This window comes from Haliotis cracherodii, unplaced genomic scaffold (genome assembly GCF_022045235.1).
Source record: "Haliotis cracherodii isolate W230 unplaced genomic scaffold, xgHalCrac1.p SCAF_2, whole genome shotgun sequence".
NCBI classification, from domain to species: domain Eukaryota; kingdom Metazoa; phylum Mollusca; class Gastropoda; order Lepetellida; family Haliotidae; genus Haliotis; species Haliotis cracherodii.
Window position 1 is genome coordinate 12,293,316 of NW_027266275.1, and position 123,077 is coordinate 12,416,392.

A 123,077-nucleotide genomic window follows, 5' to 3' on the forward strand; every position below is an offset into this window, starting at 1 on the left:
TTAAAGTCTGATTTACTTTCCCACTTGTGGCTGAATATATATCTCAAGTATCCAACGCTTGTCACAAGTGTGACTCAATTTGAACAGTTTCTTACAATGTGTGATCGTACCCTGACCTCTGGATGTTTGTCATACCAGCAGCTGTGGGGTTGTCTGGTGGACACTCGACATATTCACTATCACTTTTGGAACAAGGAATTATATGTTATGTGCCAAACAGTAAACGGATTTTTTTCAGCTTTTATGAAATAATGCAGTTGATTTTATATGAAGAATAAACCCTATTACGATGGTAGCTGCTGATGGTTTGAGTGGTCGAACCTGGACATACTACAGATCACTATGATGTAGTTGACATGTGATGTTGATGGTGAAGAAACTACATTGAGACAAACTACACATTCGACAGTCAATAACAGATGTCTCAACATATTTAATGACGCACTCAACACGTGAATGAATTTGGATATGTGCCACTTTGAACAGTATTTCAGTTATGTCAGCTTGGTGCGGAAGGTTAGTCCCAAGTGGCTTTCAACAAGACATTTTCAAGATGTGCCAACCAAATTACAAATTGCCCCATTACAGAGACCTACGAACTTCACCAGAAGAAAATATATTTTGAAAATTTGAAAAAGGATTTATGTGACCTTCAATTCTGGTTTTTCAGATGGCGACATCCCAGAATGAGAATTCCTCACCTGTGTGATCTGCCAGGAACTGTACACAGACCCCTGTACACTTACGTGTGATCACACATTCTGCAGGAAATGTGTCACCAAGTACATCCAAACCAGACCGGATGCTGTACAGTCCAAGACGATCTCCTGTGACTTCTGTCGACGAGATACCAAGGTCCCCCACCCCAGCCGACCAGTGGAGGAGTTTACGGGGAAGATCAAACCCAGAATTATTATACAGGGGCTGATTGACACGTTCGTGGCCGAGGGTGATGTACCAGGTTAAGTTCATCCAGAAGTAACATTCATATCGATCAGTTAATCATGTTCAAGAAAAGATAAATTTATGACAAAAAGATCTTAAAACGTATTAAAACAGAAATAATGTCAATCCAGTTTGATGAATTATTTGGTGGAAGGTTAGCCAAGTGAACAACAGTAAGGTACAACCAGTTGTAATATTTAAGTTGATTTAATCACCTGTGTTTATGATATGGTATTTATCCATGAGAAATTGAAACTTCAAATAGTTCATCAAGTTGGATCGTATAGTGAACTTAAAATAAAGACTGTTTACTTGCTTAGCATTCCCATATTGGTTTGTTTTAGTGACAATACGTTCGTTTTTCTGTTCACAGAGACGTCAAGCACCTGCTGCACGATCTGTCAGCAAATAGGGGAGACAACTCCAGGTGCCTTGTGGTGTCCTGAGTGTGAAGTGGCCCTCTGTGACAGATGTGTGAAGACACACCGGGTGAGCCCTATTTTACAGAACCATGACCTGTGTGACCTGTCATCTAGGTCAAAGAGCAGGCGGAGATTCAAGTGTACAGAGCACAAGAGTAACAATGTAGAGTTCCACTGTAAAGACTGTCAGAAGCCTGCTTGTCAGACATGTTGTATCATCCACCACAGAGCTTGTAAAACTGTCGTCAACATTGAGTCTATGAGGCCAGAGATGAAGACAGTACTGCTGGAGAAGAGATTTGACATGGGGAAGAGACTGAAGATGAGGTCGAAGAAGGTAGAGATGAAAAACGAGAATCTACAAAATAGTTCAAGAATCACGGAGTTAACTGTGCAAAATATTAAATCAATCTGTCAAACAGCTATAAACAAGATTAAACAGAAAGAAACACAACTCTTGGATGAACTGAATCACATTACACAGACGTACGCCGGCCAACTCCGCTCCGGTGTGAGGCTTGACCAGATTGAGATGCAGATGTGCAGACAACATTGTGAGTTCATTGACCAGGCCTTTGTATCGGACTGTGAGATGGACCTGTATGATGCGTATCTTGCCTGGGAGTCGGGGGCTGTAGAGTTGGGGGATGTCAGGGACACAGACACAGCAGACACACGGAGAATAGATGACATCAGGTTTACACCTGACCATGCCAATGTCCAGCACATCCTAGGTGACTTACAGCTGGGGAAGATTGAGGTCGCATACCAGGATCAGGGCACATGTCTGTCGTCTCCAGTGCTGATTGACACGATAGATGGGAGGATGGCGGATGATGATAAGTTGGGGCCTGATCTACAGAACATCACAGTCCTGTTTGTAGACGGTATACATACAGTTCTGGTCAATGACTGTATGAACATGTGTATGAAATCTTTTTATACAAGAGACAGCCAGTCAGGTCACAGTAGACTTCCCCTGGATAACTCTCCCTATGGTGTAACACCGTTGAAGGAGAACCAGGTGATGGTTGCTGTCCCTGCATCCCGTCAGATTGTAACAGTAGAAGTGACCCCTGACCTGGTGCTGCTCTCAACCATCACAACACTCAGGCAGTACTACAGTCTTGCTGTACTGAGTCCATCATCTCTAGCAGCAGGTGGTCTAGATTATGATGGTTACGGCATTGTTGATATCCTGGATATGGCGGGACACGTGCTGAGGTCAGTCACTGAACACAACGATGAGACACTGTTTGCCTACCCCTGGAACATGTGTGTCAACAACAAGGGCAACATACTCGTGTCTGACTGGGAAGCTGAGTCTGTGACATGTCTGACGTCAGACGGGGATGTTTTGTGGAGATACGCCCCTACCAGAGACAGAACACTCTGCTGCTCTTCTGCTATCACAACCACCAGAACTGTCGACATCCTGCTTGTAGACAGGGGCAAGGTGATACAGCTGACAGAGTCGGGGGAATTTGTCAGAGATGTTCTCACGTCAGAATATGATGATGACCTGGCCGACCTAAATGATATATTCTGTGATAAATACAGATCCTTCTTTCTATGTACAAAAGCTAAAGTGAAAGAGTATTTGTTGATGGAAATCAAGGTGTAGTCATTGACTGCAAGTAATGCATATAGGGTTACTCTGAAAATGTTGTTGATGAAAAAATAGACCCAATCAATGTATAGAACACTCAGTACCAATTAAAGTCTTCATTAAAACCAATATGTATCGCTTATTCAGTCAAGTGCAGACATAATCTATTCAAATGGGTCCCTTACAACATTGTAATAGTTCACATGGTCACTAAGTAAAACACATCAGAAGTGATAGTTGTTGTAAAGTACGTGGGCTGACTCGGACTACATGATCTTAACGTAATGCTATAACTGTTGCTGTCTGGAGTATGAACTTCCGGGACACAAATGCAGCGAAACGTAACCGTATCGAGAAAATATACCACATTGATGAGGACATGCATGATACGATGGCAACACGTATGCTCGGAAAAGTCTAGGGCCGATGATTCAGCAAAAGGGCAGCTGAGTTGTTATTGTCAACATACCTTTGCAATGTGAATTGGACATTCTCGATAATGTCCCACTTATTTGTTCTACGGAGGCATTCTAAGTATGTCCTCTGAACTGAACACCTAGACATTAGAAATCTACTAAGAAGAAGAACGCAGCATTACACCTTTATGTATATTTGAAAGGTATTTGGTTATCATAAACATTATTGTAATCTTGCTCATACTTTGCAGAAAAATTCTCATCTCGAACACTTTTTTCTTAATAGGAATTTTAAATGATGTAGTGGACTGAATGTCCCTTTTTTAAAAAAAACATCGTTGCTGTGGTGTTTTGAAGGATATAGTGAGAAGGAATGGAGTGAGTGAGTAGATATGGTTTTAAGCCGCTTTTAGCAATATTCAAGCAATATCACGTCGGGGGACACCAGAAATGGGCTTCACACATTGTACCCATGTCGGGAATGGAACCCGGGTCGTAGGCGTGACGAGCAAACGCTTTTACCACTAGGCTACCCCACCGCCCGAAGAGAAGGAATGGAACTCTGCCTGTGGCTTTGATTCCATCTTTCAGATCTCAACATCGATACAGAACATTTCCCGAAACTAATTTCCTAGTCTCACCTGGTATCATTACTATTTGATAGTGATTCATAAACACATGCTCATGATATGGTTGGAATCCTACAACCGACTGGCAGAGATTTCTAATGAATTTGGAAAGGGTTTAGTCACAGGAGAAACATAAGGCGAGAGCGAATATTCAGGGATAGGACTCAAGTGTTGGATACTTTGACCTACACAGAACTGATTGCCGGTATCGCTTTCCTCGGCATACAACCCTACAGCTGGTTGATCGCGTCAGCTCGGACATCTCTTCGTCCGACCCAACGTTCGTGTGCCTTACCTGTCCATGTTCAAGTGTGAATGGCACTTGAATACTATTTAAAGGGGGGATTTCTAAGCGAATTAGGAGATATACATGGTATTGCCAAGTCAAGTGTTTCTCGCGCGTTGAAAAAAGACGAGAAACAATTGTAAACTCGTATGATTTGATCCGGTTTCCAACGCCTGACAAACATGCCAAACTAGCGGATGATTTCTTCAACATCTGTGGTTTTAGATGACGCAGTGTACACGTGTGCAGAAAAGGAATCCACGCCATCAATGTGCAATGTCTTGAAGAGGCCTAACCGTGTCCCGTCAGATCACAATTATTCACACTGGCCTTTCGATGTGTTGCATGTGAGAAAAATGTCAGAAAAAATCAACATCAGTATCAGTATCGTGTGACAACTTAGACCAGTGGTCCCATCGTGTTTGTGGTAGCCGTTGTAGAGTAATTTGCCAGAATGAAGAAGACTTCTCTTTCGGCTGTTTAAGATGGGTAGATCCCATCATGCACAACTCTTGGATGAACTGATAACCATAACACAGATGTATGTCGGCCAACTCCTTTCTGGTGTAAAGCTTGAAGAGATTGAGATGCTGATATACCAGGCCTTGGTATCGGACTGTGAGATGGACCTGTATGACGCGTATCAGGCCTGGGAGTCGGGGGCTGTAGAGTTGGGGGATGTCAGGGACACAGACACAGCAGACACACGGAGAATAGATGCCATCATGTTCACACCTGACACTGACAACGTCCAGCACATCCTAGATGACCTACAGCTGGGGATGATTTACACACATTACACACGTGCCATACCAGGATCAGGGACCATGTCTGCCGTCTCCAGTGCTGGTTGACACGATGGATGTTAGGACAGCTGGTGATGACGTGAACTCTTAACTGAGGAATGGAATGTGTTCAGTACACAACTTACAAACATTTCAGTATTAATCAAAGAAATGTAAGATTAATTTACATGTTCACGTCTTGAGAAGTAGGCTTACTTGTAAACACGAGGAGGCTTTGTATCAAAAGTATTGCTCCCAAAATTTTCTGTAAAGTATTTTTACTTGGATTTGCACAAATTTCAAACTGTAGTGCACTTTCCGTATACTTCAAACCAGTAATGTGTATGTTACTGTCTCACGGACAATTTTAACCAATATACAGAAGAGTACAGTAGATGAAGGGACTGTTTCAATGTGTGTGCTCATTTTGTAACATCATAAATAATACTGATGACTACTTGCGGCTTGAGTTTGAAGTTTGATGCTCCACATCACTTTAACTGTGTCCATGCATGGTGCGCGCCCACCTGAGTCTTTGACTTTGATATTTTGATGTGTCAAAGTTATCACTGGAACGGTCTATAGGCCCGAAAACCACCGTGACAACATGTCCTAGGGCAGTGGATGGTGTTGACGTCACTGTCAAGAAGTGCTTCCTCAAACGGTGTATACACAAATAAATACGCCATTTTCCTTAGGTTTGGTGACGCATGATCCGCATGATGACGACAAGCTGTTGAACGTATCTAGTGAGGTTCTGAAAGGCTCCCAAATGCAACATACCAATGGCCCTTTCTTTGAATGGCCGATACAAATGGCACGCTACTGTTGATTTCCGACCTCCTTATGTATTGATGAATATACCTATATACATCCTGTGATCATGCTGCACAAACATTTCAACTTTTACAGAATAAAGTGATTTTAAATGGAATTCAGTCAACCAAAGCAAATTTCTAATTGCACCCGTGTCTGTTGCATTTCTTAGATTGGCTTGACACTATTTGGGGACGTTGTTTCGCTTTCGAATCAAGATTCTAATAAATTATGTTTTGGTGTCATTTTCTTTGCTCGTCAGTGTACATAAGGTGAAATTCCTTAAGGTTTTGTGAAAACTTTGTGTGAGTAGCATCACAATGCAATCTTTATGCTTGTTTGGTTTCAAAGTTAATACATAGCCCAAGTTTATAGCTTGGTTAGGAGACAGTGACACAACATGCTGGCCAATGGAAATCCTCTTTGTCCAGTTCCCGAGGAACAGAAGCTATGTCTCGGCTCTACTACATACCTATCTGTTGCCTTATGTGGCACGGAAGCCAGAGAAAGAAAGAGATGATCCGACTGCAGCGTTACTTTTACTTGGCTGAATAAAGGCACTAGCTATAATTTTAAAATCAACATACATAATGTGTCGCGTCATTCGCGTGTGGCACGTGATCATGCTCTGACCCAAACACATCACAGCAGTGAACAGTGTACTAAACCTGTCGCCAACAGTTACTGTCAATCACACCACTGAGCTACAAATCCCAAAGTCCAAAGTGCGACGGGCACGCATTGTCAACAACTTCAAACATTTTCTTGTTGTGTATCTTGTGTAAAATGTCTAGAACGTTTTGAATACTGACAATGATAGATGAAATATACTGCCCATTCGATGTTTTCATGCATGTCTTGGAAACATCCCTATATAAAGTGTTAATATGATTATATTAATATGATTTATAAGTCACTGATCTTTATAGTATTGGTGGTTGGGTGGGGGAGGTGTTCCCATTTTCTCACCATTCTGAAGACAATGTACATATGTGTCTAAGTGTCTGAAGTCATGTTTTTGGTATGTATTCTGTATAAAGTTCTGTTACGACCTCGTGATTTTGCTGGAATATTGCTAAAAGCGGCGTAAAACCACACTCACTCACTCTTCTTTGTGACACATTAATTTGGAAACCCACAGTTTTAGTTAACGGGTATATGCCACTCTTCTGGTTTCAGTGTCATTATGATATATACACATCGCCTCCTAAAATCTAATGGCTTCTTTATATCTTCATCATGTACCTCGCTTTTGTATATCTACATCGTGTACCTTGCTTTTGTATATCTACATCATTTACCTGGCTTCTTTATGTCTACATCATGTATCTGGCTTCTTTATATCTACACCATGTATCTGGCTTCTTTATATCTACACCATGTATCTGGCTTCTTTATATCTACATCATGTACCTGGCTTCTTTATATCTACACCATGTATCTGACTTCTTTATATCTACACCATGTATCTGGCTTCTTTATATCTACACCATGTATCTGGCTTCTTTATATCTACATCATGTATCTGGCTTCTTTATATCTACACCATGTATCTGGCTTCTTTATATCTACATCATGTATCTGGCTTCTTTATATCTACATCATGTACCTGGCTTCTTTATATCTACATCATGTATCTGGCTTCTTTTATCTACATCATGTATCTGGCTTCTTTATATCTACATCATGTATCTGGCTTCTTTATATCTACATCATGTATCTGGCTTCTTTATATCTACACCATGTATCTGGCTTCTTTATATCTACATCGTGTATCTGGCTTCATTATATCTACATCATGTTCTAGCTTCTTTATATCTACATCGTGTACCCGGTTTCATTATATCTACATCATGTACCCGGCTTCTTTATATCTACATCATGTACCCGGCTTCTTTATATCTACATCATGTACCTGGCTTCTTTATGTGTACATCATGTATCTGGCTTCTTTATATCTACACCATGTACCTGGCATCTTTTTATCTACATCACGTACCTCGCTTGTTAATCTACATCATTTACCTGCCTTACTTATATCTACATCATGTACCTGGCTTCTTTATTACCTTGCTGCAGATAATATATCTACATGTGCCCAATATGATGTACTGTACATGTCTTCACGAGCAAATGGATTAAAACAATACAAGATCAGTTATATTTTTGTTGTATGGATTGAGTAATATATATATACATGCAAATATATAACATGTTAAACTATGAAGGAATGCTATTAAATACTAAATTTCACTGATGGCTACCGCCCGGCTAGGTTGTACACTTTTATGAGACAAGTTCAGTCGTTGTAGTTTGCATTTTAAGTTTATCGGAAGGATATTGATCTCATCACCGACGCCAAACTATAAATTAACCAATGTAATCTGAACACGAAACTTAGGGAGTGAATTTGGCTTTAAGGCTCCCTTTGAACAAGATTTCAGTGGTATAACAACGTGTCAGTCTGATCTACATGTTGATGAGAAATCTACAATAATATGTTTTCAGAGGTGAGAATTGTCTTCCTTTGCCCGCTCAAATACAACGGCGAGGTGAAATGGTGCTTAATGTTGCGTTCAAGACTATTTCACTTATAGCGACGACCGTACACGTCCATGCATATTGTTCTAGGGAGAACGGTTGCCGGTTTAACTGTACTTGGTCCCGTTTTACGGAAGGAGCCGAAAGGCGGCGATTTGGGACCAGCCGAGTAAAACCAGTGCAGCAACCCACACCTGGAAACAGCCAGCAGAAAGGTAGAATTTCAGATACCTTTTCTCGTTTTCTGAAACGTAGATTATGTCAAACTGTTAACTGGCACTTAGTGTTCATTGTTTTTGTAATTATAATTCATAATCTGTTGTAACATAGCATTCATTATCTGTTCGAAATATCTTAGTGTCATTATATATGTTGCAACAAGGAAGTCACCTACTTTCGTTATTACATTAAAACCTCGCGGTGGTGTTATATCACATCGACCTGAAGCTAATAACATAGATACAGTTACGAAAACATACTTCCATTGACTGGTTCACAGAGCTGAACAAAAGGCAGTCCCCAATTGTAATTTTGGTCGACGTAGCCACTCAATCGTTCCTCCATTACCATGAGTTGTTCTGTACCTAACTACTGGTGGCTACGTGGAGAGGCGACATTGTGCACTGTCAGTGTTTACTGTCAGAGGGGGCTGGGGCATAAGGATTTCAGTGAAAAATAATGAAAGGTTATCACACGAGTGTGTTTGGGGATGGTAAATATCCTGCATTAGTAATAAACATTGAATTTAGCGAGCCTTGGCGACCTAAATACATAGTGTTTATTCCTAATACAGGATATTTAACGTCCCCAAACACACAAGCGTGATAACCTCTTTATCATTTAATGTCATTCTTTAATTCTGTGCTTGAAAATAGCCTTCCCTCTCTCACAAACATTACCGAAACATTGCAAGTTTTCCTGGAATGCGTGCATTAATATTTATTACGTCACAGGGTAAGTAATGTGTCAAGCGGACTGTGACAGTAGCCAATAGAGCTCCAACTAAAATCTGTTTCTTATACAGTGGCGAAGAAACATATACGGAAAACAATAATTGTTTTTACTTGCCTTTCGCGGCAATCCATCGGTCTGTCCGCAAGAGTAACTGCCCTTCGTCAAAGGGAGCTATTCTAACCCTAGTCAATGATACGTCACGGCCACGTTCAGACGCCTGTTGGTTACAGTAAACACTGACAGTGCACAGTATCGCCTCTCCACGTAGCCACAGTCGGTCTGTCCTGTCAACGTTAAGTACAGTTAGATGTACCCAGAGTGACAAAACGAAACAAGGTAACAATTCAAACATTTTTCGGCCAAATCCAACTACCGGGTATCTTAATTTGTGGAAAAGGTTTCAAGACGCAGAGGCCGACAAGCACAGTAATGGCTGCTGATCCCTCTAGGCTGGGCCTAGTGCCCTCGCAAAATTGTTTCGAAATTTATATCTCCAAAGTTGCCAAAACATTATCAAATGCCTTAGCTACGTCACAGTTAGACACGGATTTTCAGTTTATAAGACTGTTCTTTTGATAATGATAGCAATTATCCCTTTAGTTTATCCAGATTCCCAATGGTAAATTCTGACTCGATCGCCGAATGACAAGGGCGACGCCATGTTTGTTTGTAAACACTGAAAGTAGTCCCTACTTGACCTTTGATACTGCATCTCTATCCGCATATGACCCCAACGGATATCGTTTTTATATCCTGCCGTGAAAACTACCCGTTACTAGTATATATATATATATATATATATATATATATATATATATATATATATATATATATATATATAGTATGAATTATCTTTATATATGAATTATCTCTCAGTATTTTGGTGATTTTATTGCACGAACAACATGACACATAAGACATGGATGGGATGAATAACTTTGGTGTTAAAGTCACTGACATACACAAACATTTAAACCTATTTATCTCCAATAGTCATTTGGCAAATGACATATTGGTAAATAAATTGATACATCATTTCTTGATTATATTATTACATCACCATTGTCCTTGCAACTTTATGAATTTACTCTGATGTTCACTGTCCAGTCACTTCTCTGTCATTATACCCTACCAGAAACCAGATTTACAAAATTAATCCTCTTAGTAATCCAACGATTGGTACTATTGAGAGTAAGAAGCCCAAGTCGAAAATGTATCCACCATGTTTTGTCAAAATATCAACAGGCATCTTTTGCGTGAACTGACAGAGCGAGCACTTGAACCTGCGGAAATGATCAACGGCATGGCCCACGATATAGGACACACGCTTCTTGATGCTTCATACTGCACCCAATCTGTACAACTGCCCACTGAGTGTATTGAGCAGGCCGTTTGCCCATTGCATGTATATGGCAATACAGCTTGCCCAATGCATGTAATGTACATGCAAACAATTATCTGCTCATTGCATGCAATGGGCAATAGTTGTGAATAAAATATTTCTCCAAATATTTCAAAATATGTGCAGGTAATTGTTGTGCCCAAAACACACATTTGAAATTGGTATTATTATACATGTTTACTAAGTGAATAAACTGTAATAAATAACAACTTGGTCATTTTGTTAAGACGTATTATTTTCGTGCCCTATTTTATTTGTGTTTTACAGTAGTTAAGAAACCATATAAATAGGAATTTATGATTTAATGTTGATGCATCTGTGTGTGAAAACAGTCAGATCTCTGTCAAATAACTCGGTGAATATATCCTTATCAAATGACTTTGCCCCTTTGACTTCTGTGAATAAGATTTTAAAACTCATACACGTAACTGTCCATTGCATGCATTGGACAAGCTATATTGTCCATTGCACGCATTGGGCAAACAGCCTGCCCAATGCAGTCAGTGGGCAGTTGCGCATATTGGTTGTAACACATCCACTGCAGTTGGTGTTAGGTAGAATGTAAAACATGTGCTTACCATAAAAGGGACAAGCCATGGTTTGACAAAGAATGTGGAATCCAGAGTAAAAAGTTTTAAAAAGCTAACAATAAAATGAGAAAATAAAATACGCCTTTAAATGAATCTTATTACTACCAAATGTCAAAGAACTGTAAAAAGTGTATTGATAAACGGATTAAAAGTTACTGAGATAATAAACATTTCGCCTTACGAGACACAACTCCAATCTTTTTGTTAAATGGTGAATTTGGCAGGGAAGTATTACAGTTTTTAAACGTATAATTCCTTTTGGCTTAAGCTTACTTCTACAGAAGGGTATGATAAAACGTCCCAAACACTTTACAAATACATGTATACTATCCATAAAGAAGTTGAAAATATCCCATGTTTAGACTTTATTAAGACTGTATTAAATAACTGCAGTCTTTGATATGTATTCCAAAAACCCATTGGTATGTCCAACGCCATGGCTGGCCTCAACGGTTGAATATATTTAGATCTCATTTCCTCCAGAACTTGAAATCCACTGTTCAATCAAGCTCCAGAGGCCGTACTACAAGAATCTGAAGAACCAACCCTCATTTGAGAAATATTGATCACTCTCAAAATCAATATTTCTCCCTGTGTTAATATTACTGATCATATGTTACCCGTAGAAACTGGTCGATGGCTGAACATTCCAGTGTCCACTCTGTGATTCATTCGCTGTGGGAGATGAGTTTCATTATTTATTTTAGATGTGAGGCTTCTGTCCAACAGCGACACGAACCAATTTAAGAAACTACCAACAGTGTAAGCAATCTAAAAGGCGCCAGTAAGGAATCTTAATTCCTTAACAATGTGTACAATACAACTGGTAAATTGTATTAGGATCAACGTATCATATTTTCATTATTCTTGTAAGATGCTGTCATGTTGTACATATTAATTTTTTTAATATAATTTTCTCTCATGTACCACCGTGGGTGTTTTTTTTCTGAGAATAAATGAGTTGAGTTGAGTACCAAACTACAGGTGTCTACGTGGCGAGGTGAGGCGATAGTGCGTTATGCCAGTGTTTACTGTAGAAGGGCGTCGAGGTAACCCGTTAGTGATAAGGCAGGATATTTTGTACACGTAAAGGTGTAACAGACAGCCATGTTCAGCTTGTACTATGCAGAGGTTGGACGTGCCTCTCAGAACACCGATGATATATGTATACTACACAATATCCACAATCAGAGATCAATATTACGAAATGCCGGAATACGGGTAGGAATATGGGTCCCCAGCAACCTAGTCATGTCGCGGGACATACCGTTGATAAGTGTTAACAAATATTCCAGATACGAATGTAGGTCAGCCAGCAGCCTAAGCATGTCACAGGTGGCGACTATTTGGATCACTTAGTCTGGCCTAGTTGACTGCATGTCTTCATATCTCAATCTACCTTGATCGATGCCTGTGATGTTAATAGCTGTGTCTGGTCCAGATTCGATTATTTACAAGACGCTGTCATGCAGCTGGAATATTACAGAATGTAACCTTAAACAACATACAATGTCAGTCATTAATGTTCTTTATTTTTCCGATGAGTGTATAACCCTGACCAATACAGTGAGTACATGTACACGACTGACGAGAAATAACTAAAATGATCATCATTCTAACGATAATCATTACATTTCCTATAAACACGTTTGGCTTCATATGTGCAAAATATAATCATATGCAAATGGGTGTATACATTTTACACTTTTATGAGCTGTGATATAGCGTTGTGTTTTGTACTGAGTCAAACTATAAAACTACTGCCTGTCAGTTTAACAGATGGCTACCGCCCGGCTGGGGAAGAAAGTAAAGGATAATTTCCTGACGTGCTCCATCTGCTTCGAGACCTACATAGACCCGTGTACACTGACCTGCCACCACACTTTCTGTCAGAGATGTATCACCAAGTACATCCAAACCAGACCAGATGCTGTACATTCGAAGTCGATCCCCTGTCCCTGCTGTCGACAAGATACCAAGGTCCCCAACCCCAGCCGCCAGTGGAGGAGTGGGCGGGGCAGATCAAACCCAGCATCATTATACAGGGGCTGATTGACACCCTCGGGACCGAGGAACATGTGCCAGGTTAAGTGAAAGCAAGATGTAGATGTTCAACCAGTAGTACCATTCACATTCATATAGTCTTTTGTGTTTAATATTGGATACATTCATGAACAATGCTACTGTTAAGAACATTCAGGTTTGTCATTTATTACTTAAAACACGTTAAAAAAGTATTCAACAATTCGTATGAGAAACGTATAAGTGAGAAAAATTGTCTTCTCAGACTCTTTCCCGTTCATGAAACTTTCAGCTTCTTCTCAGAGACGATGAAGTTTTGAAACTTATTAAAAAGTCCAATCCCACTTCGTGTGTTCTTGATACAGTTCTACCACAATAATCTTGGCCAATTCATCTACCAGTATTTACAAACTTCAACACAAGTCTGGTGTCATGCGTCATGCCATCAGTTTTCAAAGTAGCTATTGTCAAGCCACTGTTAAAGAACCCTGATGAACTTAACAACTACCAACCAGTATCAAACCTATCCAAATGAATTGAACGTGCAGTTGGTGAAAGATTTCCAAGCATCTGTCTAGCAACAATCTCCATGAGCCTTACCAGTCTGCATATCGAAGCAATCACAGCACTGATACAGCTCTAATTAAGGTTCTAAATTACTTAAGAATCGCTATAGACAGCAATAACGTTGGTTTACTGGTTCTGTTCGATTTAAGTGCTGCCTTTGATACCACTGACTACGACCACGACCGCATACACTAAGGTACACTCATTCCTTAGCACCAGAAAAGTCGTCATTTATATGCTGCTGACACGCAGCTCCATGATGTCTTCAAACCCACACCATCAGATGCAAATGCTACATTGTTGCGACTCGGCGAATGCCGCAGTAACATTACGTTATGGATAATGTTTGAAAACAAGCTGAAGCTAATTGACAGTAAAACCGAGTGTCTATTTGTTGGTCCAAAGGGTCCAAGAGGGCACTGAATCATTTCAGTTCAGTGACACCACCATTCCCCTGTCAGCAGATGTACGAAATCTTGGTGCTACCCTAGATCCGGAATTGTCTCTCAACAAGCCTGTGTTTTCATTCTAAGGAACATAAGGCACATCCGCAAATTTCTTACTCAGCAGACATCTATCACACTTGTCTCTAGTTATGACAAGGTCTGACTACTTTAATAGGTTGCTGGTGGATGCAATAAGATCCCGGCTGCCAACTTACAACGAGTGCAGAACATAGCAGCCGGAATAGTTACTCACTCTCGCAAGACTAACCATATCACTCCTGTGTTATACAACTGGCTTCCAGCTGAACACAGGATAACATGCAAGATTATCTTTTATGTCTTCAGATGTCTCATGGGACAAGCTCCATCCCATCTTGCTGTTCTCCTTCATGTGCATGTCCCAGGAAGATCCCTCCGCTCAGAGAATAAGAATTTGCACTTCCTACTAAGTGTCCGGACATCACACTATGGCAAACGTTCCTTTGCATACTTAGTGGCCATTGCCCGGAACCATCTACCACAACAGTGAACTGACTACTTTCCGCTCACAACTCAAATCTTATCGCTTTAGACTTTCTGTCTCCAAATTACTTTTTATTAGCCTGCACTATGCATGGATATATCCGCCCTACAATGGACTATTATTATTACCTTTACTAACAGATGAAAATAAACAATGCAGCAAAGAGGGTTTGCGTGATCCTGGCACAGTCAGGCTGGTTAGGCTCATCATCATCTCTGGGCCCTTGCCCCCTCTACATGCAGCCCAGACAGCGAATGGGACTTCTCCCAGGAAGCGCTGCCTAGTGAAGCCCACCCAGAACTCTTCAGAGAATGTGAAGACTCCCCAACACTGCTGCCTTCTACATTACCCAGATTGTCAAAAGGGCTCTATTCCTGGTAGCAAACCTGAATACTCTCTCAATGTCAGTCAACAGATTGGGCGTTACCAAATCCAAGGCACCGAGAACAACTGGGAGTCGGAAAACTTGGTACTTGGGATGCAAGCGTGACATTTCGAAAGCGAGGTCTGCATATTTGTCTTGTTTTTGTGTCAAAAGGGACAGAAAATTCAATAATGTAAATGATTTCACTGGATTTACCAAAAAGTACAAGATCAGGTTTGTAGGCCTGGATACGTCTGAGGATGTAATCGGGCCTATTCCAAAGAATTTTGTATTTATCCTTTTCTATGACGCCCATGGGGCGTACCATGGATGGACCTGTGTGTGAAAACCGAAATAAAATGATCGAGTCGCTCCATCTTGTCGCTTAAGATACTGTGTTTGTGCCAAAGCTGGGCATTCACTGACAATGTGTTGGATAGTCTCTTTTAATTAATTACAAAATCTACATTTCACATTTACATTTTAATGCAAAATCACACATTGACGGTTTCGATTTGGAAGTGACTGGTCCTGAGCAGCCAAAAAAAAGCCTTCAGTTTTACTTCTCAGGCCAACCGACTTCATCCAAGCGAAGGACTCCTTCTTAACACAATGCACATAGACTCGATGCAGTGGTCGTTCAGATAGCCTCTCTTTAAAAAACCTGAGTCTAAGCCGATTTGATATGGCACCTCGCTTGGTTGACACTCATTTCTGTACCGTCCAGCAGTACAGAACAATCAACAAAATCCACTTTGACATTGAGAATATGTCCTACATCCTTGGCTCATTTACCAAAACTGAGAAATGCCTTGCTTTCATCATGAGTCTTGACATGCTTCACAAGGGGATTATCAGACAAAAAGATGTGTGCAAATGTGCACAAAACAATTCTATCCTGAAGAGCCCCAACGTTTATCAAACCACGCCCTTCCATTATGATTGGTAAATAAAAGCGATTGAAGGAAGAGCGGGGATGGTGGGATCTATTGTCTGACATGATTCTTCGTATGAGGGTGTCAATACCCTGAATTTCTTGTTTCGACCAATCAACAACACCAAAAGAATACCAAAGGCTTATTTGTGGCTTAGACTTTATTGCTAGCGTTCAGCCCTTAACTTCAGATTTTCATAAGTTTTCATTTGTACTCTTCCCAATGTTTGTCCTTGCTTTGGGCACTCCGAAACTGCATTCCGAAGTACGTATAGGCCTGACCTTCCACGTGATGGTCAATAACTCCTCCCCTAAGTAAACTGACTGATCCTACCACTTCTACCTTGTCACGTTTCTGATGAAGAATGTTAATATCATTAGAAAAGGACTCGACAAGTTAGAATCGTTTTTTTCTAGTGTGGATCCTCCACTGGCAATCAGTTGAAGGTCATATATGGAAAGGAGGTGAGCGAGGGTTGTTGGGGATCTGTGCTGAGGTGGTCCCGGATGATTACCTTCCTCTTTGCTGAGAAAAAAGCTTAAAGGATTAAGTGACAAGCAGAAAACCAAAGGACTAAAAGAATCGCCCTGAAATATCCCTCTTCTAATAGGAATGGGTTCCCAACTGCCCCTACGAATACATCTCAAGTTGAGTTGACCAGCAATTCATTAAAGACTTGAGTAAAACTAGTAGTCGGGGAAGTCAATACATTCCAGTGACTTTAAAATTCATTCATGAGGTACAGAATCATAAGCTTTTCTGTATTCTATCCAACACATTGTGAGATTATGGTGGTAAGTTTCAGCCTCTTCAAGGATCATTTTCTGAACACGTAACAGTTCCTTTCAACCCCAGCATCCCTTTCTGGCTCCTTTCTGCTCGATGTAAAAAATGTCATTGGAAGCCTAGTCTGATGACACAAGATCTGTGAGACACCCGGTGAATATTTTGTACTGTGTATTAGACAAATAATAGGGCGGAAGTTTTTAGGGTCAGTCAAATTTCAAATTTCTTTGGGATAAGTATTGTTCGACCTATGCAGAACCAAGGCGGAGCATCCCCTGTATTCACAAGAGAAGTAATGGTGTTAGGACAGTAAGGGAATAGTTTCCAAAACTGCTTTCGAATACAATCAGGTCCTGGCGCCGTATTAGATTTGGATTTTCTTATTAACTTTTTTAGGCAATCAGGTGTTATAAAACACAACAATGGTGACTGTTCATTATTATTTTACTCCTCTATCCATGGTTCATCTAGGTTTCAGATGCCGGGTAAAGACCAGAACTGTTTCCAAAACCTTTCACTAGAATCCATGGTGGATCTTTTCTCATCATTGCCATTGGTTGCATTTAATTGCCTGTAAAATTGTTATTCATTAGATTTGGACAATTTGTTTTGTTTTATGAAAATATTTTTCTTGTCCCACTTTCTGTTTCTTTCTGTCCAAACCTTAACTTCGTTTTAAGAGAATCAAGAATTTGATTAAGAATCTTCTCTTTTGTTGTCTTGTATTTTGTTTTTAAAGTTTTCCAAATTGAGTTTTTTCGTTTTGACATTTATTGCCCTGATGAACGTAATTTTAAGCAAAGTTCTATCCAGGATATGTCTTTCTTTGTTTCATTAAGTTTTATTTTGGAACCGGTTTTTCTTTGAATGATTTTGTTTTTTGCACTTTTGTGGTTCATTGTTTTTGGAAACTGTATGGCGTTCCTCCAGTGTTCGAGCAGCAGCATACACCCAACAGTTAATGTCATGCACAGAACAGTCCGCATTAACAGTGACAGAAATAATGTTATTTAATTTATCAAGTTGATTTTGTGGACATAATTGTTTAATTGGCCTCCATTTCTCAATCGGTAAATCACAGATTTGATTATAAAATGACGTAAACACAATATATTAGGCATGCTCAGAAAGATCATTAGTTGGTTGGTTGGTTTGTTGTTTAACGCCGCACTCAGTAATATTCCAGCTATATGTCTGTAAATAATCGAGTCTGGACCAGACAATCCAGTGATTGAGATCATGAGCATCGATCCACGCAATTGGGATCGATGACATGCTTCAACCAAATCAGCGAGCCTGACCACCCGATTCCGTTAGTCGCCAAGCATTGTCGCCATTTACGGCAAGCATGAGTTGCTGAAGAGAAAGATCATGGGCAGAAGAGGGGTCGGAATCGAAAGAAAACTCAAAATCTTCGAGGCCACAATCAGGAATTTCATTTTGTGAGCCCAAGTGTTGGTCATCAGTGACAACTGCATCAGGTAATTTAGGGAGAATAATGCGAACGCTCATCTGCAATTTCGGGTCTGCTACTGTTGTACCTGAGGGTTTATGCAAAGGCGCCTGACGATTGTTGGCAGTTAGCTCACCAGGCTGACGGCGCGTGTATAAAGCTGGTCACGGATGTTTTTTCTGTAAATCTTCATACATTGGCATGGCTTTGTCTTAATGCTGCTTCATAATTTGCCATTTACTCGTGGAATTCTGGCCACCATGTTGCTTGCGCGCATTCTAGAATTGTGGACTTCAGTTGTTGCGTCCAAGATATTCTTGGACGGGTTCTGTGCCTCCCCCTGAAGCACGTCCCACCTCCAGCTCGGTTGGTTGGTATACCGGAGGAAGGCTGACTGGGCTGCGGAGTTAAAAGATCAATTTTTCCTTGGCTTTCTATAACCCGGTTTTGAACCTGTTTGGGGGAGTTAGCCCTACCTGAGTGATGTACGTTAAGTTCAGGGGAATAGATCCTCCCTATCTAGACCCACCACGGAGATGTGAACATCATCAGGCCATTATTATTATTATTATTATTATTATTATAAACAACCGAGAAGTAACAATTCTAGTGTTAGATTAGAAATTGTCGACCAGACATTCCAGTGACATGCGTTTGCTGATTTTTGCTAAAAGCACTATGTTAACGCGTACAATACAGATGTTCTGCTGATTACACGTGAAGATAAACACTTAAGAAATATGTTGAAAACATGTGAATGAAATTAACAAGTAATCATTACGTGATTTATTTTGATTGATCGCTTGTGTTTATGGAACAAATATCACATTCACGAGAAATTGAAATATGAAATCCAGTTTGATTGTTTATTTTTAAAGTTTTAATGCCCTTAAAATAGAGTCTGCATACAAACTTAGCAATTCAATTTTGTGATGTTTTAGCAAGAATATGTTTGTAATTCTGTTTAATTCCGCTACAACCGATTCATAAGAAATTATAGCTGGAAATTGTTGATCAAGTTCAAATGGATATTTTGTTAAATTGATTAACCTTAAAACGAAGCCTGATTGCAAACTTAGCGTTTCCATATTATGTTGTTTCAGACAAAAATAACTTTGTACTTCTGTTCACAGAGACGTCAAGCACATGCTGCACGATATGTCAGCAGATAGGGGTGACAACTACAGGTGCCATGTGGTGTCCTGAGTGTGAAGTGTACCTCTGTGACAGATGTGTGAAGACACACCGGGTGAGCCCTACGTCACAGAACCATGACCTGTGTGACCTGTCATCTAGGTCAAAGGGCAGACGGAGGGTCAAATGTACAGAGCACAAGAGTAACAATGTAGAGTTCTACTGTAAAGACTGTCAGAAGCCTGCTTGTCAGACATGTTGTATCATCTACCACAGAGCTTGTAAAACTGTCGTCACCATTGAGTCTATGAAGCCAGAGATGAAGACAGTACTGCTGGAGAAGAGATTTGTCATGGGGAAGAGACTGAAGGTGAGGTCGAAGAAGGTAGAGATGACAAACGAGAAACTACAAAATAGTTTCAGAATCACTGACTCAGTTGGTCAGAATATTAAATCAATCTGTCAAACAGCTATAAACAAGATTAAACAGAAAGAAACACAACTCTTGGATGAACTGAATCACATTACACAGACATACGCCGGCCAACTCCGCTGTGGTGTGAAGCTTGATGAGATTGAGATGCAGATGTGCAGACAACATTGTGAGTTCATTGACCAGGCCTTTGTATCGAACTGTGAGATGGGCCTGTATGACGCGTATCTTGCCTGGGAGTCGGGAGCTATAGAGCTGGGGGATGTCATGGACACAGACACAGCAGACACACGGAGAATAGATGACATCAGGTTTACATCAAACGCTGAGCATGTCCAGCCCATCCTAGATGACCTACAGCTGGGGAAGATTGACGTCACATACCAGGATGAGGGCACATGTCTGTCGTCTCCAGTGCTGGTTGACCAGATAGATGTGAGGATGGCGGATGATAAGAAGCAGCATTCTCTACGTGACGTCACAGTCTGGGAAAGATTCACGTCACATATCAGGATCAGAAGAAATGTCTGCTGTCGCCTGTTCTAGTTGGAATTACAGACGGGAGGATGGGGGGTGATGAGAATGAGCCTGATCTACGCGACGTCACAGTCCTGGTTGTAGACGGTATATAGACTGTTGTGGTTACCGACATGAAGAATGAGTGTGTAAAATCTTTCTACACAACAACCAGCGATGTCAAAGTAAACTTCCCCTGGGTGACCTTCCATGTGGTGTAACACAGTTGAAGGACAAACAGGTGATGGTGGCTGTCCCTGGATTCCGTCAGATTGTAACAGTGACCCCTGACCTGGCCCTGCTCTCGACCTTCACAACAAATAAGGTGTATTACAGTCTCGCTGTTCTGAATCCTTCCTGTCTAGCAGCAGGTGGATACGGCGTTGTTGATATCCTGGACATGACGGGGCATGTGCTGAGGACACTCACTAAACGCAACAAGACCCTGTTTACCTTCCCCTACTACATGTGTGTCAACAGCAAGGGCAACATACTCGTGTCTGACGAGAGGAAGAAGTCTGTGACATGTCTAACTACAGAAGGTGATGTTGTGTTCAAATACGCACCTACCGCAGACAGAGCGCTCAGCTTGCCTCGTGGCATCGCAACTACCAGCAAAGGAGACATTCTGCTTGTAGACAGGAGCACCAATGAAATGATTCAGCTGACAGAGTCGGGGGAGTTAGTTGGAGATGTTCTCAAGTCAAAAGACGTGTGTGATGTATTCTGTGATAAATACGGATTCTTCTTTCTGTGTACAAAAACGGATGTGAGAGAGTATATGTTAGTCTGATAGAAAAAACAAAACAATCATGGATTGTGCATGAGGTTATTCTGAAAAGGTTATAAGTAAATTTATGTAAAGAGAATAGATCGAGTAAAAGAGTAGAATACATAATAATAACAGTCTTGGGTATCGCTTTTTCAGTCAAGCAGACATACGATATTCAAATAGGTTACTGCCTGCAATGAATAATCCATGTGATCACAAGGTGAAAGACACCAGTAGTGACAGTTGTTATAGAGATACTTGTGGTGACATCGGCCACAGAAGGTTAACTTGGTCTAACCGTAATGCTATAATTGATACTACCTGAAGTATAAACGTCCTGGGCACAAATTCAGCGAAAAAAAAGGCCCCAAGAAAAAACATACTACACTGCTCAAGGCATGCATGGGACGCTGGCAACACTTACACACACACGCACGCACGCACGCACGCACGCACGCACGCACGCACGCACGCACGGACGCACACGTGGACAAAAGTATTGGTGATAAGGAATTTAAAGGGTTCTAAATCGATTACTTTTAATATTTTGAAATATAAAATACACACGATAACCGTGTATCTGCATTGATTCAACATTCTAGACTAGATAATATCCATTTTATTCATTTGTTCTGTAAAAAGGTCCGCCGTTTGCACCTTAAACACACATCATGGTTGGACAAACAAACTAGAAATCTATTGAGGCTGTGATTCTTGTCTTCAACTTTTTGTGCATTTCATGGGTATTCGGTAATGCCAAACGTCATTGAAACTCTATCTGTACTTATTGTCATCTAGAATAGTATGGTAAGCATTGGGTATCAAGCCCTTCATGCATTTTCTTTATGCGTATTTTAAATCTTTTATGTCTTTTTTTTGACGGATATACGCAGGAGGAAAGAAACTCTGCATATAGCTTTGTATTGGCTCCTCACTGTACAACCCCTACCGAGCTAGTACAGCAGACAATACAGTGCATCACCAAAGAAACCCCCAAAATCCCCTTCAACAATCTCCACCCTTTGTCATCAGCCTTTTGGAATTGCCAGCCATACAATTCAGAGACTCTAAAAGAAGCGGGCCAACATTGACGCCATCAAAGCCAAAGGAAAACCGCCAAACAGCCAACAGCAAGAACCATCAGGAGGTGTGTACCACATTCCGTGTAATTGTGGACATGCCTACATTGGCAAAACGTCAAGGCCCCTGAAAATCCGAATTAAAGAATTTCAGAGCTCAGTGTCCAAAGTTGATTCTAAATCACCTTTATTAGACCATGTCCGTGAAGACCCCTGTCACAGCATCCAGTGAGACCAAATCAAAACCCTTACAATCAACCTCAAAGACTTCAAGATTTGAAGGGGCGGTCGGGTAGCCTAGTGGTTAAAGCGTTCGCTCGTCACGCCGAAAACCCGGGTTCGATTCCCGACATGGGTACAATGTGTGAACCCCATTTCTGGTGTCCCCCGCCGTGATATTGCTGGAATATTGCTAAAAGCGGCGTAAAACCATACTCACTCACTCACTCACTCAAGATTTGAAAATTCCAAGAAGCAATCCTCATCAACAGACTCCAACTTGTAATGAACTGTGATCGAGGCTGTTACAAACCTTTTGCCTACGTAACTCATTAAAATATTCAATCAGTCGTAATCCCCTTGTATATGTAACTGGTTTCAGCCCCTTGTTTATGTTACTGACATTTTTACCCGCTTGTGTACATAACAGGCTTCTCCACGCGACTGAAACCACACGTTAACGTTTCGATCTGTGAACCTATTTTAACATATCCTATGCAATATATAACTCTGTTCTCGTGTCAACCAACATTAGAGTTTTGTAAATCTAACATGTAGATGAATGAGTGAGTTAGTAATTAACAAGTGCAAAAGTGAGCGTGGCTCACTAATACCCCCGACCCACCTAGTACTAGTGTGTCAGTAGTCACAAATTAAATAGCTAGGATGGGGTTCGGCAGGGTTCCCCCTAGACTCCAATATCTGAGAGTCACCTTGACTCAGCCTATGATTTTTGGGGAGTCAAAAATATTTTTTGAGAGTCAAATGTTTTATTGTATGATTAATGAAATTTAAAGTGTTCACTGTTAATGTTACAAGTATCTTTTAAATATTATATGTCTTTAGTTTAAGTTAACAAGTGCTAATTAATGTTCTCAGCTGATTGTACTACAGAGAAATAAAGGAAAAATGAATGAAAAACAAAGTTTGTTTGTTTTATTTTTTCACAATCTTTAATTACTTCACAGCTGATGAAACAATTTACAGTGACACTAATACAGGATGAATAAATAACATCAATCTCAACTGTGAGACATAATTCTTAATCATGGATGGATATTAAAATACATTTCATGTCAGATTATAATTTAATACTACTAACTCATTTACATCTTTTATCTAGTTATCTTGTATTATCTATCAACAGTGAAGTTGAACTGAAGAATTGTGAACACTCGTAATATCTTCTGGTTGAATGCAGTTTATTAGCAACACCAAACACGCCCAAAGCTTAACATTTCGTATATACCATATTTATTCGTGTATAATAAACACTCGTGTATAATATGCACCGCTAATTTTGGGCAATTAAATCCTGAAAAAAATATCTCTTGTTTATAATACGCAGAGACTTTCTTCAGTCTCATTTCAGGCTGTCATGATCTGTCATCGGAAATAGCATCCGGAAAACAAATCCGAATTGAATTACCCAAGTTAATCCTGGTAATAAAAACGTGTTCTCTGTATATCTGACCTTATGTTTGTCATCTATTTTATTAATTTTATTTAAAATTTCATTCAATAATGTTTACCTAAATTTCGGCAAAAACATGTGTCCCTCCGATACTTACAACTTCCGTTTACCCCGTTCCATAGGTTCTGCTTAACCACATACTGTGACCGCGCAAAATCACATTATTCATCGCAAAAATGATAATATTTTCTTTTGTTTCATTTTTTACGAGTCTACACATCGAGATAAACATATGTCATGGTTAACCTTTAGTGAGAAAATTTTAAGGGTTTGAAAAATTCATAAAAAAATGGAAAATTAATAAACACATTTTTTTTCTTTTGACTGCACCCCTTCATATGACACAGATTATATGCACTAAGTTTGAGATGAATCCCCTGAATAATTTAAGAGAAATCGCGCGGACAAAGTTTTTGGACGGACGGACGGACGGACGGACGGACGGACGGACGGAATCTTGGTATAACTATATATCCCCGACATTTCACAACACGCAGGCGGTACTTCAGTCTCGCTGTTCTGAGTCCTTCTTCTCTAGCAGCAGGTGGTAAGAACTGTGTTGATATCCTTGACATGGCGGGACACGTGCTGAGGTCAGTCACTACACACAACAAGGAGAAACTGTTTCCCTCCCCCTTCTACATGTGTGTCAACAACCAGGGCAACATACTCGTATCTGACTCGTGGAATAAGTCTGTGACATGTCTGACGTCAGAGGGGGAAGTTGTGTGGAGATACGCCCCTACCGGAGACAGAGCACTCAGCTACCCTTATGGTATCTCAACTACAGGCACAGGAGGCATCCTGCTTGTAGACATGATCACCAACAAGGTGATGCAACTGACAGAGACTGGGGAGTATGTCAGGGATGTCCTAATTTCAAAAGACATATGTGATATATCCTCTGATAAATACGGATTCCTCTTTCTGTGTACAAACACAGAAGTGGAAGAGTATATGTTAGTCTGATAGAAAACAAAAACTTAAGGTTTAGTCTAGAACTGTGGCTTCAATGTTTGTCATTGACTGCATGTGACCTGATGTGCACGACCTGCGGGATTACCCTGGAAACATTTATATGAAAATGGTGAATGAGTGAGCAGTTATATTTTTACGACGATTTCGGCAATACCATAGCCATAAAACGGACGTTACATGTTCCCTGGTCCCAGTGTAGAAAAAACATCGACAGGGGCTATTTTGTGGGACAGTTTTTAATTCGATCATCATCAACATCAATTTGTTGAAATCTAAAATATACGTGGATTCAACATTCACTTCCAGATAAGATCCAATCTCTTTGTTCCATGATGAAATCTGCCGTTTGAACTGAAACACACACCATAATTGTGACAAGAAATGTACGAAGACCTTTTTGTTTATCTGAAATTTAATAGGTGATGACAAACAGCATTGTAACTTTTCCACACAATGCAGAAATATTCTGATCTGGAATGTTAATACTTGGTACGCGTTAAGTGCGTCAATCCTTATGCGAATTATTAATTATGCAATGGACTAAATTCCCCATGTCAAGAAATATATCTTTGCTGTATTTTCTTATTTAGAAGACTGTACTGAATGTGCTGCCTAATGTTTCTTCATCTTATTCAGTATTAAACTCATGAAGTTTGTTTGTTTGTTGTTTCACGCCGCACTCAACAGTATTCCATCTATATGAGGGCGGTCTGTAAATAATTGAGTCTGGACCAGACAACCAAGTGATTGATATCATGAGAATCGATCTACGGGATACGATGACATGAATCAACCATGTCAGTGAACCTGACCACCCGTTAGTCCCCTCTTACAAGCATAGTCACCTTTTACGGCAAGCATTGGTTGCTTAAGAAGTATATATATTGTACCCTGGATCTTCACGGATGAACCTTATGACGTCAAAGTATTAATTTTAGTGAGTGTGGGGAACTTTATCACATATCCCATACAACAGACAACTAAATTGTTGTGTCAACCAAAGCTAGCTCTTTTTCCGATTTTAACTTTTTAATTTTTCCCACTCCCTCTGAAAAATTCAAAATATAATTATTGAATAAGGAGACAAGTGTACATGTGAGGTTGTATTACTCTCATGGATTATATATGTATACAACCTTGTCAAAAGTATCGGGGCACCAAGATTTTTGATTGTCAGAAAAGAGATGGGTAAGGAGAAGCTTGAAAGTGAAACAAAAGCAACTTAATTGGGGATACATTTAGGCAGTACGTATGGTACCTGTCAGGACTAAGATGGACAGATCAACACAAACGTGTGTCAGTAACGTTGTTCCAATAAATTATCAAGAGCATAAGTGAATGCTTAAAATCGACGCCTGATCTTCAACTGAGGGATGTCTTGCCATTCCTGATGCAATACCTGGGTCAAGTCTTGGAGATTCTGTAACCCTAGGTCCAAACTGATCCCCTGGATACTCAATTCGATTCAGGTCTGGACTTCGAAAAGACCTTGGTGGAGTCTTAATGGCGTTGTCCTGGAGATGGTCAGTTACTGCGTGTGATCGGTGGGGTCTGATATCTTCATTTAATGTCCCCTGAACTGAACTGAACTGTGACCAAATCAAGTTTACGATCAAAGGAATAGCAGCCTCATACAGCCCCTATACAACACCCGATGATAAGATCTTCCCCTTTGCCTCTAGACACGAGCCCTACCATCAGTGTGGTGCAACAACCCGACTCTTGTCAGACCAACGAATCCTCCTCCATGACAACAAGTTCCAGTATGCTCGAGCCTGACAGCCGGCTAAACGCTTCCTCGTGTGTTGAAGTTGTCGTGTTATTGGTCTTCTGCAAGTTAGTCCTGCTGCATTTACTAGACGCTTGACTGGTATGCCAGTGATGACGAAGAACAGTTCAAGTTGAACTTTCAGCCGTTTAGCCTGGCGGACAAGGACCCTAATCTCTCTGGCATGTCCTCCCTCACATGTCCAGTAAATGTGAGCTTTCTAATGAGTCAACTGATTAAAGTATGATTATTTTTCAACACGGTGGCAATAGCCCGACATGACATGCCCATTTGGTGCAAGCAGAGATCATATGGTCATACACATTAATAACAGTAAAGACCTTTCTGTCCTCAACCATGAATTTCTATTGAGAGACCTGGCCGCCGTCATATAGCTGGAATATTGCTCAGTGCAGCGATAAGCAACAAAAAAAACAAATTCTATAGCATAGCCCCACTCCCTCAGTTAAGGGGCTACCATTCCACAGACAGATAATGTGACAACACAGTGTACCATATGAAGATCTCTACATGGGAAATGAACTCGCAATAACACCTCAAATGTGCTGGTGCGAAACTTTTTACAAGGTGGAAATATTTTCTGCTATGTAAAAGGAGTAATCTTTTGGACAGTGTCGCAAATCGGGAATATTCAATTCAAATATGTCAAGCCCAACCTCAGAAACACATTTTAAGTCGTGAGAATAACTCCCTTTGTCCGCCTCAGGCAAACAATGTGTAAAAGAAATATCGAAAACAACACAGCCTAAATATTGTGAACTGCGTTTATGGCGTTGGTTGCTAATTATTTTTCACTTGCCATTAAAAGTCCAAAACCTCGCTTTTCGTCCTTCAAACTACAGTAGAATTATCATTTACCCCGTGCAATAATATACATGTTTATCTAATATCATACTATATCGCATAGGATATATATCAACTAAAAAAGCGTTAAAACTATCCCTCAACAAGGTGTATATTAGATTGTTGTCTATATAGTGATGATAAAGCATGCTGTAAGGGCATAAACTCTGTCAAAAATACATGTAGCAATGGGGGTAACTATCCACAAAAATATTGATGGCGCCTTTTTTCGAACTTGGTCTTGATATGTATCTCTTTGATAAGCTTGCAAAGTCTCATCCATCTAAGACACTATCCACGTTCTTATGGTATAATTAAATCAATAGACAAATTAATAATACAGCAGAAATAATATTTTATCTGAGCCCTAAGGGAAAACCTTTCCCGGGTGTATAAAAGACGAATGTAAACACTGCAATACAAACTGTGGCAATAGGAAGATGCACCATTCTAAATAGGAGGCGAAGTTGAAGAGATGTGATGACACTGAACCGTCGGAACTGTAAGGATAATGTACGGATACTGTAAAACTAAAAAATGGGTTATATACGTATAATGCACGGATAATGTACGGATACTGTAAGGATAATGCACGGATACTGTATGAATAAAAAACTTATAATATACGTATAATGCATGGATAATGTACGGATACTGTAAGGATAATGCACTGATACTGTATGAATAAAAAACTTATAATATACGTATAATGCATGGATAATGTACGGATACTGTAAGGATAATGCAAGGATACTGTATGAATAAAAAACTGATAATATACGTTTAATGCACGGATAATGCACGGATACTGTAAGGATAATGCACGGATACTGTAAGGATAATGCACTGATACTGTATGAATAAAAAACTTATAATATACGTTTAATGCACGGATAATGCACGGATACTGTAAGGATAATGCACGGATACTGTAAGGATAATGCACTGATACTGTATGAATAAAAAACAGATAATATACGTTTAATGCACGGATAATGCACGGATACTGTAAGGATAATGCACGGATACTGTATGAATAAAAAACAGATAATATACGGATAATGCACGGATACTGTGTGAATTAAAAACAGATAATATACGTATAATGCATGGATAATGTACGGATACTGTAAGGATAATGCACGGATACTGTATAACTAAAAAATGGGTAATATACGTAAAATGCACGGATAATGTACGAATACTTAAGGATAATGCACGGATACTGTATGAATAAAAACAGATAATATACGGATAATGCACGCATACTGTGTGAAAAAAAAACTGATAATAAACGTATAATGCATGGATACTGTAAGGATAATGCACGGATACTGTGTGAATTAAAAACAGATAATATATGTATAATGCATGGATAATGTACAGATACTGTAAGCAAGTAATCGGTGCACACAGAACTATATTGAAATGTGCTGATCTCTCACGGTGTTATAAGAATCATCCAAGAATCGATCCAGGAACCAACGTTGTCATCAGTTTTGACCGCTTTTGAATCACCACTTGTATAGATTTCACAGTTGCCTCCCTTGTACGTCCTTTGTAAGGGACAGGTTGGCAGAGATTTGGTTATTTCAAGGCATCCAGCTGGACGTACAATTAAATCTCAATACAGTGCACATGAGGAGCTAAAATATATTCAGACCACCGATTGTGTCAGCTTACATAAGGTAATATTGTTTTAATTTGAAGTTTACATGATATACGGCTTTTCCTTTGGACAAGAGGTCGGTCACATGAACGCGAAATTGACGTTCATAAGTGTAGGAACGACACATTTTGATGTTCATAAGTGTATGAACGACACAATTTGACGTTCATACGTTTTCACGAGACCGGGTTCTTGAATTGACGTAAACACTGATGGACTACTTCCACATTCCTGGGGAAACCCCTGGGAATTCCTTAGCATGAAAACATACCATTCTTTCTGATCATCAAGAACCTTTACTCTTGGTCTCAGTGTTTTAGTATACGTTGAGAAATGTCAGAGAGCGTGACTGCATGATTGTTCACGAATATCCTCGCTGCTGCCTATCCTAATGAACAAAAGAAGAAATGCACATCTAAACTATCGTAGTATCGACTCGATCCGTGTCTAGGCTGACATTGACCGTCTCCAGCAATCTATGAATTTACCTTAGTGTCTGTTTGGCGCTTCTTTATACACCTTTCAATAATCGGCCAGTTGATCAATGATGACTAACACATGTAACCACCACAGGTTCATTAACAACTTCGGAAATCTCTCCTGTCACGCGTTTATCGTGTCGGTCATTTTGACGTCTTGTACTTGATGTAAATGTATTACGACGCGCTGTCATTGTTACTGACTTACTGAGGTAGTTCTTTACATACCTTTCTCATTCTAATGAGGATATGATTTGAATATATGTGCTGCGTAAGATGTTTCTGAAGAGCAAGTTGTGCATCCATACGTCACCTCTCTTTTTGAGAAACTATTTTACTCCACGATGTAGCTGGTTGTTGTATGGCTGTCAGTGTAAACATGAAATCACACGTACTAAATAAAAATTAAATTGTGTTTAGATCTTGGCCTACATCCTTTGGGGTAAGAAATTGTGATAAAATTTTTTATAAGAATTGACTTTCACTTTGCGTGAGTTCATTGGAGTATGAGCCTTCACAGAGTGAGGGCCAAACATTGTATGAAAGTCGCAACCTCCGACGTTCATACAGTTTGGTCTCACTCTCTGAAGGTTCATACTCCAATGAACTCACACAAAGTGAAGGTCAATTCTTAAATGTAAAATATGTTTATTATTGTGATGATTTTTATGTACGGGCGTATATCTGACATTCTGGTGAACAACGTTATTTGTGGCTGTGAAAAACTGGCACAATTAAGATAGATATCAGATTTAGTCTCGAATACTAACGTTCAGTTACCTCCCTTGTATTGTGAAAAGAGTGGGGCGGTGTAAAGGAATACGGTGTATGTATTAACATACTTTATTCATATATACTAAGTGCTGGTACTTTTTAAAACTTGAATACGAAACACGTGCGCATTTCAAATAATGACGATAAAGTCACACCTGCGACAGTTTAATTTGGCATTAATTAAGCCTGACCTCACATTCTCACATTGAGTACATGTGCACTACTGACGAGGGATAACTAAAACGATGTATCGATATTAGAAAGTTCAAGCCCAACTCGTATGTTCTTGGTATAGTTCTACCACAGTGATCTTGGCCAATTTGATTTTTACAAACATCATCAATACAATTCCTGGATCTGGCGTCATGCCATCAGTCTGTAAAGCGGCAATTGTAAAGCCACTGTTAAAGAAATCCAACTTGGATCCTGATGAACTTAACAACTACCAACCAGTATCAAACCTATCTTTTATTTCTAAATTAATTGAACGTGTAGTTGGTGAAAGGTTGTCAAAGCAACTCTCTAGCAACAATCTCTATGAGCCTTACCAGTATGCGGTTCGGCCTGATTATGGTTTTAGGCTCGTCAGCACCATAACGGTGCTTGTGGGTTTCACCGAGGTGGTAAACGTCTGAGACCTGCGTTACTTCAGGCTTTCCTCCGACATTAAGCTGACACCCCGCAATATAACTGGAATACTGTTAAAAGCGGCATTAAACCCAACTCACTCACTCACTCACTTACCTTTTGAAAAACGATTTCTCGCCTTAAATTATTGAGGTTAATGTTTCGATCTGTGAACCTATTTTAACATATCCCATACAACATATAACTATGTTCTAGTGTCAACCAACGTTAGATTTTTGTACGTCGACCATGTACATGAATGAGTGAATTAGTAATTTATGATTTAATGCTGTCTTGAACAGTTTTCAGTTATACCATGGCGTAGTATAAAGATGAAAAAGCCACGCAATAACATGGACGGCCAATGAGGTTTGGTGCCAGTGTGTTTTTAACAATACCCAATTCCAGTCCTTCAGCGGCAGGTGATTAATAAGACTGGGAGGTAGAAATGATTTTTGTTATATAATTCAGTTCGGCAATTAGGCTCATTCTGTTCATTATTGTTCCATATGTGTTTGATAATGTGGACGATCTAATTTGTTACAGGTGCCATATCACAGAAATACTTTGGCATTGTGCCACTTTTCATTTTATGAGATTTGCATAATTTGAGAAAGTGCCGTCTCTCTGCCAAAGAAAGGCCGGTTTCGTTATAATTTTAAATGACTTGTGCCCCTCAAAGCACCACATGTGGTCCTTAGTGCATCAGGGGCGGTCGGTTAGCTTAGTGGTTACAGCGTTCGCTCGTCACGCCGAAGACCCGGGTTCGATTCCCGACATGGGTACAATGTGTGAAGCCCATTTCTGGTGTCCCCCGATGCTGGAATATTGCTAAAAGCGGCGTAAAACCATACTCACTCTTGACCCTTGGTACAATTATTTCATTTATGGTCACAGTAATCAAACCAGGGTAAAATGGATGAACAGCAGATCGTATGTAGACTGCGTCTGTTCATTGGTATTTCAGACTACGAAAGTTAGCCATGGGTTTATAAAGTTAGCCATGGGTGTGTTTGGCTATAAATATTTCCTCATTTTTAAATTATTCTTGAAATAAATCAGGTATAACGGTGACGTTCCGTTTTCTTGAAAATTTAATTGCTTCTGTTTTATCTGGATTATTTTTTTCCTTTTCATTTTAGTCCATTGAGATATGCGTTCCAACTCATGATTCATTAAAATACTTGTTGATATTGGATCATCAACAATGTCATATAGCGATTTATCATCAACAAACAATTATATATTACACTGGATATCACAGACAATATCATTGGTGAATACTTAAAATAATAAGGGTCCTAAGAGTGTACCTCGAGGGATACAGGCAAGTACAGATTTAACATTCGTTTGATGTCCATTAATAACTGTATATTGCTTTCCACCACACAAGTTACTTAGGAACCATTTTAAAAGAATCCCTTTTATCCCACACTTGCTTAATTTATGTGACAAACATTTCGGGTCAATATGACGAATTCTATTACTGTCATGGTATATATAGATTCCTGAACACTAATGTATTTATCAGCCGACAGGCTTCTCCACGCGACTGAAACCACATCCCAATCTTTCCAAGTGTATAAACTTTACCTCATTTGCTTCATAACGGTGTTAGAACCTACACCAAAACGTCGCTCCAAAATGTAATACAGAAGTTGTTTGTCTAAATGTCTTATCCTTACTTTGTTTTGCATTTTGTCAGCTCACAACATCGACACAGAAACCGTTTTACTACGCACTTACCCTTTTAAAAAACGATTTCTAACATTAAATTGAGGTTAACGTTTCGATCTGTGAACCTATTTTAACATATCCAATGCAACAATCCAATCGAGTTTTGTCGAGCATGTAGATGAATGAGTGAGTTAGTAATTAATTAAAATATGATTTAATGCTGCGTTGAACTGTTTTCAGTTATACCATGGCGTGGTCTAAAGATGAAAAAGACAAGCAATAACATGGACGGCCAATGAGGTTGTGTGTCAATGCGTTTTTAACAATATGTAATTCAACTCCTACAGTGAAAGGTGACTGATAAACAGACAAAGCCTATATAAATATACTACAGTATCTCCCCATTTAAGTTCGAACAAGGATCAGTAGTATATATGTTATACAGCAGTATGAAGTTGAAATTATTTCACATTAAGTATATCAGATGTAAACAGTTATTGGTGAAAAATATTTGCGTGCATTTTTATAGAAATCTTTAACTCATTGTGAAGAATCAAACAAGTATATATTACATTGTATATCACAGACAACTTCATTGGTGAATACTTAAGGGTCCTAACAGTGAACCTTGAGTGACACAGGCAAGTACAGGTTTAACATTCGATTGATGTCCATTAATAACATATATTGCTTTCTACCAGATAAGTAACTTTGGAACCATTTTAAAAGAACCTCTTTTATTCCACACTTGCTTAATTTCTATCACAAACCTTTGTGCCAAACACGATCGAATGCTTTACTTATGTCACAGAATATTGCCATAACTTCCTGTCCATCGTCTAAGGCCTTGCCTATGAAATCATAAAGATGAGTCAGTTATTGTCAATGTGACGAACTCTGTTACTGTCATGGTATCAATAGATTCTGCCAATTCCTGAACACCAATGTATTTATCATCCGAGAGTTATCGCTTGGACAGGATCGCAAATCTTGGATACCAATCTGAGATATTGTCAGTCCAGACTAAGAACCATCTTTCAAGTGGTGAGAATTATTCTCCTTTACAGTAATTATGAAGTATGGGACTTGCAGGTAATTATCTATTGTTCAAAGTCTGTTTCCATGTTTTGCTTTACTTGAAATGTGTTTTATACACTAATCAATTTTTGAAAAAAAATATAAAGACTTAGTATATATTTAAGGAGGCCAACATTTTCTGTGTGTGTGTTTGTGTGGGTGTTTGTGGGTGTGTCTGTGTGAATACTCTGACGAAACCATATCACAACAGGGAACAGTACATCGCCACATGTTAATCAAAGCACATGATTTACCAGTCACAAGTCCAAAGTGCTACAGTAAAGCTATGTCAACAACATCAAAGCTATCGGACTGTTACAGAAGAGACAGGTGTTTTTCATGTCAACCGTCGGGGCAATCTTCTTTAAAACAATTATGTATGTTGTTTATGTGCCAATTTGAAATGTTTGATACCGGCAGTGATTGATAAAACATGTTATTGTCGATATTTTCATGCTTGGCGTGGAAACACTTTTAAGAACTGACTTTCACTTGTATGAGTTCATTGGAGTATGAACTTTCATATAGAGTGAGGGCCAAACTGTATGAACGTCGGAGCTTGCGATCATTGAAAGGTGATTAAAGATGTGTTAATTGGACAGTAAGGTAAATTCATAGATTACGGTTGACTCACTTTCATCCCAGACACGGATCGAGTCGATACTTCGATAGTCTGGTTGTGCATTTCTTCGTTTTGTTCACAATAGGTTCGGTCGTAGCGAGGATAATCTTAAACGATCATGCAATCAAACTCTATGACATTTCTCAATGTACACTGAAATGCTGAGATCAAGATTAAAGGGTCTAAATGTAAAGAAAGAACGCTTCTGTATGTATTCGTGCCAGGGAATTCCCTGGGATTTCCCAAGGAATGTGAAATTAGTCCGTTAATGTTTATGTCATTTCAAGAACATGGTCTCGTGAAAAACGTATGAACGTCAAACTGCGTCGCTCATACACTTATGAACGACAATTTCGCAGTCATGTGACCGACCTCTCGTCCAATGGAAAAGCTGTATATCGTGTAAACTTCAAATTAAAAAATTATCAATTTTTAACATTCCATGTTATTACAGAGAATATAAATATTTAAACAACATCTGTGTGGATGGCTTGTTCTCCCCTGGGTGTTGGAGGCGTAGTTAAGACGGCCTTGGCGATGGGCCAATGATGTCTGCTGCTGAGTAATGAAACGCAGAACACTTGCTCTATTTGTCCTCCATTGAAATCTTTTCCAGCATCTGTTTCTCAGTGACTACATACATTCACATCACTGCACATTCTTAGTACAAGCTACCAGGGATCCTGACAGCACCATAACATGAACATCACTTAGTCACCACATAGAATGGAAACTGTACCTTTACCGTACATCACGAAAATGTCAAATACCTCTAGCGCCGCTGAAGAGAGACATATATCTTCGAAAAAGCATGGATTCTGTCATTTACCCATAGTTCTATAAGGCACATGAAAACAAAGTCATTATCAACTATCACAGTTCTATGTCTTGTCAGAATACCCAAGATACTCCTTAGCATGCGTTCAATGATCGCACTCTTATTTGATACTGGAGACTGTAGACGACACACTGAACCGTTAATGCTGAGGTGAGGTGAGGTGAAATTGGGTTTAATGTCGCGTCCAAGATTATGGCACTTATATAGCGACGTGCATGCACGTGTGCGTGTGTTTGGCTGCTTGTACTTGTCCGGTCTAATGCCGATTTATAGTGCTAGATCACTGAGATACCATGCCGCAGTTTGACATGAATACCCCAAAGTATACTGAGTCCGAGCCGACCAGTCCTTGTTTTAGCCCCCTTTATGCCGAGCGCCAGACAGGGTAACAACAAGTACCATCTTTTAACATCTTTTGGCATGATGCAGACGGGGATCGAACCCCGGATCGTCCGCTCTCCGGGCGGACGCTCTACCACCAGACCACGGAGGCGGTCCCGTTTATACTTATCTCCTTTTGGGCACATATATACATGTTTGGGCGCAACTATTAATGTGTATTACTGTCATCACAGTACATAACTTTTGATCATATTAAAAAAACAGACTGACAACACTTATCTGCTTCCAAATGTTTCTTGTACATGCCGAATGACTGATCACGGAAATGGGCGAGCAATGCCGATTGCTGTTATCAATGCATTGACCCAGTCAGTAAACACGTAGATTTGCCAGTTTTCAAGTAGCTTAAGACAACACGTTTATGAACTGGGATACATTTGTTTATACATTGAACACAATCCCTTACTGCTGTAGAAGGAAGTAACGTGTTGTACTTTCCTTATGACATTCGACCTGGACTTTGGGTGTCCTGTGATAACAATGTCTACGCCCACCAGCTAGAGAGCAGAACATTGAGACAAACAGGCATGACTCGGCGATGTTTTCAACTGTAGTCAACCCTGGAGGTAGGTACGACAATGTACACGAATGTCTCTATGTGTGATGTTTATTGCCTTTATTTTTATTTTCATATAACGTGAAAAACCACGTTTGCCACTATAGTGCTGTGCACATGATTTTGATCGATTCACCTGCAAAAAAACGGGTGTTATCTGAAGACAATACGTGGCCATTAGTGTTTAAATACACAATAAGGGCCCACAATGATAACTGGTCAAAATGTTAAAATTTTAGGATTGCGAATTTTTTAATTTGGCTCAGTATATATATATATATATATATATATATATATATATATATATATATACACAAATGAGGTAAATGTTCACTCGGTGTACATGTAATATATAATAAAATAATAAAGTCCACGTTAGTCCATCATCTTCTTTATGAATATGAATTATTGCAAGACAAGGAATTTTACATTGAAACAGATAATACTGAAAAAGCTGTAATTAAGAAGATTAAAAAACATAGTGATGACTTCTCTGGAGATCTACACCCTAAAGAAAAAGACTACTTAATAAACAGTGACCCGCAGACGGCTAATTTCTACGGACTACCCAAGATCCATAAAAGTAAATTGATAAATAATGCTATTGCCGAACAGAATGCGGAGTATATCGAAATTACCAGCTGTCCTGATTTGACATTCAGGCCGATTGTCGGAGGACCGAACAGCCCGACTCAGCGCCTAAGTAATCTCGTCGATATCATTTTAAAACCATTAAAAACGCATGTACCGAGTTTTGTAAGAGACGATGTAGACTTTCTTTCCCAGCTGCCCCATGCTGTACCTATTGATGCGACTCTAGCCACCTTTGATGTGAAGAGTTTATTTACCAACATACCCCATGATCTGGGATTGGAAGCAGTTCAGTTTTGGCTGAGAAAACATCCTGAGGCTATCGACACTGAATTTTCGGAAAGTTTCATCGTGGAATCTTTAAGATTAGTCTTAGAAAATAATACCTTCTGTTTCAACGGAAAATTCTATCATCAAAGAAAGGGAACGGCCATGGGAACGGGAAGGTACACGATTCCATGTCAGAATCCATTGCCAAATATGTGCGCGAAACTTGAAAGCGATTCTTGGACGACTGCTTTTTAGTTTGGCACTCAACCCGTGAAAATTTAGACATTTTTCTGGATATTATTAATAAGCTCCATCCTTCCATCAGTTTTACTATGGAGTCTAGCGAGAGCGAAATTCCATTTCTGGACGTCCTTGTAATTAAGGAAGATACTAAATTGAAAACTGATATCTACTACAAACCAACGGACACCCATCAATACCTACAATTCGGTTCATGTCACCCCAGGCATACACGAACTAACATTCCTTATTCACTTGCGCGGAGAGTATGTACCATCGTGCCGGAAACGGATAAAAGAGATTTAAGATTGAAAGAATTAAGGGGGTATCTCAGGAAGCTAGGATATCCGCTTCGCGTCATAAATGACGCAATAGAAAAGTCTTTAAAAATTCCAAGACATACTCTCCTGAAACCTAATGAAAAATCTGTGGGCGATCAAATTATACCGTTTGTGTCCACCTTCAATCCTAATAACTGTGATATCATGCCAGTCATAAGGGACAACCTCCCAATTTTACAGCAAAGCGATAAAATGAAACAAGGACTGAATAAATTTAAAATTATAAAAAGTACAAGGCAACCAAAAAATCTCAAGCAAATTCTTTGTCCATCCAAATATTCTTGTACAGAGAGTGTACCATGTGTAAGTAGATGTAACACACCAAGATGCGGCACGTGTAACATCATGAGTGAAGGAACTACTTTCCTTTTTGCAAATGGCAAGGGTTTCAATGTGAAAGCCGACATGAACTGCCGCAGCAAAGATGTGGTGTATGTTATGAGATGTTCGGGATGCGGCGAAAACTACATCGGTGAAACCGGCATGGAATTAAAAGATAGAGTCACTGTACACAAACAGCAGATTAGAGACCCTATTGTTCGATGCTTAGGTGTCAGCAAACACATTGATGATTGCGGAAACGGGAAATTTACTATTTTTCCGTTTTATAAATTGTATACAAGTAACAAGCAGCTGAGACTGGAAAAAGAACAAATGTTTATCCCATTGATGAAACCAAAATTGAACTCTATAATGTATTAATAGATTTGTCATTTCAATCGTAATTGTTGCACTGTTACTTTACAAATACTGTATATTTAATTCAAATGTCTCCCTACAATTGTTAAATTACTTGGTGTCGTCGCTGGAGTGTGTAAATACATTATGACGTCACAGTTGTAATTTATGACGTAATCATAAGTATGACGTCATTATATGTCAATGTCAGTTACACTGAAGAGCTGTCATGAGACAGCAAAAGTACTATGTATGAAACTGATATAAAGAAGATGATGGACTAACGTGGACTTTATTATTTTATTATATATATATATATATATACTGAACCAAATTAAAAACCTAACAATCCTAAAATATATATATACTCTTAAAAAAAAGTAACTTGACACTGACTTTCAAAATTTAATATAATGCGATTGTTTCAAAATAGGACACAGATACCATAATTGAAACACGGTTTTAAGATCAATGTACACAAGGTTCAAAGCATTAATCGTGTCACCTGGACAGACCCACGTACACAATACAGTTAATGTCACTGGGGTACAGAAAATGTCAGTATCGGTTGTGCCCACCAGATGCATCAATCACCGACGACCCATAGATGCAATCAAGTTGTCAGTAACACGCTGTTGGATGTGCTGCCATTCTTGCTGAAGTGCATCAAGAAGCGTCGGTAGTGTTTAGGGCGGTGGATACCTTCTGCAAACGCGTCGATCCAACTCGTCCCACAGATGCTCAAACGGGGACAAATCTGGTGACCGGGCTGGCCAAGGTAATGTCTGGATGCTGTTGAGCTGTAAGAAGTCCTGACAAACACTTGCAATATGCGGTCGAGCGTTGTCCTGCTGGAACCGCCCGCCATGAACGTTGACGTGAAGAAGAACGTAAGGCTTTAGGATCAAGACTCTGTAACGCACACCTGTCAATGCACCTGCCGCATGCACGAGAGGGGTCCTACCACCGTGATGAATTCCGGCCCATACCATGACACCAAATGGGACAACCTGCTGCACACAGTTGGGGGCGTAACGTTCACCCCGACGTCTGTAGTCACGTGCGCGCCCATCAGCACGTGTGAGTAGGAAACGGGACTCGTCAGTAAACAGTACATTTCTCCATCTTGCACGTGCCCATCTAACCCTCTGTTGGCACCAAAGCAGACGGTCCGCCAGATGACGTGGGGTCAATACATGACGTCGAACAGATCTTCGTGCAAAACGTCCTGCCTCCCTCAGTCTGTTGCGTACCGTTTGATCTGATATTCTGCGTACCCCAGGGATCTGTGTGGTTGTAGACGTGGCTGTGGTAGTGCGGTCTCGGAGGTGTCGCAGCCGGATGTATCGATCTTGCGCTTGGGTTGTCACCCTTGGTCTTCCTGACCTTGGTCTGTCGTCAACTCTGTTGGTGTTGTTGTATCGGGTCCACAGTGAGGAGATTGTCTGTCTGAACGCGCCAAAGTGCCTGGTCACTTCTTGCTGAGTTGCTCCAGCTTGTAATCTCCCATTGGCGTTGTTCCGTTGAGCTGCATTCAGTCTTGGCATTCTGTCACCGCCTCTACTGCCGTTGTAAGGACTGTGTGAACAGTCGTTGATGTGGATTTTTATACCCATTCAGAAGGGGGGGGGGGGGGGGGGGGAGGGGTGCTGCATGCCTAAATGCAGGATCCTGTGCTGCACGTTTTTTACAGGTGGTTGCGTTTGGATGAAGCTGTAAAATTGATCCCCAAACGCTACGTTTATGTGTTTATGCGCTACGTTTCGCGAATCATAGACACATGATCTTTCTGTTTGACTTATTTGGTTTTCATTTAATGTAATTATTTTAGATATTTGGCAAAAAGTGATTTGACATCTATGTCAAGTTTCTTTTTTGAAAAGTATATATATATGTTTGTTTCCATCTTCGCATGCAAATGCGAGTAAACCTGTACCCTGTACAATTGCACCATTGTTGTTTTTATTGAGTAATATGAAATATTTAATGTTTGAAACTAAAAATGTATAATACTCTATTCCAATTTAAAGGCTAAGACAAAAAGTGAATGACATTTATATGGCGGCAGGGTCGAAGTCAAGAAAGTGTTTCCCGTAACCGTAACCTTTGTGCCCGGTGAAGATCAGTAATAGGAGACATGTACTGTAACGAACAAAGTGAAAATTACAGTATTCAAAGCTAACGTTCATGAACTTCAGTTACGTTTTCAGGTAGGCCCTGATATAATGGAACAATCCTGAACCTGTATTTTGTTTGTTTGCACTCCTGCAACCACAGATGTATTTAGAAAAGAAAATGAAATCTTCAACAAAAACGTTTTTTCAAACTTTATCCTGGATGTATTATCAATGATATAACATCAACTCAACGAGTATATAAGGTCGACGAAAGACAACTGCTTACTGGAGATTAATAAAACACCAGAGGATCATAAAGAATTTAATAAACCATTAAAATAAATAGAAGCTTACAAACAACTATTTTGCCTCATTTGGACACAATCCAAAACTGCTCTTTGAGTTAACCATACATTAGATTTGAGCCTAATATCGTAGCAAGACAAATGAGTCTTCTTTGTCTCACTCTGGCCAATCACGTCCGTTAGAAAAGCCCAATACATTTCCCTGCAAAAAAGTAATGTTGTCATTACAAGCATCAATGTCTTCATTAAAACATGTATGTTGTTAATGTGCCAATTTGAAATGTTTGAAACCGGCATTGATTAATGAAACATGATATTTCGATATTTTCATGCAAGGCGTGGAGACATCAATATTTAACGTTCCATGTTATAACAAAGAATATAAATATTTCAATAACTTATGTGTGGATGGCTTGTTCTCACCTGAGTGTTGGAGGCATAGTTAACACGGCCCTGGCGATAGGCCAATGATACGAGGGCCATTCAATATATAACCAGCCTAACCTATTTGCTACTGCTCCTCACTTCTTCTTTTTCCACAAAATCACCATTGAGGTCTATGCACTTTGTCCAGCAATGTGTGAGAGCTAAAAGCCCGTTGTGATAGAAACCATGGGGTTGTTCGTGTAACCACCCCTCCCTGCTGAGGTGAGTTCATTATGGGACCGGAAATGACGTCCACGCAGTTCTTTCTTCACGTTTGGGAAGAGAAAGTAGTCACTTGGTGCCAGGTCTGGTGAGTAAGATGGATGAGGCAATACTTTGAACCTGTTCCGCTTCACTGCGGCCACCGCAAGTCGACTGGTGGGCACTCTGGCATTATCATGTTGGAGCAGCACACCTAGGCCCTTTGTGATCTTTCCACGACGTTTGGCAAGAATAGCAGTCCGCAAACGGTCCAGGAGACCGGAGTAGTACTCTCCAGTAATAGTCTGGCCACGTGACAAGTAGTCAATGAGCAAGACCCCTTTGGTATCCCAAAAGATGGTTGCCATGACTTTGCCAGCCGATGGTTGAGTCTTAAACTTTTGGGGACGGGGTGAAGCAAAGCCAGTCCACTGCTTACTCTGTTCTTTGGTTTCTGGGTCATAGTATAGTGGTGTACCCAGGTTTCATCACGAGTAACAATTCTCTCCATCAAGTTGTCTGCATCCAGACTGCCTGACACATTGACGCACGTACAGCCTTCTGATGATCACTCAGACATTTTGGGACCCATCGGGCAGACAGCTTCTTCATACCCAGAGGATCATGCAAAATGGTATGGACACTTCCCTCTGAAATGTCCAAGGCCTTGGCCATTTCTGACACCTTCATTCGCATGTCTTTGACAACCAGTTGTCTCACAGCTTCACTGGTTTGGTCATTGGTGACCTCTACAGGCCTGCCAGGGCGTGGCTCATCTTCCAGGTTCACCCGACCCCTCTTCAATTCTGCAACCCAGAATTTGACCTGTGCATACGAAGGTGCACTGTCACCATAAACATCTCCTTTCCCGGTTTCCCTTTTAAGTAGAGGTACCTAATAACAGCCCTGTATTCAACCTTTGACGAAAATTTGGCAGAATCTACCCTTGCCATCTTTATAGATCACGTGTGTGACTTCAAATACAATTTCCTCAGTGAAACTTTCTTTATGCACGTGACATACATTGGTGCACAAGCATGCAACCGTTAAAATCTGATAAATAGCTTAGGCTGGTTATATATTGAATGGTCCTCGTATCTGCTATTAATTAATGAAATACAGAACACTTGCTCTATTTGTGCTCCATCGAAATCTGTTCCAGCATCTGTGTCAGTGACTACATCACTGCACCACTGCTCATTCTTAGAACAAGCTACCAGGGATCCTGGCAGTACGATTTTCAGGATGTGCCAACCAAAATACACATTGCCCGATTACAGAGACCGACAAACTTCACCTGAAAATATTTTTTGAAAAATTGAAAAATGATTATGTGACCTTCATTTTTTGTGTTACAGATGGCAACATCCCAGATTCGGAAGGGGAGAGAATCCCTCACCTGTGTGATCTGCCAGGAACTGTACACAGATCCCTGTACACTGAGGTGTGATCACACATTCTGCAGGAAATGTGTCACAGGATACATCCAAACCAGACCAGATGCTGTGCAGTCCAAGACGATCCCTTGTGCCTTCTGTCGACAAGATACCAAAGTCCCCCACCCCAGCCGGCCAGTGGAAGAGTGGTCGGGGCAGATCAAACCCAGCATTACTATACAGGGGCTGATTGACACCCTAGGGACTGAGGGTGATGTACCAGGTTAAGTTCAACCAGAAGTAACATTCACATCGATCAGTTTATCAAGCTCAAGAAAAGATAAATTTATGACAAAAATATCTTAAAACGTATTAATCAGAAATAATGTCAATCCAGTTTGATGTATTATTTGGTGGAAGGTTAGCCAAGTGGACAAGATAAAGGTACAACCAGTTCTAATATTTAAGTTGATTTAATCACCTGTGGTTATGATATGGTATTTATTCATGAGAAATTGAAACTTGAAATAGTTCATCAAGTTGGATCGGTTATTAAACTTAAAATAAAGACTATTTACATGTACTTGCTTAGCATTCCCATATTGGTTTGTTTTAGTGACAATACGTTCGTGTTTCTGTTCACAGAGACGTCAAGCACCTGCTGCACGATCTGTCAGCAAATAGGGGATACAACTCCAGGTGCCTTGTGGTGTCCTGAGTGTGAAGTGGCCCTCTGTGACAGATGTGTGAAGACACACCGGGTGAGCCCTACGTCACAGAACCATGACCTGTGTGACCTGTCATCTAGGTCAAAGGGCAGACGGAGGGTCAAGTGTACAGAACACAAGAGTAACAATGTAGAGTTCCACTGTAAAGACTGTCAGAAGCCTGCTTGTCAGACATGTTGTATCATCTACCACAGAACTTGTAAAACTGTCGTCACCATTGAGTCTATGAAGCCAGAGATAGAGACAGCTCTGCTGGAGAAGAGATTTGACATGGGGAAGAGACTGAAGGTGAGGTCGAAGAAAATAGAGATGAAAAACGAGAAACTACAAAAAAGTTTAAGGAGCACGGAGTTAACTGTGCAAAAAATTAAATCAATCTCTCAAACAGCTATACACAAGATTAAAGAGAACGAAACACAACTCTTGGATAAACTGAATCCCATAACACAGACGTACGCCGGCCAACTCCACTCTGTTTTGGAGCTTGACGAGATTGAGATGCAGATGTACAGACAACATTGTGAGTTCATTGACCAGGCCTTGGTATCGGACTGTGAGATGGACTTGTATGACACCTATCAGGCCTGGGAGTCGGGGTCTGTAGAGTTGGGGGATGTCAGGGACACAGACACAGCAGACACACGGAGAATAGATGACATCAGGTTTATACCTGACACTGACAACGTCCAGCACATCCTAGATGACCTACAGCTGGGGGGGATTGACGTCACATACCAGGCTCGGGGCACATGTCTGCCGTCTCCAGTGCTGGTCGACACGATAGATGGGAGGATGGCGGATGATGAAAAGAAGCCTTCTCTACGTGACGTCACAGTCCTGGTTGTAGATGGTATACAGACAGTTGTTGTCACTGACATGAAGAACAAGTGTGTGAAATCCTTGTACACTAGAGACAATCAACTATGTCATAGTAGACGTCCCCTGGATGACCCTCCATGGGGTGTAACACTGTTGAAGGAGAAGCAGGTGATGGTTGCTGTCCCTGACTCCCGTCAGATTGTAACAGTAGAAGTGACCCCTGACCTGGTGCTGCTCTCAACCATAACAACAAGCAAGAAGTACTGCAGTCTCGCTGTTCTGAGTCCTTCATCTTTAGCAGCAGGTGCTGCTAGCTATGTTGATATCCTGGACATGGCGGGACACGTGCTGAGGTCAGTCACAACACACAACAACGAAATACTGTTTACCTACCCCGCCTACATGTGTGTCAACAACAAGGGCAACATTCTCGTGTCTGACTTGCAGAAGACGTCTGTGACATGTGTGACGTCAGAGGGGGGTGTTATGTGGAGATACGCCCCTACCGGAGACAGAGCAGTCAGCTGCCCTTGTGGCATAACAACTACCGGCACAGGAGGCATCCTGCTTGTAGACACGAGCACCAACAAGGTGATGTGGCTGACAGAGTCGGGGAAGTATTTTAGGGATCTCCTAATGTCAAAAGACATGTATGGTAATTTCTGTGATAAATACGGAACCTTCTTTCTTTGTACAAACACGGAAGTGGAAGAGTATATGTTAGTCTGATAGAAAACAAAAAATGAAGGTTTATTCCAGTGATGTGCATGGGGTTACTCTTGAAATATTTATGTGAAAATGGTGTGGAGAAAATAGATCCAGTCAATGTATAGAACACTCAGTATCAAATAAAGTCTTCACCAAAACCTGGGGTGCCACTTATTCACCCGTTTGGTCACAAAAGGTATAACATTACTTAACATTGACCATACAATTTAAACACAATGATATGCTATAAAGAAAGAGTGAGCGGTTATTTTTACAACGATTTCGGCAATAACATAGCCATGAAATGGACTTTACATGCTCCCTTGTCCGAGTGTAGAAAATCAACAGTAGTGGTAATGTTGTGGGACAGTTTTTAATTCGATCATAACCAACATCAACTTGTTGAAATCTAAAATACGTACGATGTGCGTGGATTCAACATTCTCAAGATAATATCCCATCTATTTTGTTTCATGATGAAATCCGCCGTTTGAACTGAAACACACACCATGACTGTGACAGGAAATCTACAAAACTTCAAATTTGTTTATTTGAAAAGTAATCGCTGATAACAAACATCATTGTAACTTTGCCCACACAATACAGAAATATTCTGATCTGGAATGTTAATTATGAATTGGCTTACACTTTGTGTGAGTTCATAAGAGTATGAACCTTGATAGAGTGGGGGCCAAACTGTATGAACGTCGGAGCTTGCGATTATTACTTGGTAAGCATTAAGCGCTTCATTCCTTATGCGAATTATTAATTATGAAATGGACCAAATTTCCCATTGTAAGAAATAAATCCTTGCTGTATTATTAAGAAGACTGAATGTGCTGCCTATTGTTTCTTCATCTTGCCAGCTCTCAACAACTATACAGAAACGGCAGTATACTCGGTTTGTTTGTTGTTTAACGCTGCATTAGCAATACTCCAGCTATATGACGGCGGTCTGTAAATAATGGAGTCTGAACCGGACAACCCAGTGATTGATATCATGAGCATCTATCTACGCAATTGGGATACGATCACATGCATCGCCTCTTTGTCGCCTCTTACAAGGATATATATATTCTGCCTGCGAGCCTAAGAACCCGTTAGTCGCCTCTTACAAGCATAGTCGCCTTTTATGGCAAGCATGGGTTTCAGAATACCTATATATATATTCTAACCTGGATAAGTCAAAGTATTAATCTCAGTTTGTGTTCCAACTTTACAGTGATTGCTGGTCAGTCACAGCTCGTGCTGGTGGGGTCTGGCAATTGTCCATTTAATGTCCGCTGAACTGAACTGTGACCAAATCAAGTTTACAATCAAAGGACCAACAACCCCATACAATCACTGATCCGCCCCCGCATGCCACTGTTTCCTGGATGTTTCCTGATGTTCCCATTTGCCTTCAGACACGAGTCCTATCATCAGTGTGGTGCAATAAGACCCGACTCTTGTCAGACCAACGGGGGGCGGTCGGGTAGCCCAGTGGTGAAAGCGTTCGCTCGTCACGCCGAAGACCCAGGTTCGATTCCCGACATGGGTACAATGTGTGAAGCCCATTTCTGGTGTCCCCCGCCCTGATATTGCTGGAATATTGCTAAAAGCGGCGTAAAACCATACTCACTCACTTAATCAGACCAACGAATCCTCCTCCATGACGTTCCAGTGTACTCTAGTCTGACACCCTGCTAAACGGTCCCGAATGCGTTGTAGTGAGAGAAGTGGGTCTGTTAATGGTCTTCTGCCCCTTAATCCTGCTGCATTCAGTTGACGCCTAGAGTTGCTAAGGGACACTATTGTTGGGGTGATGACTAAGAACAGCCCAAGTTGAAGTTACCTGTCGTTCAAGGACCCTGTCCTTTCTGCCACTGGTCTTCCGTGGACGTCCTGACCTCAGCAAGTCCCTCAATCAATAGCCCGACATGATCTTTTATTTTCTGGGATTGTACGCTTAAGCATTTCAGTTACAATTGTTTAAAAAAGAGACTTTCAAATTGATTAAAGATTCATATAAATTAATAGCAGTTAAGACGCATGACCTTTCTGTCATCAAGCATTAATTTCTAATAGAGACCCCCCCAGGTGTGCATACGGCTCGCATGAACGCGCCCACGAGGTTGCGCAGTTAAGCCGGCTACCATTCTACATGCAGATGATGTGTCAGCACACAGTGTACCATTTTGAAAATCTGTTCATTGAAAATCAACTCGCAATTACACTTTCAGTTTTCTGGTCCGGTACTTTCGACGAGGTGCATATAAATTCTGCCATTTCCGATATATTTATCTTCAAGGGATTATCCCTAATTGGACAGGATCCCAAATCGGGAATATTAATCTTCGATCTGTACAGTCAATACTCAGAAACACATTTTAAGTAGTGGGAATAACTCCCTTTGTCTGCCTCATGCATACAGTGTGGAAAGGAAATATCGGAAACAACACAAGGTGCCCCCGTGAGAGCTTTGGGCGAATAATTAAGGTAACAGTTCTTGGTGTTGTCAGGTAAAGATTATGAGCGAGAACTACGAAATAATCTTACTCCATGTTGGTGTCAACATCAAACTTTTGTTCTGTCACATCTACAGCAGGCTGATGGGTATCAGAAATTTAAGAGAGGTGGCTACAACATTTCTGAGCCTAAATTTGATGAAATCGGTTGCTAATTATTTTTCAACATACTCCCCTCCGAGGCACACACGCTTCAGCCAACGATGTTGAAGTACCTGAGTCCCACTGGTATGGATGGCTTCCTCATAATGGTGTAAAATAACCTCGACAGCAGACTTGACGTCATCATCATTTTGCATCATGCTTGCCAAATAGTTCTTTCTCCAAGTTTGGCAGAGAACATATACCCCATGTGGTCTCTGAGTTTGGGTACAGGTAGAAGTCTGACCGTGCCAAATATGGTAGCAAAGGAGAATGTTCGAAGGAAGGGACGTCCGATGTTTCCACGGCGTTGACTGCTGTCTAGTCTCTGGCTGATAGTAGTGAACTCAAGACTTACCCATATCGCTGAACAAAATCAAGTGGATCTGCTTCAAAATTACGAAAGTTCCCACAAGAGATGACGAAACTGTAGCGTTTCTAATCAGACGCATTGAAACACAGCGTGTTGAAACCTTTGTAATGCCAGTTCATTCCTCAGAATGTTCTCAAACTGTATTGGCTGTGTGGCGTGTAGTGAGTTGATTATCTATAGTCATATCATGTATTTCATCAACATTTCCCGTTGTGGTGGAAGTTGAGAGACTTAGATCCTGATCTTGGATCATCTTAGGGGCTCTTTCTTTCCCTCTTAAAATCCGGTATCCACCCCTCTGGTCACTTTGATGCCTGTCGAAATGTGCTCCCTGGTTGGGTATTTGGTTCAAACGCAGCCTGTAAGGAAGGAACGTATGGGTTCTGTATTGTACTTAATCTTAACTGTTAAGGGTGTACTATTCATCCTCTGCAGTTAAGCTCAGAACTTTCCGGTCACCCCTCGTACATCAAGGGCACATGTCATGAACCAATATGTAACATATATAGCCATGTTTTCTCTAAAAATGAAGAAGCCCTAAATTTTATTCATTACATAAGCAATTAACTATCATTCAAGCTTCTAAGATATCTGTAATTATAGCATAGAGGTAAACCCAGTTGATAGAATACATAGAAAGTACTGGGCGAGTCTGTTTCCGTGTTGTAAATATCAAATATTAGGAATACTAATTGCATTATGCGAGCCTTTGTGTATTCCTCATATAAGATATTAACGATGTGGAAACATACGAAAAAATTTATATTGATAAGATCGTGATACCAAGTTTATCCGATAGGTGTGTTTCCGTGTTGTAAATATCAAATATGAGGAATGCAAATTGCATTATGTATCCCTAATGTAAGATATTAACTATGTGGAAACATACGAGGATAGCCACATATTTATAGGATCGTGATAGTAAGTTTATCCGATTGGTGTATCGCATCGATAACACTTGCCATTATATGATACAAGTCCATGACCTCGCTTCTCGTCCTTCAAACTACAGTAAGATTATCATTGCAATAATATACATGTTTATCTCATATCATCCCTCGTATATCTCATAGGGGTGGTCGGATGTGTTTGCTCGTCAGTCAAAAAGACCCGGGTTCGATTCCCTACAGTGGTACAATGTGTGAAGCCCATTTCTAGTGTCCCCCGCCTTGATATTGATGGAATATTGCTAACAGCGGCGTAAAACCATACTCAATCACTATATCTCATAGGATATATATCAACAAGAAAACAACGTTATCACTATCCCGCGACAAGGGGTATATTAGAATTATTTTTGCTTATATAGTGATGATCATATTAAGTTAATGTTGAAAAGCATACAGTAAGGGCATAACTCATGTAAACTACATGTAGCAATGGGGGTAACTCTCAAAAAAATTATTGATGGCAACTTTTTTCCAACTCAGTCTTAAGTATCCCTTTCATAAGCTTGCAAAGTCTCACTCATGTAACTTCAGTAGTCCCCATTGCAGACACTATGCATTAAGTTAAACGTACTTATGAAACAACTAAACCAACAGGCACATTATTAATACAGCATAAATCATATTTTGTCTGAGCCCTGGCGCAAAACCTTTCCCGGATGTATGAAAATAAAAACAATTATATGCTATAAAGAAAGAGTGAGCGGTTATATTTTTACGACGATTTCGGCAATAACATAGCCATAAAATGGACCTTACATGTCCGAATGTAGAAAATCAACAGTAGTTGTTATTAAGTCGGACAGTTTTTAATTCGATCACAATCAACATCAATTTGTTGAAATCTAAAATACGTACGATGTGCGTGGATTTAACATTCTCCTCAAGATAAGATCCCATCTATTTTGTTTCATGATGAAATCCGCCGTTTGAACTGAAACACACACCATGATTGTGACAAGAAATCTATGAAAACCTTTTTGTTGATTTGGTAAGTAACCGGTGATTAAAGTAAACACCGCAATACAAACTGTGACAATAGGAAGCGGCACCGTTCTGAATAGGAGGCGAAAGAAGTTGAAGAAACCCGGAGATATGATGACACTGAACCATCGAAGACATTCATCACTTTGGCCTTTCCTCCTGTAAGCACGCCGTGACATACCAGAAATACTGCTTAAAGTAGAGGTAGAAATAGTATAATGTACGGATACTGCACGGATACTGTACGGATAATGCGCGAATTCTGTATGAAAATAAAACAGATAATATACGTATAATGTACAGATATTGTATGGATACTGTATGGATAATGTAATGTACATATACTCTAATAATAATGTACGGATAATGTACGGATAATGCACGGGTAATGTACGGATAACACATAGGTAATGTAGGATACTGAAGGGGATAATGTACGGATACTGAACGTATAATGCATGGATAATACACGGGTAATATAGTTTAATGGATGGGAAATGCACAGATAATGCACTGATACTGTACGGATAATTCAACACAACGCAATAACCGAACAGCACAGGTGAATCTTACTAATAAAAGCCCTTGCAGAATTATTTTAGAGGCTCATTTTAGAGTATGGTATTCGCTGTGCCCTCTGCGCATGTTCGTCCAACGAATCAGAATTCATTTGTGCGTACTAAAAATCATTTCCGTCTCCATGACACTGTCACCACATCCTGTTGTACTTTTGATCGGTTGTCAGGGAACTCCTTTATTGCCGCTTTGATAACTTTGGCCTCACACAATCCCAGTCCCTTCTCTGTATAATACTGAACACTTGTGAAAACATATGAATGTGTACAAATAAGGCCAAAATGTGGACTTGCGTTGAACTGTATTTTGATGTGAATATTCGGTGTTGGTCTTTATTAGAAGACTGACAATGTAATTAACGTTGTCATCACTCAATACTATTTATTTACAGTAGACATTCCATACAATGCTGCTATACAAAGTCTTTATAATGGGGGTTTCTACGAAAGGCTGCCTGGACTATTGTCACTGACTGTTGATTTCCAAACTGAAACAACGAGGATAACCCAGTAACGCACAGAACTAAACTGTGAAATCGGTACATGATCACTTCTTGTACTGACATAAACGACATTACATACAAACATGTCCACACATATTTGTACAAAAACGAAGGTGCATAATATCTAACGATATAACAAAAACACTGTTTATAACGTGTCTAGTGTGCGGATATTGAAATGTGCCGATCTTTCTCGTTGTTATCGATATCATCCCAGATTCGATCCATAAACCTACGTTTTCATCAGCTTTAATCGCTTTAGAATCACCACTAGTCGGGACATCGCAGTTGCCTCCCTTGTACGTCGTGTGGAAGGGACAGGTAGGCACAGCCGTGTTCAGAGGCGGGATTTGGTTATTTCAAGGCATTAAGGACATACAATTAAATCTCACACAGTGCACATGAAGAACTAGTATACCTGTATATTCATCGATAGTGTCAACTTACATGAGGTATATGTTTCTTAAATTATAGATTCTGGTTTAATTTAGTTTTGTCAACTCATGATACTTCAAACGAAGAGAAACCGAAAGTAGGAACTATTTGACTCAAAGTTAATATAAGTTTTATGTATATGTGACATTCTGGTAAACAAAGCCTTTTTTCGACGTGTAAAACTGACACAATAAGGATATCTTTCATGTTGGCGACTTGGTATCGAATACTAACGTACAGTTACCTCCCTTGTATTGGGATTTCGGGGAGGGTGTTTGTGTGCGTGTGTGTGTATCTATTGACTATGAAGGAAGGATGGTGTTGATATAATTTATTCATTTATACTGACTGTTGGTGCTCATTTTAAATGATGTCGACAATGCCACACCTGCACGAGTTTATTGGCATAAATTAAGCCTGATCTCACACATTGTCATAATAATTCATTTATTCAGTATTAGTTTTTCTCTTCAAGGTAAATCCTGTATTGTGTGGAAACAACCAGCTTGTTCTTTTAGCACAGCCAGTACTTCATTACGAAAATTAGTTTAACTATACTGAGGAAAAGGTACGTTTCTTAGACGACTCGTTTGGCATGATATCAATATATTGGGAATAATGTGTTCCCAAAGCACTATACAGCTTTTGTAAAATCTTCAAGTTGATTTTAAAAGGATATTAAAGTCTTATCACAAGAGCGACTCAGTTTGAGCGGATGGTTACAATGTGGCTGACTGGCTGATCGTTCCCTGACGACTTGACTCCAAGCTGGTCGTATCAGCAGCTGTGGTTTTGCCTGGTTGACACTCGACATATACGCAGTCCTTTTTGAAACAACGAATTATATGTCAAACAGTAAACATGTTTTTGTCAGCAGTTATTAAATAATGCAGTTGAGTTAAGAGGAAGAATAAACCCTCTTGCTATTTACAGAGAATTTACTCCAAAATCCCAAGTACCCAACGCTTATCACAGGGCGACTATGAATGGTGTGTTACAATGTGAGACCTGACTGACTGTGTCTCATTGTACCCTCGGGACGTGATTCGATGCTCATGATGTGAGCAGTTGGTTTGCCTGGACGCCACTCCACATAACACTGATCACTATGATGTAGTTGACATGTGATGTTCTTGCGGCATAAAAACAACACTGACTTCTCGGAGTCAAACTACACGTTTGATATCGAATAATAGACGTTTCAACATATTTGATGGTGCAGTTAACATGTGAATTGTTTGGTATTATGCTGCTTTGAACAGTATATATCAGTTATACCATGTCAGCTTGATGCGGAAGGTAAGTCCGAAGTGGCTCTCAACAAGACATTTTCAGGATGTGCCAACCAAAATACACATTGCCCCATTACAAAGACAGACGAACTTCACCTAAAAATATTTTTTGAAATTTTTAAAAGGATCTATGTGACCTTTAATTTCTTGTGTTACAGATGGTGACATCCCAGAATGAAAAAGTGAAAGAATTCCTCACCTGTGTGATCTGCCAGGAACTGTACACAGACCCCTGTACACTGAGGTGTGATCACACTTTCTGCAGGAAATGTGTCACAGTATACATTCAAACCAGAAAAGATGCTGTACAGTCCAAGACGATCCCCTCTGCCTTCTGTCGACAAGATACCAAAGTCCCCCATCCCAGCCGGCCAGTGGAGGAGTGGGCGGGGCAAATAAAACCCATCATCATTATACAGAGGCTGACTGACACCCTCGGGGCCGAGGGTGATGGACCAGGTTAAGTTCAACCAGACGTAACATTCATATATGGATGTCAACTTCTTTATTATGAGGAACACAACGTTTCGGAGTATATTCTTACTCCTTTATCTGGTGAATAAATGCCATGAGACAGAGAGCATCTGTATGTACATGTAAGGATAACAAAATTAATAAGATAACAAAAGATGGAAAATAACAAAGGGTGGCAGCTAACAAAGGAAGCCAACAGATGAATGGCGCTGATAGGTGATTAGCAATAGACAATGGAAGCCAACACTTATAATAGCTAAGTTATCATTCATTCACCTGCTGAAGGAGTAAGCATATACTCCGAAACGTTGTGCTCCTCATAACAAAGAAGTTGACATCCATATATTCTCTTCCTTATGTGTATCATTTCTAAATGCCTTTCAAAGAAAATTCATATTGATCAGTTTATAATGTTCAAGAAATAATACATTTATGAAAAGAGACCTTTAAACGAGGTATTGAGAAATAAAGTCAATCCAGTTTGATGAATTATTTGGTGGAAGGTGAGCCAGGTGAACAAGAGAAAGGTACAACCAGTTCTAATATTTAAGTTGATTAATCACCTGTGTTTAAGTTGAATTAATTATTCATGAGAAATTGAAACTTGAAATAGTTCATCAAGTTGAATCGGTTATTGAACTTAAAATTAAGACTGTTTACATGCTTAGCATTCCCATATTGGTTTGTTTTAGAAACAATACGTTCGTTTTTCTGTTCACAGAGACATCAAGCACATACTGCATGATCTGTCAGCAAATAAGGGAGACAACTCCAGGTGCCTTGTGGTGTCCTTAGTGTGAAGTGGCCCTCTGTGACAGATGTGTGAAGACACACCGGGTGAGCCCTACGTCACAGAACAATGACCTGTGTGATCTGTCATCTAGGTCAAAGGGCAGACGGAGGGTCAAGTGTACAGAACACAAGAGTAACAATGTAGAGTTCCACTGTAAAGACTGTCAGAAGGCTGCTTGTCAGACATGTTGTATCATCTACCACAGAGCTTGTAAAACTGTCGTCACCATTGAGTCTTTGAAGCCAGAGATGAAGACAGTACTGCTGGAGAAGAGATTTGACATGGGGAAGAGACTGAAGGTGAGGTCGAAGAAGGTAGAGGTGAAAAACGAGAAACTACAAAAAAGTTTATTGGAGCACGGAGTTAAGTGTGCAAAATATTAAATCAATCTCTCAAACAGCTATAAACAAGATTAAACAGAAAGAAACACAACTCTTGGATTAACTGAATCAAATAACACAGACGTGCGCCGGCCAACCCCGTTGTGGTGTGAAGCTTGACGAGATTGAGATTCATTGTGTGCAGACAACATTGTGAGTTCATTGACCAGGCCTTGGTATCGGACGGTGAGATGGACCTGTACGACACTTATCAGGCCTGGGAGTTGGGGGCTGTAGAGTTGGGGGTATGTCAGGGACACATACACAGCAGACACACGGAGAATAGATGACATCAGGTTTACACCTGACACTGATAACGTTCAGCACATCCTAGATGACCTACAGCTGGGGAAGATTAACGTCACAATCCAGGATGAGGGCACATGTCTGCCGTCTCCAGTGCTGGTTGACCAGACAGATGGGAGGATAGTGGGCGATAAGAAGGAGACCGGGCTACGTGACGTCACAGTCCTGGTTGTAGATGGTATACAGACAGTTGTAGTCACTGACACGGAGAACGAATGTGTGAAATCTTTGTACACAAGGAACAGCTTGACATGCCACATTAAACTAAGCCTGGACGACTCTCCCCATGGTGTAACACAGTTGAAGGAGAAGCTGGTGATGGTTGCGGTCCCTGCATCCCGTCATATTGTAACAGTAGAAGTGACCCCTGACCTGGTGCTGCTCTCAACCATCACAACACGCAGGCGGTACTTCAGTCTCGCTGTTCTGAGTCCTTCTTCTCTAGCAGCAGGTAGTAAGAACTGTGTTGATATCCTTGACATGGCGGGACACGTGCTGAGGTCAGTCACTACACACAACAAGGAGAAACTGTTTCCCTCCCCCTTCTACATGTGTGTCAACAACCAGGGCAACATACTCGTATCTGACTCGTGGAATAAGTCTGTGACATGTCTGACGTCAGAGGGGGAAGTTGTGTGGAGATACGCCCCTACCGGAGACAGAGCACTCAGCTACCCTTATGGTATCTCAACTACAGGCACAGGAGGCATCCTGCTTGTAGACATGATCACCAACAAGGTGATGCAACTGACAGAGACGGGGGAGTATGTCAGGGATGTCCTAATTTCAAAAGACATATGTGATATATCCTCTGATAAATACGGATTCCTCTTTCTGTGTACAAACACAGAAGTGGAAGAGTATATGTTAGTCTGATAGAAAACAAAAACTGAAGGTTTAGTCTAGAACTGTGGCTTCAATGTTTGTCATTGACTGCATGTGACCTGATGTGCACGACCTGCGGGATTACCCTGGAAACATTTATATGAAAATGGTGAATGAGTGAGCAGTTATATTTTTACGACGATTTCGGCAATACCATAGCCATAAAACGGACGTTACATGTTCCCTGGTCCCAGTGTAGAAAAAACATCGACAGGGGCTATTTTGTGGGACAGTTTTTAATTCGATCATCATCAACATCAATTTGTTGAAATCTAAAATATACATGGATTCAACATTCACTTCCAGATAAGATCCAATCTCTTTGTTCCATGATGAAATCTGCCGTTTGAACTGAAACACACACCATAATTGTGACAAGAAATGTACGAAGACCTTTTTGTTTATCTGAAATTTAATCGGTGATGACAAACAGCATTGTAACTTTGCCCACACAATGCAGAAATATTCTGATCTGGAATGTTAATACTTGGTACGCGTTAAGTGCGTCAATCCTTATGCGAATTATTAATTATGCAATGGACTAAATTCCACATGTCAAGAAATAAATCTTTGCTGTATTTTCTTATTTAGAAGACTGTACTGAATGTGCTGCCTAATGTTTCTTCATCTTATTCAGTATTAAACTCATGAAGTTTGTTTGTTTGTTGTTTCACGCCGCACTCAACAGTATTCCATCTATATGAGGGCGGTCTGTAAATAATTGAGTCTGGACCAGACAACCAAGTGATTGATATCATGAGCATCGATCTACGCAATTGGGATACGATGACATGCGTCAACCATGTCAGTGAACCTGACCACCCGTTAGTCGCCTCTTACAACCATAGTCACCTTTTACGGCAAGCATTGGTTGCTGAAGCAGTATATATATTCTACCCTGGATCTTCACGGATGAACCTTATGACATCAAAGTATTAGTTTTAGTGAGTGTGGGGAACTTTATCACATATCCCATACAACAGACAACTAAATTGTAGTGTCAACCAAAGCTAGCTCTTTTTCAAATTTTAACTTTTTAACTTTTCCCACTCCCTCTGAAAAATTCAAAATATAATTATTGAATAAGGAGACAAGTGTACATGTGAGGTTGTATTACTCTCATGGATTATGTATACAACCTTGTCAAAAGTATCGGGGCACCAAGATTTTTGATTGTCAGAAAAGAGATGGGTAAGGAGAAGCTTGAAAGTGAAACAAAAGCAACTTAATTGGGGATACATTTAGGCAGTACGTATGGTACCTGTCAGGACTAAGATGGACAGATCAACACATACGTGTGTCAGTAACGTTGTTCCAAAAAATTATCAAGAGCATAAGTGAGTGCTTAAAATCGACGCCTGATCTTCAACTGAGGGATGTCTTGCCATTCCTGATGCAATACCTGGGTCAAGTCTTGGAGATTCTGTAACCCTAGGTCCAAACTGATCCCCTGGATACTCAATTCGATTCAGGTCTGGACTTCGAAAAGACCTTGGTGGAGTCTTAATGGCGTTGTCCTGGAGATGGTCAGTTACTGCGTGTGATCGGTGGGGTCTGATATCTTCATTTAATGTCCCCTGAAATGAACTGAACTGTGACCAAATCAAGTTTACGATCAAAGGAATAGCAGCCTCATACAGCCCCTATACAACACCCGATGATAAGATCTTCCCCTTTGCCTCCAGACACGAGCCCTACCATCAGTGTGGTGCAAAAACCCGACTCTTGTCAGACCAACGAATCCTCCTCCATGACAACAAGTTCCAGTATGCTCGAGCCTGACAGCCGGCTAAACGTTTCCTCGTGTGTTGAAGTTGTCGTGTTATTGGTCTTCTGCAAGTTAGTCCTGCTGCATTATTTACTAGACGCTTGACTGGTATGCCAGTGATGACGAAGAACAGTTCAAGTTGAACTTTCAGCCGTTTAGCCTGGCGGACAAGGACCCTAATCTCTCTGGCTTGTCCTCCCTCACATGTCCAGTAAATGTGAGCTTTCTAATGAGTCAACTGATTAAAGTATGATTATTTTTCAACACGGTGGCAATAGCCCGACATGACATGCCCATTTGGTGCAAGCAGAGATCATATGGGCATACACATTAATAGCAGTAAAGACCTTTCTGTCCTCAACCATGAATTTCTATTGAGAGACCTGGCCGCCGTCATATAGCTGGAATATTGCTGAGTGCAGCGATAAGCAACAAAAAAACAAATTCTATAGCATAGACCCACTCCCTCAGTTAAGGGGCTACCATTCCACAGACAGATAATGTGACAACACAGTGTACCATATGAAGATCTCTACATTAGAAATGAACTCGCAATAACACCTAAAATATGCTGGTGCGAAACTTTTTACAAGGTGGAAATATATTCTGCTATTTAAAAGGAGTAATCTTTTGGACAGTGTCGCAAATCGGGAATATTCAATTCAGATATGTCAAGCCCAACCTCAGAAACGCATTTTAAGTCGTGAGAATAACTCTCTTTGTCTGCCTCAGGCAAACAATGTGTAAAAGAAATATCGAAAACAACACAGCTTAAATATTGTGAACTGCGTTTATGGCGTTGGTTGCTAATTATTTTTCACTTGCCATTAAAAGTCAAAAACCTCGCTTTTCGTCCTTCAAACTACAGTAGGATTATCATTTACCCCATGCAATAATATACATGTTTATCTAATATCATACTCTATCTCATAGAATATATATCAACTAAAAAAGCGTTAAAACTATCCCCCAACAAGGTGTATAATAGATTGTTGTCTATACAGTGATGATAAAGCATGCTGTAAGGGCATTAACTCTGTCAAAAATACATGTAGCAATGGGGGTAACTCTCCACAAAAAAATTGATGGCGCCTTTTTTCGAACTCGGTCTTGATATGTATCTCTTTGATAAGCTTGCAAAGTCTCATCCATGTACGACACTATCCACGTTCTTATGGTATAATTAAATCAATAGACACATTATTAATACAGCATAAATAATGATATATCTGAGCCCTAAGGGAAAACCTTTCCCGGATGTATAAAAGACGAAAGTAAACACTGTAATACAAACTGTGACAATAGGAAGATCCACCATTCTAAATAGGAGCCGAAGTTGAAGATATGTGATGACACTGAAGCGTCGGCACTGTAAGGATAATGTAGCATACTGTAAGGATAATGCACGGATACTGTATGAATAAAAAACAGGTAATGTACTTATAATGCAGGGATAATGTACGCATACTGTAAGGATAATACACGGATACTGTATGAATAAAAAACAGATAATATACGAAAATGCACGGATAATGTACGGATACTGTGAGGATAATGCACGGATACTGTATGAATAAAAAACAGATAATATACGAAAATGCACGGATAATGTACGGATACTGTAAGGATAATGCACGGATACTGTATGAATAAAAAGCTGATAATATACGTATAATGCATGGATAATGTACGGATACTGTAAGCAAGTAATCGGTGCGCACAGAACTATATTGAAATGTGCTGATCTCTCACGATTTTATAAGAATCATCCAAGAATCGATCCAGGAACCAACGTTGTCATCAGCTTTGCCCGCTTTTGAATCAACACTTGTATAGATTTCACAGTTGCCTGCCTTGTACGTCCTTTGTAAGGGACAGGTTGGCAGAGATTTGGTTATTTCAAGGCATCCACGAAGTACAATTTAATCTCTATACAGTGCACATGAGGAGCTAAATATATATTCAGACCACCTGTTGTGTCAGATTACATAAGGTAATGTAAAATATGTTGATGTAACTTTCTTTTATTGTGATGATTTTTATGTTTATCTGACGTTCAGGTGAACAACGTTATTTGTGGTTGTGAAAAACTGGCACAATTAAGATAGATATCAGATTTAGTCTCGAATACTAACGTTCAGTTACCTCCCTTGTATTGTGAAAAGGGTGGGGCGGTCTAAAGGAACACGGTGTATGTGTTAAAATACTTTATTCATATATACTAAGTGCTGGTAGTTTTTAAAACTTTTAATGCGAAACACGTGCGCGTTTCAAGTAATGACGACAAAGTCACACCTGCGACAGTTAAATTTGGCATTAATTAAGCCTGACCTCACATTCTCACACTGAGTACATGTGCATTACTGACGAGGGATAACTAAAACGATGTATCGATATTAGAAAGTCCAAGCCCACCTCGTGTGTTCTTGGTATAGTTCTACCACAGTGATCTTGGCCAATTTGATTTTTACAAACATCATCAATACAATTCCTGGATCTGGCGTCATGCCATCAGTCTGTAAAGCAGCAATTGTCAAGCCACTGTTAAAGAAATCCAACTTGGACCCTGATGAACTTAACAACTACCAACCAGTATCAAACCTATCTTTTATTTCCAAATAAATTGAACGTGCAGTTGATGAAAGCTTGTCAAAGCATCTGTCTAACAACAATCTCTATGAGCCTTACCAGTATGCTGTTTGTCCTGATTATGGTTTTAAGTTCGTCAGCACCAAAACGGTGCTCGTGGGTTTCACCGAAGTGGTAAACGTCTGAGACCTGCATCACTTCGGGCTTTCCTCCCACATTGGGCTGACACGCCGCGATATAACTGTAATACTGTTAAAAGCGGCGTTAAACCCAGCTCACTCACTCATTCACTTACCAGTATGATATACACAGGAAGAAAGTAAACCACCATAAACTCAACAACAAGAACCATCAGGGGTTGTGTACCACATTCCGTGTAATTGTGGACATGCCTACATGGGCATAACGTCCAGGCCCCTCAAAACCCGAATTAAAGAACATCAGAGATCAGGGTCCAAAGTTGACTCTAAATCACCTTTATCAGACCATATCACCCCAGCCACAACATTCAGTGGGACCAAATCAAAACCCTTACAATCAACCTCAAAGACATCAAGATTTGAAAATTGCAAGAAAATTCAAAGAAGCAAGACTCCAACCAGTAAGCAACGGTGATCGAGGCTGTTGCAAACCTTTCTGCGTACTTAACTCATTAAAATATTCAATCAGTCAGTTTTTTATGATGCTGACATTTTCCCCCGCTTGTGTACACAACAGGCTTCTCCCCTCCGCTGTAACCATAGCCCAATCTTTCTTTTCAACTCTATATACTACCTCAATTGTTGTCGCCTATATATCTTATCCTTACTTTGTTTTACATCTTGTCACCTCACAACATCGACACAGAAACCGTTTTACTACGCACATGCCCTTTTAAAACACGATTTCTCGCCTAAATTATTGAGGTGAATGTTTCGATCTGTGAACCTATTTTAACATATCCCATACAACATATAACTATGTTCTTGTGTCAACCAACGTTAGATTTTTGTACGTCGAGCATGTACATGAATGAGTGAGTTAGTAACTTATGATTTAATGATTTATTGAACAGTTTTCAGTTATACCATGGCGTAGTATAGAGATGAAAAAGACACGCAATAACATGGACGGCCAATGTGTTTTTAACAATTCCAGTCCTACAGTGGAAGGTGATTGATAAGACTGGCAGGTAGAAATGATTTTTGTTATATAATTCAGTTCGGCAATTGGGCTTATTCTGTTCATTTTTGTTTCCTATGTGTTTGATAATGTGGACGATCTAATTCTGTTACAGGTGTCATTTCACAGAAATACTTTAGCGTTGTGCTACTTTTCATTTTATGAGATATGCATAGTTTTAGAAAGTTTCGTCTCTCTGCCAATCATAGGCCGGTTTCGTTATAATGTTAAATGACTTGTGCCCCTCACAGCACCACATGTGGTCCTTAGTGCATCAGGGGCTGGTCGGGTAGCCTAGTGGATAAAGCGTTCGCTCGTCACGCCGAAGACCCGGGTTCGATTCCCGACATGGGTACAATGTGTGAAGCCCATTTCTGGTGTCCCCCGCTGTGATATTGCTTGAATATTGCTTAAAGCGGCGTAAAACCATACTCACTCACATACCTTAGTGCATCAAGATTTAACATTTCTAGGGACAAGTCTTGACCCTTGGTACAATTATTTCATTTATGGTCACAGTAATCAAACCAGGGTAAAATGGATGAACAGCAGATCGTATGTAGACTGCGTCTGTTCAATTGTATTTCAGACTACGAAAGCAATATATCAATGGGCTAACCATGGCAGTTAGATTTTCAATATGGCTATGCCAATGTCCATCACTTTATAAAGTTAGCCATGGGTGTGTGTGGCTATAAATATTTTTTATTTTCAAATTGTTCTTGAAATAAATCAGGTATAACGGTGACTTTCCGTTTTCTTGAAAATGTAATTGCTTCTGTTTTATCTGGATTAACTGTTTTCTTTTCATTTTAGTCCATTGAGATATACGTTCCAACTCATGATTCATTAAAATACTTGTTGATATTGGATCATCAACAATGTCATATGGCGATGTATCATCAACAAACAATTATATATTATATTGGATATTACAGACAATATCATTGATGAATGCTTAAAATAAAAAGGGTCCTAAGAGTGAACCTTGAGGGACACAGGCAAGTATTTAACTTTCGTTTGATGTCCATTAATAACTGTATATTGCTTTCCACCAGATAAGTAACTTTGGAACCATTTTAAAAGAATCCCTTTTATCCCACACTAGCTTAATTTATGTGACAAACATTTCGGATCAATATGACGAACTCTATCACTGTCATGGTATATATAGATTCCTGAACACCAATGTATTTATCAGCCGAGTGTTATCGCTTGGACAAGAACGCAAATCTTGGATATCAATCAGAGATATTGTCCAATCAGACTAAGAACCATCTTTCAAGTGGTGAGAATTATTATCCTTTACCATAATTAGGAAGTAAGGGACTTACAGGTAATTATCTATTGTTCAAAGTCTGTTTCCATGTTTTGCTTTACTTAAAATGTGTTGTATGCACTGAATCTATTTTTGAAAAAATATATAAAGACTTAGTCTATATTTAAGGAGGCCAACATTTTCTATAAAATATTTCGCTACAATAATGTTCCATGGCGCATGTGGATGGTGGAACCAAGAATTGCTGTTTTCATCATTGTAAAATGTAATTCACATATCAGGACAAATGTCTACAAAATGGAAAAAATATATTAAAAAAGATATCGCAATAACCGCCATTCGTGTTTTGAATATTCAAGAAATGTAGGTTATTATTTTCTTATGTTAGCACACATCAGATAATTACAGTCAGATCCGTCAGATAATTACAGTCTTATCGTACCTTCTTTGAAACCTTGGCAACAAATCTTTTAAATTAGATTTCTGTAATTGCGAGTATATTTTGAAGCATACTGGTTTTGGAACAAGTCTTTTTTCAATATTGTTTAAATGTCTTTCCTCGATTTCTCGTTGTTGGGTCAGGTTCAACGGGCATAAGTTCAAAAAGGCAGGAGTCGCTTCCTAAGGATGATCTATACGCACCAATAAAATACTGCCTTTTGATATTCGGGATTTGTTCAAGCGGTTTATGTTTTGCGACATACAGACAGACAGAAAACACCCTCAAGCACACACCCTCACACAGACACACCCACAAACACACACACAGAAACACACAAACAGACACACATACACTACCTCACACAGACACACCCACAAACACACACACACATACACACCCACAAACACAGACACACAGATACACACACTCACACAGACACACCCACAAACACACACACAGAAACACACAAACAGACACACATACACTACCTCACACAGACACACCCACAAACACACCCACACAAATACACACACAGACACACACACAAACACAGACACACACACAAACGCAAACACAGACACACACACGGACACAAACACACAGACACACACACAAACACGTGCAAGCACGCCTCTTTATAAGTACAATAATCTCGAACACAACATTTAACCTCATTTCACCTCATTTCACCAGCCAAAGTGGGACAGAGATTACCCGACTGCAGCATGACTACAAATTGACTGAATTAAGGCATTGACCTCGACTGTGATGTATGTTAACACTGTGGCATGGTATCTCATTGGGCTATCACTATGAAACCAGCTATCGTCCAGAGTAGCATGACCTAAACTAAGACTGAATTAAGGCATTTACTACAACATGTGAAGACGAGCTTTAAAGTGTGCATACACAGAGATTGTGTCCTTGGATAACTCAGTGGTGACAGAGACAGTAGTGACATGAGTGAGTGGTATATGATAATACTCTGACGAAATCATATCACAACAGGGAACAGAATATCGCCACATGTTAAAGCACGTGATGTACCAGTCACAAGTCCAAAGTGCTACAGTAAAACTATGTCGACAACATCAAAGCAAACGAACTGTTATAGAAGAGACAGATGTTTTTCTTGTCAACCGTCGGGGCAATGCTTCTTTTAAACAATGTATGTTGTTTAAGTGCCAATTTGAAATGTTTGATAACGGCAGTGAAACATGAAACATGTTATTGTCGATATTTTCATGCTTGTCGTGGAAACATTTTTCAGAACTGACTTTCACTTTGTGTGAGTTCATTGGAGTATGAACCTTCATATTGAGTGAGGGCCAGACTGTATGAACGTCGTAGCTTGCGATCATTGAAAGGTGATTAAAGATGTGTTAATTGGACACTAAGGTAAATTCATAGATTGCGGTTGACTCACTTTTATCCCAGACATGGATCGAGTCGATGATTCGATGGTTTGGCTGTGCATTTCTTCGTTTTGTTCACTATAGGTTGGGTCGTAGCGAGGATATTCTAAAACGATCATGCAGTCAAACTCTCTGACGTTTCTTGATGTACACTTAAAATGCTTAGATCAAGATTAAAGGGTCTAAATTTAAAGAAAGAACGCTTCTGTATGTATTCGTCCCAGGGAATTCCCTGTGATTTCCCCAGGAATGTGAAAATAGTCCGTTAATGTTTACGTCATTTCAAGAACATGGTCTCGTGAAAAACGTATGAACGTCAAACTGCGTCCCTCATACACTTATGAACGACAATTTCGCGGTCATGTGACCGACCTCTCGTCCAATGGAAAAGCTGTATATCGTGTAAACTTCAAATTGAAAAATTATCAATTTTTAACATTCCATATTATAACAGAGAATATAAATATTTCAACAACTTCTGTGTGGATGGTTTGTTCTCCCCTGAGTGTTGGAGGCGAAGTTAACACGGCCCTGGCGATAGGCTAATGGTGTCTGCTGCTGAGTAATGAAACGCAGAACACTTGCTCTATTTGTGCTCCATTGAAATCTTTTCCAGCATCTGTTTCACAGTGACTACATACATTCACATCACTGCACATTCTTAGTACAAGCTACCAGGGATCCTGACAGCACCATAACATGAACATCACTTAGTCACCACATAGAATGGAAACTGTACCTCTACCGTACCTCACGAAAATGGTCAAATATCTCTAGCGCCGCTGAAGAGAGACATATATCTTCGAAAAAGCATGGATTCTGTCATTTACCCATAGTTCTATAAGGCACATGAAAACAAAGTCATTATTAACTATCACAGTTGTATGTCTTGTCAGAATACCCGAGATACTCTTTAGCATGCGTTCAATGATCGCACTCTAACTTGATACTGGAGACTGTAGACTGTAGACGACACACTGAACCGTTAATGCTGAGGTGAGGTGAGGTGAAATTGGGTTTAATGTCGCATCCAAGATTATGGCACTTATATAGTGACGTGCATGCACGTGTGCGTGTGTGTGGCTGCATGTACGTGTCCGATTTATAGAGCTAGCTCACTGAGATACCATGCCACAGTTTGACATGAATACCCCAAAGTATACTGAGTCCGAGCCGACCAGTCCTTGTTTTGCCCACTTCAGGCCGAACGCCAGACAGGGTACAACAAGTACCATCTTTTAACGTCTTTTGGCATGATGCGGCCGGGGATCGAACCCCGGACCGTCCGCTCTCCGGGCGGAAGCTCTACCACCAGACCACGGAGGCGGTCCCGTTCATACTGATCTCCTTTTGGGCACATATATACATGTTTGGGCGCAACTATTAATGTGTATTACTGTCATCACATACATAACTTTTGAGCATATAAAAAAAAAAGGGAGACAACACTTATCTGCTTTCAAATGTGTCTTGTACATGCCGAATGACTGATCACGGAAATGGGCGAGCAATGCCGATCGCTGTTATCAATACATTGACTCAGTCAGTAAAAACGTAGATTTACCAGTTTTCAAATAGCTTAAGACAACACGTTTTCAAACTGGGATACATTGTTTTATAAATTGAACACAATCCCTTACTGTTGCAGAAGGAAGTAACGTGTTGTACTTTCCTTATGACATTCGACCTGGACTTTGGATGTCTGTCACATGTGATAACAATGTTTACGCCCACCAGCTAGAGAGCAGAACATTGAGACAAACAGGCATGACGCGGCGATGTTTTCAACTGTAGTCAACCCTTAACGTAGGTACGACAATGTACACGAATGTCTCTATGTGCGTACAGTGATGTTTATGGCCTTAATAACAGGGTACAGGTTTACTCGCATTTGCATGCGAAGCTAGAAACAAATAAGAATGTGCAGTGATGCAGTGATGTAGTCACTGAAACAGATGCTGGAAAAGATTTCGATGGAGCACAAATAGAGCAAGTGTTCTGTGTTTCATTAACTAGTAGCAGATATCACTGGCCTATCGCCAGAGCCGTGTTAACTACGCCTCCAACACTCAGGGGAGAAACAGCCATCCACACATAAGTTATCGAAAAATCTATTGTTTGGTTAACTCAAAGAGCACGGCCCTGGCGATAGGCCAATGATGTCTGCTACTAATTCATGAAAAAAAGAACAGTTGCTCTATTTGTGCTCCTTAGAAATCTTTTCCAGCAACTGTTTCAGTGACTACATAACTACATCACTGCACATTCTTAGTACAAGCTACCAGGGATCCTGGCAGTACCATTTTCGGGATGTGCCAACCAAAATACACATTGCCCCATTACAGAAACCGACGAGTTTCACCTGAAAATAATTTTTGACCTTCATTTTGGTTTTTCAGATGGCGACATCCCAGAATGAGAAAGTGATGGAATTCCTCACCTGTGGGATCTGCCAGGAACTGTACACAGACCTCTGTACACTGAGGTGTGATCACACATTCTGCAGGAAATGTGTCACCAAGTACATCCAAACCAGACCAGATGCTGTATAGTCCCAGATAATCCCATGTGCCTTCTGTCGACAAGATACCAAGGTCCCCCACCCCAGCCGGCCAGTGGAGGAGTGGGCGGGGCAGATCAAACCAAGCATTATTATACATGGGCTGATTGACACTCTGGGGGCCGAGGGAGATGTACCAGGTAAAGTTCAACCAGAAGTAACATTCATATCGATCAGTTAATCATGTTCAAGAAACGTATTCATCAGGAATAATGTCAATCCAGTTTGATGAATTATTTTGTAGAAGGTGAGCCAGGTGAACAAGATAAAGGTACAACCAGTTGTAATATTTAAAATGATTAATCACCTGTGTTTATGGTAAAGTAATTATTCATGAGAAATTGAAACTTGAAATAGTTCATTAAGTTTGATTGTTTATTGAACGTTAAATAAAGACTGTTTACATACTTAGCATTCCCATATTGTTTTGTTTTAGAAACAATACGTTCGTACTTCTGTTCACAGAGACGTCAAGCACCTGCTGCAGGATCTGTCAACAAATAGGGGAGACAACTCCAGGTGCCTTGTGGTGTCCTGAGTGTGAAGTAGCCCTCTGTGACAGATGTGTGAAGACACACCGGGTGAGCCCTACGTCACAGAACCATGACCTGTGTGACCTGTCATCTAGGTATAAAGGCAGACGGAGAGTCAAGTGTGCAGAGCACAAGAGTAACAATGTAGATTTCCACTGTAAAGACTGTCAGAAGACTGCTTGTCAGACATGTTGTATCATCCACCACAGAGCTTGTAAAACTGTCATCACCATTGAGTCTATGAGGCCAGAGATGAAGACAGTACTGCTGGAGAAGAGATTTGGCATAGGGGAGAGACTGAAGGTGAGGTCGAAGAAGGTAGAGGTGAAAAACGAGAAACTACAAAATAGTTCAAGAATCACGGAGTTAACTGTGCAAAATATTAAATCAATTTGTCAAATAGCTATAAACAAGATTAAAGAGAAAGAAACACAACTCTTGGATGAACTGAATCACATAACACAGACGTGCGCCGGCCTGGGAGTTGGGGGCTGTAGAGTTGGGGGATGTCAGGAACACAGACACAGCAGACACTCGGAGAATAGATGACATCAGGTTCACACCTGACACTGACAACGTCCAGCACATCCTAGATGACCTACAACTGGGGAAGATTGACGTCACATACCAGGATGAGGGCACATGTCTGCCGTCTCCAGTGCTGGTTCACACGATTGATGGGAAGATGGCGGGCGATGAGGTGGAGCCTGATCTAAGACCGGGTGAAGAAGTGTGTGAAATCTTTGTACACAAGAAACAATCAACCATGTCAAAGTAGACTCCCCCTGGATAACTCTCCATGTGGTGTAACACAGTTGAAGGAGAACCAGGTGATGGTTGCCGTCCCATTCCCCAGTCAGATTTTAACAGTAGAAGTGACCCCTGACCTGGTGCTGCTCTCAACCATCACAACAAGCAAGATCTACTTCATTCTCGCTGTTCTGAGTCCTTCATCTCTAGCAGCAGGTAGTAAGAACTGTGTTGATATCCTGGACATGGCGGGACACGTGCTGAGGTCAATCACTAAACACAACAAGAAGAAACTATTTCCCTCCCCGTTCCACATGTGTGTCAACAACAAGGGCAACATACTCCTGTCTGACTGTGAGAAGAAGTCTGTGACATGTCTGACGTCAGAGGGGGATGTTGTGTGAAGGTACGCCCCTACCGGAGACAGAGCACTCAGCTGCCCTTGTGGCATAACAACTACCGACAAAGGAGACATCTTGCTTACAGACAGGAACACCAACAAGGTGATACAGCTGACAGAGTCGGGGGAGTATGTCAGGGATGTCCTAATGTCAAAAGACATGTATGGTATATTCTGTGATAAATACGGAACCTTCTTTCTGTGTACAAACACGGAAGTGAAAGAGTATATGTTAGTCTGATAGAAAACAAAAACTGAAGGGTTATTCCAGTGATGTGCATTGGGTTACTCTGGAAATGATTATGTGAAAATGGTGTGGAGAAAATAGATCCAGTCAATGTATAGAGCACTCAGTATCAAATAAAGTCTTCACCAAAACCTGGGGTGCCACTAATTCACTCATTTGGTCACAAAAGGATTAAGATTACTTAACAATAAAAACAATGATATGCTATAAAGAAAGAGTGGGCGGTTATATTTTTACGACGATTTCGGCAATAACATAGCCCTGAAATGGACCTTACATGCTCCCTGGTCCGAGTGTAGAAAAACAGCAGTAGTGGTAATTAAGTGGGACAGTTTTTAATTCGATCATAATCAACATCAATTTGTTGAAATACGCACGATGTGCGTGGATTCAACATTCTCCTCAAGATAAGATCCCATCTAATTTCGTCCATGATAAAATCCGCTGTTTGAAGTAAAACACACACCATGATTGTGACAAGAAATCTACGAAAACATTTTTGTTGATTTGGTAAGTAGTCAGTGATGACAAACATCATTGTAACTTTGCCCACACAATGCAGAAATGTTAATACTTGGTAAGCATTAAGCTCTTCAATCCTTATGTTTCTTCATTTGCCGGCTCTCAACACCTATACAGAAAGCGCAGTATACTCGGTTTGTTTGTTGTTTTACGCCGCGCTCAGCAATACGCCAGCTATATGACGGCAGTCTGTAAATAATGGAGTCTGGACCGGACAACCCAGTGACTAATATCATGAGCACCTATCTACGCAGTTGGGATACGATAACATGCATCGACCAAGTCAGCGAGCCTGACCCCCCGTTAGTCGCCTCTTATAAAGGATAGTCGCCTTTTATGGCAAGCATGGGTTTCAGAATACCTATATATATTCTAACCTGGATATACACGGGTGAAACTCATGAAGTCAAAGTATTAATCTCAGTTTGTGTTCCAACTTTACAGTGATTGGTTTTCAGTCACAGCTCGTGCTGGTGGGGTCTGGCAGTTGTGCATTTAATGTACCCTGAGCTGAACTGTGACCAAATCAAGTTTGCTTTCAAAGGAACAACAACCCCATACAATCACTGATCCGCCCCCGCATGCCACTGTTTCCTTGATGTTGGGCTGATGTTCCCTTTTGCCTTCAGACACGAGTCCTACCATCAGTGTGGTGCAAGACCCAACTCTTGTCAGACCAACGAGGGGCGGTCGGGTAGCCAAGTGGTTAAAGCGTTCGCTCGTCACGCCGACCGAAGACCCGGGTTCGATTCCCGACATGGGTACAATGTGTGAAGCCCATTTCTCGTGTCCCCCATTGTGATATTGCTGGAATATTGCTAAAAGCGGCATAAAACCATACTCACTCACTCACTCACTCAGACCAACGAATCATCCATGATGTTCCAGTATACTCTAGTCTGACACTCTGCTAAACGGTCCCGACTGCGTTGTAGTGAGAGGAGTGAGGCCTGTTAATGGTCTTCTGGCGCTTAATCCTGCTACATTCAGTTGATGCCTGAAGGTGCCCAGGGACACTGTTGTTGGTGTGATGACTAAAAACAGCGCAAGTTGAAGTTGGAACCCGTTTTGCCTTGCGTTAAAAGACCCTCTTCTCTCTGCCACTGGTCTTCCGTGGACGTCCTGACCTCAGCAAGTCCCTCACATGTCCAATCAATACCGTGACATGATATGCTCGTATATGGTGCATGCTAATGATTTGACATCCTTCTTTTTCTGGGATAGTACGCTTAAGCATTTCAGTTACAATTGTTTCAAAAAGAGACTTTAAATGTGATTGAACATTCATACAAATTAATAGCAGTAAAGACGCATGACCTTCTGTCACCAAGCATCAGTTTCTATATAGAGAACCCCCAGGTGTGCATACCGCTCACATGAACGCGCCCAGAGTTGCGCAGTTAAGCCGGCTACCATTCTACATGCAGATGATGTGTCAGCACACAGTGTACCATTTGAAAATCTCTTCATTGAAAATTAACTCGCAATTACACTTCAAGTTTGGTGGTGCGGTACTTTCGACGAGGTGCATATACATTCTGCCATATCCAATATATTTATCTTCAATGGGTTATCCCTAATTGGACAGGATCCCAAATCGGGAATATTAATCTTCGCGCTGTACAGTCAAAACTCAGAAACACATTTTAAGTTAGTGGGAATAACTCCCTTTTGTCCGCCTCATGCATACAATGTGGAAAGGAAATATCGAAAACAACACAAGGTGCCCCCGTGAGAGCTTTGGGGGAATAATTAAGGTAACAGTTCTTGGTGTTGGCAGGCAAAGCTTATGAGCGTGAACTACCAAATAATCTTATTCCGTGTTGGTGTCAACGTCAAACTGTTGTTCTGTCACATCTACAGCAGGCTGATGGGTAACAGATAATTAGGAGAGGTGGCTAAACATTTCTGAGCCTAAATTTGATGAACTCTGGTACAATGTGTGAAGCCCATTTCTAGTGTCCACCGCGTGATATTGCTGGAATATTGCTAACAGCGGCGTAAAACCATACTCACTCACTATATCTCATAGGATATATATCAACAAGAAAACAGCGTTAACACTATCCCCCGACAAGGGGTATATTAGAGTTATTTTTGTTTATATAGTGATGAGCATTTGAAGTTAATGTTGAAGAGCATGCAGTAAGGGCATTAACTCATGTAAAATACATGTAGCAATTGGGGTAACTCGCAAAAAAAATATTGATAACAACTCTTTTCGAACTCAGTCTTGAAAAGTATCCCTTTCATAAGCTTGCATGTAACTTCAGTGGTCCCCATTGCAGACACTATGCATTACGTAAAACGTACTTATGGAATAACTAAACCAACAGGCACATTTTTGATATAGCATAAATCATATTTTGTCTGAGCCCTGACGAAAAACCTTTCCCGGATGTATAAAAAACGAAAGTAAACACCGCAATACAAACTGTGACAATAGGAAGCGGCGCCGTTCTAAATAGGAGACGACAGAAGTCGAAGCTGAAGAGACCCAGACATGTGATGACACTGAACCGTCGAAAACATTCATCACTTTGGCCTTTCCTCCTTTTATCACGCCGTGACATACCAGAAATACTGCTGAAAGTAGAGGTAGGAACAGTATAATGTACTGATACTGCACGGATAATGCACGGATAATGTATGGATAGTGTAATTTATCATATAATGGGTAGGTTTCTCGGCAGGATAAAGCCGACGGATAAAAACGATATCCGTTGGGGTCATATGCGGATAGAGATGAAAATATCAAAGGTCAAGTAGGGACTACTTTCACTGTTTATACACAAACAGTGAAAGTCGCCCTCGTCATTCGGATATCGAGTCAGAATTAACCATCGGGAATCTGGATAAACTACAGGGATAATTGCTATCATTATCAAAAGAACAGTCTAATATACTGAAAATCCGTGTCTAACTGTGACGTAGTTAAGGCATTTTATAAGTTTTGGCAACTTTGGAAATATAAATTTCGAAACAATTTTGCGAGGGCACGAGGCCTAGCCAAGCAGGATCAGTAGCCATATCTGCGGCTTGAAACCTTCTTAACAAATTAAAATAGTTGCATTTGGCCGAAATATATTTGAATTGTTACCTTGTTTCGTTTTGTCTCTGTGTGTACATCTGACTACACTTTTTAACGTTATGACAGAACAGAGCGACTGTCAACAACGTCTGACCGTGACCGTGACGTCTCATAAACTAGGGTTAGAGTAGCTTCCCTTTGACAAAGGGCAGTTACTCTAGCGGACAGACAATTGTTTTGCGTATATGATGCTTCGCCACTGGATACAAAACAGATTTCAGTTGGAACTATATTGGCTACTGTCACTGTCTGACTGACACATCACTTACCCTGTGACGTAATAAATATCAATGCGCGCATTCCAGGAAAACTCGCAAAGTTTCGGTAATGTTTGTGAGAGAGGGAAAGCGATTTTGAAGCACAGAATTAAAGAATGACATTATATGATAAAGAGGTTATCACGCTTGTGTGTTAGGGGATGGTAAATATCCTGTATTAGGAATATACACAGTATGTATTTAGCTCGCCAAGGCTCGCTAAATACAATGTTTATTCCTAAGGCAGGATATTTACCATCCCCAAATACACTCGCGTAATAACCTCTATATATTTGAACGGGGTTTCCGTAGCGTAAAGGACACCTCTTTTTAACCAATCAGAATCAAGTATTCATCAATGTCATGGTAGAATGTAATGTACAGATACTGTAATATAAATGTACGGATAAAACACGCGTAATGTATGGATATTGTACGAATAAAGCAGAGACAGTGTACTGATAAGGCACGGGTAATGTACGGATAGGACATAGATGATGAAGGATACTAAAGGGATACTGATGACGGATACTGTACGTGTAATGTACTGGTAATGCACGGGTAATATAGTTTAATGCATGGGAAATGCACGGATACTGGACACACGGATAATTCCACACAACGCAATAACCGAACAGCACAGGTGAATCTTACTCATAAAAGCCCTTACAGAATCATTTTAGAGTCTCATTTTAGAGCATGGTATTCGCTGTGCCCTCTGCGCATGTTCGAGTCAACGAATCAGGATTTATTAGTACTACTACTAAAATGTCAGTATACAAAGGAGATAAAATCATTTCCGTCTCCACGATACTGTTTCCACATCCTGCTGTACTTTTGATCGGTTGTCAGGGAAGTCTTTTACTGTCGCTTTGATGACTTTGGCCTCACACAGCCCCAGTTACTTCTCTGTATTATACTGAACACTTCCTTGTGAATACATCTGACTGTATACAAACAAGGCCAAAACATGGACTGTGCGTTGAACTGTATTTTGATATAAATATACGGTGTTGGTCTTTATTAGATTATTATTATACAGTAGACATTCCATACAATGTTGCTATACAAAGTCTATATAATGGGGATTTCTAAGAAAGACTGCCTGGACTATTGTCACGATTTGATTTCCAAACTGAAACGAAGAGAATAACCCAGTAACGCACAGAACTAAACTATGAAATCGGTACATGATCACTTCTTGTACTGACATAAACGACATTATATACATATACATGTCCACTCATATTTGTACGAAAACGAAGGTGCATAATATCTAACAATATAACAATAACACTGTTTATAACGTGTCTAGTGTGCGGATATTGAAATGTGCCGATCTCTCACAAAGTACGATATCATCCCAGATTCGATCCATAAACCTACGTTTTCATCAGCTTTAATCGCTTTAGAATCACCACTAGTCGGGATATCGCAGTTGCCTCCCTTGTACGTCATGCGGAAGGGACAGGTGGGCACAGGTGTGTACCGAGGCGGGATTTGGTTATTTCAAGGCATCCAGGACATACAATTAAATCTCACACAGTGCACATGAAAAACTAGTATACCTGTTTATTCATCGATAGTGTCAACTTACATGAGGTATGAGGTAAATTATAGATTCTGGTTTAATTTAGTTTTGTCAACTCATGAGACTTCAAACGAAGAGAAACCGAAAGTAGGAATTGTTGGACCAAAAGTTACAATAAATGTAAAATACATTGATGTAAGTTTCTTTCATTGTTATGAGTTTTATTTATATGTTACATTCTGGTAAACAAAGCCATTCTTTCGACTTGATAAACTGACACAATAAGGATATCTTGCATGTTGGCGACTTGGTATCGAATACTAACATACAGTTACCTCCCTTGTATTGGGATTTCGGGGAGGGGGGTATCTATTGACTTTGAAGGAAGGATGGTGTTTATATAACTTATTCATTTATACTGACTGTTGGTGCTCATTTTAAATTATTGTCGACAATGCCACACTTGCACGAGTATATTGGCATTAATTAAGCCTGCTCATACGCATTGTCACAATAATTCATATATTCAGTATTAGTTTATCTCTTCAAGGTAAATCCTGTATTGTGTGGAAACAACCAGCTTGTTCTTTTAGCAGAGCCAGTACGTCATTACGAAACTGAGTTTAACTATACTGAGGAAAAGGTACGTTTCTTCGACGCCTCGTTTGGCATGATATCAATATATGAGGAATAATGTATTCCCAAAGCACAAAACAGCTTTTGTAAAATCTTCAAGTTGATTTTAAAAGGATATTAAAGTCTTATCACAAGAGCGACTCAGTTTGAGCGGATGGTTACAATGTGGCTGACTGGCTGATCGTTCCCTGACGACTTGTCTCCAAGCTGTTCATATCAGCAGCTGTGGTTTTGCCTGGCCGACACTCGATATGTACACTGTCCTTTTAGAAAAAAACAACTTATTTGTCAAACAGTAAATAGGTCTTTGTCAGCTGTAATGAAATAGAGAGTTTACTCCCAAATCCCAAGTACCCAACGCTTATCACAGGGCGACTATTTAAACTATGAACGGTGTGTTACAATGTGAGACCTGACTGACTGTGTCTCATTGTACCCCCGCGACGTGATTCGATGCTCAAGATGTGAGCAGTTGGTTTGCCTGGACGACACTCCACATAATACGGATCACAATGATGTAGTTGACATGTGATGTTGTTGAGGCAACATCATTGACTTCTCGGAGACAAACGTTTGGTATCGATTAATAGACGTTTCAACATTTTAAATGGTGCACTTAACATGTGAATTGTTTTGGTATTATATGTTGCTTTAAACAGTATTTCATTGTAACAAATGTTATATTTGGGATAACACTTTCTTAGTAAAGTACAGATTCTCGTACTTTTTTGGGTTTGAGTCCCGTCCAAGATTCCTACCCACCCTTGCCAGAGTGAAGCACCTAATCACCAGCACACAAAGTCAGCGATCTAACCCCCTCAGCCACCGAGGCTCCCTCAAAAATGAAAGTCCGACGACTGGTAGTCTAGATCACGTACTTTGAGTACCCATCTGATAAGTGTAAATTGGCCAAGCTCCCATGGCCGAAAGCTATGAATAAACAATGCCATTTAGAAAGTGGTCAAATTTAACAAATATTATATTTGGGATAACACTTTCTCAGTAGGTACAGATTCTCGTACCTTTGTGGGTTGAGTCCCGTCCGAGATTCGAACCCACACTTGCCAGAGTGAGGCACCTAATCGCCAGCACACAAAGTCAGCAATCTAACCCACTCAGACATTGTCGGCATTGTTGAACTTATACCCTTCTTGTATCCATGCATTCACATATGTGGAGTAACAAGGTATACATGCCATTCGATTGTGTCTTCACATGTAGGTGAATATACCGTACTTTTAATTTTGTAAAGTTAGAACCGGCAAGTAAGTTTTATAAATGTTGGTACACACTTTTGCAAACTGGAATTTGCATTTATACATTTACACGTATGTGAAAATATACAGACGTGTGCAAATGCACGTAGATTTGCGTGGGTTTCATGCGAATCACGATGTAGCCATATCAGATATTCATCGGAATAAGTTGTTTCTAATAGGAGCCTATGTTTGTTCGAATGCAGTGGGTAAAGGGAAGTAACTCGGTTTAATTGTAACGTCTCTCAGCTGTCAATACGGCTAGCCTGTACGCATGAATGCCGACAAGATAAATTCGTTATCAACCGATCAATCGGTACATAAAAGCGACAAAGACCTCTCCACAGCCACAAGAGATCTCTTCCAAAAGCAAATACAATTCCGACTGTATCATGAGCATGTGTCTATAAATCACTATCAAATAGTGATGATACCAGTGTTCGCGAAAAGCTGAGAGTATCCTGCCCCACCGGTGGTATCCATTACAAATACATGCAAAGTCAAGTCAGTTATTTACCCTAAAACACAGGAGAACATATGGTAAAGTCAAAATAGGGAATTGCGTCGGACATTTTTGTCACGGATGCGTCCAATTTGGAAATGTCCTCCTCATGTACACCATAAGACTTCTTGGAAGCTCTATTGAAGCCCTGAATGATGTAACCTGAGTCATTATAAAGAGGAAGGGTAAAAGTATATTTGCAGCCGTGTGTACATATTAAAACGATATATATATTATGGTTGTAAAACGATACGAATCAAGCTCAGTCATATCATTATTGTTTTGAAGAAAATGAAATGTATAATTTATTAAACTGTGAATGCATTTAATAGATGGCAACCCGGAACGGAAACAAAATCAAGGATAATTTCCTGACGTGCTCCATCTGCTTCGAGACGTACACCGACCCGTGTACACTGACCTGCCACCACACCTTCTGTCAGAGATGTATCACCAAGTACATCCAAACCAGACCAGATGCTGTACAGTCCAAGACGATCCCCTGTGCCTGTTGTGGACAAGATACCATGGTCCCCCACCCCAGCAGACCAGTGGAGGAGTGGGCGGGGCAGATCAAACCCAGCATCATTCTACAGAAGTTGACAAACAAACCAGGTAAAGTGAAAACGTTCTAAATGTTGAACCTATTTTATTATTTATATTAATACGTCTTGTTTGATTAAAACGTAGAATATAAAAATTAAATGTACTTAAAAGAATATTTGTTGATTTGAGAAATCTATATTACTTACCAAAGATGTTTACAAAATATGCCATGAATGGTGAGGGAAAACAGGTATATAAAACATATTAGAATTGCAGAAGGCTGTTATGTTTAGACAAAAACATGTATCAACGATAAAAGAAATGTCTACCCCGTAAGTGACAGGTTGATTAACGTTGAGGCCTGGCATGTAAGTTGTAACTACTGTTTGATTTACTGGTATGTTTACGTCTGTGCTGTTACATTCTGTCTGAGTATTAAACACTAAAGACATGTTATATTAACTGAAATAGATTTCAATTATCATGTGACGATACTCACATCATTCTATGTTTGCAGTGTTAACAAACAATTGCTGCACAATCTGTCAGCAACTAGGGGAGATAACTGCTGGAGTCTTGAGGTGTCCTGAATGCGAAGTAGACCTCTGTGAAAGATGCGTGAAGATACATTGGGTGAGCCCTATGTCAAGTAACCATGACCTCTTTGACCTGCAAACCAGAGATAAGGGGGGAGAGTGTAAAAGCGACAAGTCGATTCTACAGAGGGAGACAGCTGAACACAATAACCAAGGTAAAGGCAATCTGAAGGCACCACTGCTGGTTAACACCATTGATACCTATCGAATCAGTGGCAAAATGTCCTTTAATATCCGTGACGTCGCAGTCCTGGATGTTGACGGTGTACAGACAGTTGTAGTCACTGACGGGGACAATCATTGCATAACATCGTTCTACACCAGAAAAAAGACGCCACGTTTCAGTACGGGTCGTGTGAAACAATCTCCATGGGGTGTAACACAGCTGAAAGAGAAGCAAGTACTGGTTGCTGTCCCCGAATCATGTGAAATTGTAACAGTGGGTGTCAGCCCTGGCCTCGCGCTGCTATCAACCATCACAACACGTACTGGGTACTACAGTCTCGCTGTTCTGAGTCCTTCATCTCTAGCAGCAAGTACAGACTATTGTGTTGATATCCTGGATATGTCGGGGCTCGTGTTGAGGTCAGTTAATGCATACAACAATATGCGACTATTTACCTACCCCGACTACATGTGTGTCAACAACAAGGGCAACATACTCGTGTCTGACTGGGGGGAGAAGTCTGTGACATGTCTAACATCAGAGGGGGATGTTGTGTGGAGATACGCCCCTACCGGAGACAGAGCACTTGGTGTTCCTCATGGAATTTCCACTGCCAGGACGGGAGGCATACTTCTGGTGGACAGTAATTCCAACAAGGTCATACAACTGACAGAGGCGGGAGAGTTTGTCAGAGACCTCCTCACGTCAGACGGTAACGTGTCTGGCCTGAAGAGTATTTTCTGTCATACACGCGAATCCTTCTTCATATGTTGTAATGCTGAAGTGAAGGAGTACAAATGTAGTTGATACCAACTCGGTCTTGCTACAAGAGAGACCAAGACAACTAATATAGGCAAGGTGTTGTCGAGATCCAGGACCAAGCAGGATGATAAGTATTCGCTCAACAAACCAAGTCCTCAACAGGATTGTGGACGATAACAATAGTAATTAGTGTCAGAGTGTAAAACGAAAACTTTTGAAACTCACAAGGTACATTTTCTATGTCACAACGTTTAGCTTACTAAATATATATACAATTACACTCTGTAAAATAGTAGAATATGAAACATCAATAAAGGTGACACTACAATTCCGACCCAACCCATAATGGTATAGGAGTGTTGGAGGATTATTGTGAGAGACATGATGTTATTTCGCACGCAATTTTGTTATGGGAAAGGAGAATCCGAACAATATATTTTTTCACAATGCTTTTTTTCAGGACACACAGAGAACAATTTTTTTGTGATAAAATCTGATGAAAAATTACTTCTTTAACATTAATTTAAATGGTTCAAGAATTTGTCTTCAAAATGAATCTTCTTTTTCTTTGTTTCTGAATAACCATGTCGTTTTATTCGTCATAATGGGCTGCGAGGTCGTTATGCGTAATAACCACGTCATTGATAATTATTGGTTTTATACTATGTCCATGCACGCAAGTCGCAAATTGTTTGCCTGGCTTCATTATCTGTATGTTATTTACCTGTGTTTATCATCTATGTAGTAGTTACCTGTATCCATCATCTTTGTAGTATTTACCTGTATCCATCTTCTGTGTACTACCTATATTCACTATCTGTGTAGTATTTACCTGGCTTTTTCATATATCTAGTATGTGCCTAACTTCGTCATATATGTCAATATGTAACATATGATATATTTTATGAATAAAGTGGACACAAATATTCCTACCAACCATTTGATATTCTTTGAGTGTTCATTCAGAGGTTTCATTTTCAAAAAAAAACCATTTTAGCTCTTTTCATTAAATATTTAGTAATCGTCAAGGTTTACCTGTTGTCCTCGTATAATTATGCAACATTTACCTGGCTTAATTGTGTATGTGTGTCTTATTTATCAAATGAGGCGTGTTGTCTTCTGATTGAGACAGTGGCACGACGTTCATGCCTATCTGTGGGACTAATAGTTCGTGTATTTCCGGAACAACCGAATGAATGGTTACAGGCGCCGTCATGCTCACCATGTAACAGAATGGTAGATTTTGTAAACCTTTTAGCCTTTGTCATTCCAATATGTTGATTGTGTAATTGCCGTTAGGCATTTCCGTTCTCTTATTTTAATCATGTATCATTCTTCAATGCCGTCAGAAAACATCTTGAAATAGCTGTCACTGGTTGTTATTGTATAACTGCCTCTGGTACTGCTGCTTCCTTCCATACACCTTTGCCACACATAACGGTAATCGCACAACAGTGACAGGAATGGTGATACACACAAGCATGACACTGGTTTAGTGACATCAATCAGTACTGCTTCAAAAATATTGTTCTTCTCCACTGAAAGTCATATAGTGTCAGGTGTGAGTGAAGAGGGTATTCGGCAAGATTTTATCAACATAATCTAGCAATCCAAGGATCAACATTATCATTGAAATTATTATTGAGATAACTCATAAGCGATCTTCTTCCATTGTGTGTATGGGGCGGTGGGGTGAAATCGGGTTAACGTCTAGTTCAAGGTTTGTTCACCTATACAGCCACGAGTATTGTCCTGTGTGCATTAACTAGTCCAGATTTATGTCGGTCGGTGACACCACCATATTATATTCACTCCGAGCCAGACAGTCCTTGATTTAACCTCTTAATGTCACGCAGTTTAACCATCCTACTAAGACATATTAAATTAACCCCGAGGCAGCCACTCCTTTTTGTATGACGCGGAAGGGGATCGAACTACCGACCTTTCGCTCTCCAAGCAGATGCTCTATTCACCAGACCACGGAGGCAGTTCAAGGCGTGTATACAATGAAGGACATAAGGGCGTGCCTCTAATGCAGTGAGGAGACATGTGTAGGCGTTCTGTATAAAAAGGCTTGGCTTGGTCTATTTGAAATTCTTATCAAGTTTGGTTTGCATTTGTTAACTGAAAGTTTCTTATTCTTATCAGTGTACAATTAACATATATAATACATACTTGAACAGTTTGTCTTTCCTTCACGCAAACACTTTTAGGTCTATACCGAAGGGACGAAATGTTGTTTCCTTTACTGATTGAATTCAGAATTGAAGATCGACTGCGCAGAACCATGACTCAAATGAGGTGAGGTGAGGTGAAATTGGGTTTAACGTCGCGTCCAAGATTATTGCACTTATATAGCGACGAGCGTGCGTGCGTGCGTGCGTGCGTGCGTGTGGCGTGCAGTTTAAGATGAATACCCCACACAGACTCCGAGCCGACCAGTCCTTGTTTTAGCCCCTTAATGCCGAGCGCCAGACAGGGTAACAACAAGTAACATCTTTTAATGTATTTTGGTATGACGCGGCCGGGGTTCGAACCCCCGGCGTATTTCCAACGCTTTCGATAACCAGTGAAGGTTCTATAAATTATTTACATCGTTGAACATGCATGACCGGTTTAAGCTCTAAATCCGTTTAAATCAATGTTTCGATTTTAAAATGTTCAGATGTCAAGCCATTTGTTGGTCTGTTGTGATATTATAGCCAATAAATTCAAAATGTCAATGCAAGAGAAAATTCTTGAATAGTCTTGATTATCTGCCGAAACAGATTCCACATGGCGTAAGAGGCAAAATAGTGACCCATAGTATTGGTAACATCGTGCATAAGGTTGACAAGCTTGCCCTGAAACTTTGATTTCGTTAAGGGTTTCAAGTTATTCAATATCCCACACACTGCTTCTGTATTCTGTGCATATTCAAAGTGACACTGCATTGTGCACATACTTCCATTGCATGTTCAAACGTAATGATCATGTGAAGACTAATATTCACTTTTATACTATGTTATCTGTCTAGGTATTTGTTATCATATAGTAATTACTTTAAACACGGTTGTACAATTATTTTTGATATATAACTCCAACGCCAGGAAACAATCAGTCTCGACTGTATGGCGAATATACCCTCATTGGGGGTAAAAGACAAAATAAGGGAGACAATTACATGAATGAATCACTGCGGATCAGTGGTGACACCAGGTGTTCACGAAAAGGCAACCTGGACCTGCAGGTTTGGTACAAGCTCCGATTAAAGTGACTTCGTTTTAAGAGTATTTTGGAGTGAAGTCGTGGTTAATGTACGGATAATATAGGGATAACGTACGGATAATGCATGGGGAATGCACGGATAGTGCACTGATACTGTAAGAATGATGCCATGCAACGCAATAACCGAACAGCACAGGTGAATCTTACTCATAAAAGCCTTTACAGAATCATTTTAGAGTCTCATTTTAGAGCATGATATTCGCTGTGCCCTCTGCGCATGTTCGTGTCAACGAATCAGGATTCATTCGTACGAACTAAAAATGTCAGTATGCAAAAGAGATCAAATCCTTTCCGTCTCCACGATACTGTTTCCACACACACACCGTTGTACTTGTAAACGGTAACTTGTACTGCCGCTTTGATGACTTTGGCCTCACACAATCCCATTCCCTTCTCTTTATTATACTGAACGTCTTTTTGTGAATACATCTGACTGTGTACAAGTAAGGACAAAACATGTACTTTGCATTGACCTGTATTTTTATCTGAATTTTCAGTGCTGGTCTTTATTAGCAGCTTGACAATGTAATTAACGTTATCATCACTCAATAGCAGTGCCATAGACGTTCCAAACAATGTTGTTGTACAATGTCAGTATAATCGGGAATTCTAAGAAAGGCTGCACTCTGGTATACTGTCACGAGTTGATTTCCAAATAAACCGCAGAGGATAAGGCAGTAATAGGTAAACACAGAACTAAATTGTGAAATCGGTACAAGATCACTTCTTGTACTGACAAAAAGGACATTGCATGTATACAGGTTCACACATTTGTACAAACACGAAGGTGTATAACATCTTACCATATAACAATAACACTGTTTATAGCGTATTCAGTGTGTGTATATAGAAATATGTTGATCTCTCACGTTGTTATGGGAATCATCCCAGATTCGATCCAGGAACCTACGTTGTCAACAGCTTTGATCGCTTTTGAATGACCACTTGTCAAGATTTCGCAGTTGCCTCCCTTGTACGTTATGCGGAAGGGACAGGTAGGCACAGGTGTGTACCTTGGCGGGATTTGGTTATTTCAAGGCATCCAGGACATACAATAAAATCTCACACAGTGCACATGAAGAACTAGTATATATTCAGACTACTGAGAGTGTCAACTTACATGAGGTATGTGTTTCTTAAATTAGTTTAATTTTAGTTTTCATCACACGAGGCTTCAAACGAAGAGAAACTGAAAGTAGGAATTGTTGGCCTCAAAGTAAAATACATTCATGTAATTTTCTTTTATTGTTTTATGTTTAATGTATATCTGACGTTCTGGTGAACAATGTTATTTGTTGATGTGTAAAACGGACACAATAAAGATAGGTATCAGACTTAGTCCAGAATACTAACGTTCAGTTACCTCCCTTGTAATGTGAAAAGGGTGGGGCGGTGTGTCTATTTACTGTAAAGGAAAGCTTGGTGTTAACATAATTTATTTTTTTATTTATACTAACTGTTGGTAGTTTTTAAACCTTTACAGGAAACACGTGCGCATTTCAAATAAGGTCGATAATGTCACAGCTGCGAGAGTTTAATTTGGTATCAATTAAGCCTGACCTCACAATATCACAATAATTCATATATCAAGTTTTAGTTCATCTCTGCAGGTAAATCCTGTATTGTGCGGAAACAACAAGCGTATTCTTATAGCAAAGTCAGTAAGTCATTACGATAATGATTTCAACTATAATGAGGGAAAGGTTTAGTTCAAATACAAGGACAAACAAATATGGAGATCTAGACCCACGTTTCGGAAAAGCCTTGTTTGGCGTTATATCAATATATGTATTCCTATAGTACTATGGAAGGGTCAATATAGACACATTGGGAACACATATTTATATCTTCAAGTTGATTTGAAAAGAATATTAAAGTCTGATTTACTGAGAGACTATCCCACTTGTGGCTGAATATATATCTCAAGTAACCAACGCTTGTCACAAGTGTGACTCAATTGGAACAGTTTCTTACAATGTGTGATCGTACCCTGACCTCTGGAATCAATGTTTGTCATACCAGCAGCTGTTGGGTTGCCTGGTGGACACTCGACATCCTCACTGTCACTTTTGGAACAAGGAATTATATGTGATGTGCCAAACAGTAAACGGATTTTTTTCAGCTTTTATGAAATAATTCAGTAGATTTTATGTGAAGCATACACCCTATTACGATGGTAGCTTCTGATGGTTTGAGTGGTCGAACCTGGACATACTACATATCAAAATGATGCAGTTGACATGTGATGTTGATGGTGAAGAAACTACATTGAGGCAAACTTCCCATTCGACTGTCAATAACAGATGTCTCAACATATTTAATGACGCACTCAACACGTGAATGAATTTGGACATGTGCCACTTTGAATAGTATTTCAGTTATGTCAGCTTGGTGCGGAAGGTAAGTCCCACGTGGCTTTCAACAAGACATTTTCAAGATGTGCCAAGCAAAATACACATTGCCCAATTACAGAGACCTACGAACTCCACCAGTAAAAATATGTTTTGAAAATTTGAAAAATGATTGATGTGACCTTCAATTCTGGTTTTTCAGATGGCGACATCCCAGAATGAGAAAGTGATGGAATTCCTCACCTGTGTGATCTGCCAGGAACTGTACACAGACCCCTGTACACTGAGGTGTGATCACACATTCTGCAGAAAATGTGTCACCAAGTACATCCAAACCAGACCAGATGCTGTACAGTCCAAGACGATACCATGTGCCTTCTGTCGACAAGATACCAAGGTCCCCCACCCCAGCAGGCCAGTGGAGGAGTGGGCGGGGCAGATCAAACCCAGCATCATTATACAGGGGCTGATTGACACCCTAGGGACTGAGGGTGATGTACCAGGTTAAGTTCAACCAGAAGTAACATTCATATGGATCAGTTAATCATGTTCATCGAAAGATAAATTTATGACAAAAAGATCTTTAAACGTATTAATCAGAAATAATGTCAATCCAGTTTGATGAATTATTTTGTGGAAGGTGAGCCAGGTGAACAACATAAAGGTACAACCAGTTGTAATATTTAAGTTGATTTAATCACCTGTGTTTATGATATGGTATTTATTCATGAGAAATTGAAACTTGAAATAGTTCATCAAGTTGGATCGGTTATTGAACTTAAAATAAAGACTGTTTACATGCTTAGCGTTCCCATATTGGTTTGTTTTAGAAACAATACGTTCGTTTTTCTGTTCACAGAGACGTCAAGCATCTGCTGCATGATCTGTCAGCAAATAGGGGAGACAACTCCAGGTGCCTTGTGGTGTCCTGAGTGTGAAGTGGTCCTCTGTGACAGATGTGTAAAGACACACCGGGTGAGTCCTACGTCACAGGACCATGACCTGTGTGATCTGTCATCTAGGTCAAAGGGCAGACGCAGGTTTAAGTGTACAGAACACAAGAGTAACAATGTAGAGTTCCACTGTAAAGACTGTCAGAAGGCTGCTTGTCAGACATGTTATATCACCTACCACAGAGCTTGTAAAACTGTCGTCACCATTGACTCTATGAAGCCAGAGATGGAGGCAGCACTGCTGGAGAAGAGATTTGACATGGGGAAGAGACTGAAAGTGAGGTCGAAGAAAGTAGAGCTGAAAAATAAGAAACTCAAGACTATTTTTAGAGTTAAAGAGTCAGCTGTACAACATATTAGGTCAATATGTCAGACAGCTATAAACAAGATTAAACAGAAAGAAACACAACTCTTGGATGAACTGAATACCATTACACAGACGTACGCCGGCCAACTCCGCTCTGGTGTGAAGCTTGAAGAGATTGAAATGCAGATGTACAGACAACATTGTGAGTTCATTGACCAGGCCTTGGTATCGGACTGTGAGATGGACCTGTATGACGCGTATCAGGCCTGGGAGTCGGGGGCTGTAGAGATGGGGGATGTCAGGGACACAGATACAACAGACACCTGGAGAATAGATAACATCAGGTTTACATCAAACGCTGAGCATGTCCAGCACATCATAGATAACCTACACTACTGCCTAGAAGTTCATTGCCCTTACACGCATGGGCAACGCGTTACGCAACCAGTGTGCATCGGGTTGGTCACGCGTGTGATACCCGTGTGCAACGCGTTGCACACGGGTGTGCACCCCGTCCGCCACTCGTGTGCAACGCGTGACACACTCATTAGAGGGGGAACAAACTTTTGACCAAAGGGGGACCCGTCTTAAGCTGACCCTGGAGGTGGTAACAAGGAGAGAAAATTTTGTTATCCTGACGAAAAATGATAATACACATGTATTTGCTAATGTCTCCTTTCTTTATGTGATTTTGTGGGAATAACATGAATACTGTTGTGTTTAAATAGATCTGTCTTGTTTTATACGACCATTGCTTCTAAATCCGATGGTGTTAAGAGAATACATGGTCCTGGAACATGTTATTGCAATTGAAATGCTTTTATTGTGATTTGACATTAACCGTCTGTAGTACGACTTTCAGTGATAATATGTATGAGGTTTGGCGGCGCATTGTTTTTATTGGACCCTAATTACTTTATGATGACTTGGACTCTTTATCTCAGCTCCATAGCAGTGAGGCTGGGAAAGAGCAGCATGTAATTAATGAGGGTGGGTTATATCATTGAGGATACACTTGAGGGAGAGAATACTAATTACCGTACTACAGGAAGAGACCTGTAGACGTAAGCGCGGGGTTGTGTTTTAGCTGGCCGTTCGATAATGGCCGCCAGGAGAAGTGAGCTTTGACTGCGTCATCTAAAATAAATAGTAAGAAACAGCAGTGTTATTTTCACGGGTCTGTTGAATAAACTCCCAGCGCTACGGTCAATGTATCTTCTACTTGATCCTTGATACATCATTTTGGCATTCACAATATATAGTATTTCAACGTACAAAGGAGCACTGATCTAAAGCAATTCCGCAGGAGTAGTTGTTACCTGTGCATTACTGTATTTTCCCAGTGAGTACCCGGATGATATAGCAGAAATCTAGACTTGTTCGCGACCTGTGCTCGCCATTCGTAAGCGCATTTTTATTGAAAGTAGAAGGACGTATGGTCACATTGATCAACAAAAATGAAATACAGTTTTGGAAATGTAGGTATATTTGTGGGGAGCATCGGTAATGGTGATGCAGTTTTGGTAAGTCACTTGCTTGGTAATTGTGCGATATTTGTGTACACTATTTTGACTTGCAACACAAAGTAAATATTTCATCTGAACATTGCTTATTTTACCGTGTGTATATGTTTACATTCAAAATGTAAACATATTTCACTAAGGAAATTTATTAAACGCCTAAATATTCAGTTTAATTTACAAATTAACTGAAAAATATGTCCATCTTTATTAATATGATAACGAATTCCAAATATTTGTTTATGTTTAATATCATCACCAAGTACAGTTCTGTATTGTTGGGCTTCTTTTCTTAGCATAATTAATATATTGTGATGTGTTTAAGCTCTTTTGATCGTCTTTATCATTTTTAGCCTGTCGGTTAAATAAATGAATGGATTATTCAGTCAATTTGTAAAATGACTGAAATATTTAGATATTTAATAAATTGCCTGAGTGAATCATATTTTACACATTGACTGTAACATATACACGCTTACAAAAGAAAATACTTGTGAAAACAACGTCTATCGCGCATCGAAAAACTTCCCAAACAAACGGAAAGGAACAAGAATGATTCTGTTCAAAGCTGCAGCGAATGAATGAAAACAAAATGCAAATATAATTATTACAACCTACCAAAGTTATAATGTATCCGGGAATATCAACATAAAGGAACAATATCCATTGCGTCTGCAGCTGTACAAAAATACTTATTCGATGTCAAATGTCTATGTGAGAATCAAATACTTTAATAATAATTATTTGGAAACAATATTTGGAATATATATGAAATATATTAAAATATTTAAATATATCATTTTAAACGTTATTCAAATGTATCGAATATTATAACCCGTGTTTGTTTCTTAGCTGATCACTTAGTTTGTTTCAATTGTTTCACATAGCTGCCAAGTTAGCTGAGAAAGCCCACGTGACAACTATTTTTATAATGTCCTCGGTTCTTAAAAACATACATTGAGTTAGATAACAGTGAACAACCAGTCAGTGTATTATCGGTTACCCTTTGAACAAAGTACGTTGTTTTTACATCTGTACTTCACGCCATGATATGAGTGTATTGCCTAGGTTTAGTAAACCTACCTTCACATGTAAACACTTACTTTTGACATATCCACTGTGCAAGATAACAGTAATTAATCAATCAACGTATTTCCTGTTGATCCTTTGATGTCTGGGAATGATCAGTTGATTTACAAAAAGAGTAAAGCAACTGACCATACATCTCTTGCTGGGCTGCCACGTGCGTATCACATAACTCACATTCCACCTCACTTCAAACCTGGATTTAGATTGAATAATTACCCCAGGTACAAGAAAGACCAAATTTGAACCTTTATAATCTGAGTGGTGCTACAACTAAGTATACATGTTATAAATTCATTAACTGAGCAGCAAGTGAATTACGACAAATACACAAGTGTAGGGTTATACCAGAAAATGTGGATGACAACAAGGGAGTAGTAATTGTATCATCCACGCAATCCGAAATCCGCAAATGCTTTCACTCAGGGATACTTTTTTATTATTAAACTGTAACCATCAGGGGTATTTCCAAATAACGACATCCGATGAGCTTTCGCCGTTATGTGTCTGTTTGTTTAGGCTGAAGAAATTAATTACCATGCGCCCTTTGTTGAAATCTTCATAGATCACGGGTAACCAATCAGTTTTCAAAAATGCGTAAGCTTATTTAGCTGTCCTTGCAGACTGGTAGCCCAGTCTCTTGTCACGCTCGGTTGCGTTAACGAGCAAATTGACTCACGGCATCTAGAAAGCCCAAGCGGAAATCCAAAGGTCGTATTACTTGAAGAATCAACCTTCATTTGCGAAATATCTACTGCTCTCAAAATTAAAGTCAGAACTTTCTAACCAAGGATTACCAGTTGAAACAGGTCGATGGCTGAACATTCCCAGGGAAGACAGCCAGTGTCCACTCTGTGAATCTATCGCTATGGGAGATGAATTGCATTAGTTATTCCAATGTGAAGCTTTTCACCAACGGCGATATGAACTCTTAAATAAGCAATATCTTAAGTTTCCAAACATTTAAGAAAATTATGACCATTAACAGTGTAAGAAATCTAAAAGGCCTATCTAAATTCCTTAACAATGTGTACAATACAATTGGTAAATTGTATTAGTATCCACGTATCCTATTTTTATTATTTTTGTTAAATTGTACATAATAAAAATTGTAGATAATTGTATGTCATGTTATTCTAAGAATAAATGAGTTTGAGTTTGAGTCCGACACCCGAGAAGAAGCCAGAGATTAGTGCCCCTTTGTGAATAGTTTACAATCATGTGTTTTAGGGTTAGCTGTGTTGGCTTAAACGTATTTTTATTTCAAAAGAAATCTGGATCGGTAAACAAGCAAAACTTGCTTATGTAATACCACTCCAGGTAACAACTTAACAACAGCTGGATATATATAAGAGAGTGATGAACATAAACATACAAAATGCACAAATGAAATACACGAAGCCAATACACTGAAGCAAGTGGTGTCTGTGAAATAAGGTAATGCAGTTTTCCTTTACTACATGCATAAAATTAAGCTACTCAAACCTTTTGCTTTTGACAATGATGTCGTGAACTGATTTAAGAAGAGTCATGTTTGTAGAACTGCTTAACTACTGCCACGTAATATCATTTTTAGACCATACCCATGTGTGTAGAAATACACAGTGTTTCTGATATTATCGTATTTTTTGACAGTTATAGAAAAAGTGAATTGCATCTTCAAGGTGATATCCACAAGTGCAGTCTGGTATGTCTGATACATGTCGTCTAAACTTATCAGCGTTTAAGTCACTGCAGCCGAGCCTAAGGCGACAGTGGACAATTTGGCATGATCTATGAAAATATTTGAAGTCAAAATTATTAGTAATTGCATCAGAACGATTAATTAATGATTTGATTTCTTTTAATGAGCGAGCATTAGTTACTTCATCGGATAGAGGGTTCCGCAGGTTGATCATATCCAGAAGAAATTATTATTAAGCATAGGTCTGTGTTCTACATTTGATTGTTTGTATGTTGAATCTATTTCTAAGGTTATATTTGCTGTTATCAGAGAATTGAATATACACTTTTCAAATATTTTGGCTGAGCAACTTGTGAGTGCTACAGGTCTATAATTTGAGCATTCATGTTCATCGCTGACACTGACACCGCATCAGCCCGGCAGTGGACTTGACACAGTTATTTGCGCACCGATTATATAACTCCTACAGACAGGGTGGGGTGGTTGTTTAAAGCGAAACGGACGACCCCGTCTGTTATCTAATAAATGCTGTGCGGCGCCTTTGATCTTGCCTCAAAACATACACCTTATAGTAGTAAACGACGATCAGGATGGCCTGGAAATAAACACAATTCTGTCTGCCCAGTGTATCCACAATTAACTAGAATGCTTCATATCCACAAATATATATATAGAAAATAGATATTTGCCCACAGCAAATATTCATTTGCTTAATTGCATCAGTATGGTTTATCAGAACATGTACAATGCTTTCTTACGCTTGGTGAGGCAGACTGAAATTGAACATTAGGATAACGTCAGCAGGGATAAAAGAGGTCATACCAAAGAACTTTAATTACTAGTGGAAAAGTCAGACATTCCGATCAACCACTACCAGGCCCGGCCGGATCACAAGGTTGACCAGATCAACACCCCAAAGGAACATCTCTACGCCAAACAAGGAGTCCCTTTCGTCATGGTGCACAAGAATGGGGGACAGGACATCGAGTACACAGACTTGTACTACTTCTTCCAGAGTAGTGGCGTACCGACCTCAAACCACTTCGTCGCCAATACCGCCGCCCTCCTTGCCAAGAGTCTCTACCAGAATCCCAACCCCCAGGATGAGAAGCTGACTAAGAGACTACTAGAAGGATACCGCCGCTAGACTTCTAGCCACACATGCTCGCCAGCCGACGCCGTGCCTTCCCACGCTTGCCCCCCCACCCCCAGGCCCAAACTTTTCCATATTATTGAATATTCTTTTATCACCCACTCCCACCCAGAGCCAAACCCCAACCCCTTTAACTTTATTACAATAGGCTGTAAACTTATATTTTTTTCGTGGGGGGGGGGGGGGGGCACTTCTTTATTTAATCATTACGCTTTTTTACTCTAATAGTATAAGTGCTTCCCCGTGTGCGAGATAGGCTTAAGTCGGAAAGCGCACGTTAAATCTCCGGGGTACCTATCTACCAGAACTTTATTTGCTGTTCTGGTCATACATAAATATATGTAAGTTACGTACATGGGGAGGCTAGATTATTTACAGCTAACAGCAATATAGTGCAAATATTATGTTCAATAAAAGAAAACGTTGATAGATCTATAACACACTTTTTGTACTATTAAACAAACTGTGGACTTTTAAGACATTTTCGCTTATTGTAATAACATCTAGCTAACAAATCATGTCTATCTCTGAAATCCACAAGCATAGTTGCTGTCAAACCTAAAAAACATATTCAGGGAGGTCAGTTTTGACTTGCCAAGCACTTTAAGGTGAGTTTATTTTTAAACTGTCAAAAGCGATTGTCCCTTTAATACTAGTATATGGCTGGAAGCTGTTTCTCGGACTGTTATGAGTTATGATGTATTTTATGATATTACTGGGGAATGTTCAAATTAGTTAATGTCATTTAATCCAACGTTCTAACTGTCAACTGTCTCAACAGGACCATAGGTTTGGTTATATATCTCCTCCCTATCTCTATGTCTTAAGTTGTTAATCGGTAACTGCGGTCCAAATGTATCAACTTATTCGTCTATTGTTGCAAACTTGACTGATTTAAACATATCTAATTGATCATGAACTACTCAGTCAGTCAAGCACCTGTATCAGAAATGTAAAACCAGCCATGTTTCATGTAGTCCCAATATCACTGAAAAATGCCGATGAAACGTGACATATAAATTTACTCACAGACAATATATTTTTCGTGAGAGTGAAGCACAATTTTATTAAAGTTTTATTAACAATTTCATAAACTATAATAATATTAATATTAAAATTCATCATCACTTGCCAAGTTTATGAACATGTCCCCATTTGGGAGATGTCACATATAAACAAGGATTCGAACTAAGTTTAATCGTCTTTGACACTGAGGTTTATCCCCACTTTGCCAGCAAACTGCAGAAGATTAACAGTGAGTGAGCATCGTTTCTATGTTTATACAAGAAAAGATGTTATGCCAAAAACGCTCACAGTAGTTAGTGAGTAAACTCACGACCTGTCATGACCTGGTTGAGTGACTTCGTCCAATCAACGTGAAAGGATTACCCACAGAGAAAGAAAGGATTAAAGTCACCCATAAATCTTATCCTAACGTAGTACTCCAACTTCTAAATGCCTCCCAAAGAAGGATTAAAATCCTAAATATATCCTATCTACGTGGTATAGGTACTCACAACCTCTAATAATAAACTGTTACGTTTGGTATCCCCAGCAATACTCACTATGGTCATTGGGCAAATGTAAAAATCACAAACCCTAACGAGATTCTGTCTACATGGTCACACCCGGTGATTGTGAAGATCTCAAATTCTATCAACAGTCAGACATGACGTGCCCCGCATGGCTGTTCATATTCATTTACAACATCCTCTTATAATTAGTATAAAAGTGTCCCACACAAAACCTTCTTTTTCGACAAAACCCACCACACCATGTCGGCTATCGACTTAACAATATGTACGCCAGACTTAGCACAAAGTCTGATGTGGGACGTCCACCCAGTACCTCTAGGCAGCGACCACTTTCCCATAAATATAACCCTAGGAAATATAAAAATACCAAATCAAACCCCTAAACAGGAACCTAAATTTCAGTACAAAAACGCCAACTGGGACCAATTCCAAGAATTATGCAACGAAGCTAATCTAAACGATTTAGAAACAACAGACCCCGAAACATTCTGTCAAAACCTAACTAACTTCATAATCAACGCAGCCAAATCCGCAATCCCCTTCAAATCATCCAACCCAGGAAAACCCACTGTCCCTTGGTGGAATGAGGAAATAGAGCTAACTAGACTAAAACGCAAATCAGCTTTCAACAGAGCTAAACGAGACCCCTCTCATCTCAAAACAGCTCATGAACTTAACCACCAAGTGCAATACCTAGTTAAAACTGCTAAAACCAAAAACTGGAAAAAATTCTGTGAGGAGCTAAATCACCACACCGACGCTAGGAAGGTGTGGCGCAAAATTCACGCCATCCGAGGCATCAAACGGCACAAAAAAGCCCCAATATAAACAACTCAACTAACCCCACCCAAAAGGCCAACAACCTAGCCAAACACTTCTCTAAAGTTAGCAGCAACAGTAACTTCAGTAAGAAATTCCAAGATAAACTAAATAAAGAAACCAAATTCTCCAAAGAAAACAGACAAGACAACCTAGAAATAAATCAACCTTACACCATAGAAGAACTAAATCACGTACTAAACAATAGAAAAAAAGGAACAGCCCCTGGCCTAGACCTCACCTCTTACCAAATAATCAAACACTTACCTACCAAACTTTACTTAAACTATACAACCTAGTCTACCTAAACGGACAGGTCCCATCCTCATGGAAGGAAGCTCTAGTAATCCCAATACCTAAACCAAATAAACCAGCAGATCAGGCAAACTCCTATAGGCCCATCTCCTTAACCTCAAATCTCTGCAAAATAATGGAACTTATGACTAAAAATAGGCTACAGCACTACCTAGACCAAAACAACATCATAAATCCTGACCAAAGCGGCTTCACTCCTGGCCGATCAACTCTCGATAACCTTGCCCGACTAGAACAGGATATAAAAACAGGACAGCTAAACAAGCAATACACCATAGGCATATTCCTCGACTTCTCTAAAGCTTTCGATATGGTATGGCACCACGGGCTAATACAAAAACTAAAAAAAATAGGACTAAAAGGTCAAATAATAAACTTCATCCAAGATTTCCTAAACAATCGCAAAATTACCGTGGGTATAGACCATACACTATCGGACCAGTGTCCCCTAGAAAATGGCACTCCCCAGGGCAGCATCCTCAGCCCAACCCTCTTCAATATAATGATAAATGATCTATTCGAGGGATTATCCCCTAAACTAAACACTTCAAAATTCGCGGATGACGGAGCCCTATGGATCCGCACTAAAAGCATTAAAATGGCAGAAAACTTAATCCAAAAATCTCTAAATAAAATACAACAATGGGCAGACAAATGGGGCTTCTCCCTTAACTCAGATAAAACAACAGGAGTAGTATTCAAACATAAAAACATGAAACCTGCCTACCCAATCCTCCAGCTAAACAACCAAACAATCAAATTCCAAAAACAAACAAAATTCTTAGGACTTATTTTCGATCAACACCTCACCTGGGAGGCTCACGTCCAAAACCTAAAACCTAAATGCAGCAAAGACCTTAACACATTAAGATGTCTCACCGGCTCTAACTGGGGAGCCTCCAAAGATACCCTCCTCTCATTATATACAACACTAATTAGATCAAAACTAGACTACGGCTGTGCCATATACAATACCCTAAACAACTCTCTTTCTAAAAAACTTGACTCAATACAATATCAGGCTCTCAAACTAATTACACGCACCCAACATGGCACCTCCTACACCTCACTTCAGGCCCTTACAGGAGAAATGCCACTAAATCTACGCAGGGAACATCTAAGCCTTAATTTCTGGGCCGCGTCCCAAACAAACCCTCTCATCCAAAACCTAATTAACCAAAACATTAGCCCAAGAAACCAAGCTCTAGCTCGCAAACACCCCTTACTCACCCCAATATCCCAAAGAATAACTAACTACCTCAATGAACACCAAACTCAAAATCTTAAACAAAACTGCAAAAAATCAAATATCTTCACCCCTAAACTCAAAATACCCCAAATAGACACAACGCTAGCTTACCAAATAAATAAACAAACCGACCCAAACATAGCTAAAACCACCACACTTGCATACATACACGAAAATTGGCCAAATTGGTGTCACATATACACTGACGGATCTTCAGACCCGATCTCCAACCACACAGGCTTCGGAGTCCATACCACACAACCAGTTATGTCCACACAATCTTACCGACTCCCTAACAACCAATCTATATTCACGGCCGAACTTATGGGCATGGCCTCAGCCCTGCATAACCAACAATCTAAAAACAAAAAAAAAATCCTAATTCTCACTGACTCCCTTAGTGGACTACAAGCCCTCCAAAACAAAAATACCAAAAAACGACCTAAATTAATAAACCAAATACTTAAAAGCTCCAACGACCTAACAAAAGCAGGCAAACAAATAACCTTCTTGTGGATCCCCGCCCACGTAGGAATTTACGGCAATGAAAGCGCCGATAAAGCAGCTAAATTATCTCTCAAAATACCAGAAATAAGCCTAAACCTACCCATCTCAAAATCAGAAATTAAAAGTGTAAACAAACAAAAAATAACCAAAAAATGGCATAATCAATATCAAAACTCAAATAGCCAAATCAAAAAAGTGCTCAGAAAACCACTAGCCAAACCTAAAATCCTACACCCCTATAAAAAAATTGACAGATTAATTACAAAACTCCAAACAGGACACACCAACCTAAATAACCACCTAAAACAACTTAAAAGACACACCACAGGCAACTGCCCCCACTGCAAACAACCCGAAACCACAGAACACGCACTCATTCACTGCACCCACTATCAAACACACAGAACCACACTACAAACCGCCCTCAATCTAAATAAGGTTCCTACTCTAGATGAAATACTAAACCCTCAAAATAAACTAGAAAACTTCAAGGCCCTAGGCGTATTCCTAATCAAAACAGACCTAATTAAGCGCATCTAAAAATTAATTAATCTACCAATCCAAAATCCAATAAACATACAAACACCCACCTCACCCGGCTCCCTTAGTTCCCTCCTCCACCCACCTCGGCATTAATTCCAAATTTAAAAATTTCAAAAAATCAATATAAGCAACCCCTAAAAGCCCCCTCTTGGGTTGCACACACCACTTTCACCCTTCTCGGAATACACTAAATGGTCCGACCAGGCCCGTGTGCGAAATACGCTGTAGTCGGAAAGCGCACGTTAAATCTTTTATATCAGTCAGTCACCTTCTTTTATTTATTCTTTCAAAATACAAAACAGAAAGTGGGGTGTGGGGAAATGGGACATATTCCTACGTGAAATAATGAGACATTAGTAGTGGTGACGGCTATATCATAATTGTACTGTCTAAAGTATACATTTGGCGAACGAAAAACGTTATATTTGCAATCAAATGGAATGACTCGTGTGGGCAAATGAATATGTTCGCAAATCCACAAACAATCATTTTATTAATGGCGAACATTTATCAACCCGCGACAATCGTGTCAACACGGAGGTTCCCCTAGCAATAAACTTGCATCTAAATTCACTACTGTTCTACTGTCGGCTAGCCACAATGGCTAGACTGGACCCTAGTGGAATGGTTCATGCCATAAAAGTCTAACAACCGAACACTAATTAAGACGGGCCGACCTTGTATTTACGGTCTGGTGAACACAGCTCAATGGCCGCTCATTTACTCAAATTTCACATCTCACTGTTTTGTTTTATCTCACTATTCATTTGATAATTTTGTCAACTTCAACTGGAACCCGGTCCCGTGTTACACGCGTGGCACACGCGTGTGCAACGGGTTGCACACGCGATGCACACCCGTTTCACACCCGTGTGCAACGGGTGCTCACCCCGTGTGCAACCCGTTGAGCACCCGTGTCACATGCGTGTTACACGCGTTCTCAACGCGTGTTAGGGGAATGAACTTTTAGGCAGTAGTGTACATCTGGGAAAGATTCACGTCACATATCAGGATCAGAAGAAATGTCTGCTGTCGCCTGTGCTAGTTGGAATTACAGACGGGAGGATGGCGGGTGATGAGAATGAGCCTGATCTACGCGACATCACAGTCCTGGTTGTAGACGGTATACAGACTGCTGTGGTTACCGACATGAAGAATGAGTGTGTAAAATCTTTCTACACAACAAACAACCAGCGATGTCATAGTAAACTTCCCCTGGGTGACCTTCCATGTGGTGTAACACAGTTGAAGGAGAAACAGGTGATGGTGGCTGTCCCTGGATCCCATCAGATTGTAACAGTAGAAGTAACCCCTGACCTGGCCCTGCTCTCGTCCTTCACAACAAATAAGGTGTATTACAGTCTCGCTGTTCTGAATCCTTCCTGTCTAGCAGCAGGTGGATACGGCGTTGTTGATATCCTGGACATGACGGGGCATGTGCTGAGGACACTCACTAAACGCAACAAGACCCTGTTTACCTTCCCCTACTACATGTGTGTCAACAGCAAGGGCAACATACTCGTGTCTGACGAGAGGAAGAAGTCTGTGACATGTCTAACTACAGAAGGTGATGTTGTGTTCAAATACGCACCTACCGGAGACAGAGCGCTCAGCTTGCCTCGTGGCATCGCAACTACCAGCAAAGGAGACATTCTGCTTGTAGACAGGAGCACCAATGAAATGATTCAGCTGACAGAGTCGGGGGAGTTAGTTGGAGATGTTCTCAAGTCAAAAGACGTGTGTGATGTATTCTGTGATAAATACGGATTCTTCTTTCTGTGTACAAAAACGGATGTGAGAGAGTATATGTTAGTGTGATAGAAAAAAACAAAACAATCATGGATTGTGCATGAGTTTATTCTGAAAAGGTTATAAGTAAATTTATGTAAATAGAATAGATCGAGTAAAAGAGTAGAATACATAATAATAACAGTCTTGGGTATCGCTTTTTCAGTCAAGCAGACATACGATATTCAAATAGGTTACTTCCTGCAATGAATAATCCACGTGATCACAAGGTGAAAGACACCAGTAGTGACAGTTGTTATAGAGATACTTGTAGTGACATCGGCCACAGAAGGTTAACTTGGTCTAACCGTAATGCTATAATTTATACTACCTGAAGTATAAACGTCCTGAGCACAAATTCAGTGAAAAAGAGGTCCCAAGAAAAAAACATAGCACACTGCTCAAGGCATGCACGAGACGCTGGCAACACCTACACACACACACACACACACACACACACACACACACACACACACACACACACACTGAGGCTGTGGTGGGTATTCGGTTATGCCAAACGTCATTGAAAGTCTGTCTGTACTTATTGTCATCTAGAATAGCATGGTAAGCATTGGGTATCAAGCCCTTCATCCAATTTCTTTATGCGAATTTTAAATCACTGATGTACTTTTTTGGACGATTTATACGCAGGAGGAAAGTAACTCTGCCTATAGCTTTGTATTGCCTCCTCACTGTACACCCCCTACCGAGCTAGTGCAGCAGACAATACAGTGCACCACCAAGGAAACCCCAAAATGCCCTTCAACAATCTGCACCCTTTGTCATCAGGCTTTTGGAACTGCCAGCCATACAATTCAGAGACTCTAAAAGCAGTGGGCCAACATTGACGCCATCAAAGCCAAAGGAAAACCGCCAAACAGCCAACAGCAAGAACCATCAAGTGTTGAGTACAACATTCCGTGTAATTGTGGACATGCCTACATTGGCAAAACGCAAGGCCCCTGAAAATCCGAATTGAAGAACATCAGAGCTCAGTGTCCAAGGTGATTCAAAATCACCTTTATCAGACCATGTCCGTGACGACCCCTGTCACAGCATCCAGTGGGACCAAATCAAAACCCTTTCAATCAACCTCAAAGACTTCAAAGATTTGAAAATTCCAAGAAGCAATCCTCATCAACAGACTCCCACTTGTAATGAACTGTGATCGAGGCTGTTACATACCTTTGCCTACGTAACTCATTAAAATATTCAATCAGTCGTAATCCCCTTGTATATGTAACTGGTTTCAGCCCCTTGTTTATGTTACTGACATGTTTACCCGCTTGTGTACATAACAGGCTTCTCCACGCGACTGAAACCACACATTAACGTTTCGATCTGTGAACCTATTTTAACATATCCTATGCACCATATAAATCTGTTCTCGTGTCAACCAACATTAGAGTTTTGTAAATCGAGCATGTAGATGCATGAATGAGTTGATAATTAATTAAAATATGATTTAATACTATGTTGAACTGTTTTCAGTTATACCATGGCGTAGACTAAAGATGAAAAAGAAACGCAATAACATGGACGGCGAATGAGGTTGTGTTTCAATGCGTTTTTAACAATATATAATTCCACTCCTACAGTGAATGGTGATTGATAAATAGGCAAAGCCTATATGAATATCATCATTGTAAAATGTAATTCACATATCTGGACAAATTTCTGCAAATAGGAAAATATATTCAAAAATGATTCCTGCATAATAACGCAATAACCGCTAATCGTGTTAAGAATATTCATGATATGTAGGTTATTATTTTCTAATTAAAACACACATCAGAGAATTACAGTCAAATCCGTCATATACTTACAATCGAGTCGTGCCTTCTTTGAAGCCTTGGCAACAAATCATTTAATTTCCATTTCTCTAATTGCCAGTTCATTTTGAGGCTTGCTGATTTGAAACAAGTAAAAATTGTTTAAATGTCTTTACTCGATTTCTCGTCGTTGGGTCGGGTTCAACCGCCATAGGTTAAAAAAGGCAGGAGTCGCCAACTTTCCCATAAAATATTTTGCTGCAATAATGTCCCATGGTGCATGTGGATTGTGGAACCAAGAAATGGTGTTTTCATCATTGTAAAATGTAATTCACATATCTGGACAAATTTCTGCAAATAAGAAAATATATTCAAGTATATATTTGAAACAAGTCAAAATTGTTTAAATGTCTTTACTCGATTTCTCGTCGTTGGGTCGGGTTCAACCGCCATAAGTTTAAAAAGGCAGGAGTCGCTTCCCCGGGATAACCTATACACACCAATAAAATGCTACCTTTAGATATTCGGGATTTGTTCAAGCGTTTTATGTTTTGCGTTTCGAAGGTGGCAAGTCAGACTCATTTGGATTCATTCCCGAGCAAAACCCAGGAGCTGTTTGAAATTTATTGTAAAACTTTGTATACACATAAGGAAAGTTTGTCTATTGCTGAGTCTCTTTTCTAATTATTATTTGCATTTCCAAGACAATACCTCTGACTGAAATAATGTAAAATGTGGACACGGTTCGATTTTCAACTCATAAACTGTTCAGTATTGATTGGGAATCTTTCACACATAAATCATGACAGGCACACAATTTTTAGATCTGAGGCACCAAACTGGAATGTACGCGGGTACTTGTTGTTTAACACCACACTGAGCAAAATTAGAGCTGAAAGTAAAGAGGTCGAGTCTGCACCAGACAATGTAGCGATTGACATTATTCACTGTGTAAAGGAAAAACGGGGTTTAACCGACCTGGAGAATACCGAGAGTTGGAATATAACCCAACTCGGCATGCATGCCCCATGCGAACATATACCAAGAGGGAACAAAAATGTACCAAACTATATATGAGGCTACACAAAAGAGACGGATAGACATTCCAGATTTAGCGTTTGTAATCATGAAATAAGCAAGTAGTCAGCAATGATACAGAGTCATTATGCACTTTCAATGAAATGACAGAACTCACAAGGACATGGGGGTATATTGTCAGTTAGAAGTGACTGCAAACGCAATATAGTTGAGATAAAAGTCTCTCTTCATGAAAGAAATTGTAATGATCGTAGCGAACATTCCTCAATGGCTTTCAGAGTCCATTAGACGTCAGAGTCATTCAATATTCGGCGCCACCTGAATTATGGCATTTACTACATCATGTGAAGCCGAGCTTTAAAGTTTACACACACAGAGATTGTGTAGCGTGAAATGCTATCTGTCCTTGGAGGACTCAGTGGTGACAGAGACAGTAGTGACATGAACAAGTGAAGGGTATATGATAATACTCTGACGAAAACATATCACAACAGGGAACAGTACATCGCCACATGTTAATCAAAGCACGTGATGTACCAGTCACAAGTCCAAAGTGCTACATCAAAAGCTACCGGAGTGTTACAGAAGAGACAGATGTTTTTCATGTCAACCGTCGGGGCAATGCTTCTTTAAAACAATGTATGTTGGTTACGTGCCAATTTGAAATGTTTGATACCGGCAGTGATTGATGAAAGATGATATTGTCAATATTGCCATGTCAGTCGTGGAAACATTTAAGAACTGACTTTCACTTTGTGTGAGTTTATTGGAGTATCAACCTTCATAGAGTGAGTGCCAGACTGTATGAACGTCGGAACTTTTGTGTCACTATTTTGTACCTAAAAGTATCTAGATCACCAGACACTGACAGCCATACAACCACCAGTTGTATCGCGGAATACAAAAGTTCCTCAAACCGAGAGGTGACATGTCCTTATGTATGCTCAACATGTTCAACAGGAACAACTTTTGTAGTTTCTTTACAACAAATACATTCAAATAATATCCTCATTAGTTGAGAAATGTATGTTAAGAAATACCTCAGTAAGTCAATCACAATGACAGCGCGTCGTAATACATTTACATCAAGTACAAGACATTTCGGAAGTTGTTAATGAACCTGTGGCGGTTACATGTTTGAGTCAACATTGTTCAACTGGTCGATCATTGAAAGGTGATTAAAGATGTGTTAATTAGACAGTAAGGTGAATTCATAGATTGCGGTAGACTCACTATCATCCTAGACACGGATCAAGTCGATACTTCGATAGTTTGGTCGCAGCGAGGATATTCTTAAATGATCATGCAGTCAAAATCTCTGACCTTTCTCGATGTACACTGAAATGCTGAGATCAAGATTAAAGGGTCTAAATGTAAAGAAAGAACGCTTCTGTATGTATGTTATAACAGAGAATAGGTAATTGGATTGGCTGACAAGATTTTCGTGTTACTAAACAGTCTGCAGTCATTCGAAAATATACCAATTGGATACTTTATCTACATACCAAGATGAACCTTCATGTTTCATATGACAGATGCTTTAAAAAGACCTCCTTTCATTTCAAGTAGAAGTTTGTCAAGACAATAAACAAAGTATTTAGACCTGAAAGGCGCACGCACATTACCAAACTAAATTCTACTGTACCTCAAGCAAATGGTCACATATTTCTAGCGTCGTTGAAGAGAGACATTTATCATCGAAAAAGCGAATTTGTCATCGATTTTTGTCTTTTACGGATAGTTCTATAAGGCACATGAGACTGTAGACGACACACTGAACCGTTAATACTGATCTCCTTTTGGGCATATATAATGGCGCAACTATTAATGCGTATTACTGTCATCACTTTTGATCATTTAAAATCCATCATCCGCATCAAAATATTTCCTGCACATACCGAATGACTGATCACGGAAATGGGCGAGCAATGCCGATCGCTGTTATCAATGCATTGACCCAGTCAGTAAAAACGTAGATTTACCAGTTTTCACATAGTTTAAGACAACACGTTTTTGAACTGGGATACATTTGTTTATCAATTAAACACAATCACTTACTATTGTAGAAGGAAGTAACGTGTTGTACTTTCCTTATGAGATTCGACCTGGATTTTGGATGTCTGATTATCATGTGATAACTATGTTTACGCCCACCAGCTAGAGAGCAGAACATTTAGACAAACAGGCATGACACGGCGATGTTTTCAACTGTAGTCAACCCTGAAGGTAGGTACGACAATGTACACGAATGTCTCTATGTGCGTACAGTGATGTTTATTGCCTTTATTCTACATGACATTATTTTACTGTAATTTCCAATAACATTTAGCTGCCAAAGATGATGATACTAATGAGAGGTCAAGAGGAGAAATGTCCATCTGCCAAGGTCAACTCGGGTCATTTCAACAGTGTTTGAACGAACAAAGTCTTTTGTAAGAATTCAAAAGCAACTGAACCATTGACGGTTTGTAGTCAATTCTCGCTGTGATCACTCCAGACGAGTGCAGGTTTTGTTTACAGTTAGAGTGTTGGAACTATATTTTTTTGAAAATGCTGTTGTATATTTTAAATATATTTAGGAGAGAAGCTTCTAAAAAAGTAACTTCGTAAATATGTGACTGGCGAAAATTAAACGGATGAACTATTAACGCTAAAAAAACATTCTATTCGCGAGTGTGTTCAGACGCAGGCCTGTTATTGTAGTTTTACCCGCTCGGCTCACATTCACGGCCGAGTCGTCTTTGTGTTTACGGACAGGGGCGAGTTCTTGCGATTTACTAGCCGAGTGATCGGTCTCGGAAAAGGACGAGTTGTAAAGCCTTTGAGTAAATGTACATTTTCCTTTATGAAATTAACGAACTCAGTTGTAAACAAGAAAATAGCATGTGTACGTGCAGATGTACATATGTGTGTAAATTCTATAAGCGGATTTGTATAGGTGTCATGCGAAAACATTTACAAACGAATGCATGTTTCCTGCAATGGAGTGGGTGAGTTGTGTTTAACGCTGGTTGAACAGTATTCCAGTTATATCAGGGCGTTTCAGCTAATGTGGAAGTCATATGCTTGTCTCAGACGTTCACCACATTGGTGAATCCTACGAGCACGGCATGGTGCTGACAAACCTAGCAACATGAGTTATAAGGAAGGTTAAAAGGTACATAATAGAGAATCTCTCCAAAGAATCTTTGATATCAAATATATCAACACGAGTCGTTAAAAATTTAAAACGCAAAAACGTTTGTCGACAAATGTTGGTATATCTGATATCAAAAGATTCTTTGGTAAGATTCTGTTTAACATCCAAAACATTCTTCTAACTTTTTTCAGTTTGTAAACAGTAATGTAAAATGACAATGTGTTTTCCGGAATTTGATAAGTTGAAATCGTTGTAAAATGGGATTAAGGCCCGGAATGTTTTCTACGGAAGCGTAGTAGGGCCACGGTAAATTTTTTTGTGTCTTAGTATCTCCTAAGTAGGACTTATTATCTTCTACGTGGACTTAGTATCTTCTATGTAGGAGTTACTATCTCATATGTAGGATTTACTATCTCTTATGTGGGACATACTATCTCCTACGTAGGACTTACTATCTCTTACGTAGGACTTAATATCTCCTACGAAGGGCTTAATATCTCACTCTCCTACCCAGAGTTTCTTGCTGTCACTCTAGTGCAGATGCAGGCCTTATGATGCCACTTTGGTAAAATCCACGTGCACGAGTATGATGCAAACGCGCTTAGAAACATTCAGGGTGAACTGGGATTCAACACCCGAACACGCCTAATAGACACAACTCACAGCGGAAGTGGCACGTAAAACCACTTTGCCACGTGTGCTCCGGTGCACATATGTACATCTGCATATATATTCACACTCAAATGGAAATAAATCTTTACACTTCCATGAGACCAGATCAGTTATGTCGTTGTCTTTTGTATTAGTACACTAAATATATATACATAAAACTATAACGGTATAATATGCGAATTTAACAGATGGCTACTTCTCAGTTGGAGAAGAAAGTGAAGGAAAATTTCTTGACGTGCTCCATCTGCTTCAAGACGTACACAGACCCGTGTACACTGACCTGCCACCACACTTTCTGTCAGAGATGTATCACCAAGTACATCCAAACCAGACCAGATGCTGTACAGTCAAAGACGATCCCCTGTGCCTTCTGACGACAAGATACCAAGGTCCCCCCCCCCCCCCCCCCCAGCAGACCAGTGGAGGAGTGGACGGGGCAGATCAAACCCAGCATCATTATACAGGGCCTCATTGACACCCTCGGGACCGAGGAAGATGCGCCAGGTTAAGTGAAAACAAAATTTATATGTTCAACCAGTAGTGGCATTCGTATTGATACGTCTATTGTGTTTAAGAATTAGATACACTTATGAAATAATATTGAACAAATATGTAACAATTTGTACACGAAACATTAAACATAATTAACGAGTGTCAATCCAGTTTGATGATTTCTTTTTGTTGAAGATGAACAAGTTAAGTGATAACACGTTTATAACAAGTACAACCAGTTGTATTATTTAGTTTGATTAATCGCAGTTTACAAAATATTATTAATTCCAGAGACATTGAAAAAATTTCATCAATTTTGATCGGGATTTTTTCCCTGAAATAAATTAAGACTACTTCCTTAGCGTTTCCATTTTGTGAGGTTTCAGAGAAAAATATGTTCGTATTTGTGTTAACAGAGAAGTCAAGCACCTGTTGTACGATCTGTCAGCAAATAGGGGAGACAACTCCAGGTGCCTTGTGGTGTCATGGGTGTGAGGTGGCCCTCTGTGACAGATGTGTGAAGACACACCGGGTGAGCCCTATGTTTCAGAATCATAACCTGTGTGATCTGTCATCCAGACCAAAGGGCAGACGGAGAGTCAAGTGTACAGAACATAAGAGTAACAATGTAGAGTTCCACTGTAAAGACTGTCAGTAGCCTGCTTGTCAGACATGTTGTATCATCTACCACAGAGCTTGTAAAACTGTCGTCACCATTGAGTCTATGAAGCCAGAGATGAAGACAGCTCTGCTGGTTGACACGATAGACGGGAGGATGGCGGATGATGATGATAAGCCTTATCTATGTGACGTCACAGTCCTGGTTGTCAATGGTATACAGACATGTGTTGTCACTGACTTCATTAACACGTGTGTGAAATCTTTCTACACAAGAAACAATCATCCATGTCAAAATAGACTTCCCCTGGTTTACTCTCCATTGGGAATAACACAGTTGAAAGAGAACCAGGTGATGGTTGCTGTCCCTGAATTCAGTGAGATTGTAACAGTAGAAGTGACCCCTGACCTGGTACTGCTCTCTACCATCACAACAAGCAAGGTGTACTACAGTCTCGCTGTTCTGAGTCCTTCATCTCTAGCAGCAGGTGGTATTGCCTATGTTGATATCTTGGACATGGCGGGACACGTGCTGAGGTCAATGACAACACACAACAAGACACTGTTTAGCTACCCCACCTACATACGTGTCAACAACAAGGGCAACATACTCGTGTCTGACTGGGGGAAGCAGTCTGTGACATGTCTGACGTCAGAGGGGCATGTTGTGTGGAGATACGCCCCTACCGGAGACAGAGCACTCAGTGAACCTCGTGGTATCACAACTACCAGCACAGGAGACATCCTGCTTGTAGACGGGGACATCAAAAAGGTGATACAACTGACAGAGTCCGGGGAGTATGTCAGGGATGTCCTAATTTCAAAAGATATGTGTGATATATCTTGTGGTAAATACGGGTCCCTCTTTCTCTGTACATACACGGAAGTGAAAGAGTATATGTCTGAAAGAAAGCGAAAGATGAAGGTTTAGTCTAGAGCTGTGGCTTCAATGTTTGTCATTGACTGCATGTGACATGATGTGGATGCGGTTACTCTGGAACTATTTATATGAAAAAGATGTGGAGAAAATAGATCCAGCCAATGTATAGAACACTCAGTATCAATAAAAGTCTTCACAAAAACCTGCGGTGCCGTCTAATTATTCATTTGGTCACAAAATGAATAACATTATTTAACATTGCCCATACAATTTAAACCAAATGATATGCCATCAACATGAGTGTAAAAGTGGGCGGTTATATTTTTACGACGGTTTCGACAAAAACATAGCCATGAACGTCAAAATTGACTTACATGCTCGCTGCTCCCAGTGCAGAAAAACAACAGTAGAAGTAATAATTTAGTGGTGTAGTTTTTAATTCGATCATAATCAACATCAATGTGTTGAAATCTAAAAGACGCACGATAGCAATGTGCGTGCGTGGATTCAACATTCTCCTCAAGATTAGATCCCATCTCTTTGTTTCATGATGAAATCCGCCGTTTGAACGGAAACACACACCATGATTGTGACAAGAAATCTACGAAGAACGTTTTGTTAATTTGAAAAGTAATCGCTGATGACAAACATCATTGTAACTTTGCCCACACAATGCAGAAATATTTTGATCTTGAATGTTAATATTTGGTAAGCATTAAGCGCTTCAATCCTTCTTATGCAAATTATTAATTATGCAATGGGCCTAATTCCCCATTTCAAGAAATAAATCCTTGCTGCATTTTCTTCATGTTCTGTTTGTTTACTTGTTTATTTGTTGTTTAACGCCGCACTCAACAATATTCCATCTATATAACTGCGGTCTGTAAATAATCGAATCTGGACCAGACAATCCAGTGATTGACATCATGAGCATCGATCCACGCAATTTAGATCGACGACATGCATCAACCAAGTCAGCGAGCTTGACCACCGGTTCCTTTAGTAGCCTCTTACAACAAGCATAGTCGCCTTTTACGGAAATTACATGGTGTATTGTTTTTTCTCTTTATGTAGAAGACTGCACTGATTGTGCTGCCTATTGTTTCTTTATCTTGCCGGCTCTCAACTCCTATACAGAAACCGCAGTATTCTAGGTGCTGAGCAGTTTGGAAATGAGTCACGACGTCTTAACAGTATTACAATCATGAAGTTTGTTGGTTTGTTTGTTTTTAATGCCGCAATATTCGATCTTCATGACGGCGGTATGTAAATAATGGAGTCTGGACCAGACAACCCAGTGATTGATATCAGGCACATCGATCTATGCAATTGGAAAACGATGTTATGCATCAACCAAGTCAGTGAGCTTGACCACCCGATCCCATTAGCTGCTTCTTACAAGCATTTTCACTTTTTCATCAAGCATGGCTTGGTGTAGACCTATATATATTCTACCCTGGATCACCATGGGTAAAACTAATGAAGTAAAAAATTAATCTTAGTTTGTGGACCAACTTTATCACATATCCTATACAACACTAAATTGTACTGTCAACCAATCTTTCCCCGACCGTCCGGTCCCTCTGGAGCTGATGGAGCATCTGGTTCTCACTGGTGTAGATGGCTTCCTCCGGATGGTGTTAAATGACCTTGACTTCATCATTTGCATACTGCTTGCCAGAAAGTTCTTTGGTCAAGTTTAGTAGAAACCATATACCCATATGGTAAACGATGGAGAATGCTCAAGGACTTTAAAGCCACGGTCATGCATTGAAACCATAGCAACAACAGACTTGTGCACCGGTGCGTTGTCGTGGTGAAACAACACACCTTTAATGAGGTATCAACAACGTTAAAAAATTAGCCTTGATATCATAACACAGTTGAAAAGTCAGATTGGCATATATTTGCCATTAATGGTCGGTAGGGAGTTCACCCGTAGGATTTGCATGGAATTTGAGAAAACTGGAACCATCACCTTCCCAGCTGATGGAACTGACTTCGCCTTCTTCGGAGGAGGAGACGTCAGATGTTTCCACTGCGTTGACTGTTGTCTAGTCTCTGGCTGATAGTGGTGAACCCATGGTTACAAATTGCTTTAAAAAATCAGCAACATCCGTTTAAAAATAACGAAAGTTCCCGTAAGAGATGACGAAACTGGAGCTTTTCTAATCAGACTCCTTGGGACACAGGGTGCTGAAACCTTTGTCATGCCAGTTCATTCCTCAGAATGTTCTCAGACTGTATTGGCTGTGTGACGTGAAGTGACCTGATCATCCATTATCATATCATGTATTTCATCAACATTTTCCGTCGTGGCGAAGTTGAGAGTCTTCGATCCTGATCTTGGATTATCTTCGGGGCTCTTTCTTCCCCTCTTGAAATTCGGTATCCACCTCTCAACAGGGGCAAAGGGAGACAAAATCATCCCCTAAGTTGCTACTTTGTCCCCATGCAAGGATGAGTTGCTGTTCTAATTATCTCCATTTCATCAACAGAGAATACCTGGTCACCCTGATGCCTGCCAAAACATGCCTGCCTGGTTCATTATTTGGTTCAAACGCAGCCTGTAAGGAATGAACGCATGGGTTCTGTATTGCAGTTAAGGTCAGAACTCTTCAGTCACCCCTCGTTCATCAATAAAACCCTAAATCTTTACCCGCTATAGATTCCAGATGATTATGATAATGTCACAAGCAGAGAGTACATGCCATGAACCAACATGTAACATATGAAGCCACGTGTTCTCCAAAATGAAGAAACCCTTAAATCTACTCATTGAATTAAACAATCAATTTTGTTAATTAACATTCATGATTTAATGTATCTGTAATTCTATCAAAGAGGTTCACACAGTTGATAACCTCGCTTTCAATCCTTCAGACAAGTCAGATTTTCATTTACTTCGTGCGATAATATACATGATGTTTATCTCTTACATCCTATATCTCATAGGATACATATCATCAAGAAAACAGCGTTATCACTCTCCCATGCCAGGGGTATATTACCTTTTTGGGGTTTATGTAGAGAATATGAGTTAATGTTGAAAAGCGTGCAGTAAGGGCTATAACTCTGTCAAAAATATGTGCAGCAATGGGGGTAACTCATAGGATACATATCATCAAGAAAACAGCGTTATCACTCTCCCCGGCCAGGGGTATATTACCTTTTTTTGGTTTATGTAGAGAATATGAGTTAATGTTGAAAAGCGTGCAGTAAGGGCTATAACTCTGTCAAAAATATATGCAGCAATGGGGGTAACCCTGCGTGTATTCCTTTTGCCCAAAGACGTCCCCAGTGTTACTGACGTCGCTCTGTTAATCAGTCACCAAACGATGATGAGACGGTACAGAGATGAGTGTTGTGTGAGACACTACTCACGGGAATCAATGAAAAGAAGGACCGTCACCTGATGCACGTGCACATGTTTGCGTGTAGTTGTGACCAAGGAACTATACATGCATTGGTATTATTTCACGAGTCGACTTCTGTCGTTTCCAAAGCAAATCGTCTATAAGGTTTTATATCCCTACGTATTTTGCGGTACAGTATGTAATCCTTACGTTATGTTATATAAACTTTCTGACGCCGGATGCATATTTTTACGGACACAGCCGAATGGAAACGATTTGGGCAAGCCGACAAAACAGTTACGGAAAAGGGCGAGTTCAGCCGAGTGCAGCAGTCCACACGCAGACACAGCCTGCTGACAGGTAGACTTTCAGATACATCTTGTTGTCAACACAGATATTGTCAAACTGGTAACTGATACTGGGCGTTAATTGGGTTTTGTCAAATATCATTTATTATCTGCTAGACATATATGTGTATCAGCAGACCTTGATATCAGTGTTATGGTATGCTGTAACAAGGAAGTCGCCTACTTTCACTATCACTTTAAAACATAGCCTCACGGTGGTGTTATATCACATCGCACTGGGCCGAACTCGCATGGATACTGCACTATATTTGCCATCAGAGGTCATACGATGTGCAAGTTAGCCATTGAAGTTCTTTCAATTCCGATGAATGCACACGTTGATTAGAGAAATTCAAACATTTACTGATACTAATTGTCCATGTTGTGTACCATGTACCATGCTGTATTGTCATCTCTTTGTCAACCGATCCCTCGGGGCATAAAAGCAATGCATTTAATTCAGGTAATTGGCACGCCTGGTGGTAATTACAATGGCCATCATTTAGTCTGGACATTTATATGCACGTCTACAAAATAACTATATGTTAAAGGTGATATGGAGCCCCGACGTCCACTATCAGAATATATACGACAGCAGGTTTCAGCCTGATTCCGACTCAGTTTGTCGGCAGTGTTGAAATTATACCCCTCTTGTATGCATGCATTCACATATTTGGAATAACAAGGTATACATGCCACTCGATTGTGTCTTCACATGTAGGAGAATATACCATTCTTTTGTCAAGTGAGAACTGGCAAGTAAGTTGTATAAATATTGGTACACACTTTTGCAAACTGGAATTTAAAATTATATATTTACACGTATGTGAAAATATACAGATGTGTGCAAATGCACGTAGATTTGCGTGGGTTTCATGCAAATCACCATGTAGCCATATCAGATATTCATCGGAATAAGTTGTTTCTGAAATGAGCCTATGTTTGTTCGAATGCAGTGGGTAAAGGGAAGCAACTCGGTTTAATTGTAACGTCTGTCAGCTGTCAATACGGCTTGCCTGTACGCATGAATGCCGATAAGATAAATTCGTTATCAACCGATCCATCGGTACATAAAAGCGACAATGACCTCTCCACAGCCACAAGAGATCTCTTCCAAAAGCAAATACAATTCCGACTGTATCATGAACATGTGTCTATGAATCACTATCAAATAGTGATGATACCAGTGTTCGCGAAAAGCTGAGAGTATCCTGCCCCACCGGTGGTATCCATTACAAATACATGCAAAGTCAAGTCAGTTATTTACCATAAAACACAGGAGAACATATGGTAAAGTCAAAATAGGGAATTGCATCGGACAATTTTGTCACAGATGCGTCCAATTTGGAAATGTCCTCCTCATGTACACCATAAGACTTCTTGGAAGCTCTATTGAAGCCCTGAATGATGTAACCTGAGTCATTATAAAGAGGAAGGGTAAAAGTATATTTGCAGCCGTGTGTACATATTAAAACGATATATATATTATGGTTGTAAAACGATACGAATCAAGCTCAGTCATATCATTATTGTTTTGAAGAAAATGAAATGTATAATTAATTAAACTGTGAATGCATTTAATAGATGGCAACCCGGAACGGAAACAAAATCAAGGATAATTTCCTGACGTGCTCCATCTGTTTCGAGACGAACGCAGACCCGTGTACATTAACCTGCCACCACACCTTCTGTCAGAGATGTATCACCAAGTACATCCAAACCAGACCAGATGCTGTACAGTCCAAGACGATCCCCTGTGCCTGCTGTGGACAAGATACCATGGTCCCCCACCCCAGCAGGCCAGTGGAGGAGTGGGCGGGGCAGATCAAACCCAGCATCATTCTACAGAAGTTGACAAACAAACCAGGTAAAGTGGAAACGTTCTAAATGTTGAACCTATTTTATTATTTATATTGATACGTCTTGTTTGATTAAAACGTAGAATATAAAATTTAAATGTACTTAAAAGAATATTTGTTGATTTGAGAAATCTATATTACTTACCAAAGTTGTTTACAAAATATGCCATGAATAGTGAGTGAAAACAGGTATATAAAACATATTAGAATTGCAAAATGGTGTTATGTTTAGACAATAACATGTATCAACGAGAAAAGAAATGTCTACCCCGTAAGTTACAGGTTGATTAACGTTGAGGCCTGGCATGTAAGTTGTAACTACTGTTTGATTTACTGGTTTGTTTACGTCTATGCTGTTACATTCTGTCTGAGTATTAAACACTAAAGACATTTTATATTAACTGAAATAGATTTCAATTATCATGGGACAATACTCACATCATTCCATGTTTGTTTGCAGTGTTAACAAACAATTGCTGCACAATCTGTCAGCAACTAGGGGAGATAACTGCTGGAGTCTTGAGGTGTCCTGAATGCGAAGTAGACCTCTGTGAAAGATGCGTGAAGATACATTGGGTGAGCCCTATGTCAAGTAACCATGACCTCTTTGACCTGCAAACCAGAGATAAGGGGGGAGAGAGTAAAAGCGACAAGCCGATTCCACAGAGGGAGACGGCTGACCACAATAACCAAGGTAAAGGCAATCTGAAGGCACCACTGCTGGTTAACACCATTGATACCTATCGGATCAGCGGCAAAATGTCCTTCAATATCCGTGACGTCGCAGTCCTGGTTGTAGACGGTGTACAGACAGTTGTAGTCACCGACGGGGACAATCACTGCATAACATCGTTCTACACCAGAAAAAAGACGCCACGTTTCAGTACGGGTCGTGTGAAACAATCTCCATGGGGTGTAACACAGCTGAAAGAGAAGCAGGTACTGGTTGCTGTCCCCGAATCATGTGAGATTGTAACGGTGGGTGTCAGCCCTGACCTGGTGCTGCTATCAACCATCACAACACGTACTGGGTACTACAGTCTCGCTGTTCTGAGTCCTTCATCTCTAGCAGCAAGTACAGACTATTGTGTTGATATCCTGGATATGTCGGGGCTCGTGTTGAGGTCAGTTAATGCATACAACAATATGCGACTATTTACCTACCCCGACTACATATGTGTCAACAACAAGGGCAACATACTCGTGTCTGACTGGGGGGAGAAGTCTGTGACATGTCTAACATCAGAGGGGGATGTTGTGTGGAGTTACGTCCCTACCGGAGACAGAGCACTTGGTGTTCCTCATGGTATTTCCACTGCCAGGACGGGAGACATACTTCTGGTGGAGAGTAATTCCAACAAGGTCATACAACTGACAAAGACGGGAGTGTTTGTCAAAGACCTCCTCACGTCAGACGGTAACGTGTCTGGCCTGAAGAGTATTTTCTGTCATACACGCGAATCCTTCTTTATCTGTTGTAATGCTGAAGTGAAGGAGTACAAATGTAGTCAATACTAATTCGATCGTGCTACAAGAGAGATCAAGACAACGGACACAAAACCAGGTTTTGTCGAGATCCAGTACCAAGTAGAATGATAAGTATCCGCTCAACAAACCAAGTCCTCAACAGGATTGTGGACGAAAACAATAGTGATTAGTGTCAGAAACGAAAACTATTGACACTCACAAAGTACATGTTCTATGTCACAACGTTTAGCATGCTAAATATATATACAATTATTCTCTGTAAAATAGTAGTATATGAAGCATAAATAAAGATGACACTACAATTTCGACCCAACCCATAATGGTATTGCAGTGTTGGAGGACTGTTGTGAGAGACATGATGTTATTTCTTCAGGGCACGCAATTTTGTAGGGAAAGGAGAATCCAAACAATTTATTTTTTCACAATGCTTTTTTTTCAGGACACACAGAGAACAATTTTTGTGATAAAATCTGACAAATAATTCCCTCTTTAACATTTATTCAAATTGTTCAAGAATTTGTCTTCAAAATACATCTTCTTTTTCTTTGTTTTTGAATAACCATGTTGTTTTATTCGTCATAATGGGCTGCGAGGTCGTTATACATAATAACCACGTCATTGATAATTATTGGTTTTATACTATGTCCATGCACGAAAGTCGCAAATTGTTTGCCTGGCTTCATTATCTGTATGTTATTTACCTGTGTTTATCATCTATGTAGTAGTTACCTGTATTCATCATCTTTGTAGTATTTACCTGTATCCATCTTCTGTGTACTGCCTATATTCACTATCTGTGTAGTATTTACCTGGCTTTGTGATATATGTAGTATGTGCCTAACTTCGTCATATATGTCAATATGTAACATATGATATATTTTATAAATAAAGTGGACACAAATATTCCTACCAACCATTTGATATTCTTTGAGTGTTCATTCAGAGGTTTCATTTTCTAAAAAAGTCATTTTAGCTCTTTTCATTAAATATTTAGTAATCGTCAAGGTTTACCTGTTGTCCTCGTATAATTATGCAACATTTACTTGGTTTTTTTGTGTTTGTGTGTCTCATTTATCAAATGAGGCGTGTTGTGTTCTGATGGCACAACGTTCATGCCTAACTGTGGTACTAATAGTTTATTTCCGGAATAACCGAACGAATGGTTACAGGCGCCGTCATACACACCATGTAACAGAATGGTAGATTTCGTAAATCTTTTAGCCTTTGTTATTCCAATATGGTGATTGTGTAATTGTCGTTAGGCGTTTCCGTTCTCTTATTTTAATTATATATCATTCTTCAACATCTTGAAATAGCTGTCACTGCTTGTTATTGTATAACTGTCTCTGGTACACCTTTGCTACACCTGACGGTAATCGCACAACAGTGACAGGAATGGTGTCACACACACACGCATGACATTGGTTTAGTGACAGCACTCAGTACTGCTTCAAAAATATTTTCCTTCTCGACTGACAGTCAAATGGTGTCAAGTATGAGTGAAGCGATCTTATTCCTTTGTGTGTATGTGGCGGTGGGGTGAAATGGGGTTAACGTCTAGTTCAAGGTTTGTTCACCTAAACAGCCACGAGCATTGTCCTGTGTGTGGCTGCTTTAACTAGTCCACATTTATGTCGGTTTTATCGTGCTAGCCCACTGAGATACCATGCCTCAGTTTAACATGGACACCACCGTATTATATTCACGCCGAGCCAGCCAGTCCTTGATTTATTCCCTTCATGTCACGCAGTTTAACATGGATACCACCCCACTAAGACATATTAAATTAACACCGAGGCGGCCAGTCCTTTTTGTATGACGCGGAAGGGGATCGAACTACCGACCTTTTGCTCTCCAAGCAGATGCTCTATTCACCAGACCACGGAGGCAGTTCAAGGCGTGTATACAATGAAGGACATAAGGGCGTGCATCTAATGCAGTGAGGAGACATGTGTAGGCGTTCTGTATAAAAAGGCTTGGCTTGGTCTATTTGAAATTTTTATCAAGTTTGGTTTGCATTTGTTAACTGAAAGTTTCTTATTCTTATCAGTGTACAATTAACATATGATAATACATACTTGAACAGTTTGTCTTTCCTTCACGCAAACACTTAATAGGTCTATACCGAAAGGACGAAATGTTGTTTCCTTTACTGATTGAATTCAGAATTGAAGATCGACTGCGCAGAACCATGACTCAAATGAGACGAGGTGAGGTGAAATTGGGTTTAACGTCGCGTCCAAGATTATTGCACTTATATAGCGACGTGCATGCACGTGTGCGTGTGTGTGGCTGCTTGTACTTGTCCGGACTAATGCCGATTTATAGTGACTACCTCACTGAGATACCATGCCGCAGTTTAAGATGAATACCCCACTAAGACACAGTATACTGACTCTGAGCCGACCAGTCCTTGTTTTTGCCCCTTAAGGCCGAGCGCCAGACAGGGTAGCAACAAGTAACATCTTTTAATGTATTTTGGTATGACGCGGCCCGTGTTCGAACCCCGGACCTTCCACACTCCGCTTACAGTGTGCTGGGCGTATTTCTAGCGCTTTCCGTAACCAGTGAAGGTTCTATAAATTATTTACATCGTTGAACATGCATGACCGGTTTAAGCTCTAAATCCGTTTAAATCAATGTTTCGATTTTAAAATGTTCAGATGTCAAGCCATTTGTTGGTCTGTTGTGATATTATAGCCAATAAATTCAAAATGTCAATGCAAGAGAAAATTCGTGAATAGTCTTGATTATCTGCCGAAACAGATTCCACAGGGCGTAAGAGGCAAAATAGTGACCCATAGTATTGGTAACATCGTATATCATGTTGACAAGCTGGGTCTTAAACTTTGATATCGTCAAGGGTTTCAACACAATCCTAAACCTGTAAAAGTTATTCAATATCCCAAACACTGCTTGTGTTTTCTGCGCATATTCAAAGAGACACCGCGTTGTGCACATACTTCTATTCCATGTTTAAACGTAATGATCATTTTAAGACTAATATTCACTTTTATACTATGTTATCTGTCTAGCTATTTGTTATCATAATGTAATTACTTTAAACACGTTTGTACAATTATTTTTGATATATAACTCCAACGCCAGGAAACAATCAGTCTCGACTGTATGGCGAATATACCCTCATTGGGGGTAAAAGACAAAATAAGGGAGACAATTACATGAATGAATCGCTGCAAATCAGTGGTGACACCAGGTGTTCACGAAAAGGCAACCTGGACCTGCAGGTTTGGTACAAGCTCCGATTAAAGTGACTTCGTTTTAAGAGTATTTGGGAGTGAAGTCGTGGTTAATGTACGGATAATATATGAATAACGTACGGATAATGCACAGGGAATGCATTTTATGACTTAAAATGAGCATGTTTCAAGGTATACTGACTTCCGCCAATTACATAATGGAATATACATTCATTACACTCGTATTATAAAAGGCTAGCCAGTCTACTCCATCACCGATTATACATTTAGGCTATAATTCTTGCACTTATTATTTATAATGACTCGTCAGCCCTATCCATAACGGAATATACATTTACATCATGTATTCCATGAGCGTATTATGACGGCTCGCCAGCCTAACTTCCAAAACAGATTGGATTACAAATAACTTTTTCACGTATTATGACGACTCGTCAGCTAACTTAGACACATAATGAGGTGTCTAGGTACATATATAAACCAACCCGACAGGGGCGGAACTGCTCAATGAAAATTCCCACACTTCACCTCTTCCCCGATCGCACAATCCTTCTCGTCAGAATTGAATTCTGCAAACAGAAACATACATAAATATTTTGTTCACTCATACATATTAATAATGAATTACAAAAACTTATGTTCAGTGTTACTGCCGTGCTGACAAGCGAGAGAGACGAGCTACTATCCACGCCCCTTATTTATATCCGTAACATACCCAGGCTAATTACCTCCCTTAGCCATTGCATACCGCTAAGGAGAAAGCAGTTTCTTTCTTATTCATTATGCACTCAACCGAGAGAAACATCATTTCTCCTCTCCATACTATGCAATGCCACATACCCAGACATATATACATACAACATAACACCAACATTTACAATAGCCCGGTCGCAGTGTCGACACGGGCAGAGACTCAAAGAAAGTCTATAGCAATAGAGACAGGGAAACGACAATCGTCTCTGAAGATGATCCTTAATGTAACCGTCCTTGGCATTTTCACTTCTCCAACGTCCGAGTCTTTTAAATATTCGATCTGGTACGCCGTTGTTTGCCGCCTCTGACGCCCCACCACTACGCAAGCTATTAAGTCCATAACTTTTGATGTTGCACACAAATGGCGTAGAGGCATCTATAAACAATTCTCTAAAGATATATTCATCAGAATGAGTCAATATTCCGGATAAGGCAAAGTATTTTTCCAAACTTGTAACGGGACATAATTTTGAATTTGTCCTACCAATGACAAGCCATGAACCATCTCTGTATATGTCCGTTTTTGATTGTTCAATAAATAACATTATATGACTCTCATAAAAGACAATGTCAGATCGTCTAATGTGTAATAGTTCTGCAGATCTCAGGAATCCTGAATATGCTACAAGGCACATACACATAATCCTTACATTACAAAGTGTAGGATTAAGCATTGTTACCTCAACCAATTTCTAATAATCGGCTCCTTTTTATTAACACATTTGGCCAATCTTCTTTTTGCCGCTTCTAAAACATTTTTGACTAAACCATTCTCAGTCGGGCTTTGCAATCCTACTATCACATGAGCATGGCGAATACTACAGAACGCAGTTAGCACAGGGGTAAACGATTCACTCCGCTGAACAACAGGCAGCAAATATAATGCACAGTGCAAAGATGAATTCGGTAAAATCGTAGCCATTAAACAAGAATGTGCCCACCGTTTCCACGCATCAAAACCATATCTGTATTTCCTAGCAGTGGAATCTGCTATACAATTCGTCAGCAGATCAGGCAAACCTGCTGCCAACCCCCTCACACCAGGAGGTAACGCCTTTAACTCCTCTCAATAAGCGCAACTTATCACAGAAATTGCACATTCAACATATGCTGAAATCAACACGCAGAGCTCGCATATTAAACAGCAAATCTTGTTCTCCAAACAATCAACCTCCAATCCTAGACGGTACATAAGCTTGTTTAGATTTTGGCAAATACATGTGTTCTATCACCTGTGGAATAAACGAAGAATTGCGAGTGATAAGCGGCCAAAAGCATGCGGAATGTCATTCGGGCACCACAATGGTGCCTTGAGCACAACATTCAGACATATGTCTTAAGGTTCTTGGTACCATACCAATAGGGGGGACAACCCAATTTACCACGCCCTTCCAGCTGACTGTGAAACAGTCCACAGCCGCACATCCCGGGTTATAATACCTGGAATTAAAACATGGCAAATTAGCATTGTACCAAGATGCAAATCTATCTACATCGTGAGGACCCCATCTGGCATCTATATGCTTAAATATGTGATTCGAAATGGACCAATCATCGAAATCAACAATTTTACTCAACATATCTGCGGTCTCATTCTCTGAACGCGGGATCCACTGCATATTCAGATTAACTTTTTGACTTGAACACAAATAAAAAAAAAGTCCATAACTATTCTTTGTAATTGATTGTCAGTACACCACAATATTCTACGATATTCTACGAGAAAAACGGCCTTGAGTTCTCTCCGTGTTGAACTATTTTTAGCCTCCTCCTCTGACCACTGACCATGGGAATAAGCAGCATCCATTTCAACACAATACCCTCCATATCCGGTATCACTGGCGTTACTGTACACAACTCGACTCACAACTGTAGTCCTTATCGGTACTCTTCTCGATAAACGAGCAATGTTTTCTCTCCAATACTGTAACTGTTCAATGCTCTGTGACGACAACATAACGTTGCTGTTCCACGATGACGCTGTCAAAACATCAATGCTGAAAAACTTAGTCATTTCCCATAACTAGTTTCATTGTTATGATTTGTCCGACAATCGCAGCAACACGCCACACTGGTTGATAAGAGCGCCTATTCACTAAAATAAATGTAATCGTTTCAGTCGCCTTATCTAACTTCCTCTGAGGAACATTTCAACACAGGGTGTTTGTATCCATGTGATGACCTAGCCACTCAATAGACTGCGAAGGTAACCATAGTGATTTTTCGCATTTGGGTACAAATCCAGACTTGATCAAGTCTTCTTTTAAACCCTCGCCAGACGAACGTGTAATAAGTTGCGATTGAGCTGATAAAATACTGTCATCTAAAAAGGTGACCACTTTCTTCCCTTTAGAACGCCATTTCTTGACTAACTGGCATGTAACCTTAGTAAACACATAAGGTGCTGAAGTTAACCCGAAAGGTAAGACTACGAACTTGAAATATTGCTTCACACCCGAAGCATTTTTCCATGAAAAACCTAGGAATTCAGTATGGCCTTCAAACATGTCTATATGATGATATGCTGAATGTATCAAATTTTATCAACCAATCGTTGACATCAATATGTTCAAGTGCAGTTTTCCAAATGTCATATTTGATTGACTTTTTGCTAACGTAATTGTTAACTCTGGACAGATCTAAAATCAAACGCTTTTTCCCTGACGACTGTATAGACACTGATAGAGGGTTAACGATGTACGGTGGAGACTCACATTTAATAATTAATTGTTTCTTATGCAATTCTAAAATAGCTTGGTTAACAAACTCTGCATGTCTCAACGCCGACCTGTTATTTCTTAACTCCATCTTTGAAGGCCTGGAAATAAAAGGACTTTTATATCCATTGTCTATAATATCAATTATGAATTTCTTGTCATCATCCGAATCATCTGCTAACTCATTGGAAACATAATGTTTAACGGCCTCCCAACCGCCTTCCGACAAATCTGCAATTTTTATCAGCTTATTTCTTTTCTCTAATTTTCCGATAGCTTCTTCCACACACCTTGACATATCATCATAATTCCCATTTTGAATGGCTTGTCTGGTATTAAGTAAGTCTTCTAAAACTTCCGAATTAACATTAAACTGAATTCGATTTCCTTCCCTTGACCAAGAATATTCTGTTTCAGTCTTAAACTTCTTCAAACCTTTGCCTTGCTGAATAAATTCTTCTCTTAGGTGGGAATTTTTTTCCCTCCACAGCACTCTCAATATCTCTTTGATTAGTGTCCATTTTTTTCAAAATGGCATCAAGTATTCCCGCTGTTGATGGATCGTCTTGCGATATAATAGAACTTGACACATATGTTAAGTGTTACTGCCGTGCTGACAAGCGAGAGAGACGAGCTACTTACTTACTTACTTACTTTGGAGATTTAACGTGCGCTTTCCGACTGATGCGTATTACGCACACGGGCTTCTTCCCACGCCCCTTATTTATATCCGTAACATACCCAGGCTAATTACCTCCCTGAGCCATTGCATACCGCTAAGGAGAAAGCAGTTTCTCTATTATTGCACTCAACCGAGAGAAACATCATCCTCTCCATACTATGCAATGCCACATACCCAGACATATATACATACAACATAACACCAATATTTACAATGGCCCGGTCGCAGTGTCGACACGGGCAGAGACTCAAAAAAAGTCTATAGCCCTAGAGACAGGGAAACGACAATCGTCTCTGAAGATGATCTTTTATGTAACCGTCCTTGGCATTTTCACTTCTCCAACGTCCGTGTCTTTTAAACATTCGATCTGGTACGCCATTGTTTGCCGCCTCTGACGCCCCACCACTACGCTACCACTTTATTATACTGAACATCTTTTTGTGAATATATCTGGCTGTGTACAAGCAAGAACAAAACATGTACTTTGCTCTGAACTGTATTTTGATCTGAATTTTCAGTGTTGGTCTTTTTTAGCAGTTTGACAATGTCATTAACGTTAACATCACTCAATAGCAGTACCATAGACGTTCCAAACAATGTTGCTGTACAAAGTCAGTATAATGGGAAATTCTAAGAAAGGCTGCACTCTGGTATATTGTCACGAAGTTGATTTCCAAATAAACCGCAGAGGATAAGGCAGTAATAGGCAAGCATAGAACTAAATTGTGAAATCGGTACAAGATCACTTCTTGTACTGACAAAAAGGACACTGCATGTATACAGGTTCACACATATTTGTACAAACACGAAGGTATATAACATCTCACCATATAACAAAAACACTGTTTATAGCGTATTCAGTGTGTGTAAATAAAAATATGCTGATCTCTCACGTTGTTATGTGAATCGTTCCAGGAACCAACGTTGTCATCAGCTTTGATCGTTTTTGAATGACCACTTATCAAGATTTCTCAGTTCCCTCACTTATACGTTATGCGTTATGCGGAAGGGATAGGTTGGGGTTGGCACAGATGTGTACCTAGGCGGGATTTGGTTATTTCAAGGCATCCAGGACATACAATAAAATCTCACACAGTGCACATGAAGAACTAGTATATATTCAGAACACCGAGAGTGTCAACTTACATGTGGTATGTGTTTCTTAAATTAGTTTAATTTTAGTTTTGTCAACACACGAGGCTTAAAAACGAAGAGAAACCGAAAGTAGGAATTGTTGGACTCAAATTAAAATACATTGATGTAATTTTCTTTTATTGTTTTATGTTTAATGTATATCTGATGTTCTGGTGAACAACGTTACTTGTTGATGTGTAAAACGGACACAATAAAGATAAGCATCAGACATAGTCTCGAATACTAACGTTCAATTACCTCCCTTGTAATACGTTTTCCAATTTATGTAAAGGAAAGCTTGGTGTTAACATAATTTATTTATTTATTTATACTAACTGTTGGTAGTTTTTAAAACTTTATAGGAAACACGTGCGCATTTCAAATAAGGCGGATAATGTCACAGCTGCGAGAGTTTAATTTGGCTTCAATTAAGCCTGACCTCACATTATCACAATAATTCATATATTCAGTTTTAATTCATCTCTGCAGGTAAATCTTGTATTGTGCGGAAAGAACAAGCTTGTTCTTATAGCAGAGTCAGTAATTCATTACTATAATGAGAGAAAGGTTTAGTTCAAATACAAGGATAAACAAATATATAGATCTAGACCCATGTTTCGGAAAAGCCTTATTTGGCGTTATATCAATATATGTATTCCTATAGTACTATGGAAGGGTCAATATAGACACATATTTATATCTTCAAGCTGATTTGAAAAGAATATTAAAGTCTGATTTACTGAGAGACTATCCCACTTGTGGCTGAATATATATCTCAAGTAACCAACGCTTGTCACAAGTGCGACTCAATTGGAACAGTTTCTTACAATGTGTGATCGTACCCTGACCTCTGGACTCAATGTTTGTCATACCAGCAGCTGTGGGGTTGCCTGGGGGACACTCGACATACTCACCGTCACTTTTGGAACAAGGAATTATATGTGATGTGCCAAACAGTAAACGGATTTCTTCCACTTTT

The 123,077-nt window shown here is 40.0% G+C and overlaps 4 protein-coding genes and 5 pseudogenes across 5 annotated transcripts in view; 8 read left to right on the forward strand and 1 right to left on the reverse strand.

Annotated features, from left to right (window-relative positions):
* LOC139467447 (E3 ubiquitin-protein ligase TRIM71-like) overlaps positions 1 to 2,991 on the forward strand; it is a 4,096-nt gene extending 1,105 nt beyond the window's left edge. Inside the window, exons 2-3 of the mRNA XM_071249003.1 lie at positions 729 to 961; positions 1,319 to 2,991. Coding sequence (XP_071105104.1) covers positions 729 to 961; positions 1,319 to 2,991 — 1,906 coding nt within the window. The remainder of the gene's footprint in view (positions 1 to 728; positions 962 to 1,318) is intronic.
* Positions 2,992 to 13,174: 10,183 nt separating this feature from the next.
* Positions 13,175 to 25,096, forward strand: LOC139468953 (E3 ubiquitin-protein ligase TRIM56-like; annotated as a pseudogene).
* Positions 25,097 to 42,976: 17,880 nt separating this feature from the next.
* On the forward strand, positions 42,977 to 45,389 carry LOC139468764 (E3 ubiquitin-protein ligase TRIM71-like). The gene is made up of 2 exons (XM_071250897.1): positions 42,977 to 43,277; positions 43,640 to 45,389. The coding sequence occupies exons 1-2, from the start codon at positions 42,977 to 42,979 to the stop codon at positions 45,268 to 45,270; spliced, it is 1,932 nt and encodes a 643-aa protein (XP_071106998.1). The 3' UTR covers positions 45,271 to 45,389.
* Positions 45,390 to 53,164: 7,775 nt separating this feature from the next.
* Positions 53,165 to 55,835, forward strand: LOC139468990 (tripartite motif-containing protein 2-like; annotated as a pseudogene).
* An 11,062-nt stretch (positions 55,836 to 66,897) lies between these two features.
* On the forward strand, positions 66,898 to 68,982 carry LOC139469122 (E3 ubiquitin-protein ligase TRIM56-like; annotated as a pseudogene).
* Positions 68,983 to 74,338: 5,356 nt separating this feature from the next.
* On the forward strand, positions 74,339 to 97,960 carry LOC139468697 (E3 ubiquitin-protein ligase TRIM56-like). Its single transcript, XM_071250816.1, has 5 exons — positions 74,339 to 74,460; positions 77,116 to 77,244; positions 84,800 to 84,974; positions 85,331 to 86,119; positions 97,122 to 97,960. Exons 2-5 carry the CDS (start codon positions 77,116 to 77,118, stop codon positions 97,958 to 97,960), a joined length of 1,932 nt encoding a protein of 643 aa, XP_071106917.1. The 5' UTR covers positions 74,339 to 74,460.
* A 6,779-nt stretch (positions 97,961 to 104,739) lies between these two features.
* Positions 104,740 to 106,592, forward strand: LOC139469405 (uncharacterized; annotated as a pseudogene).
* Positions 106,593 to 110,205: 3,613 nt separating this feature from the next.
* On the forward strand, positions 110,206 to 114,483 carry LOC139468698 (uncharacterized). 2 transcript variants are annotated; one of them, XM_071250818.1, is made up of 3 exons: positions 110,206 to 110,257; positions 111,829 to 112,111; positions 112,564 to 114,483. In XM_071250818.1, exons 2-3 carry the CDS (start codon positions 111,829 to 111,831, stop codon positions 113,619 to 113,621), a joined length of 1,341 nt encoding a protein of 446 aa, XP_071106919.1. In that variant the 5' UTR covers positions 110,206 to 110,257; the 3' UTR covers positions 113,622 to 114,483. The 2 variants fall into 2 exon arrangements, with proteins under 2 accessions (XP_071106919.1, XP_071106918.1); XM_071250817.1 differs by lacking the exon at positions 110,206 to 110,257 and adding an exon at positions 110,640 to 110,707.
* A 2,885-nt stretch (positions 114,484 to 117,368) lies between these two features.
* On the reverse strand, positions 117,369 to 118,487 carry LOC139467448 (integrase/recombinase xerD homolog; annotated as a pseudogene).
* Positions 118,488 to 123,077: the final 4,590 nt, after the last annotated feature.

What these genes read in the sequence shown, in the direction of transcription:
- LOC139468697 (XM_071250816.1), top strand. Translation starts at nt 77,116, where the DNA reads ATGGCAACCCGGAACGGAAACAAAATCAAGGATAATTTCCTGACGTGC. An exon ending in AGAGATGTATCACCAAGTAC is followed by an intron (nt 77,245 to 84,799) that starts ATCCAAACCAGA and finishes GTCACCAAGTAC; the next exon opens with ATCCAAACCAGACCAGATGC. An exon ending in GACTGAGGGTGATGTACCAG is followed by an intron (nt 84,975 to 85,330) that starts GTTAAGTTCAAC and finishes TTCTGTTCACAG; the next exon opens with AGACGTCAAGCATCTGCTGC.
- LOC139468764 (XM_071250897.1), top strand. Translation starts at nt 42,977, where the DNA reads ATGGCAACATCCCAGATTCGGAAGGGGAGAGAATCCCTCACCTGTGTG. An exon ending in GACTGAGGGTGATGTACCAG is followed by an intron (nt 43,278 to 43,639) that starts GTTAAGTTCAAC and finishes TTCTGTTCACAG; the next exon opens with AGACGTCAAGCACCTGCTGC.
- LOC139468698 (XM_071250817.1), top strand. An exon ending in GAAGTTGACAAACAAACCAG is followed by an intron (nt 112,112 to 112,563) that starts GTAAAGTGGAAA and finishes GTTTGTTTGCAG; the next exon opens with TGTTAACAAACAATTGCTGC.